This window comes from the organism of the source record quoted next, unplaced genomic scaffold, assembly GCF_019419815.1.
Source record: "Pyrus x bretschneideri cultivar Hongxiangsu unplaced genomic scaffold, Pyrus_bretschneideri_v1 Contig29, whole genome shotgun sequence".
Lineage (NCBI taxonomy): Eukaryota > Viridiplantae > Streptophyta > Magnoliopsida > Rosales > Rosaceae > Pyrus > Pyrus x bretschneideri.
Genome location: NW_025999601.1, coordinates 5,392,757 through 5,536,935, shown reverse-complemented (window position 1 = coordinate 5,536,935; position 144,179 = coordinate 5,392,757). Strand labels below are relative to the sequence as shown.

Sequence of the window (144,179 nt, the reverse complement as noted above, 5' to 3'; positions counted from 1 at the left end):
GTACTATACAACCCACAACAGCAGCCATGCATATATGATTTTTCGCTAGTTTTTCCCAGATTTCTTCTTGTCTCTTGCTAGAGCACTCTGAACATTTGATGGATTTGGGCCTCCGCCTCTTGTGCCAGGATAAATGACTGTTGCTGCATCTAATTTCTTACCTTTTGATGGATTTGCTGCATCTAATTTCTTACCTTTTGATGGATTTGGGCCTCCGCCTCTTGTGCCCGGATAAAGGACTGTTGCTGCATCCAATTTCTTACCAGAAGACATAGTTGCTAATGATCAACTTAATTAAACTTGTACACAGAAGGTATAAAAACGTACACAATTGTGGCTTTTTCATTAAATGTTGGAAATATTTATAGACATACGGTTCCGTATCTAGCAGTTTGGTTTCCACAGAACTACCAAGAAATTAGAGTAACCTAACTGCGTAAGTAAACACAATTTATTTGTTTAATTTAAACCCCTTATTTTTTCATATATATCCCGATTGCCGGTCGAGTTGTCTGATGAGCTGAGAAGCGTTGGGGGTTTGAAAAAAAATCTTTGACGGCTGATCGCATGCATACCTGTGATTGCTTGGAGCATTTGTCTTCGTGAATAACACACACACATTCCTCGAAAAGGAAATCAAATTTCTGACTAGGCCAACTTTGTTACGTACATTAAGATAATATAATGTGGAGGTTTAAATTGTATGGGGAATATCTGTTAATATTTTCTCTCCGTTCTTATCTTCTGATGTTTCTCTGTGATATATTGAAATTTCCTTTTCGGTAATATATTGACTTTCAAGCCATCTGAGAAAATGAACAGAAAAGCTTGCACATGTGCAAAATTAAGCATTAATAGATCGAAATAATTATAATAGTGTAATAATTATGTATTAGATTTTATATAATATTACACAACAAATGTTCAAGGCCATCCATGCGGAAAACACACGCGGTTTAACGAATGTTTGAAGTGGCGTGTAGTGTAATCTTTATATGTTGAATGCAAAATAACAAAGACTTTGAAATGTGAAAATAAGTGTGTCGTGAAATAACAGAGAATTATCATAAGATGGAAAAAAATCATGGAGAGAGTTGAGGCGTGAAGTTTCGCCAGGGTTTCATTTGGAACTATTGGGACCCATATATAACCAAGTTTTCAAATTATTAAAAAAAAAAAAACAGACTGCTTGAATTCAAATACTGTGTAGTAAAGAGCCATTTGCAGCAATCATGTTTTTAAATTTGAAGTAAAAAGGAGTAGAAAGCTATTAATTTTAGTAGCTTCCTAAAACATTTCTACTCCAACCGTACCATCTAATTTAGGGAGTCATAGAAACGAACCAATAGAAATAGAGTTTTTATTTAAAAATTTATTTAGAAAATAGTAATTAAAACTAAGAGCCTTTAAGAGCTCATCTTTTCTTCTTCTGAAAAATTATTGGGTGAATTCAATACATAATGTCGACCGTGTATCATTCCACTCAAAATTCCCCACATAACCTTTAATAAATACAACTGAATTAAACTCTATTCACATCCTAAAAAATAAGGTTTAAATGTCAGAATGGTTCAGATGTTACTGTCATTTGGTCAATTAGTACCCTTCTGTAGAAAAAATATTTTTCAAATTAAAATACAACCTCCCATCTGCCTTGTCCTTGACCCAAACGACAACCCTAGCCACACAAGCAGGCAACTCGACGAATGCATCTCTTGATCCACCTCAACCCCACTTCTCACTGCATGAGTTCCATCATTGCAGTCCCAAGAAAATAAACCACAACCACCTCACATTTGACTATGTAATCGAAAAACTGACCGCAATTGAGAGAGCCATATACTACCCTTTTCTCTTCAGTTTATTATTTACATCATAGAAAATATATGTGCTATGTTTGGATGAGGGTTTTCCAAGTTCTAAGGGATTAAAGTCAAACTATGAAGGAATGGACAATAAAATATAACATACAGGTGATTAGAAAAGTTCTCCATGAGCATTATAAAGACATGTCAGAGGGATTTGCAAAACCCTACTTGGCTGGTGTATCTACAAAATCCTCCCACATATTTGTGAGTAATGCTCATGGTGAGCTTTTATAATCCCCTCTATGTTACATTTTGTAGTATATTCCTTCATAGTTTGATCTAAACCCTTGGAACTTGGAAAAGCCTCTTCCAAACATATACATGGGGTTAATTTGACAGTAGATTAACGTGGGGTATCAGATGCACACAATAATTCTCCTTTCTCACTCCTTAGATTTAGGAGTTCCTAACAATTTGGCTATCTTAAGAGTATGGTAGGGAGTGCGATTGGAAATAAAAAATTTCTAATCTTCCCTGAATTTTAATTCGAATCTTATTTAAAGAGCTCATTGAAGATGTTCTTAATTGATTATATTTAAGATATAGTAATTCATCCAAAATGAAAAAAAAATCTTGACAGACCTTCTAAAATCCTAAAGCCTCAAATTCAATCCTAAACTCCTTTATATGATTCTTTGAAAAATTAGTTTGAGGACAAGATGGTAACCTTCCATATAGTTTATTTAGTAATAGCCCCACGTTGCAATAAAATTTGTAGCCTATCCAAAATAATTGGTTGGGGTTGGTAATTTTTCTTAAAACGTATGTCTAACTTCATATTCAATTTGAGTTTATAGCTTAAAATGAAATAAGGTCATGTTGGTCAATCTAGTAGCCACCATATTGACGGATATGCGGGCATGACAAACAGATGATGTAGGATGCAAACCAACACTCTAAAGCCAAAAAAAATTCAATTCTAACAACTAGATAACCCATCCCACATGAGAGATTCTACACACAAAACTACCAACACAACCACTAATTAAGAAAAATAGTGAAAAACAATCATGCTATTCCCATTTTTGGTGTGGATTCAATCCTCGCCAATTTTCTCACTCCTAACACTAATTATTTACCCTACTAATTAACAATGTCTCTCTACCAAAAAAAAAAAAAAAAAAAAAAAAAAAAAACATGATTGAAAGTGCTCTAAGCAACGTCAACTGTAGAACAAAATCAAATAATATATTAATGCATTTCTTTGTTACATCCTAGTGGGATTTGTTCTTCGTAGCACCCACCCATTTTTACAATAAAATAACTGTATCTAAACTTAAGAAATTATATTGTTCATGTTCTATTCTTGAAAGGAAATATTGTATCAATTATTTGGTACAAAGATCTTTCAATTTTGTAAATATAAATATGCAACTATGCTTATTTATGTACAACTGCATAACTCTAACGTTACATTCACCACATATTTGTACCATCATTCGTATCATCTCTATAATAGAGGTATGGCCCACCAATACATGTGGGTCTTATCTCTATTAGATGTATAACCTATTAAGGATAGCGAAGGACCACTAGACTATAATGAGCATAAGGCACTAGATTAGCACTTAGCTTAGATGTTAAGCTAAAGTATTGATGATGACTCAGCATTTGATTAGATATTTTATGGACACATATATATCCCTTGTATCCTGCAGATAAAGTTAATGAGAATCATTTTTTCTTTAACAATCGCAATCTCTCTCTCTCTTAATTCTGTAAACTTCTTCATGGTATCTTCGCCGGAGTCCACCGACGTCGATCCTCCGCTTCCACTTTCTTGAAATTCTTGCATTTTCTTGTCTCCCAAACACGTCTTACCTAATTTTTCCTCCTTTCATCTACGCAATTTGTCTGTCTTTCTATGGCGGCCACTCTTAATTCCTCTGATTCCACTTCTCCTGCTACATCTTCTGGTCCTCATCCTTTTGGTGAGATCTCAAACACTGTACCTCCATCGATTGCGACAATTACTGTCCAAAATATTGCTGGAATGGTTCCGACGAAACTCAATCGTCAGAACTACATCACCTGGCGCAGCTTATTTCTTCCCGTTCTTAAGCAGTTCAAGCTTTTTGGCCTTATCACTGGGGATGATCCTTGCCCTCCTCCGTTTGTTCGTGATTCATCTGGATCTCAAATTCTCAATCCTGCACATGAATTGTGGTGTGAACGTGATCAGATCTTAACGATCTGGATCAACTCCACCCTTGCTGAAGATCTTCTTCCCCTGACTATTGGAATGGACGATTCTCGCTCGTTGTGGCAGTCTCTTGAACGCCGTTTCGCCGAAGCGTCGCGCACTCATGTTCACAGTCTTCGCTCTAAGATCCAGACCATTCAGAAAGGTGATGCTTCCATGACTGATTATCTGAACTCTATTCAGGATGTCTCTGATAAACTTGCTGCTGCTGGAGAACCGATTTCTGATTCTGATATGGTTGCTTATATTCTTGCTGGTCTTCCTGATGAGTATGAATCGTTTGTTGATTCGATTGAAACAAGAATTGAGTCTGTGAATGGTGATGAACTCCATGGCCTCTTACTCAGCAAGGAGATCTCTCTTTAGAAACGCAAAACTCGTGCATCTTCTTCCTCTACTGTTGCACCATTTCATGCTTATGCTGCTCAACAGGGATCTTCGAATCTAACCTCATTTCAGGAGGTTCTAAAGGCAGATACCAGAATCAGAATCGTAATTACTATCAGAATCGTAATCATTTTCCTCAGCATCGTACTCCTGGTCCAAATCGCCCAAACAACAACTCTGGAGGTATTCTTGGTTCTGCTCCCTCTCGTTCCTCATTTTCTGGAAATACTGGCCAAAATTCTGGCAATTTTCAGTCGGGACATTCTTCAGTTCTCTCTGGTCGTTCCATGCCATGTCAACTATGCAATCAATATGGCCATTCTGCTCTCTATTGTAGTCATCTCTCTCAGTTTGCTTCTCAACATCCTCCTCCTATGGGTTTGACTGCTATGACTGGTTCTTCTACTCCAAGTTATTGGATTACTGATAGTGGCGCTACACATCATGTCACTCCTGATCCAACGTCTCTCAATTCTGCTATACCCTACAATGGCCCTGACCAGCTTTTTGTTGGTGATGGAAAAGGTCTGTGTATTTCTCATACTGGCCACGCTTTAATTAACACTCCTAATGCTGTGTTTCAACTTCATGATGTGCTCTTAGTACCGCAGGCCTCTCATAATCTCCTGTACGTATATAAATTTGTGTATGACAATTGGTGTTCCCTAACCTTTGATCCATTTGGTTTCTACATCAAGGATCTAAGCACTGGGAGGATGCTTTTCCAGGGCCCCAGTGAAGGTGGTTTGTACCCTTTCTACTGGAATGCTTCCAATGGTATTTCTGGTATTGCCATTTCGCCTCATGCCTTAATGATCGCTAAAGCTGACATCACTACATGGCACAGAAGACTTAGACACCCCTCTAGTTTAGCTCTACATAAAGTAGTAAATAAAGGTCAATTGTCTGTTGTTGGTCCAGTATCTCAGAAGTCGTTTTGCTCAGATTGTCAAATGGGGAAGGCCTCTAAATTGTCATTTTCTACTTTGCCTTGTACTTCCACTCGGCCATTTCATCTTGTCTACACTGATGTATGGGGTCCTTCTCCCACCCCTTCTTGTACTGGATATCGATATTACCTAATTCTAGTGGATGATTTTACTAAGTACAGCTGGTTATATCCACTGCATTACAAATCTGATGTGTGTTCTGTTCTTCAGACTTTTGTTATGAAAGTTCAAACACTTTTTGCTGGTAAGATTCAATGTATAAGGTTCGATTCAGGGGGTGAGTTCTTAAGTGCTACTTTACAAAATTTCTTCAATGCTAATGGCATCACTCATCAATTAAGTTGTCCCCACACTCCTGAGCAGAATGGATGTGCAGAACGGAAACATAGGCATGTCGTTGAAATGGGTAGAACATTGCTATCTCAGAGTGGTTTACCATCTCAGTACTGGATTGAAGCATTTCAGACTGCTGTTTATTTGATCAATCGGCTGCCCCCTCAGACTTCTTCTGTTAGTCCTTGGGAATTGTTATTCAAAGCTTCTCCAAAATATCACACCTTGAAGACATTTGGCTGTGCATGTTATCCGTGGCTACAACCCTATTCTTCCAGTAAATTGGCCCCAAAGAGTAAGCTTTGTGTTTTCTTGGGATATAGCCTAAACCACAGTGGGTATCGATGTCTCGATCCTGTCACCAATAAGCTTTATATTTCGAGACATGTGGTGTTTGATGAAACCTCTTTTCCTTTCAAACAATCCCAGGTTTCCCCCTTCCTTCAGTCCTCTCCCCCTATTCCTCCTACATTTCCCAACCCTATTTCTCTCACTATCCCTCTTCCCACTCCTCCCTCTCCTCCTCCACCCATCCCTGCCCTTTCACCTATCTCGGTACCATCACCTGCAACCCAACCTCCTCCTTTTTCTTCACCAATAGCCCACCCTCCTTCTTCTATTCCTGTTAATCACCATCCCATGATTACCAGAGCCAAATCTGGCATCACCAAGCCCAAAGTCTTTACAGCCACTACACACCCTCTTCCACCATTTGTTGACCACCTCACCACTATTCCTTCTCCACCTACCACTTATCATCAAGCTTCTAAGAATCCTCATTGGGTCCAAGCAATGGCAGATGAGTTTGCAGCTCTTCAAACCACTGGTACTTGGGAGTTAGTACCTTCTCATCCAAGTTACAATCTAGTTGGTTGCAAATGGGTGTTCAAAGTCAAACACAAAGCTGATGGCTCCATTGAGAGGTATAAGGCTCGGTTGGTTGCTAAGGGGTTCCATCAACAAGAAGGCCTTGATTTTTCTGAGACATTTAGCCCCGTAGCTAAACCAACCACCATCCGAATTCTCTTGTCTATTGTTGTAACTCATGATTGGTTTGTGCATCAGTTGGATGTGAGCAATGCTTTCCTGCATGGCTCTCTTAAAGAGGATGTATACATGGTTCAACCTCCTGGTTTTGTGGATCAGTCTAAACCTCAACATGTTTGTAAACTCAAACGGTCTCTCTATGGCCTTAAACAAGCTCCCAGAGCTTGGTATGAAGCTCTTTACAGTGTCCTTATCTCCTTGGGTTTCTCATCATCACCCTCTGATCCTAGTCTTTTTTTTCAGAAAGATTCTCACATCACTTTCATACTGGTCTATGTTGATGACATTATCATCACTGGGAGTTCTACTCCAGTATGTCAGTCCATTATCTCCAAACTGCAATCTCTATTTCCCGTCAAAGACTTGGGTGATATCCACTATTTTCTCGGCATTGAAGTTCACAGGTCTGCCAAAGGTTTACTTCTCAATCAATCCAAATATGCTCTGGATTTACTCAAGAAAACTGATATGCTTGGGGTCAAACCCTGTACTACTCCTGCTAGTTCCACCAAATTGGATCACTTTGGTACCATTCTCCCTGATCCTTCTTCTTATCGATCCACTGTTGGTGCTCTCCAATATCTCACATGGACACGACCTGATTTGGCCTTTGCAGTAAATCAAGTATGCCAATACATGCATAGTCCTCGCACGATTCACTTGCAGGCTGTTAAAAGGATTCTTCGCTACTTGAAAGGTACTATTGACTCAGGTTTATGGTTTACTAAAGGCAAGCAAGTTCTCACAGCATGGACGGATGCTGATTGGGCAGGATGCCCTGTGGACAGACGTTCCACTAGTGGATATTGTGTGTTTTTGGGTCCTAATCTCATCTCTTGGAGTGCCAAGAAACAAAGCACAGTAGCTCGGTCATCTACTGAGGCAGAGTATCGCTCACTGGCTCATACTGCTGCCGAGCTTAGCTGGGTTTGCAAAATACTGCAAGATATCTCCTTTCCTCTTCTTCAAACTCCACGTATTTTCTGTGACAACAAAAGTGCCATTGCTCTAGCCTTCAACCCGGTTTTTCATGCCCGAACAAAACATGTAGAGATTGATTATCACTACATTAGAGAAAAAGTTCTTCTGGGCCATGTTCATGTTCATCATGTGGCTTCGTTGCTTCAAATTGCAGATATATTCACTAAGTCCTTACCTGCAGACAGATTTGAACAACTTCGCTTCAAGCTCTCAGTTCGATCCCCTTCCTTCAGCTTGAGGGGGTGTATTAAGGATAGTGAAGGACCACCAGACTATAATGAGCATAAGGCACTAGATTAGCACTTAGCTTAGCTGTTAAGCTAAAGTATTGATGATGACTCAGCATTTGATTAGATATTTTATGGACACATATATATCCCTTGTATCCTGCAGATAAAGTTAATGAGAATCATTTTTTCTTTAACAATCGCAATCTCTCTCTCTTAATTCTGTAAACTTCTTCATAACCCTACTGGAGCAGTCTGCATGTATAATTCTTCACTTTTTTTTTTCCAGATTTCTTCTTGTCCCTTCGTAAAGTATTTTAAGCATTTAGCGGATACGAGCCTCCGTCACTCTGAGAAGATGATTGGGACGACAAACCATGTCGTGTGCCAAGATAAATGATTGTTGCTGTATCGAATTTCGTACTAGAAGACATGAATGCTAATTAGCTTAATTAATCTTGTACACAAATTAAAGGTATAAGAGGAGGTCAAGTTGTGGCTTTTCCATGAAATAATGTTGGATATTTATAGCATTGGGAGGGGAGGGCGTTAGGGTTAGGCCAAAGAATTACCAAGAAATTAGTAACCTAAGCATAAGTATTTTATTTGTTTAATTTTAAATCTTTTTTCTATATTTCCAGCTGCATGCCGAGTGGTCGGATGAGCTGAGAAGAATATGGTCCTTAGGCCGCGTGTAACGCAGTTAAGAATAAAACTTTGGGGGATTTCTCCCCTTGTATCACAGGCACATATTCCTATAAAATGAGAACAAGTTTTTTACTAGGATCTTTGTTATAGTAATTAAGTTAATACGTGGATATTTACATTATATGGGAAATTTCTGTTAAAATCTTTTCTCTCCATTGTTAATTTATGATGTTTCTCTGTTTTTGCGTGTGTGTCTATATACATTGACTTTCAACCATCTAAGAAAATGAAGAGAAACACATTATGGGATTCATATTTCACAACAAATGTTCAAGGCCTGCAAAATTTAATCTTCCTCGAAACACGGTGTAACGAATGTTGGAACATCCACATCAATGTTGGAACATCCACATCGATGCATATCTTAAGAGGTAGCGTGTAGTTTAATCTTTATAGGTATGGAATTTAAAATAAGAAAGATTTTCATAAAGAACCATATAATCCAAATTTTCATATTATTAAAAAAATAAGAAGGAAATTAATTTTTCATTTGATATATGTTTGTAATTCTTTTTCATAAATGATGATATTCCAAGCGGCTTTAATTTTCACTTCTCACGGAACTGACACACCAGTTTAACTGTTGTAATCTTCTACTTAAATGTTTTTATAAAAACACAAACATGGCGAAGAATAAATTGATTGTCAACTCGTTATTTTTGGGATTCAAATATAAGACCCTTGACTTACGAGTAAAAATGAATAACACTAAATTGTAGTATTATGTACTTTCAAAACTCAAAGTAGCTACTTAATTCAAATTCCAAAACTTCATTATTCTCACTTTCTTTGTATTTTCTAGGAACATTGACTTTGGATTAATGTAATTTGAATACCATCATGGCCGTAAATTGATGTTATCTTGAAAATTAAAACAATCACTTGTGATAATAGTTTTCGTGTAGTGCTACATGAGCACTCCAACTAAAACTGCTACTTTGAATTTTTGACCCCCTTTTTCATTCTAATTAAGCCCTGCGGTTTCACTCGGTTCATGCAAGCTAAAAGTTCGTGTAGTACTTAGAAAGCAGTAATGTAATAGCTGAATGTCTTAATGTCAAAACGTGTTGACCATATATATATATATATTTTTGCATATATATATATATATATATGCAAAAGGTGGTTGTACTAGCCATCCGTTTTCATTTCCCACTGTTGCATCTAGGAAACTATTGGATTTCGTGTGCCATTAACATGCATGCATGGCTCCTTGGGTCAACAATTCTTCAGTTTATATCTTATTTCTTCTGCTTCACTCGGCACCACCTCCCTTCCGGTCACGAACACGTATTTCTGATTTTGTTAATGGTCCGTCGCTCTTACCTACCGATCAATCCCTCCTTTGTGTTTCTGGGAAAAATATGAGAAATTGTGCAGCAACTTACCGTATTCAGACCTTTGACGATTTCTTTCTTTCTTTCTTAAAAAAGAAACTGATACGGATGAATACACACACAAATGCATGCATGGAGAGCCTGTAGATTAAGATCTGAGCGCTTCATTCATTGGCATAGAGAGGGACATGTAGAGCTTCGCACGCGGGTTATCCCATGTAATTTGCAGGAAATGGTTAAATTATTTGTTGACCTATACTAAAAAAGTTATAAATTATTTGATACATATAATGTTTTTTTTTTTTTCTTGTCAATTAGAGATTTAACGACAAAGTCCAAACAAGCATATGCAGGTAGACCAACCACCTGGATTGACAAGGGTACAAATGAGATGTCACAAAGAATGTACTCGTACTTGAAACAATATATTAGATCAAGTGGACATCAACTCAAATAATATAGAGGCCCACACATAAAAGCCCAAAATTGGCCACAAACAAAGAACTAAAAGAAGTACTAGAAAGATCACCCACCGTCACTACCACAAATATGGTGAAGAAGACTAGCCACCGGAAAAACAAAAAAGACCACTACAAGCACAACTCTAGTCCATTATACTCGACCATCTTGTGAACTTGCTAGTTTACACCAAATTTTTGGCATTGTTGCCGGAGACCCTACTCGAGTTTCCCAACATGATATCCTACTTCATATCTAATTATTTTAATTTATTTTATTTTATTTCGTTCAATTTTGTTTAGGAGTCGTAAATTTGTCTAGGAAATCTTCGTCACTATCCTATTTCAGCTTCTGCATCCTTGTTTCAATACTATTTTGGACTGACTTGTTTGAATTTTTACGAGCTAAATCATATATCGTTGGAAACACTGTACCAAAAATCCTCGCGCTAGGCGGCTAGTAATGCCCCAATCAATTCCTAGATGTTTAAATATTAAGAAAGTGCGGCTACACCCGCTTAGGCGTCCGCCTGACCCACTTAAGCGCCCACCTAGGCGCCTGCCTAGGTCGCTACTCTTACTTAGACAGAAAATCAATAACTTTCATTTTTCTTTTATTTTGTCAATAAAATGTAAACGACTTGTTAAATACTTGGATGAACACTCATTATATGCTTATACCTCATGTTTTCAATATGTTGCAATAATTTATAATCTTTCATTTTATTTTGTAATTTATGTAACACAATACAATTATGTGTTTTTTTTTAAGTATAAATAGGCACTTATTTACATAATATATTATAAATTTACTTAAATTTGCTTAGGCCTCCGTCTATCCCTCCTAGGCGCTAGGCCACAGCCCGGTGCCTAACCAGCGCCTAGTGTCTTTTAGAATCTTGATTGGAAAGCCCTAGAAATCTAGCTTTGAATCCAAGAAATAGATCAACAAATGGATATTTGAGCTAGAAGAAATTTGCAAAATACTAAGTAGTGGACAAACATTTTGAGACTATTTCAGACGTGGAGACCGCTCTTAAAGAAGGCTTCCCTCAAGAGTTAGTGGAGTGCTCAGAGGAGTGCAAATGGTTGTCCGGCCATTTTCAGGACCCAAAGTTTGTGATAAGTATAATAATTTTTTATATACACACCAATATGTGCATTTTGTGTTTAACAGAAGGTATCTACAGCAAATAAGATTAATAGGTCGAAAAAATAAAATAAAATAATAAAAAAACTTCTCCACCAATTCAGTTTGAGGCCTTTCTCCTATAGGTTGGAGAAAGCGACGACAGGTAAAAGTAATAAATATATATTAATTTTTATTAAGATTAATAATGAATTTCCTAAATTTTTTTTTCATGAGGGTTCTAAGTTTATGGAAATCGACATGTTCCAGGAGTTTTATGTTCAACTCGACCAGGAGAGGGCTGAACAGCTCCATGTAAGTTTATCTAACTGTTACTTTTCTTTCATTTAGAAATGTTGTAAATATTAATTAAATATTAATATGTATTTTCTTATAATAGGCTACCATGGTGGAGATAAGCAATGCTCTTCTCCAAGCGGTGGCACTACAGCTTCTCTCTGACACCTATATTGAGAATGTGACTCCACCCGAGGATACAAGTCTTCAGATCATGACTGAGACCTTGGATCAGACTCTTGTTCATAGGCCTAGTAGGTTTTTTCGAGGGATAGGGAGTGCGACACCATGACACTAGAGCCTCATCTTTTACCAGAGGGAGTTTGGGACAAGTCACCATGTTGACTGCAGAAGTTAAGGACCTGAAGGAGAATCAAACCTACGATTGTATTTCTAAGCAAGAATGATGTTGACGAATAGCCTATAATGGAGCATTGGGAGATGAGTTCTCCATAGACATGTCTACACATAGACGGCGTCATAAGGGCCTCTGTTAGGCATAGAGAAGATATGTGTATATATATGTTGAGGGATCGAGAAAGACATAGATGTCTCACCTAATAAATACCCAGGCTTGTGTATTTATAGGGATCTTGAGAGTTCTTGTAAGGAAAGTAATCTCAATCAAATTGAGAGTCCTTCTAGAAGAAAATATAGAATAAGATACCAAATCTTCTTAGAATCGTGATTATATTGCCTAATCCCTAAGGTATTATAATTTGTCTTTAACTAGGGTTTCTTTTACTTGGGAGACAAGTAATATGTTTAACAGGCCTAAGCCTATCCTACTAGACTACGCTCAATGGGCTTCTGGCATTTGGTCTTTCTTTTCACTTATCATGGGCTCATAAAATCATAGTCCCACAAGAGAGGGTCATATGTAAAAGTTCACAAGCATTTCTTAGGCATATAATAACCTTAAAGATTAAACCATAATTCCATCTTTCAAACACTTGGGACATTTTATTCATCTGTGAGACAAACCAATCCCTATTGAACAAAAGTCCTATTTCTTTTTCTTTTTTTTTAGTACATAGATATTTTTAAACTAGGGGGAGGGGGAGTTCGGTTAAGCCACACTATGGGCAACCTAATTTAGTGTCGAATTCGTCATCTCCGATATTTGTACCTAAGACCTCTCACTTCCAAGTGAAGAGGAGTACCACCAAACCCTAGTACTGAGTGACAAGTCCTATTTCTTCTTTTAACTTGAATCAACATATATACTTTAATTTATAAAATAAATAACAATACAAGTTACAACTCTCCACGACGCATTTTCATGTTTTGGAAACGATGTATTATAACTTCATTATCAATGAAAGGAAAAACAATACTTTCAATATAACCCATCATGCTATCACTCAATCATTGATCTCCTATTCGGTTACGCAATGAACCTTTCATTTTTCACAATGTAATTAGCAAATACACTTAATAATATACTCTATTCCTCCCCGTCTCCTTTCAATTGAGAAATTTCACTACTTGATTGCATATCAAAAATATAATTGCCAAATTGAATTTTTTTTTTTTTTAAATAATAAGAATGACAACTCCTCTTTTAGGCATCTTATCAAGCAACTAGAAGACATGTGCAAAAAGCAACTCCAACTTTCAAGGAGGCAACATCCAAGTCATCTATGGAAATGCATGGGAGTTCGATGGGTCAATTGCCCTGCCTTTTCATCTTAATAGATCTACTAGTGATTAGGATGTTATAACTTTTTTTATTACTTGTACGTACATTTTGACATATATTACAAGGGAAATGGATCCTCTCCGAATCCTTTCTTCCTAATCCACCAAGTCCAAGAATCCGGACCATTGAAATTTGATCAAACGGTTACAAGCAGGGGCCCACTTTAAAAGTTCTAATAACTTTAGCCGTTGGATCAAATTTCAATGGTACGGATCCTCGGATTTGGTGGATTAAGAGAAAGGGATCCGTAGAGGATCTCTTTCCTATTACAAGTGCTAATTAAATTAATTATTGTTTTTGTTTTTCATATAATAATCCTTAAATTTGTTAAAATAATTATTAATCAAAAACAAAATTATTAAAAAAAATATAAAATATTTTTCCTAACAAATTATTTCGTCACCTTAAATTTAAGGCTAGAAAGATTTTCCTCACGGGTACTTTTATGCAACGATGTATTTACAAATAAAAAACCATTAAAATACTCGAAAACCAAAAATGATAGGATAAATTTCATTATGTCCTAGTTTACCCAATGACATGTTTCTTTGTGCAAAGTTTTTTTATAACGAAGCCTTTTCTTTACCTCAACCTTAACATGATGTTGCTACGTCATAAGGCGTTGTTGCATAAGCTTCTTTGCCTGCGCGTTGCTATGGGTTAGAAACCGTATGAAAAAAAATATGTTTCGAAGCTACAAGAGATTGGTACAGTAGATTAATTTTATTTACACTGAAAGATGTTCGAGCTTTTTGAAAGAATTTTAAATGAAGAGCAAAAATTGAGTGAATGAAGCTCTTGCAATTCTTTGATCCACTCTATGAATAGCATGACCTGTGAGTGATTGGCTGTGTAACAAAAATTAGTAAAATAGGGTGTAAGAGAATTATGTATTAAACTATAAGCTTTTTTAACCAAAATGATCCTTGAGATTTGCATAACTCTTCACTTTGGTCTCTGAGATTTGAAATCCATAGAATTGGTATTTGAGTTTGTCCACAGTTAATCATTTTGGTCATTCCGTGAAAAATCTTCATAAAATAAGGATAAAATAACGAAAATTACAAAAATACCCTCTATTTTTGTCAAATCATTTTGGCCTGTTGTTTATTATATTGACGGTAATTTTGTCATTTTAATCCTTATTTAACATAATTTTTCACCAAATGATTAAAATGATTGATGATGGACAATCTTAGGGACTACTTCTATTGATTTCAAATCTCAGAAACCAAAGTATGGAGTTAGGCAAATCTTAAGGACTATTTTGGCTAAAAAGCATAAACTATATCATTGGAACCACTTTATGAAAAGTTGTAGTGCTATGGTATACTCACTTTCTCCTCCAGATGATTAAACTTGCACATCACACCAAATTTACATCTTCGAGTCTTTATAATGTACTGCAACATGCAAATGGAAAAGGATCAATTAACAGTTCAAGTGCTTAAATGCATTATTTCTACAAAAAAAAAAAGAAGGCTTTTTTGAAGAAAAATTTGTGAAAAACATGTTCATTTAAGCAACATCAATAGCATGCAATTAACAATTAAAGGCGGAATCATGCTTGTATGCACTTAAAACAAAACATTTACCCATGAAATTCAAAGCCTAGTAGATAGGTGAATCAAGACTCAACTCAAAACAAAGTGAGTTGAGAAATCAATACCTTTGTAGATTCCTCTTTGCATAAGCAAAGGCTAATCACCCAAAGAGAGGGCCTTCATTCCTTGCATCTTGGATCCATGGATTTGGTTGGATGAAAAGGTTTCTCCAAGTTCCCAAAATTGAGAACCTCTAAGTCTCCACACCAAGGTATATTGTAGAAGAAATGAGTGACCTAGAGGAAGTAAGATTGCTAGCTATTCCTCTCTAGATTGGCCAAAATTTTTGAGAGAAAGGAGAGCTTGTGTTCTCATCCTTTCCCCAAAAATAACCCTTAGTAAATTTTAGGCTATAAAGTCCTTTATATAGTCCCTTCAAATAAGTGACCTAATGGACCAAAAGCCCTATTCTTTTACACATGGCTAGCCTATAGGTTTATTGGGCTTTCAAGCCATTTGTTTTATTCAAGTTGTCATACAACTTGAGTTAATGGGCTTGACATTCAAATCCCATTGGGCCTTGCGGCCCAAAACTAACCCGAGGTCTTTAACGAACTTATTCGTTTGATTAATTAACATATTAATTAATCCTAGCCTTAGATAAATAATTAAACCATTTAATTATTCTTACTCATCTCCGTTGAATCTTCAAACTCTACCTTACACGGTGTACGATCCATTAGGTTCCTTTTAGCGAGGCAGTGGGCGATTCAAACTCTTTCAAATCGATTGTGAATTGAAACTTACTTTCAATTCTCCCGTTAGTGATAATACACTTTTAGGGCTTCCACAAACCATGAGTGACACCTAGCAGCATATCATGGTTACCCAAGCTAATCAGAAGAGGTGGAGAACCTATTCAGTTTAGGATTACAAATGCAATACGGTCTTTCTCTAATACAATACTCTTGACCACATTGTTTGGTTTGATAGTTTATTCATGTCTACTATCCAATGTGAATCTTGTACTTATATGATTACCTTGAATGTGATCTGGAACGCATTCCAACATCTCATTCATACTCTGGCCAGAGATTCTAAATCATATTATAGAGTATTCTCCCTCAAACAGTTTGAAGGTTAGAGATCCCTTGTTGCGCATTCACTTGCCTCCATGGCTAAGTGGCTTAACCCCGACGATGCCGTGGACACCCTGATAGAGTGACGTTGACATAATCAAAGATTAAGGACCTAACCACAAGACAACTGTGATGCCTCAGGTCAAAAGACTAATTTGCATTATCCCAACCATGAGTTCTCATGTGACATGAATATGAGAACTCTTCGTTGATCGTGTTCAGTGAACTCATTCTCTATTGAGCACCTACGTACTTGTCTTGATGTCACACACACCAATGACTCGAGACTAGTCACTCTCCCTGAGAGAAGACATAGCACGTACTGATCTTAACGGACTGTCAATGCCCAATTGACAATCCTATGATCAGGAACGTTTAGGATGTGTCAACGAAAGAATGGTCTCATGAATCTAACTTCTTTAGATCGCATTCTTCCAATCACATATTCCTTGGACTTATCGTTTAAGCATATAACATTTATATGAGACGGCTCAAACAATAATGTTTGCCCTTTAAACTACATTAGTTTGAAATGTCCGTAAAGTATCATCATATGATTGGTTTTAGGGCACATTTCCAACAATCTCCCACTTGCACTAGAGCCAATCAGCTTAGTCATCATTGATGATACCTCTTCTGTAATTCATTTCATAAATGGCTGAGTAGTAGGCCTAGACAATGGATATCTATATGTTATCCATAGAAGCAACCTTGAGAATAACGACGTCACCATTATACATGATTCTCAATCATGTGGTTCAGTCTCTCATTTGAGTTCGGACCTTGATGAGACCTTGATTCCCTGGCTTGAGCTATCGCCCCATTAGTGTCATACACTTTCTGGTTAGAACCGAATGAAGAGTTCATTAATGAACTTTCCCATCCAAACAACAATGTTGTAAGCTTCTATATGGCAATATATTTTGCATACATGATGGAACACATTAAAGTCATTTACTTTTAACGTTTCCACCCAAATATCTCTTTAGTCATAATAAAAAGATATCTCATTATCATTTCATTCATAATGAAGGGATATTCTATGATGGATTAGATTCATAATCTAATACATTTACGCTTCCATTACGTTACTCTAATTCTTCCTCATTCTTGAGGAATCCATCCTTAGTATTTCTTAAATACCTAAGGATTCACTTGACAGTTGCCATGGTTCTGATCCTGGGCTTGCATTGATATCATCTTGTACCGTTCTAGGTACGACTTATATCAATGTTTTCATACAATATGAAATACATAAATCACCTTTCTGCGTATGCATAAAGGATTCTATTTACGCATTATTTCTTTGGGAGTCAAAGGGTACATTCCCTTTGAGAAGAACAACTTCCTAGTCTCACTAGAATTGTCATTCTAATTGAAGTTTATCATCATATGAGAAACTTCCTAGCATCTCATTGTCTATTTTAGGGATTGATATAATCCAATTATATCTTGAAATCTATCATTATAGATTTCCATCCCATGTATATAGACTATGTCTCCCATATACATTTTATCATTATAGAATGTTTAAAGTCATTACTTTAACGATGAAGAATTCCTTTCATTTTCAAAATTAATATATATCATGTATATATATTCAATTTTAGGAATATGATCAACTCCCACTAATCTTTTGTAAACCTAGTAAACAAAAGATTCATTTACATCTTTATGGGAAATCAAACAATTGATCTTTTCTCACAAGACGCTTATGGCTCCCACTAGCTTGCTAAGATCTATGATGGATGGATCTCTACAACTAACATGTCTTAGAAGTATATATCATATATATATGGGTAATTGATAATGTCCAACGAACTAAATCTTATTTATGTTCATTCTTCTCCTAATGGAGAAATTCATTATCTTATGATGCTACTTTCCTTGATGTTTTTCAAGGAAATTAATCTAAAGTGTTACTTTTTCCTTGGATCAAATCTAAGGAGGTAAATATTTTAGACGTCTTACTCATCTACTTACATTTCTTGAATTCTTTGAAACCTTTTGCAAAGTATTCGGACTTGTGTTTATTCAAAATAAACTATAGTCCAACCGAGAGTGATCTTCGGTGAATGTCATACAACATGAGTAGTATTATGTTGTGGACAAGTGCCACTAACATCTAAGTGAATTAACCTCAACAACTTTGTGATTCTTTCTTCTTTCCAAAAGAATAAAGATTCGAACATTTCGCCTCTATGCAATTTTTAACAAGAAGGTCTTGGATCCGGATCTAACGATCCAAAGCATCCATCTATGACCAACTCGTAACTTATGTTTTAGAGGTATCACAACTCAGTTGGGATTAGTCACTACCTTGCAACCTTTTGGGTTTTAAGCATCATCATATTCTAAACAGTTAAACTACCACATCATCTCTACTATAAAGACAACCAATTAAATTACAATAATCTAATTTATTGATTAATAAAGAACAATGTTTTTGTCAAACAAAACATTTATCCATCTCTACTATAGTGACGGATTTAAGTTCCTTAAAATTGGAATGTAAAGACAATCTTTAGTATTTTCCAATTTCTTTGGTAGTTCATATGAGGAAGTAAGTACAATCCGCTTTCGCAGAGATCTATATTTTATTCACTTTCCGAATGTGAAGTACTTTCTCTTCTCTCATTTAATCTTCTACTTCTTATTAGCACACTTTTACAACAATTGTAAAACATAGTTACTAATACGGAATCAAGCATTCAAGTAGAAGAACCAACTGTTTTGAACTATTTCAAGAACATATTACAACACCTTCGAAAGGTGTGTTCTTGACACTTGCAAGACATTTCTTGCAAATACCCCTTCCAATGTCCATCCTTTCATAAAGAAAGTTTGTTCCCTTGGAGTTATTTTGCCTTCTTCATTTGACTTCCCTTTTGACTACAATAGTCATGGTCCCTAAACTCCCACTATCTCTCTTGAAACTCATTTCAAATGTGTTATACACATCAAACGATTTGGAGAGCGTGCGGTTATTGTTCACTATATAGTTTACAATAAACTTAGTGAACCATTAGGATAGGGACACAAAGGTAAAGTCCTTGCCTAGTTTCCGTCTCGTTTAAGTGGTTTAACACTTCAACACTCAATGATTCAAAATCATCATAAGTCCATATAAATGGACTATTTTTGTCAACCAACCATTATGTTCTAAACATAATAACAAACTTTCAAGAGTTGTTCAAGGCAACTCTCATTTCTTCATACAACAATTTGTAAGTGAAGAATCATGGCACATAAAGTGTCCATGCCCTTGTGCTTACTTCTCAAGTTCTTTATTCGTGTAACAAAGAGACAAGCACTAAAGTTTGTGTTGATTAAGGGTTGTTCAAAGCAACTCTTATTTCTTCATACAACATTTGTATTTGAAGAATTATGACATTAAAAGTGTTGTCCTTCTCATGTTAGACTTATCTAACATATTCTTCCAATGATACATTATCAATAGGAAGATTGTGAGGATGAGACTACTTAGTTACATCTACAAGCCATTAAAGACAATCTATAGGATTGTAGAACTAAGTCCGGAAATTAAAGCGTTTGGTTTTTCTTTGTCAAGTTTTGGATAGCGTTTGCAAATATATTGGTAAACAAATACATAACGAATATAAATTGATTGATTTTAAGCTATTTGATTCGGGTCTTTAAATCAATTAGCACCACCCACTATTTTTGGCAAATTCCATATCCCTCATCGGAATTCGAGAGTTTTGGAGGAAACTCTTAGTAGGGTATGGGAGGCTCACTATTACCAAGCCCACCTCACGATGATACGATATTGGCTAGCATTAATAATAATGAGAGAGTACGCTTACTCATTTGCATCTTATGCAAGTACCCATCTTATTTGGCCTCTAGAGAATGTTGCCTCACAATGATATGATGTCGGCGCTATTGCACTTAGTTAAGTTATTCCCACCATGCTTAGTTCATGAAGGGGTTCAAGAATAGCCTCACAATGATATGATATTGGCCATCCTCGTTGCCTACACTCACCTCATCATATGCGTATAGACTCCTCCTGAGTGTAAGCATGCACTTTGTACTCCCCCATGATAGGGTGAAGCCGGTGTACAAGTCACAAACGATTGGAGCCTACCACGGTGGAAGGCCACGAAGAGATATTCAAAGCATCTCTCGCTTATCAACTTAATATTGATTTGTTGAGGGTTTTAGGTCTCATCACATATAAACATACATTTTAATCCAATTAAAACATTTTGGTCCTATTACAACTATTGGTCCATTTGATTGATTTAGTTGTATATAATACTCCCACTAAGCTTTTAAAACGGTTTTTAAAGCAAGAGTATATGATACTACTAACATAAGGTTTGCATTCATTGATGGACTATATAGTTGCCTTAGGGCCTTAGGATGACTATGAACCTTTGATTCGATTCAACACGAGCCTAGTGTTGAATCTCGGTCTAGGGATGGAGATTGATTTTAGTTACGCGTTTAATCACATTAAGGCGTGTTGTCTTATTGGGCGTTGGACCCAACTACTCCAATTTCATGTATATCGAATAAAACAAGAAATGAGTACTTCAAAGTAAATAAGAGCTTATGCTCTTTTACAACAATTGATCAAATCAAATTACTTTAAAGTAAAGAAGAGCTTATGCTCTTTTACAACAATTGATCATATCAAATTACAACCAAAATTTAATCTACACATTCCCATGGTTCAAACAAATTTGAAACGGCCTTTCACATAGCTCAATTATCGTAGGCTAAGGTTCATAATCACCCTTTCTTTAATTAATCAACGCTTTAACTAATTAAACTTGAATGCAACATTTTCATTTGGTTTTTGTATCCATAGAATTGATTTAAATGGAACTAAATATAATGAAAATCCAATTCTCATTAAAGAGACAAAACAATTTTTGTTCTCATTCTATTTGGGCCATTTTGCAAAAACACAAACTTTTGGGTCAAAATACAAATACACAAAAGTATCAAAACTTTATTTAATTGCACAAAAGCACCCCACTATAAGGGTGGCCGGCCATAGGATAGTAACATAGAGTTTTTTTTGATAAAAAGAATTTTGTAAGTGGATTTTGGTGGGTGAGATTAAAGATGGTGGGGATGGTTTGAAAAGAAAATATATCTTTGATATAATTAAAAACATTTAATTATTTCTTACCAACAAACATCATCCATCAACTAATATTCAAAATTATATCTTTGACATAATCATCACCCATTAACTAATAATCAAAATTATATCTTTGACATAATCATCACCCATCAACTAATAATCAAAACTTTATGTAAAACATAAAACTTTTGAATCAAAACTTCAAAACTTTTTGTTCTTGATAAGAACTTCAAGAAATATGAAGAACATACATGAAAACTCATAATAGCTCCATGGATGTTTTCTTTCATCAAAAACTCAAATTTTCACAACTCAAAAGAGGGTTAATATCCTAGGGTACTTAGGGGTTCCAAAAAGCACTTTAAAACCATTTTAACAAGCCTAACATGAACCCAAAAAATCACCCTTTGGATTTGGCCGAAAATCCCAAAACACTTGGCACCAACTTTTAGTTCCATTATTCATGCTCATATGAACTACATCTACAACATTTGAGATGGCAAATTTTCTAACAAAATTTACATTCAAAGAAGCAAGAATAAAGCTTGTAACAATTACAACATTCAAATCACAAACTATGAACTACAAAACCCAAAAGGATTCACCAACTACTAGACTTAGGCTCTTGATACCACTTGAAGAAAAATTTGTGAAAAACATGTTCATTTAAGCAACATCAATAGCATGCAATTAACAATTAAAGGCGGAATCATGCTTGTATGCACTTAAAACAAAACATTTACCCATGAAATTCAAAGCCTAGTAGATAGGTGAATCAAGACTCAACTCAAAACAAAGTGAGTTGAGAAATCAATACCTTTGTAGATTCCTCTTTGCATAAGCAAAGGCTAATCACCCAAAGAGAGGGCCTTCATTCCTTGCATCTTGGATCCATGGATTTGGTTGGATGAAAAGGTTTCTCCAAGTTCCCAAAATTGAGAACCTCTAAGTCTCCACACCAAGGTATATTGTAGAAGAAATGAGTGACCTAGAGGAAGTAAGATTGCTAGCTATTCCTCTCTAGATTGGCCAAAATTTTTGAGAGAAAGGAGAGCTTGTGTTCTCATCCTTTCCCCAAAAATAACCCTTAGTAAATTTTAGGCTATAAAGTCCTTTATATAGTCCCTTCAAATAAGTGACCTAATGGACCAAAAGCCCTATTCTTTTACACATGGCTAGCCTATAGGTTTATTGGGCTTTCAAGCCATTTGTTTTATTCAAGTTGTCATACAACTTGAGTTAATGGGCTTGACATTCAAATCCCATTGGGCCTTGCGGCCCAAAACTAACCCGAGGTCTTTAACGAACTTATTCGTTTGATTAATTAACATATTAATTAATCCTAGCCTTAGATAAATAATTAAACCATTTAATTATTCTTACTCATCTCCGTTGAATCTTCAAACTCTACCTTACACGGTGTACGATCCATTAGGTTCCTTTTAGCGAGGCAGTGGGCGATTCAAACTCTTTCAAATCGATTGTGAATTGAAACTTACTTTCAATTCTCCCGTTAGTGATAATACACTTTTAGGGCTTCCACAAACCATGAGTGACACCTAGCAGCATATCATGGTTACCCAAGCTAATCAGAAGAGGTGGAGAACCTATTCAGTTTAGGATTACAAATGCAATACGGTCTTTCTCTAATACAATACTCTTGACCACATTGTTTGGTTTGATAGTTTATTCATGTCTACTATCCAATGTGAATCTTGTACTTATATGATTACCTTGAATGTGATCTGGAACGCATTCCAACATCTCATTCATACTCTGGCCAGAGATTCTAAATCATATTATAGAGTATTCTCCCTCAAACAGTTTGAAGGTTAGAGATCCCTTGTTGCGCATTCACTTGCCTCCATGGCTAAGTGGCTTAACCCCGACGATGCCGTGGACACCCTGATAGAGTGACGTTGACATAATCAAAGATTAAGGACCTAACCACAAGACAACTGTGATGCCTCAGGTCAAAAGACTAATTTGCATTATCCCAACCATGAGTTCTCATGTGACATGAATATGAGAACTCTTCGTTGATCGTGTTCAGTGAACTCATTCTCTATTGAGCACCTACGTACTTGTCTTGATGTCACACACACCAATGACTCGAGACTAGTCACTCTCCCTGAGAGAAGACATAGCACGTACTGATCTTAACGGACTGTCAATGCCCAATTGACAATCCTATGATCAGGAACGTTTAGGATGTGTCAACGAAAGAATGGTCTCATGAATCTAACTTCTTTAGATCGCATTCTTCCAATCACATATTCCTTGGACTTATCGTTTAAGCATATAACATTTATATGAGACGGCTCAAACAATAATGTTTGCCCTTTAAACTACATTAGTTTGAAATGTCCGTAAAGTATCATCATATGATTGGTTTTAGGGCACATTTCCAACATTTTTAGCCAAAATGGTCTCTGAAATTTGCATAACTTCTCACTGTGGTCCCTAAGATTTGAAATCAATAAAAGTGGTCGCTGAGCTTGTCCACCATCAATCATTTGGTCCTTCCAAAATTTTTGTTCAATAAGGACCAAAATGACAAGAATACTCTCAATTTAATAAACAATTAACAAAGATTAAGGGTATTTTTGTTATTTTATCTTTATTTTGTGGAGATTTTTCAGGAAGGGACCAAAATAATGATGGTAAACAAACTCAGGAACCAGTTCTATCGATTTCAAATCTCAAGGACTAAAGAGAGGAGTTCTGCAAATCTCAATGACCATTTCGGCTAAAAAGCCAAAGACGAAAGAATTTAAGTGCTAATTGCAGGACAATTTGGTGCTCCAAGTCTCTCGAGAAGTACTTCAGTTGAGCAAGGCTAAAGTACAAATTCAATGGAAAGAACCATCACAATTTACTTGTGATGTCAAGTTGAACATCCGATGCCCCGGAGAAATTCTTAAGTATCAAATGATAAAGCAATCAGATTATAGTAAATTACTAAATGATATTTACAAAAATAAAAAATACAAAGTTAAGAGGACAATGAAAAACTTAAGAATTAGCCTTAAATATAGAGCTCCTAGAAGCACACAACTCATCAGCAATGATAGCACAGACCTACGTTCATTCAAATCCTGTTAAGATTGTGAAATTAAAAACAGCCTTAACCCAAGTTGCCTGCACCACAATATGAATATTACTACAAAAACAGCTCCAATCCCAATCCAGTTAGCAATATGAATAAAAAAAATTTATTTGAACTCATATAATAAAACTAAAATTTATCAATAAACCTACCCCTAGTAATCAAACCCTACCATCACGCAATCCTTATCCTACCACCAAACCCTGATCACACAATTGTTATATATCCTATGTTCTTTAATAGGCTTAATAAAGGAGGAGAGGAATTAGGACTGTAGGTCAAGACAATATCCGTCTCCTTGTACTCAAGTCCGAACCCCTCCTCATAAATTAGAATAGCTTAGAATATGATAATCAAACGACAAACTCATGAGATTAATGCCACACTTCAGACACTCCTGTGCACTTAACTACTAGATCATAATTATCTTAAAATAATAGGATTTAACTTTCTGAATTGCTTCTCGTTAAGAGTGAGATTTCCAATGTCATGAGTGAGAAACCCCTTTGTCATCCTGTCAACCATATCCATATCAGACTGAAACATGGCACCCCAAATCGGATTCTAGTTATTGAAATCTGAGAAAGCAGTGGTGAAATCGTACCCAGCATTCTGAAAAAATGAAGCCAACCCTTTGGGAAAACAAACACATCTCCTGCTGTAAGAACCTTTTGGAATGGCTGGTTTTGGGTGTCAATAAACCCAGCAAGCACAATTCCTTTGCTCAAAAAGAACAGTTCGAATGCCCAGGGTGGGAATGGAGGCTCACCAAGCCATCGATTCTCAAGTCCGTTCGCGCAATTGAGAGGCCAAGCGTGTTGAAGCTTGGAAATTCTGCAGCAGTGACTAGTCACTGAGGACCCAAATAAATTTGTTTTTTTTTTTTTTTTTATCTAAATGAGTGTAGAGATAAATTTACATATGAATTGAGTTTGTGAGGATATGTTAGGTAATAAATTTGAGTTTAAAGACATATTGACAGTTTAATTAAAAATAAAATGAGTGTAAAGAGTAAGTTTAATGTATAAAGAGGTTATATGGTTCCTACGATGCCTAGATATGGCACATCAGTCGCGTATCGCGTGTCGGATATGCAAATGGACACAACACGCCTATGATATGGTCGAATACGCATTGGATACGTATCTAGATCAATGGATACGGCGTTTGACAGATGGATACTGGTATTCGACTGTCTGGATACGGATATCTGCACCATGGCCTTTGACGCGATTTGGTGGAAGAAAACCTCACGACGGAGATGACGCAATCTAGTGGAGGGAAGCCTCACGAAGAAGATGACCGCTATCGGTCGACATGCCGTTTCTTTGTTTATGTAGAGAAAAACAACACCACATTTCCTTTTTTTAATTTTTAGGGTTTAAATGAGATTAAAGCCCAAAAGTACATAGCCCACCGTATTTACACCACTACCATCCTTTCTTTTTGAGAGTTTGAATAATATAAATTAATTTTCATTAATTATTTTTTTTATTGTTATTAAAATATATTCTTTAAAATTAAATTTGAGTAATTAATTTTTTTTATTGTTATTTAAAATATAGTTTTTAAATATATATTTATTATGTAAATTGTTGTATCGTGTCTTCGTTTTTAGAAATTTGATGTATACTCTTGTCATATCGTGTCGTATCCGTGAACTCGGTGTCGTATCCGTGTCTGTGTCCATGCATCGTACAAATAAAATTTCCCATATGAATATCTCCACAAAAATTTATGGATAGGATACAGAAATTCAGGCCTCCATCACTTGGCAGGGTAAAAATTATACATGTTGGTTCTGTGTAGAAAGCAAGTTGCCTGCACCACAACAATGAAAAAGTAAAGAATTAGCCTTAGGTAAAGTTAAGAGAACTTAATGCTAAAAATAAAAAAGCTAGCACTTACTCAGTCGCATTACCTAGACGATTTGCTAAAGGTACGGTGCCCACTAAGCTGAAGAAGAAGACTCATCCCTAACGTATACAAAGTAACTGTCAATAGGGTGCGACAATACTTTTCTCTCTCTAGTGAGAGTCATTTTCTCCTTTTGAGAGTTTTTCTCACCCCTTCGTGTGAGGCTTCCAAATTTAAGCAAAACCAGTGGTGCCGACCTAGTTTCGACTAGGGTCGGTCGCCGTCCTCCCTTCTCTTTCCTTCTTATCTGTTTTCCTTACTTCTATCGTTTTTTAGCCTTGGTTGTTATACTATTATGTATGGTTTCTCTTTCCTAGACAATATCTATCCTATGTGTTCATTCATATTCCGATCTTCAGCCATACAACCTACTGAGATTGTGTGTAGAGTCCAATGGCTTCACTAGCTCAAGTGTTTCCAACACCACCACTTTCTCCTTGTTATCTGCCATTTTCGATAGTGTCGTTCGTGGATCTCCACGAACTTCATCTCGACAGTTAGCTTCTCTCGTTTGGTTGCTAGCTATCCTTACTGTATGGCTATGCTTGGGTAGCAAATTGGAGTTTGATGTGGCATTTGGTGAGGTATTGCTTGACTATGAAAGAGGAATTGGACGGCTTAGGATGACCTCTGTCGGCAATGGAGATGGTAGAAGTTTCTAGGTTCAATGTTCATGTTCTACGTTTTGGGCCTAATTGTATCTTAGCTTTTGAGATGTGTTGTTCTGTTGTAACCTTTTTTTTGGATGTTAATATGTTAGCTTTGGGCCTTGTCAAGTTGTAATTTTTTGTAATAAAAAGTACTTTTGACCAAAAAAAAAAAAAAACAAGTAACTGCCAATGGATTTGGGGTAAGTCAATCTAAATTATTGAAAGGATGTGCGAAAAAGAAACCATGTTGGACACATTCTTACACATACCAAAAAAAACTTAAAAACATACGCTTAAAAAGTAAAAACATTAACAGGTATGAATATTAAGTGAACTAAAGCAGAAAAAACCCCTAAAATTAAAACCTTAATGCAAATCCAATCGGATATTAAAACATATGAACATAAGAAACAAGGAAAAATAACTTTTATTAGGCCTCATATTTACGGCACCACAGAATCCACGATTGTATTTCCATAGCAAAGGGAAAATATCGTATTGCATTCACTAGCATTCCCGCATAGAAATCATGTAAAGTGTATGACCGATTCACGAAATTTCAATTCAATCTACCTATCAATCTATATATGTGTGAAATGACCGATTCATATACCTACATTATTCACTTGACCAAATCTAAATGGCAGTTAACACACGTATACGAAAGTGAATGCGCAAACATACATAAATGAATATATTTGAACATTTGAGTAGGAGCGAGTGTATATAATTTGATGCTTATAAACGTATGTACCAAGTAACAAACCAATCCATATTTCCCTCTTCGAATAACAAAATCCACAGAAACCCACCATTCAAAATCCATGGACATTCAAAAACTGTAAACAAAACCGAAAAACCCAAATCTCACTGATGCAAAAGGAAAGATTCCAAGATTACACTCTACTCTAATCCTTCTGGCCTAAAATTTTAGCCCTAAATTATTAAAGAATGAATTTAGGCTTTAAAAAAAAAAAATTATATAGCCTATCCTAAATTAATTTTAGGAACATTTTAAATATTGAAAAATCACTAAATCGATACATGAAACCTAATACAAACGACAATTAATAAACCACATAAACTTAATACAATTGATAATTCATAAATTACATAAACTTAATAATGATATCCATCATCTTGACTTGGTGGTAGACTTGGGATATAGCCTTGAAATGAATCATCATCTTGAAATATACTACTTGTGGCACCCCCTCGCAAACTTTTCTTTTGCTTATCACATAAGAACTTCTTCATCTCTGGAGTGTATTTGTTGAGGTCCTCCACCATGAAATTACATTCAAACCTTTCTTACTTCATTTGTCTGTGCGGCTTCACTATGAAATAATCTTCCCCATTGTTGGTCTCAATCGGTTCCCCACCTCGGACAAACATTGAGAACGTTCCAAGCATGATGCAACTTAAAAAGGTTGATTTTTCAGTGTAGTTCTTGTTTTGTAAATTGGCATTACTTTGTCACCCTATGTAAGAAATACATAAAAACAACTAGCTGCAAAATAATATTATGTACATGACAAATAAAATATCAACAAAGAAACTCACAAATTTGTCACCCTATTCTCCAAGCTTACCTTCCATAAAGTGCACGCTTTGTTGATAAACTTCCGCTGATTGTAAACACCACCACCTTCCCGTTGCCCGGCGTTGGAGTTTTCATTGAACTTATCAACGATTTTACCCACAAAACCTTTTTAATTTGATTTGTGCCAACGGCACCATCTTTGCTAATAGAAACTCATGTCAAACATAAAGCAACATCTTCCTCAAAGTTCCAATTACGACCTCTAATATGCTCTTTTGCCATCTTGAAAAATTTGGAAATTGGAAGAAATGGTAGAAAAAAAAAGGGGAAGAATTGTAGGAGAAAAGTAAGTTTTGTGTGGATGTTTAAACAAATACATAGGTATTCATAGAGTTTTTGGGTGAATTTTGAGTTAAATAATTTTTTTAATTATTTTAGCTGTTGAATTTAAATTTGGACCGTTAGATCTTTTTATTTTATCGTTAGATTTGATTATATTTGATCTTAGCTTTTGGATTCAATAAATATATAAATTAAAAATTAAAAAAAATAAGGAAAACTAATGCAAAAGGCTTGAAAACTTTGAGTTTTAATGATAAGGACAAAATAAAGGCTAAAGTGAATAGTATAAGGATTGACTTTTTAGTGTAAAAATGTGGTTTTTCGTTAAAGTGAACAGTACCAGGAGCCTTTTGTTAAAATTCCCAAAAAAAATATTTTGAATGCAAACCGTTGGATCAACCAATAGCCAGTTGATCTCAGCCGTAGATTGCAAATCTAGTCGTTGGTTTCTGGCTCAAGTGGCCGACATGCCCACGTGGGTGGGGCCATGCTAGTCTCTGCCTTGGCGCTTTGCGCGCATGCGCGCGTCTCTTGGGGGAGCGCTTTTTTCACTCTCAATGGGAAGGGCTCACACCATTTTCTGGGCTAAATCCTGGCTGATTTCTGGCTTTTTTTATTTTATTTTATTTTTTTTACGTTTTAGGTCCAAATTAAAATTTGGGTTGGAATGAATTGGGGGCAATAGAAGGGAAATTATAGTTTTAGGCCATGGGTTGGAGTTGGCCTTAGAAAATAAATTACCTCAAGGAGAAGCTTAGTTTTTGGGAGCAGTTTAGCCACATCCTGAGGAACAACCACATGCGCCTGTACCAACAAAATGTCAAAAAAAAAAAAAATTATTTAAAAATGAAGAAAAATCGAATGAAAACAAAGTAGAAAGAAGAGTACATGTACTCTTAGATATCATCGAAGTACTTCTTGGAGTACTGGATCTAACCTTGCTATTTAATCCCAAACCATGATTTCAAGCAAAATCTCGAGCAAGATTTTTCAAATTTCTCAGTTTAATTTGCGAAATAAAGACGGTTTTCAAGAAATACAAAGAGACTGAAGTTCTAAAGAGAGAAAGTAGAATTCAAATTGGAGAGAGAGGAGAAGAAAGTGCTTTTACCTCAGAGAGCGTCGGAGTCAAACAGCACAGAAATCCCATCTTTTCAATCAGATTCTTTAGGCATGGGGTTTTTGAGTTGGAGGGATGGGACAAACGTAAGTAATACAAAATTGAGAGCCCATTTCACAATAAACATGAATAGTGCAGACTTAGGAATTATTGCCCTTCCTTTTACGTATTTGATATTATTTGCCCTTTCTTTTACATATTTGATATTTCCCTGTGGAATAGTCGAGGCTCAAAACTAAAATGCGGTATAAACATTATTAAAGAGAATACACATGGATTACGAGATTCTTAGATATAAGCAATTAAGAAACATCAATCGTGGCACAAAATAAAAAAATATATTTATTTATTTATTTTGTTACATTCTAGTGAGATCCGTTCATACCAGAACCAATTCATTTGCACAATAAAATAATGCTAACTGAACTTAAGAAATAATGTGCTTATTTATCTTGAAGAAATAACCCCCAACAACAGTCATACATATATAATTTTCACTAGTTTTTCCCAGATTTCTTCTTGCCCTTTGCTAAAGAATCCTGAACATTTGGAGGAGCCGGGCCTCCACCACTCTGAGGCTGGGACGACGAACCGCGTCCTCCTGTGCCAGGATAAAGGACCTTTAGTGCATCGAATTTCTTACTAGAAGACATAGTTGCTAATGATCAACTTAATTAAACTTAGTGCACAGATGGTATAAAAAGGAGGAGTTCAAGTTTGTGGCTTTTGCATTGAAATAATGTTGGATATTTATAGCATTGGGAGGGGAGGGCGTTAGGGTTAGGCCAAAGAATTACCAAGAAATTAGTAACCTAAGCATAAGTATTTTATTTGTTTAATTTTAAATCTTTTTTTCTATATTTCCAGCTGCATGCCGAGTGGTCGGATGAGCTGAGAAGAATATGGTCCTTAGGCCGCGTGTAACGCAGTTAAGAATAAAACTTTGACGGTAATTTGATTGCGCATGCATGCATGCAAGTCATTGCTTGGGGGATTTCTCCCCTTGTATCACAGGCACATATTCCGCACATATTCCTATAAAATGAGAACAAGTTTTTTACTAGGATCTTTGTTATAGTAATTAAGTTAATACGTGGATATTTACATTATATGGGAAATTTCTGTTAAAATCTTTTCTCTCCATTGTTAATTTATGATGTTTCTCTGTTTTTGCGTGTGTGTCTATATATATTGACTTTCAACCATCTAAGAAAATGAAGAGAAACACATTATGGGATTCATATTTCACAACAAAGGTTCAAGGCCTGCAAAAATTTAATCTTCCTCGAAACACGGTGTAACGAATGTTGGAACATCCACACCGATGCATATCTTAAGAGGTAGCGTGTAGTTTAATCTTTATAGGTATGGAATTTAAATAAGAAAGATTTTCATAAGGAACCATATAATCCAAATTTTCATATTATTAAAAAAATAAGAAGGAAATTAATTTTTCATTTGATATATGTTTGTAATTCTTTTTCATAAATGATGATATTCCAAGCGGCTTTAATTTTCACTTCTCACATAACCGCCACACCAGTTTAACTGTTGTAATCTTCTACTTAAATTTTTTTATAAAAACACAAACATGGCGAAGAATAAATTGATTGTCAACTCGTTATTTTTGGGATTCAAATATAAGACCTTTGACTTACGAGTAAAAATGAATAACACTAAATTGTAGTATTATGTACTTTCAAAACTCAAAGTAGCTACTTAATTCAAATTCCAAAACTTGATTATTCTCACTTTCTTTGTATTTTCTAGGAACATTGACTTTGGATTAATGTAATTTGAATACCAACATGGCCGTAAATTGATGTTATCTTGAAAATTAAACAATCACTTGTGATAATAGTTTTCGTGTAGTGCTACATGAGCACTCCAACTAAAACTGCTAATTAAGCCCTGCGGTTTCACTCGGTTCATGCAAGCTAAAAGTTCGTGTAGTACTTAGAAAGCAGTAATGTAATAGCTGAATGTCTTAATGTCAAAACGTGTTGACCATATATATATATATATATATACAAAACGTGGTTGTACTAGCCATCTGTTTTCATTTCCCACTGTTGCATCTAGGAAACTATTGGATTTCGTGTGCCATTAACATGCATGCATGGCTCCTTGGGTCAACAATTCTTCAGTTTATATCTTATTTCTTCTGCTTCACTCGGCACCACCTCCCTTCCGGTCACGAACACGTATTTCTGATTTTGTTAATGGTCCGTCGGTCTTACCTACCGATCAATCCCTCCTTTGTGTTTCTGGGAAAAATATGAGAAATTGTGCAGCAACTTACTGTATTCAGACCTCTGACGATTTCTTTCTTTCTTTCGTAAAAAAGAAACTGATACGGATGAATACACACACAAATGCATGCATGGAGAGCCTGTAGATTAAGATCTGAGCCCTTCATTCATTGGCATAAAGAGGGACATGTAGAGCTTCGCACGCGGGTTATCCCATGTAATTTGCAGGAAATGGTTAAATTATTTGTTGACCTATACTAAAAAAGTTCTAAATTATTTGATACATGTAATGTTTTTTTTTTTTTTTTCTTGTCAATTAGAGATTTAACCACAAAGTCCAAACAAGCATATGCAGGTAGACCAACCACCTGGATTGACAAGTGTACAAATGAGATGTCACAAAGAATGTACTCGTACTTGAAACAATATATTAAATCAAGTGGACATCAACTCAAATGATATAGAGGCTCACACGTAAAAGCCCAAAATTGGCCACAAACAAAGAACTAAAAGACGTACTAGAAAGATCACCCACCGTCACTACCACAAATATGGTGAAGAAGACTAGCCACCGGAAAAACAAAAAAGACCACTACAAGCACAACTCTAGTCCATTATACTCGACCATCTTGTGAACTTGCTAGTTCACACCAAATTTTTGGCATTGTTGCCGGAGACCCTACTCGAGTTTCCCAACATGATATCCTACTTCATATCTAATTATTTTAATTTATTTTATTTTATTTTGAATTTTGTTTAGGAGTCATAAATTTGTCTAGGAAATCTTCGTCACTGTCCTATTTCAGCTTCTGCATCCTTGTTTCAATACTATTTTGGACTAACTTGTTTGAATTTTTACGAGCCAAATCATATATCGTTGGAAACACTGTACCAAAAATCCTCGCGCTAGGCGGCTGGTAATGCCCCAATCAATTCCTAGATGTTTAAATATTAAGAAAGTGTGGCTACACCCGCTTAGGCGTCCGCCTAACCCACTTAAGCGCCCACTTAGGCGCCCGCCTAGGTCGCTACTTTCACTTAGACAGAAAATCAATAACTTTCATTTTTCTTTTATTTTGTCAATAAAATGTAAACGACTTGTTAAATACTTGGATGAACACTCATTATATGCTTATACCTCATGTTTTCAATATGTTGCAATAATTTATAATCTTTCATTTTATTTTGTAATTTATGTAGCACAATACAATTATGTGTTTTTTTTTAAGTATAAATAGGCACTTATTTACATAATATATTATAAATTTACTTAAATTTTCTTAGGCCTCCGTCTATCCCTCCTAGGCGCTAGGCCACAGCCCGGTGCCTAAGCAGCGCCTAGTGTCTTTTAGAATCTTGATTGGAAAGCCCTAGAAATCTAGCTTTTAATCCAAGAAATAGATCAACAAATGGATATTTGAGCTAGAAGAAATTTGCAAAATACTAAGTAGTGGACAAACAGTTTGAGACTATTTCAGACGTGGAGACCGCTCTTAAAGAAGGCTTCCCTCAAGAGTTAGTGGAGTGCTTAGAGGAGTGCAAATGGTTGTTCGGCCATTTTCAGGACCCGAAGTTTATGATAAGTATAATAATTTTTTATTAATTTTTTATATACACACCAATATGTACATTTTGTGTTTAACAGAAGGTATCTACAGCAAATAAGATCAATAGGTCGAAAAAAAAAAAAAAAAAAAAAAAAAACTTCTCCACCAATTTGAGGCCTTTCTCCTATAGGTTGGAGAAAGTGACGACAGGTAAAATTAATAACAGCGTGAGCCTTCGTCGTTTGAGATAGTTGAGAACTCTCGAAAATGTAGGATTTGTAACATTGTTGGCCACAACCGTCGGACCTGCGAACTCAATGATAGAGCTGCATTACTTTAAATCATGTTCATCTTGGTTGGGACTTGAAATTAATTTGTGTTCCCTCAATTGAAATTTCTCTTGTATGTGGACCAACTAAAGTCTGCAAATAGACTACACCTTTAATCATTAGTATTTTAATGGGAGTTTGAATATATAGGACGTATTTATATATCTTTTCTAATTGTTTTGGTATATTTTATTATGATATACAGGTTTTGCACTTTGCTGATACATATTTTTGTGCTTGATTGAGATGTGGAGGCAATTGAAGATTAGAGTTTGATTATCAAGGAAATGGAAACAGGCTTCAGGCTTGGTTTGAGATGTGGAGGCAATTGCTGATATATATGTTTGGATGCTATGTTAAGAATTATTTAACCTTACATTGACATGGTTAAAATTCTTGAAAAAGAACATGAGATTATTTCTCGTTATGATATTCAAGATATGAACTGTGATAACCACAACTATTATGTTGTATTTTAGAAGGATTACTTGTTGCCTTTAACAACAATTTTATTTTGTTGAAAAGAAGTAAGAAAGATGCTATTTGTAACATTTGCTATGCTATTTGTTTCATAGGAAATCTGGAAAGAAAACAAATCTACCAGAAATCCCTCCAATTTTTTTCGTCAGCAAAATCAATTCCAAATGAAAGATTAATGAGGCTTTCATCCACGAATTACCTAAAAAAAATAAAGAATTTTGCCAAGACTAAGAGGAAAAAAGTCTAAGGTCGCAGAAATGGCTGACTTGATAAAACAACCACTGATTCTGTATGGAGCTAGACTCGAGAGTAAAATATTACTTGCTTCTAGAGCACAAAAGGTATTTACAACTCCCTATAAATATTTTCCCATATTTATGTCATCATACTTAATGATGTTTCCAAGATTGTAGACATTAAAAGTAATATAGGGGTAAAATCGGAAATCACATTAAAAGAATTAAAATAAATAAATCAGAAATATAGAAGGAGTATGGAGTGAGATTTTGAAAGTGCCAATAACAGCTCCCTTGTAAATATATATATATATATATATATATATATATATATGCAACTGTGCTCATTTACTTAGTAATGTATTATGGACAACCCACAACAGCAGCTATGTATATATGATTTTTCGCTAGTTTTTCTCAGATTTCTTCTTGTCCCTTCCTATTGTACTTTGAACATTTGGCAGATTCAGGCCTCCATCATTTTGAGAATGGGATGACGAACCGCGTCTCGTGCCAGAATGACCTAGAGTACTCTGAACATTTGGCGGATTCAGGCCTCCATCATTTTGAGAATGCGACGATGAACCGCGTCTCGTGCCAGGATGAAGGACCGCTGGTGCATCGAATTGCTTACTAAAAGACATAGTTATTAATGATCAACTTAATTAAACTTTTACACATAAGAAGGTATAAGAAGGATGAGATCAAGTTATGGCTTTTGCATTCAATGTTGGATATTTATGCCTATAGGTTTCGTATTTAATACACACACATTCCTCGAAAAGGAAAGCAAATCTTTGACGGTTGGTCGCATGCATACGTGATTGCTTGGAGCACTGTCTTTGTGATTAATTAACACGCACACATTCCTCGAAAAGGGGAGAACAATTCTTTGATTTTAGGCCGACATTGTTATACTAAGTTAATATATTAAGTGAGAAATGTTATCACTTAATATTAAGTGAGAAATGTTATCACTTAATATTGTGATTAATTAACACGCACACATTCCTCGAAAAGGGGAGAACAATTCTCCTTTCTCACTCCTTAGATTTAGGAGTTCCTAACAATTTGGCTATCTTAAGAGTATGGTAGGGAGTGCGATTGGAAATAAAAAATTTCTAATGTTCCCTGAATTTTAATTCGAATCTTATTTAAAGAGCTCATTGAAGATGTTCTTAATTGATTATATTTAAGATATAGTAATTCATCCAAAATGAAAAAAAATCTTGACAGACCTTCTAAAATCCTAAAGCCTCAAATTCAATCCTAAACTCCTTTATATGATTCTTTGAAAAATTAGTTTGAGGACAAGATGGTAACCTTCCATATAGTTTATTTAGTAATAGCCCCACGTTGCAATAAAATTTGTAGCCTATCCAAAATAATTGGTTGGGGTTGGTAATTTTTCTTAAAACGTATGTCTAACTTCATATTCAATTTGAGTTTATAGCTTAAAATGAAATAAGGTCATGTTGGTCAATCTAGTAGCCACCATATTGACGGATATGCGGGCATGACAAACAGATGATGTAGGATGCAAACCAACACTCTAAAGCCAAAAAAAATTCAATTCTAACAACTAGATAACCCATCGCACATGAGAGATTCTACACACAAAACTACCAACACAACCACTAATTAAGAAAAATAGTGAAAAACAATCATGCTATTCCCATTTTTGGTGTGGATTCAATCCTCGCCAATTTTCTCACTCCTAACACTAATTATTTACCCTACTAATTAACAATGTCTCTCTACCAAAAAAAAAAAAAAAAAAAAAAAACCATGATTGAAAGTGCTCTAAGCAACGTCAACTGTAGAACAAAATCAAATAATATATTAATGCATTTCTTTGTTACATCCTAGTGGGATTTGTTCTTCGTAGCACCCACCCATTTTTACAATAAAATAACTGTATCTAAACTTAAGAAATTATATTGTTCATGTTCTATTCTTGAAAGGAAATATTGTATCAATTATTTGGTACAAAGATCTTTCAATTTTGTAAATATAAATATGCAACTATGCTTATTTATGTACAACTGCATAACTCTAACGTTACATTCACCACATATTTGTACCATCATTCGTATCATCTCTATAATAGAGGTATGGCCCACCAATACATGTGGGTCTCATCTCTATTAGATGTATAACCTATTAAGGATAGCGAAGGACCACTAGACTATAATGAGCATAAGGCACTAGATTAGCACTTAGCTTAGATGTTAAGCTAAAGTATTGATGATGACTCAGCATTTGATTAGATATTTTATGGACACATATATATCCCTTGTATCCTGCAGATAAAGTTAATGAGAATCATTTTTTCTTTAACAATCGCAATCTCTCTCTCTCTTAATTCTGTAAACTTCTTCATGGTATCTTCGCCGGAGTCCACCGACGTCGATCCTCCGCTTCCACTTTCTTGAAATTCTTGCATTTTCTTGTCTCCCAAACACGTCTTACCTAATTTTTCCTCCTTTCATCTGCGCAATTTGTCTGTCTTTCTATGGCGGCCACTCTTAATTCCTCTGATTCCACTTCTCCTGCTACATCTTCTGGTCCTCATCCTCTTGGTGAGATCTCAAACACTGTACCTCCATCGATTGCGACAATTACTGTCCAAAATATTGCTGGAATGGTTCCGACGAAACTCAATCGTCAGAACTACATCACCTGGCGCAGCTTATTTCTTCCCGTTCTTAAGCAGTTCAAGCTTTTTGGCCTTATCACTGGGGATGATCCTTGCCCTCCTCCGTTTGTTCGTGATTCATCTGGATCTCAAATTCTCAATCCTGCACATGAATTGTGGTGTGAACGTGATCAGATCTTAACGATCTGGATCAACTCCACCCTTGCTGAAGATCTTCTTCCCCTGACTATTGGAATGGACGATGCTCGCTCGTTGTGGCAGTCTCTTGAACGCCGTTTCGCCGGAGCGTCGCGCACTCATGTTCACAATCTTCGCTCTAAGATCCAGACCATTCAGAAAGGTGATGCTTCCATGACTGATTATCTGAACTCTATTCAGGATGTCTCTGATAAACTTGCTGCTGCTGGAGAACCGATTTCTGATTCTGATATGGTTGCTTATATTCTTGCTGGTCTTCCTGATGAGTATGAATCGTTTGTTGATTCGATTGAAACAAGAATTGAGTCTGTGAATGGTGATGAACTCCATGGCCTCTTACTCAGCAAGGAGATCTCTCTTCAGAAACGCAAAACTCGTGCATCTTCTTCCTCTACTGTTGCACCATTTCATGCTTATGCTGCTCAACAGGGATCCTCGAATCTAACCTCATTTCGGGGAGGTTCTAAAGGCAGATACCAGAATCAGAATCGTAATTACTATCAGAATCGTAATCATTTTCCTCAGCATCGTACTCCTGGTCCAAATCGCCCAAACAACAACTCTGGAGGTATTCTTGGTTCTGCTCCCTCTCGTTCCTCATTTTCTGGAAATACTGGCCAAAATTCTGGCAATTTTCAGTCGGGACATTCTTCAGTTCTCTCTGGTCGTTCCATGCCATGTCAACTATGCAATCAATATGGCCATTCTGCTCTCTATTGTAGTCATCTCTCTCAGTTTGCTTCTCAACATCCTCCTCCTATGGGTTTGACTGCTATGACTGGTTCTTCTACTCCAAGTTATTGGATTACTGATAGTGGCGCTACACATCATGTCACTCCTGATCCAGCGTCTCTCAATTCTGCTATACCCTACAATGGCCCTGACCAGCTTTTTGTTGGTGATGGAAAAGGTCTGTGTATTTCTCATACTGGCCACGCTTTAATTAACACTTCTAATGCTGTGTTTCAACTTCATGATGTGCTCTTAGTACCGCAGGCCTCTCATAATCTCCTGTACGTATATAAATTTGTGTATGACAATTGGTGTTCCCTAACCTTTGATCCATTTGGTTTCTACATCAAGGATCTAAGCACTGGGAGGATGCTTTTCCAGGGCCCCAGTGAAGGTGGTTTGTACCCTTTCTACTGGAATGCTTCCAATGGTATTTCTGGTATTGCCATTTCGCCTCATGCCTTAATGATCGCTAAAGCTGACATCACTACATGGCACAGAAGACTTAGACACCCCTCTAGTTTAGCTCTACATAAAGTAGTAAATAAAGGTCAATTGTCTGTTGTTGGTCCAGTATCTCAGAAGTCGTTTTGCTCAGATTGTCAAATGGGGAAGGCCTCTAAATTGTCATTTTCTACTTTGCCTTGTACTTCCACTCGGCCATTTCATCTTGTCTACACTGATGTATGGGGTCCTTCTCCCACCCCTTCTTGTACTGGATATCGATATTACCTAATTCTAGTGGATGATTTTACTAAGTACAGCTGGTTATATCCACTGCATTACAAATCTGATGTGTGTTCTGTTCTTCAGACTTTTGTTATGAAAGTTCAAACACTTTTTGCTAGTAAGATTCAATGTATAAGGTCCGATTCAGGGGGTGAGTTCTTAAGTGCTACTTTACAAAATTTCTTCAATGCTAATGGCATCACTCATCAATTAAGTTGTCCCCACACTCCTGAGCAGAATGGATGTGCAGAATGGAAACATAGGCATGTCGTTGAAATGGGTAGAACATTGCTATCTCAGAGTGGTTTACCATCTCAGTACTGGATTGAAGCATTTCAGACTGCTGTTTATTTGATCAATCGGCTGCCCCCTCAGACTTCTTCTGTTAGTCCTTGGGAATTGTTATTCAAAGCTTCTCCAAAATATCACACCTTGAAGATATTTGGCTGTGCATGTTATCCGTGGCTACAACCCTATTCTTCCAGTAAATTGGCCCCAAAGAGTAAGCTTTGTGTTTTCTTGGGATATAGCCTAAACCACAGTGGGTATCGATGTCTCGATCCTGTCACCAATAAGCTTTATATTTCGAGACATGTGGTGTTTGATGAAACCTCTTTTCCTTTCAAACAATCCCAGGTTTCCCCCTTCCTTCAGTCCTCTCCCCCTATTCCTCCTACATTTCCCAACCCTATTTCTCTCACTATCCCTCTTCCCACTCCTCCCTCTCCTCCTCCACCCATCCCTGCCCTTTCACCTATCTCGGTACCATCACCTGCAACCCAACCTCCTCCTTTTTCTTCACCAATAGCCCACCCTCCTTCTTCTATTCCTGTTAATCACCATCCCATGATTACCAGAGCCAAATCTGGCATCACCAAGCCCAAAGTCTTTATAGCCACTACACACCCTCTTCCACCATCTGTTGACCACCTCACCACTATTCCTTCTCCACCTACCACTTATCATCAAGCTTCTAAGAATCCTCATTGGGTCCAAGCAATGGCAGATGAGTTTGCAGCTCTTCAAACCACTGGTACTTGGGAGTTAGTACCTTCTCATCCAAGTTACAATCTAGTTGGTTGCAAATGGGTGTTCAAAGTCAAACACAAAGCTGATGGCTCCATTAAGAGGTATAAGGCTCGGTTGGTTGCTAAGGGGTTCCATCAACAAGAAAGCCTTGATTTTTCTGAGACATTTAGCCCCGTAGCTAAACCAACCACCATCCGAATTCTCTTGTCTATTGCTGTAACTCATGATTGGTTTGTGCATCAGTTGGATGTGAGCAATGCTTTCCTGCATCGCTCTCTTAAAGAGGATGTATACATGGTTCAACCTCCTGGTTTTGTGGATCAGTCTAAACCTCAACATGTTTGTAAACTCAAACGGTCTCTCTATGGCCTTAAACAAGCTCCCAGAGCTTGGTATGAAGCTCTTTACAGTGTCCTTATCTCCTTGGGTTTCTCATCATCACCCTCTGATCCTAGTCTTTTTTTTCAGAAAGATTCTCACATCACTTTCATACTGGTCTATGTTGATGACATTATCATCACTGGGAGTTCTACTCCAGTATGTCAGTCCATTATCTCCAAACTGCAATCTCTATTTCCCGTCAAAGACTTGGGTGATATCCACTATTTTCTCGGCATTGAAGTTCACAGGTCTGCCAAAGGTTTACTTCTCAATCAATCCAAATATGCTCTGGATTTACTCAAGAAAACTGATATGCTTGGGGTCAAACCCTGTACTACTCCTGTTAGTTCCACCAAATTGGATCACTCTGGTACCATTCTCCCTGATCCTTCTTCTTATCGATCCACTGTTGGTGCTCTCCAATATCTTACATGGACACGACTTGATTTGGCCTTTGCAGTAAATCAAGTATGCCAATACATGCATAGTCCTCGCACGATTCACTTGCAGGCTGTTAAAAGGATTCTTCGCTACTTGAAAGGTACTATTGACTCAGGTTTATGGTTTACTAAAGGCAAGCAAGTTCTCACAGCATGGACGGATGCTGATTGGGCAGGATGCCCTGTGGACAGACGTTCCACTAGTGGATATTGTGTGTTTTTGGGTCCTAATCTCATCTCTTGGAGTGCCAAGAAACAAAGCACAGTAGCTCGGTCATCTACTGAGGCAGAGTATCGCTCACTGGCTCATACTGCTGCCGAGCTTAGCTGGGTTTGCAAAATACTGCAAGATATCTCCTTTCCTCTTCTTCAAACTCCACGTATTTTCTGTGACAACAAAAGTGCCATTGCTCTAGCCTTCAACCCGGTTTTTCATGCCCGAACAAAACATGTAGAGATTGATTATCACTACATTAGAGAAAAAGTTCTTCTGGGCCATGTTCATGTTCATCATGTGGCTTCGTTGCTTCAAATTGCAGATATATTCACTAAGTCCTTACCTGCAGACAGATTTGAACAACTTCGCTTCAAGCTCTCAGTTCGATCCCCTTCCTTCAGCTTGAGGGGGTGTATTAAGGATAGTGAAGGACCACCAGACTATAATGAGCATAAGGCACTAGATTAGCACTTAGCTTAGCTGTTAAGCTAAAGTATTGATGATGACTCAGCATTTGATTAGATATTTTATGGACACATATATATCCCTTGTATCCTGCAGATAAAGTTAATGAGAATCATTTTTTCTTTAACAATCGCAATCTCTCTCTCTTAATTCTGTAAACTTCTTCATAACCCTACTGGAGCAGTCTGCATCTATAATTCTTCACCTTTTTTTTTCCAGATTTCTTCTTGTCCCTTCGTAAAGTATTTTAAGCATTTAGCGGATACGAGCCTCCGTCACTCTGAGAAGATGATTGGGACGACAAACCATGTCGTGTGCCAAGATAAATGATTGTTGCTGTATCGAATTTCGTACTAGAAGACATGAATGCTAATTAGCTTAATTAATCTTGTACACAAATTAAAGGTATAAGAGGAGGTCAAGTTGTGGCTTTTCCATGAAATAATGTTGGATATTTATAGCATTGGGAGGGGAGGGCGTTAGGGTTAGGCCAAAGAATTACCAAGAAATTAGTAACCTAAGCATAAGTATTTTATTTGTTTAATTTTAAATCTTTTTTTCTATATTTCCAGCTCCATGCCGAGTGGTCGGATGAGCTGAGAAGAATATGGTCCTTAGGCCGCGTGTAACGCAGTTAAGAATAAAACTTTGGGGGATTTCTCCCCTTGTATCACAGGCACATATTCCTATAAAATGAGAACAAGTTTTTTACTAGGATCTTTGTTATAGTAATTAAGTTAATACGTGGATATTTACATTATATGGGAAATTTCTGTTAAAATCTTTTCTCTCCATTGTTAATTTATGATGTTTCTCTGTTTTTGCGTGTGTGTCTATATATATTGACTTTCAACCATCTAAGAAAATGAAGAGAAACACATTATGGGATTCATATTTCACAACAAATGTTCAAGGCCTGCAAAAATTTAATCTTCCTCGAAACACGGTGTAACGAATGTTGGAACATCCACACCGATGCATATCTTAAGAGGTAGCGTGTAGTTTAATCTTTATAGGTATGGAATTTAAATAAGAAAGATTTTCATAAGGAACCATATAATCCAAATTTTCATATTATTAAAAAAATAAGAAGGAAATTAATTTTTCATTTGATATATGTTTGTAATTCTTTTTCATAAATGATGATATTCCAAGCGGCTTTAATTTTCACTTCTCACATAACCGACACACCAGTTTAACTGTTGTAATCTTCTACTTAAATTTTTTTATAAAAACACAAACATGGCGAAGAATAAATTGATTGTCAACTCGTTATTTTTGGGATTCAAATATAAGACCTTTGACTTACGAGTAAAAATGAATAACACTAAATTGTAGTATTATGTACTTTCAAAACTCAAAGTAGCTACTTAATTCAAATTCCAAAACTTGATTATTCTCACTTTCTTTGTATTTTCTAGGAACATTGACTTTGGATTAATGTAATTTGAATACCAACATGGCCGTAAATTGATGTTATCTTGAAAATTAAACAATCACTTGTGATAATAGTTTTCGTGTAGTGCTACATGAGCACTCCAACTAAAACTGCTAATTAAGCCCTGCGGTTTCACTCGGTTCATGCAAGCTAAAAGTTCGTGTAGTACTTAGAAAGCAGTAATGTAATAGCTGAATGTCTTAATGTCAAAACGTGTTGACCATATATATATATATATATATACAAAACGTGGTTGTACTAGCCATCTGTTTTCATTTCCCACTGTTGCATCTAGGAAACTATTGGATTTCGTGTGCCATTAACATGCATGCATGGCTCCTTGGGTCAACAATTCTTCAGTTTATATCTTATTTCTTCTGCTTCACTCGGCACCACCTCCCTTCCGGTCACGAACACGTATTTCTGATTTTGTTAATGGTCCGTCGGTCTTACCTACCGATCAATCCCTCCTTTGTGTTTCTGGGAAAAATATGAGAAATTGTGCAGCAACTTACTGTATTCAGACCTCTGACGATTTCTTTCTTTCTTTCGTAAAAAAGAAACTGATACGGATGAATACACACACAAATGCATGCATGGAGAGCCTGTAGATTAAGATCTGAGCCCTTCATTCATTGGCATAAAGAGGGACATGTAGAGCTTCGCACGCGGGTTATCCCATGTAATTTGCAGGAAATGGTTAAATTATTTGTTGACCTATACTAAAAAAGTTCTAAATTATTTGATACATGTAATGTTTTTTTTTTTTTTTTCTTGTCAATTAGAGATTTAACCACAAAGTCCAAACAAGCATATGCAGGTAGACCAACCACCTGGATTGACAAGTGTACAAATGAGATGTCACAAAGAATGTACTCGTACTTGAAACAATATATTAAATCAAGTGGACATCAACTCAAATGATATAGAGGCTCACACGTAAAAGCCCAAAATTGGCCACAAACAAAGAACTAAAAGACGTACTAGAAAGATCACCCACCGTCACTACCACAAATATGGTGAAGAAGACTAGCCACCGGAAAAACAAAAAAGACCACTACAAGCACAACTCTAGTCCATTATACTCGACCATCTTGTGAACTTGCTAGTTCACACCAAATTTTTGGCATTGTTGCCGGAGACCCTACTCGAGTTTCCCAACATGATATCCTACTTCATATCTAATTATTTTAATTTATTTTATTTTATTTTGAATTTTGTTTAGGAGTCATAAATTTGTCTAGGAAATCTTCGTCACTGTCCTATTTCAGCTTCTGCATCCTTGTTTCAATACTATTTTGGACTAACTTGTTTGAATTTTTACGAGCCAAATCATATATCGTTGGAAACACTGTACCAAAAATCCTCGCGCTAGGCGGCTGGTAATGCCCCAATCAATTCCTAGATGTTTAAATATTAAGAAAGTGTGGCTACACCCGCTTAGGCGTCCGCCTAACCCACTTAAGCGCCCACTTAGGCGCCCGCCTAGGTCGCTACTTTCACTTAGACAGAAAATCAATAACTTTCATTTTTCTTTTATTTTGTCAATAAAATGTAAACGACTTGTTAAATACTTGGATGAACACTCATTATATGCTTATACCTCATGTTTTCAATATGTTGCAATAATTTATAATCTTTCATTTTATTTTGTAATTTATGTAGCACAATACAATTATGTGTTTTTTTTTAAGTATAAATAGGCACTTATTTACATAATATATTATAAATTTACTTAAATTTTCTTAGGCCTCCGTCTATCCCTCCTAGGCGCTAGGCCACAGCCCGGTGCCTAAGCAGCGCCTAGTGTCTTTTAGAATCTTGATTGGAAAGCCCTAGAAATCTAGCTTTTAATCCAAGAAATAGATCAACAAATGGATATTTGAGCTAGAAGAAATTTGCAAAATACTAAGTAGTGGACAAACAGTTTGAGACTATTTCAGACGTGGAGACCGCTCTTAAAGAAGGCTTCCCTCAAGAGTTAGTGGAGTGCTTAGAGGAGTGCAAATGGTTGTTCGGCCATTTTCAGGACCCGAAGTTTATGATAAGTATAATAATTTTTTATTAATTTTTTATATACACACCAATATGTACATTTTGTGTTTAACAGAAGGTATCTACAGCAAATAAGATCAATAGGTCGAAAAAAAAAAAAAAAAAAAAAAAAAACTTCTCCACCAATTTGAGGCCTTTCTCCTATAGGTTGGAGAAAGTGACGACAGGTAAAATTAATAACAGCGTGAGCCTTCGTCGTTTGAGATAGTTGAGAACTCTCGAAAATGTAGGATTTGTAACATTGTTGGCCACAACCGTCGGACCTGCGAACTCAATGATAGAGCTGCATTACTTTAAATCATGTTCATCTTGGTTGGGACTTGAAATTAATTTGTGTTCCCTCAATTGAAATTTCTCTTGTATGTGGACCAACTAAAGTCTGCAAATAGACTACACCTTTAATCATTAGTATTTTAATGGGAGTTTGAATATATAGGACGTATTTATATATCTTTTCTAATTGTTTTGGTATATTTTATTATGATATACAGGTTTTGCACTTTGCTGATACATATTTTTGTGCTTGATTGAGATGTGGAGGCAATTGAAGATTAGAGTTTGATTATCAAGGAAATGGAAACAGGCTTCAGGCTTGGTTTGAGATGTGGAGGCAATTGCTGATATATATGTTTGGATGCTATGTTAAGAATTATTTAACCTTACATTGACATGGTTAAAATTCTTGAAAAAGAACATGAGATTATTTCTCGTTATGATATTCAAGATATGAACTGTGATAACCACAACTATTATGTTGTATTTTAGAAGGATTACTTGTTGCCTTTAACAACAATTTTATTTTGTTGAAAAGAAGTAAGAAAGATGCTATTTGTAACATTTGCTATGCTATTTGTTTCATAGGAAATCTGGAAAGAAAACAAATCTACCAGAAATCCCTCCAATTTTTTTCGTCAGCAAAATCAATTCCAAATGAAAGATTAATGAGGCTTTCATCCACGAATTACCTAAAAAAAAATAAAGAATTTTGCCAAGACTAAGAGGAAAAAAGTCTAAGGTCGCAGAAATGGCTGACTTGATAAAACAACCACTGATTCTGTATGGAGCTAGACTCGAGAGTAAAAGATTACTTGCTTCTAGAGCACAAAAGGTATTTACAACTCCCTATAAATATTTTCCCATATTTATGTCATCATACTTAATGATGTTTTCAAGATTGTAGACATTAAAAGTAATATAGGGGTAAAATCGGAAATCACATTAAAAGAATTAAAATAAATAAATCAGAAATATAGAAGGAGTATGGAGTGAGATTTTGAAAGTGCCAATAACAGCTCCCTTGTAAATATATATATATATATATATATGCAACTGTGCTCATTTACTTAGTAATGTATTATGGACAACCCACAACAGCAGCTATGTATATATGATTTTTCGCTAGTTTTTCTCAGATTTCTTCTTGTCCCTTCCTATTGTACTTTGAACATTTGGCAGATTCAGGCCTCCATCATTTTGAGAATGGGACGACGAACCGCGTCTCGTGCCAGAATGACCTAGAGTACTCTGACCATTTGGCGGATTCAGGCCTCCATCATTTTGAGAATGCGACGATGAACCGCGTCTCGTGCCAGGATGAAGGACCGCTGGTGCATCGAATTGCTTACTAAAAGACATAGTTATTAATGATCAACTTAATTAAACTTTTACACATAAGAAGGTATAAGAAGGATGAGATCAAGTTATGGCTTTTGCATTCAATGTTGGATATTTATGCCTATAGGTTTCGTATTTAATACACACACATTCCTCAAAAAGGAAAGCAAATCTTTGACGGTTGGTCGCATGCATACGTGATTGCTTGGAGCACTGTCTTTGTGATTAATTAACATGCACACATTCCTCGAAAAGGGGAGAACAATTCTTTGATTTTAGGCCGACATTGTTATACTAAGTTAATATATTAAGTGAGAAATGTTGTCACTTAATATTATGATCTAGTAGTATTTTTTTTTTTTATGAGTTTAACCTCACAATGAGTTAGTAATAATGTCGTTCAAATTCGCCTTTGGAAAGAGTTGATGCATGAAGTTTCGCTATGCTTTCACTTGGAACTGTTGGGACCCATATATAACTCAGTTTTCAAATTGTAACGCAGATTGCTTGAATTCAAATAGTGTTTTCTTAATTAGTAGTTGTTGGTTCATTTTTAATATTAAATTAATTATAATTGTCACTATTTGGTAGTTAGTGGGGAAGTAAGTTTATTTATCATTATTTGTGGTTAGTGGGAAATTAAGGTGCAGTCTTTGGCCTTTCATTTTTTGTAACTTTTGTATTTTTGTTTTTCTTGTTAATTTGTGTTTATTAGGCTATTCACTAAGGATGATAAGAAACATATAATTATTATCATTTTTTTCCATTATAATTGTCAATTTCAAATTAAGAATAAAAATATGAAGAAATGTGGAAAATATTACCAACAAAATAAAGGAAACTCAAGCTATGTGAGTAAGAACCAACAATCTTCTTCATCTTGTTACGTTTGTTGTAACTTGCAAGAGTGGAAATATTGCTCAATTTTGCAGATATTTGAAACATGAGCTTAATCCTCAAGTTCATGTCACCGAAGAACCATTTGTTGCAATGATTACTGATGTGAACATGTTTACAAGTGATGAAGGATGGTGGGCAAATTCTAGAGCCAATAGACATATTTGCTTTAACAAAGGTTGGTTCAAAAAATATACTCCTTATAAGGAGCTGCATGCATTTATGCTTGGTTACTCCTCAAGTGCTTAGAAGTGGTAAGATTGATTTCGAATTTACCTCTGAGGACTTTGATTTTGAAAAATGTACTTCATACTCCTTCTATGAGGAAAAATCTTATGTCGAGTTATCTTCTTAATAAGGATGGTTTTAAACAAACCATGAAATCTGATCAATATATAATCACCAAAAAGGATGTATTTGTGGGCAAGGGTTATGCTTGTGATAAGATGAATGTTGAGAATGGTAATAAAGCTTCTACTTCAGTTTATATGCTTTTTTCTTTATATTTTTTGCATGCACGTTTATTGTGGATGCAAATTTCCGCCATCTTCAGTCTTGACGAAATGCACCCGCAAAACAATCAACACCTTTGATCAGAAACCTAAGCCTTACGCGCCCACGAGGTGGGGGGGGGGGGGTTAGGTCAATAGATCTCTAATGCCTAAGTTAGTTTTTATGAGAGAGTAAAGTGTCTAGAGCTTTTCTACGATTTCCAAAGCCCTCCAAATTTGGTAGAATATGAGGTATTTATAGGGCTAGGGCCAGCCACATAGTGTTTAATGGAGAGATATACTCTAAATATTCCCAAGATAATTAATAGGAGATAATAAGGTAATAATCCTAATTGATTTAAATTAGGATTACTTACTTGATTGGAGTTAATCTTCAATTGGGAATGAATTAAAGATAGGATTTGGGTAATTAATCCTTATCCTTAATTCCTTGCCAAGGGCAGGTGAGTTGGGGGCAGTCGTATTTAGCTTCTGGGGTGTGAGCTGCGCGTGAGAGCATTTGAGAAGCCTACCCATTTATTGAGGGCAATCTTGTCTTCTTTGAATAAAAGTCCACATGTCGCCTCTAGAATTTTTGGGATTATTTTAGGTTCCACAAATTCCCCCACACCTACTGTGCTGCACGCACGCAAGAAAATGATAGTAGGTGTAGGAATCCCAAGCTGCTTAGGTTTGTAGAATTGCTTCCCAATTTGAAATTGATCTTCTTTCTTTATTTGGAGATAGACTTCTTCTAGGAAGAGGTAAATAATTGCCCCCAATACCTATTTAATTCTGCCTTAAGCAGAAGATTAAATAAATTTGGAGAACAATCATTATTCCAACAAGGAAGAGAAACCAGAGGAAATTTTTATTCCCCCTCCCCTAGCATTCTTCCTTTCTTCCCCTTGCAAAGAGTCGTTTCTCGTTGTAGTTCTTCTTCTTTGTGCCGCACCAAGGTCAGAAAATTTTGAATTTTCTTCTTCTTGAATTTTTTGGGAGTCTTGGGACTTGAAAAATTGGCTTGGCGAGGGTCGTGGGTGTGGGTAACACAAGGCATGGGAGCCTCGAGGCTGCTTGGTGGCGCGACATGGGTCGGCTGGCATGGGCCTGATGGTCGGCTTGGCTCGAGCCAAGAGGATCGGCGCATTAAGGTGCTGGGAGACCGGCTTGGGCCAGGTCTTTAAGGCTGCTGGACACAGGCCCTTGCAGACGAGAAGAGAGGGAGAGAGACCGACGTGGGTTGGCTCTCTTACATACACGATATGGGCCTGCCTTAGGACGCGCTAGGCTTGGAAGAAAGAGGGGAAGAAGGCACGGGCCTCCCCCCGTGTCGTATCTTTTCCAAGAGGTGATCTGTTCCATGAAATGCACACATGCTCAATGTTCCCCAAAAGCAGTTCGTGCGATGGTGGGGTTCTCGAACTTGAGCAAGTTCTTTGATATTGGCTTGACCATAAATGAATTTTGCAACTTCTTTGAGATCGGCCACTAAGAAAGTATGAGGCAGCTGAGATCTCGCCATAGGCTACTCGATGCTTCTAGCAAAGGTGACGATGAGTGGGCGGGAGATACCTTAGAGGTGAGCGGAGAGTGAGAGTCTGACTATTCTCCTGAGTTACGTTTCTTGACTACCTTTATCAATGGTAAGTGAACTATTTCATTCTTGTCTTGCTTGAATTTTTGTTGAGCTGCTCCACGACTTCAATTTATTGATCGTCTTTCTTACTTTGTGTAGATTTGGAGTTTGGCTCAACTCCAAGAGCTTCGACAGATATAGAGAAAATGCACATCGCCTTGGGAATTCCTATTGAGTATCGTGAGTAACGCTAGCTTCTCAATCTTTTTTGCGGGAGAAAGGTGGCCTACCTTCGAAGGAAGAGATAGAGTGGATAAAGGATGAGGCGTTGGCTCGTCCGATCGCTGTTGTAAAGCCTGCTGCCAATGATGGTGGAAAGAAAAGGTCTTCCTCACCTACTTATGAGCCTTCGGCTGAGAAGAAGCCGAAGACTTCTTCAACTGCTCGTGGGAGCTTATCTGCTGCTAGAAAGCTTGTCATTGACCTAACTTCCCCCAAAGGGGCGAAGAAGACCGTTGAATCTGAGCCTATGAAACCTGCTATTCCGAAGATGACATCCATTGCTGAGAGATTTGCCCAGCGGAAAGGTTCGATGATGCCTCTGGTGTTCGTTTGTATCAAAGCGTCTGTTGGGAGCTAAGTCTGGATCGACTTCTAAGAAGCTCGCCACTATGAAAAGCGGGAAGCTGGATTCTGCTCCCAAAGTGGCACCTAGGCCTGTTCCTCCTTCTGCCGTGATTGACTCGTCTACTGAGAAAGGGAAATCTGCTCACATGGGCAGTTATGAGAGATCTACCGAGTCTGAGGCTGGAAAGTTTCTCGAGGTTTATGCACTGCTGAAGGCTGACTTGCTTGAGGACGTCGATGCATACACCAAGTTTGTTGATAGTGTTGGGAAAGTTGTCATCTGCTCAAACTCATTTGCGAAGTGTCTTGCCTACTCGATGAAGCCTTCCCTAATTGCTACAATGCATAAGACTTTGATCCTAGCAGCTAAGTCTATGCGCGTTGATCAAGATGTTGTTAAGTGTGCTAAGGAGGCCGAAATGGCTTTGGTGGCTCAACTTTGCTCGGTTACTGAAAAAATTGAAAAACTCGAATCTGAACTCGTCGTTTTGAAGAAGTCTGATGTCTCTGCCCTCACTTCTTTGCAGCTGGAGATTGCCTATCAGGAGGTTGCCCATTTGAATGTTAGGCTAAGTACGACTCAGACGATGTTGGAAGCTGCAGAAAAGGGAGTCAGTTATGTTTCTCCGTTGGTCGATGGCCTTGAGCATGTCAATTCAGAGCTACGATCTGCTTGCTTTACCGAGGATGAGGAGCTTATCTTTATGCATGCTGAAGTGTCTCGTCTCAAGGAGGTTACCAATAAGCTTGAGTCCAAGGAGATGGATCTTTAAGATGCGCTGTCTGCTAGCGAGAACCTGAAAATGAACTGGATAAGCTGCAAGGTGCTTACACTAGTCTTGTTGAGGAGAATGCGCAGCTGAAGAATGAGAAAGTTGGTCACGAAATGATGCTTGCTTCTTGTCAAGCCAATTTCTACAAGCTTGGCTATGTAGACCATCTTCAAGGTAAGCCGTCAGATAATGGGTTTTTCAATAAGGACTTCGAGACTTTCTCTATTTCTCCAGTTAACCTACTTGATTTCTCGTTTGAGGTTGCTTTTGGTGAAACAGCTGAGGGTCGGGTAGTCTAGGCAGATGTGGCTGAGGATGAGCTGATGGAAGCTTTAGCTGCTGGGAGCGGTGCAGCTACTGAAGGCATGAGAGTTGAGGAACCAGTGGTTATGCAAGCTACCAAAGAGTAGTCTTTTTGCTTAGACTTAGGAGTTTTTTCTTTCCTTTTTGTTCTGCTTTGCTTAAACTTTGTTGCCCTTCGAGCCGATTTATCAATTTGCTAGAAATTTAATAAACAGCTTTCCTTGTTTTTGCTTCATCCTTCCATTTCACCATGTCTTTTGTGAAACTTTATCGTAGGATGGACGGCTGGGTAAGTTGCTTCAACGAAGCAGTTGATCCTAAGTCGTCACTTAGGTTTTAGTTTCAGCTTTGGGGCTTCGTGAGCCTTGCCTGCTTAAGGCGTTTTGCAAAACTTTGTCATAGGATGAGCAGTTGAGTGGGCTACTCCGATGTAGCAGTTGACTCACGTGACCTTAGGCTTTAGTTTTGGCTTTGGGTAACTTCATGAGCTTTATCCCTCCCTGGGCGTGTTGTGAGATTTTTGACTTATAGAGCTGTCGGCCCGACTCGTGCCTCTTGTAGGAAGCAAAACAAGTCCACATAGCTGTTATAGTCGTGATACTCGACTTTGTGGCTTCTTAAGCCTTGGCCCTCCCAGGGCACGTTGCGAGATTTTTGACTTATAGAGTCATTGGCCGGACTTGTGCCTCTCGTAGGAAGCAGAGGAGGTCTGCATAGCTGCTATAGTCGTGGCACTCGACTTTGTGGCTTCTTGAGCTTTTGCTCTCCCGGGGCACGTTGTGAGGTTTTTTTTACTTATAGAGTCGTTGGCCGATCTCGTGCCTCTTGTAGGAAACAAAGAAGGTCTACGTAGCTGTTATAGTCGTGACACTCAACTTTGTGGCTTCTTGAGCTTTGGCCCTCCCGGGGCACGTTGCGAGATTTTTGACTTATAGAGCCGTCAGCCAGGCTCGTGCCTCTCGTAGGAAGCAGAGGAAGTCCGCGTAGCTGCTATAGTCATGACACTCAACTTTGTCCCAACAAAACGTAAACCATAGCTGTCAGCCGGAAATGCTGCTTGTAAGTAAGCAGTCAAGTCCGTGTGGACACATAAAAGTGCAGTACGTTTCCTAAACTGATGCCTACAAAAGTTCATACAACTACACAGTTTGTTGTGACAAGTTATTGATTTTTCGTGTCCAAACAGAATTATATCATGATGTGCTACTAGCTACATAGCATATTGGATATGTGACCCCAAAGCACTGCAATCCTCGAATCGTTATCCCCACGAATTTCAATACAACTGAACACTTTTGATGTGACTAGTTAACGATTTTCATGTCCCACAGATCTTTATCATGTTGTGCTATAGGCCATGTAGCTCAATGGATTGTTGACCTTAAATTGCAAAAGCAATCTAGCTTTTCGACAGCTTATGAGAAACTGCATTGTGTCATGCATCGACCTTGTTAAGTACGAGTTCACATAAGCTCATAGTACACTACCCATGGAATCTCGTAGTAGTTGAACAACGAGATTCTCATTTTAGACGACTTTCGTTTGAGCAATGAAGTCAACAAACAAACTCTGCAACGCCAGCATCACATGATCAAAAGCAGCAGCACATAATGAACTTAGCAACTCAACACCCCATAAAGCCAAAACTCGCGGCTTAGGAACACCTACTAGGAGTGCATGCTTTTATTAAAGTCACACAAATAATTAGCACTTTTATGGCTAAAGTTTTACAAGACACTTCAAGCAAGAAAAGTTTCAAGAACATTCAAATCAATTGAATAATGAAGATGAAGTAAACCAAAGAAAAAAGTTTATTAAATTTCTAGCAAATTGATAAACTGGCATGAAGGCCACCAAAATCTAACACAAGATAAACAAAGCAGACTACTTTTAGCAGCTTTGATGATCTTTGGCTTCTCAGCAGCCACCTCACTTTTAGCAGCTCATACTTCCACCACTTCATCTTCAGTAGCTCCAATCTCAGCAGCTTCACCCTCAACTGCTCCATCTATAGCAATTAAGAAATCAAATTCTAGCAACTTCCTTTTTATTAGCAGGCAACATAAGCGCATCAACAGTATAAAGAGCAAACTTTGACGCCTCTTGAGCAACTAAATCCATTTTTCCAAGTGACGAACTTCCTTCCCACTTCTCATAATGGCGAGCCTTTTAGAAGTCAATCTAAACTTAGCAACAGATAAACACTTCATTATATCTTTGAACCCAAACACCGAGGGCAACACAGTTCCTGTGTTGAATGATCTTTTCAGCCAAAACTTTAGCTTATTTTGGAGTTATAGATTTCACAGGATCAGCAGCCTTCTTTTTATCCTTTGAAGAAGATAGCTCGATAATAAACTTCCCAGAAGTAGCATAACTCTCACAAAAAGCAAAAAAAGACCTTGATTTCTTCTTGATTGAAGTTCAGTAAGCAGGTTAACCTACCAGCAAGGCCATACGCCTCTCTTGCCACCCCTAGCCATGTTGACTCTTGTTCAGAAACACCTAGCCGCGCTCACTTTAACCCTCAACTCCTAGCCACAACATAACACTCTACGCATTTGGCTCAAGCAGCAACAACATAAGATGCATCACCAGGCTCCGCAGCCTATGCGGCAAGCACACCCTACACTAGGGTTAGCATCTTCATCATTAGGAATTTCATGGGTCAGCATCTCCACATGGCACTAGGCAAGCCCAACATACCAGGCCAACTTAACCCCTTAACTCCTTTCACTCAGCGATTCCCATCCAAGCTTCCGACTCCCCAAGTGTCCAATTGAGCCATAGTTAAGGGAAAAAGTTATCTTTCTCTTACCTTGAAGGAACATCAATGACGATGACGACCAACTTTTCATAGGGTAAGTGTAGACATCAAAATTTCGGTGAAATGAATGTTGACCAATAATTAAAATTTCAATGTTCACGTGTCACATAAATTTTATATGTAGCGTATGATTCAACGAAAAATCGAAATAAATTGGAAAAGTCATCAAATATGACACGTGTCAATACCTGGCAGAAATGATTTATTTCATCTGATTATTTAAATCCAAAAATCAAGTTTTGAAATTCTATAAATAGGAGGCCAATGCATTCATTTAGGAAAAGGGAAGGAAGGGGAAGGAGAAAGAAGGAAGGAAGAAAGAAAGAAGCCTTGAAACTCTAAAGCTCTCAAGCAAATCCCGAAGGATCAAGAAAGCACTCTTCGTTCTTCGTCAAATCGTTCTTCAAGATTCAAGCCTCGACGGCCCTTGAAGAACTTCCACCTTCAAGATCAAGCCCCGACGGCCCTGGAGGAAAGTGTTCATCGTTCATCATCCACCTTCAAGATCAAGCCCCGACGGCCCTTGAGGAAAGTGTTCATCATCCATCCGTTCAATTCAAGATCAAGCCCCGACGGCCCTTGAAGAACTTCCACCAACTCAAGATCAAGCCCCGACGGCCCTTGAGGAAAGTGTTCATCGTTCATCATCCGTTCTTCAAGATTCAAGCCCCGACGGCCCTTGAAGAACTTCCACCAACTCAAGATCAAGCCCCGACGGCCCTTGAAGAAAGTGTTCATCGCTCATCATCCGTTCATCCTAAGATCAAGCCCCAACGGCCCCTTTGGATCAACAACCTCAACAAATCCACACATCCGTTCATCCTTCAAGATTAAGCCCAGAAGCCCTTGAAGATCCGTTCATCCTAAGATCAAGCCCCAACGGCCCCTTTGGATCAACAACCTCAACAAATCCACACATCCGTTCATCCTTCAAGATTAAGCCCAGAAGCCCTTGAAGATCCGCTCATCCATCAACCTTCAAGATCAAGCCCCAACGGCCCCTTTGGATCAACAACCTCAACAAATCCACACATCCGTTCATCCTTCAAGATTAAGCCCAGAAGCCCTTGAAGATCCGTTCATCCATCAACCTTCAAGATCAAGCCCCAACGGCCCCTTTGGATCAACAACCTCAACAAATCCACACATCCGTTCATCCTTCAAGATTAAGCCCAGAAGCCCTTGAAGATCCGTTCATCCATCAACCTTCAAGATCAAGCCCAACGCCCGTTCATTCATCAACTGCGCATCCTTAGATCAAGCCCCGACGGCCCTTTGGATCAACAACTCATCCACAAACTCACATCCTACGAAGATAGAATCAGAGGATCAAATTACAAAGAGATTGTAACCCCAAAATCATTAATACAAAAAATATATTTTGTACACATATTCTTGTCTCTTGTTTCAAGAATTATTCGTGTTTACAAATTTGGCACGCCCAGTGGGACTATCTCTACCTCTCATCTCTATCCTCAAATCATCGAAAAACACAAATGGCATCAAGAAATGATCAAGCTGTTCCTGCAATCAAAGCAAAGAACAAGAACATCATCGCCGCAAGTGGTGATATTTCGGGCATCATAACCCGAAGTAAGGCAAGAGATCTTTTTGCCGCGGCTTCCGCCCCTGCATTAACTCTGTCAAAGGAACAAGAGCACTTGAGGTACGAGCCTGTGATCACCCTAGCCTCGCTAAGGGCATCAAAAGGGGAGAGCCCAAGGAAATACTCAGAGTCCCTACTCTCCGACGCTGATTCGAGCGGCAGTACAACCATGCAAGTCATGACCACGGGAGCAACTTCAATCGAGGAGCAGCTAGCTCAGATGAATGAAGCAATCGCAAAGCTCACACGAACTGTGGAAGAGAAGGACTTGCAGATTGCCGCACTTGTCAACCAACTAGATGCGCTGCCCGACGTGAAAGTCGACCCAATTGTTGGCCTATTAAAGAAAGAAGGCGACGAAGAAGAGGAGCCACCAGCGGAGAAAGTCGAAGAGAAGCCGAAGCTAGACCAAGCAACGGCGTCCATGGGATCTCTCTCTATCCAACAACTACAGGAGATGATTGCAAGCACTATCAAGACACAGTACGAAGGAAGCTCGCATGACTCCGTACTGTACTCAAAGCCTTACTCCAAGAAGATTGATGCTTTGAAGATGCCAAGGGGTTATCAGCCCCCAAAATTCATGCAGTTCGATGGAAAAGGCAACCCGAAGCAACATGTCGCCCATTTCATTGAAACTTGCAACAATGCTGGGACAGAGGGAGACTACCTCGTCAAACAATTCGTGCGTTCGCTGAAAAGTAACGCTTTTGACTGGTACACTGACCTCGAACCTGAATCTATCAACAGTTGGGACTAGCTAGAAAGGGAATTCCTCAACCGTTTCTACAGCACTCGTCGTACTGTAAGCATGCTAGAGCTGACCAGTACGAAACAGTGGAGAGATGAACCTGTCGTCAACTACATAAATAGATGGCGCTCCTTAAGTCTGGATTGCAAAGATCGGCTTTCTGAAACCTTTGCCATTGAGATGTGCGTTCAAGGCATGCAGTGGGGACTACACTACATCCTTCAAGGCATCAAACCACGAACATTTGAGGAGTTAGCCACCCGCGCCCATGATATGGAGTTAAGCATCACTCGTCATGGGAAGAAAGAACAGATCGCCGACTACAAGAATGACAAAGTTTTGGGGCCAAAGGTGGATAAGGCTACGTGGAAACCCACCAAGGAAGCAATGACGGTCAACACAACTCCAGTCAAAATCCCTACACGAAGCAAGGCGATTCAAACCGAAGCTTTTCGTGATCAGGAGATACGTAGACGCACTTTGAAGGAGCTTGAGGAGAAGACTTATCCATTCCCTGACTCTGACGTGGTTGCCATGTTGAAAGACTTGCTTGACAAAAAGGTCATCGACCTCCCTGAGTGCAAACGGCCAGAAGATATGAACCGTACTGACAGTCCAAGGTACTGTAAATTCCACCGCTTCATTAGTCATCCGACGGAAAAGTGCTTTGTGCTAAAAGATCTCATCATGAAGTTGGCTCAGAAAGGGATCATCGAGCTAGATCTTAATGATGTGGTGAAGACAAACTATACCACCGTCACTTCTGGCTCTTTGAACTCAAAATCTTCACCTCAACCGCTGGGGGCATGCTCCAAAACCATGTCAGTCAAGTCAAGTGAAGTTGAAGGATGGACTTATGTCACTCCAAAGAAAATGCACAAGAAACATAGGCCTCCTCCACAGGTTCGCCAATCGGAAAGGGGGCAAAGCAGCTACCGTCAACCTTCAAAGCTACATGAAAGTATTGAGGATGATGAAGTTATGACACAAAGATCGTCCGTTGCCATCACAATGCGCGATTTCTTCCCCAAAGACTTCTTCAATCACTCCGTCAAGACTCCTTGCTATGAAGATTGCAAGGAATGCCCCTCTAAGATCATTTGACAAATTCACAAAGCTCCTCGTTCGCACGAGCCTAAAAGGCGACAACCAAAGCTCCTCGTTCGCACGAGCCTAAAAGGCGACAACCAAAGCTCCTTGTCCGCACGAGCATAAAAGGCGACAACAAACGCTCCTTGCCTGCATGAGCTAAAAATGCAAACGGCACCAAGAAGCTCCTGGCCCGCAAAAGCATAAACTGTGTACGGCAAAATCATCATCAAAATCATCATCAAAATCATCATCAAAATCATCACTCATTTGAACTACGTTATGACTTGATCTCTTCTTTGGAAGAGTACGTAGGCAACTTGAAACTTCAAGACTTCAAGTACAGTCACATCAAAATAAATAAATAAATGTTTCATTAAAGAAAGTCAATATTATTACGTTCTTTGTACAAAAAAATTACATGTTGTTGGTTTCAAAAGAAAAATAAAAAATAAAAAAATACATATGTTACTATGTATTAGAGAATATATATATATATATATATATATATATTCTCTATCAAAAAAAAAAAAATATACATATGTTACTATGTATTAAAAAAAAAAAAAGAGAAAGCAAAATGTCGACAAGCCCAAAATGGTGGGCTGGATTGTTGTGTTGAGGACCAAGGCCCATATACCCAAATCCAGGCCCGACGCTCTCTCTCTCTCTTCACAGTCACCTACCCCCCTCCCCGGTCAGACTTAAATCAGCAAGAAAACCAGCATTTTCTCGGGAAACAAACAACCAGTCGACCTCTCCAAAGTAATTTTGATCGTCTTTGCTCGAAGCCATGGCCTGTTCCAGCTTCGCGAAGCTTAATGCGTCGTCGTCTCAGTGGATCGGACAGCAGTCCTTCACTCAACGCCCAGGATCATTAAGATGTAGCCGCACTCTCTCTGTAATTTCCTCCGACGAGTCTTCCGACGTTTCGGTGAAATTAGGGAGGCTGTCAGTTGGATCGGCCAAGATGGAAGTGAATCTCAACAGACCTTAGCTCCTCCAAGAAAAAGTTTAAGTAGACCCAGTTCTGCAGCTAGGCCTTCAAGGCTTTCGGTTTCGCAATCCGAGAGTAACCATTCGTCCAGACCTGCTAGAAGCAGTTCGGTGACTCGCTCTGCGACCTCTGCCTCAGTATACAACAACTATTCCTCCAACGAATCCCATCTCAATCCAATCTCCAAGATTATGAATTTGAGATCCCAAGCCTCTGGTTGCTGAGAAAATGGGTTGAAATCAATTGGAATTTGAGATCCGACAGATTCAATCGCTGCCTTGGTCTTTTATTTGGATTTATCGTTTTTTTTCTCTTATTTAATAAAAGAAGAAAACACAACCCAGACCCCAGCAGCTCCCCACCGTGGTCCCCTGCCCGGCCCGGCGTCGTTCAGGCTCCGTCCAATGCTCAGTCGCCGTCGCGCCCACCGCGGCCTCCAAGGTCGCCAAGAAGTACAAGGTCAAGTCGGTGAAGGCGAGGCAGATCATTGATAGCAGGGGCAATCCGACCGTCGAGGTTGATCTGGTCACCGACGATCTGTATCGATCGGCCGTGCCCAGTGGCGCTTCTACCGGAATCGTACAAGGATAGCACTTTGATTATGCAACTGTTGAGGGACAACCTCACTCTTTGGACTTCGGATTTGCAACAGGAGAAGATGGACGAGGCTTAAGCACAAGATTGTTATGCTCCTGGAGGGAGGAGGGCGCAGTTAACCCAGTCAAAGACCAAGGCAGCTGCGGGAGTTGCTGGGCATTCTCAACTATCTCCACCGTATCCCAGTTCACTCTCCCACACAACTCTCTGCATTTCTGCTCGGCCCAGCTCTCTCTCACTCTCTCCCTCTCTCGCTTTCTGTGTGAATAAGGCCGTATTTGGTGACATGGATCGAGCGAATGGGAATCTTGCCGCCGACGAGGCGTCTCAGAGCAAGGTCACTCGCCATATCTCCAAGCAAAACAAACACAAGCCAGAAGATAAATTGGGATTCTCCGGAAAGGGGTTCGGGTTTCTCAGGGAATCAGACATGGGTTCTGATGGGTTCCAATCAAAAACCTCAAAGACTGGAAATTTAAGTTCCCAGGAGCTGATTCTCAGCTACCTCTGCGACAGTACCAAACTGGGTTTTCTCGAGAAGGAGTTCGCAGGCGCAAATTTGCTGACTTCGTTGGAGAAAGAGAGTTTCAAAGGCAAAGAAGCCATGGTTTCGGAGAATTCTAACAAATGGGTAGAGAGAGATTTCCTTAATTTGAACGAAACCAGGTTGAATTGCTCGAAGAGAGAGAGCTTGCTGAGGAGGCGGAGAGAGAAAGCAGGGACGACAAGAAGCCAAAGCTCGAGACTTTGAATCTCTCTCTAGCCTTGCCGGAGGTATCTTTCTCTCTCACCGCCTCAAACGCCTTGCAGAATGGCGATCCTCCGGCGATGCCGCGGCCGAGCGGAAGCATACAGTCGTTGGCACCATCTCATTGGGTGTTTTAGCTTCCTCTTCATGCTCTCTTTGTCAAGCTCACTTCTGCAGATTCTGACCACCATCTCTGTTCACCATAGCTTTCCTGTGCAGGGGGAGTTGGGTGTCTTGAGAAATTCTCCTCGATTTCATCCTTGCCGTCTCTACCGCAACGGATGTGCTTGAAAGGTGGGAAATAGACGCATACTACGGTGATAGTTGCTATTGGGGTGAAAGAGCAGAAAACGCAGAGAAGAAAGAGAGACGCTCTCCGCTCCCTGCCGCTGTCGACTCCCCAAGGTCCAGACGGCTGCTCCTTGTTCCTCTCTGCCCAGCGAGACTGCCATCCGCGAGCCCAGAGACCACAACGTGCACCCTCGTCTCGGCCGATAACAACGGAAAGGCAGTAGCAAAGTGGTGACATTTGGAGACCACAGTTCTCTCTCTACTTCTCTTGGACTCTCCTTCAACGCACACTGCAGCCCTTTCTTCCTCGCATATTGCTGCAACAATCGCCGACGTCAGACAGAAGCCCAAACGGAGGTAGAAGCCGTGCCATGTCTCCAGCCGTCGTCTCCGGTTGTCTTGCAGAAAGAGCCCATGCACTCTGTGACTTGAAGGAGATGGATTTGGTGATGCAGTGTCGCACAAAGCTAGAAGAGACCGAAGAAAGCCGAGAATTTGAGGAAAGCAGAGAGGACGACGGCGTGAAGCAAGGTTGTCTTTGGGGGAGCCCAGGGAATTAACGAGCTGGAGTATGGTGGTCGTGCTCGGTGCCTGTGCTCAGTGGCTGTGCTCCTTACCTGTGCTCAAAGGCGATGGTGGAGCTTCTTCCTCTGTCTCCTCACGCTGCCAACAAACCTCAAGCTCGTCACTCTGGCCACCATGATCAAAATCAACGAAGAGCTTCATTGACCGCCGTCAAACGACTAGCCGGTCTTCAAACTCGACGCCTTACGCTCTGCCTCTGGCTGCTTTTGCACCTCCGCCATTGCTGCTGCCTTTGAATGTGATTGACAAAATCAAAGTTTGTCAACTCACACCCAAAGATCTCGTCCGTCTGCTTGCCTCTGCTGCTGCCTTTGAATGTGATTGACAAAATCAAAGTTTGTCAACTCACACCCAAAGATCTCCTCCGTCTTCTCTCGGACTCGGCCTGGGTTTTCACCCACGAACTCAGCCTTGCAGATGGCCTTATAAAGAAAAAAAAAAAAAAAAAAAAAAAAAAAAAAAAGTAGCAATGATGATGCCGGAAGCATATTTCAAAAGAATAATAAATAAAAAAAAGCAGCAATGATGATGCTGGAAGCATCTTTCAAAAGAATAATAAAAAATTTAAAAAAAAAGAAAAAAAAATATATATATATATGTATAATAAAAACAATGATTGTGCTTCTGGAACCATGTGCAAAAAAAAAAAAAAAAAAAAAAAATATATATATATATATATAATAAAAAGAAAGGAAAAAACAATGGTGGTGCTTCTAGCACCATCTGAAATATATATATATATAAATGAATGGTGGATCAGCGCCACCGAAAGCAAAGAAAAGAATAAAAAAAAATCTTGGTGATGTACATGTTTTCTCTGTGTATTTTCGAGAAATTACAAGTGAAAAAAAAAAAAAAAAAAAAAAAAAAAGTATCTAGCAAAGAAAGAGAAGGATGGAGCTTTCACAAAGGTTGTTCACGTGAAGCCCCACTACTTGGCCAAACTCCAGGAGCGGGAGGCACCGAAGATAGATCATTCGAGGCCCCAATACCTGGTGGAACACTGGATGATGCAGGAAAAAGGTGTCTCTGGAAGAAAGACGCAAGCCTTTGACGGTCACTTTGAATTCGACCTTGAGATTCTTGCATCTCATCAAGCTTCCTCTTCATGCCCGACGAATAGTTATTTGCAAGCACATGCAAACTTCTATTCTCATACTTAAGCTGTTTAATCTCCTGCTTAAGATCTTCCACCTCTGCCATCAATGATTCCACCTGACGGGACCGAGCAAGAAGGCGTTGGCCCATGTTGGACACAGAGCCCGCACACTGAACACTAAGAGCGAGGGACTCTTGAACGGCCAACTCATCGGACCGTCCCGACAGCAGCCTACTATCTTTTGGAGTAAGGAGGTTCCTAGCTACTATTGTAGCTGTTGTGGCGTCCTGCATCACGGAGTCTTCACCTGTAAGAGGACCGTTAGAAGATAAGAAAGAAGGGCACCATACATTACCTTGAAGCGGCGCAACCGGATCACTGCTGAGACTCAATTCTAAGCTAAGGTTCGATGGGTTAGCCATTTTTCAAAGGTATTAAAAGAGATGGGTGGATGAAGTTAAAACTCAAAAGGCCAGAGATGATTTTCAGGAATGAGCAACCTTCGAAGTGTGCATGTTAGAGGTGATCAATACCTCTATAAAAAACGAAGAGGCGCTTGCTCAGAAATCGAAGGGCCGCTTGTTCAAAAGTGAAGAGACACCGCTCTGCAAATCTCAAAAGCTGGATTTTCCGGCGTAAGTTAGGCGACGCTTTCTCGGCTTTCCAGAAAACGCGTTCAACTTTGTCAAAAGATCTCTGACAAAGTTGAAAACACGTGGAGGCTGGTGACGCTTTCGCGGCTTTTCAGAGCACGGGTGCCACTTTGTCAAAAGATCACGTGGAGGTCATCATCGCAGCTACACATCTTTAGCTGACGAGCGCAAAGTTCGGCGACGCTTTCTCTGCTTTTCAGAAAACGCGTGCCACTTTGTCAAAAGAGACGCTCGTTCAGAAATCGAAGAGGCGTCGTTCAGAAATCAAAGAGGCGTATTCAAAGATCGAAGAGTCGTCACTATTTCAAAAAGCCGAATTTGCGGGATCAAAACGTTTGTCGACAAGGGTAAAAGAACAGTACCACCACTTGCTATTGGGAAATCCCTATATATGTCGACCTTCATCTTTTATGGCAAGGCAGACCTGCGGAAAAAAAAAATGCCCAACTCTTCCTCACCTCCGAGAGTACACTCCCAGCAAAACATCTCAAAATACTCAATTTTTTCCTCTTCCCCAAAGATGATACCAGATGCCTGGAGTACAGATGACCCAGGAGGAAACGGTAGATGGAAGCATGTGCTGATTCATTCACCGCTTCTTCAAAAGCAAAAGTATCTCATATCATCAAGGGCGAAAGCAAAGGTATCTCATATCATACTTTTTCCCTGTCCTTTTCTTTGTCCTTGCTCTTACATGCAGGAGAAGGGGAAATAGAGTTATCAGTCGGAACCTGAAATCAAACTTCCGACCTGGAACTGATTGCCTGGAACCTTTGCCTGGTTGCTTACCTTGCATTGCTCTCGAGTACTCATCGTCGCGGAGAAGTAATGTTTTGAAGCACCATTTAAATGCAAAGGTTGCATTCCATTCCTGCATCAGAGGACAAATACTACACGAGAAGATGCCAAACCTGCATAAGGAAATACCACTTCTGCAAAGGGAGCAAGTAAGACAAGTGAAAATGATACATCAAAGCATGTGGAGACAAGCACAACAAATATATGTGCTGATTCATTCGCTGCTTCTTCAAAAGCAAAGGTATCTTATATCATGCTTTCTCCATGTCCTTTCCTTTGTCCTTGTTAGTACTCGCATGGCAAAGTGAAAAGAGCAATCAGACGGCACTTGGAGTCAGTTTTCCGATCTACCCTCTTCAATACGAATTGGGGAAAGATTGAACAAAGAAACAGGTCATCACTTCCACCTCCTGCTTGCCTGCCATGTGTCTGAATCCTGCTACCCAATTCAAGAGTAGCACAAAGGAAAATCAACGGTAGGGGGAGACCAAAAGAATCCTCCAGCCCAGTTCAAGATCAAGCCTCGATGGCCCTTGAAGAAATCACAAGTCCGATTCAAAATCAAGTGTTCACCACCCTTGAATCAAATTCAACTCCAGATAAAAGGAGTAAGTTCAGACCTTCGGAGGAGACCAAAAGAATCCTCCAGCCCAGTTCAAGATTAAGCCTGCGGAAAATCAACGATTGGAGGAAACCAGAAAATCTTCCAGTCAAGCTCAAGATCAAGCCTCGATGGTCCTTGAAGAAATTTCCAGCCCAATTCAAGATCAAGCCTCGACGGCCCTTGGGTTGACATCTACATTAAGGGACTTCAAAACGCATCTTCCACACGTGACAAGCACATGTCTACGACGCGCCTTGAAGTGGGGGCATTTGTAGACATCAAAATTTCGGTGAAATGAATGTTGACCAATAATTAAAATTTCAATGTTCACGTGTCACATAAATTTTATATGTAGCGTATGATTCAACGAAAAATCGAAATAAATTGGAAAAGTCATCAAATATGACACGTGTCAATACCTGGCAGAAATGATTTATTTCATCTGATTATTTAAATCCAAAAATCAAGTTTTGAAATTCTATAAATAGGAGGCCAATGCATTCATTTAGGAAAAGGGAAGGAAGGGGAAGGAGAAAGAAGGAAGGAAGAAAGAAAGAAGCCTTGAAACTCTAAAGCTCTCTGATGCGAGAATTATACGCGCACAAATTAAACCCTCTATTTGTCAATTGTAGTGAAGTGTGTAAGTAGGGATCGTTCTGGACCGGGGATTAGGAGGGATTGTTAATCACTTGGATTTTGACTCAAAAACGTAAAAACAATATAAAACACTAAACTAGACTCAAAGAATGTGAAACTAAACGTTAAAACATTAAGACAAACCAAAAGACTCAAAATTCTTTAAAAACACAAACTAAATTGATTTCTAACTAATTTGACAATAAAGTAAAGGGGGGATTGTGTTTGGACGAGATTAAATTAAATGGACAAATTGTAATTAAAGGCAAAACGTAAATATGAATGAGATGAAAATATGGATGACGGAATAGCCAAGGGATTCATCTCCACACATGTTATACTTGCATACAAAATTGATTCTCAGTTGGTCTTTCGATAAATTATGAAACTCAACACCCCGGGTTAATTAGGTCCGCTTAAATTAACCGTCAAGTTTTCCTAATGTTATTGAATTGGATGACATCATTCGACAACCCAAAGCATTCCTCACAAGTTCCCTACATGAATTGCATAATAGAGATACAAGCAAGAATCATTAAGCATCATGAAAACTATAAGTGTTGACGAGGCATTCGTTACTATGATTGCATGAAACTTATGCCAAGAATTTGTTTAACGCGATTGTTTATAAGCAACCTCCACTACTTGTGAATATAAGTTCATAACGATTAGGTGAAATTCACTTATATTCTAGCGTCAAATTCATGCATGAAAATTAAGCGCGCATTCTTAATAAACATACATAAATAAGTTATCAATCAAACAGTTAAACAAATTGAATCCACAACTTATGAAATTCCAACGAAAGTTAATCAATTCATATTGCAAATATAAACATAGTTTCGAATCACCCCCTAGCTAAAGGGGGTTTAGTTCTTCATAACCTTGAAATCAAAGAAACACCTAAACATTCCAACAACTCAAACTTGAATTGTATGAACGTTTAGGCACTCTTCTCTTCCATTCCTCATACGTACAAAACAAAGAGAATTGAATTTAAACTTTGAAATCAAAGAAACACCTAAACATTCCAACAACTCAAACTTGAATTGTATGAACGTTTAGGCCCTCTTATCTTCCTCTTTATTGTAGCATAAGGTCTAGGGATAGTTGGTTGGGGGGATGGAAGTGTGGAATGGAGTGGGGAGTGATGGAAATGGAAGATGGTTTTTGGATTCTAAGGGGAAGTGTTTATTTGTGGTGTGAGAATGGAGAGATGGAATTGAATGAAATGGAAGTGTGGGATGAATTGAATGATGCAAATGAATGAAGTGTGTGTGGTTTATATAGGGAGAGAATGGATGGGAGAGCATGTGAATGATAGCTAGGAGAATGATTAAAGGGGTGTGAATGGTTGGAAATGCATGTGGGTGAATTGGTGGTGCAATGATGAAAGAATAAGTGCATGTGTGTGTTTTGTGTTGGAATGAATGTGGATGCATGATGAAGAGTTAATAAATAATGCATGTAGGGTTAGGAAATAAAATCATAACTTAAAGGGGGGATGATTAAAGGGTGTGTGAATGCATGTGTTGAATTGGTGGTTCAATGATGAAAGAATAAGTGCATGTGTGTGTGAATGGTGGTAGCTAGGGTGAATTATGATAAATGCATGTGGAATAAAGATGGAGAAGGTGGTGAAATGATGAAGTAGGAAGGTGGAAATGCATGTGAGATGTTCTTTGGAGAAAGGTGGATGAATGTGCATGTGAATTAAGTTGTGAAAGCATGTGGAATGTTTTAAATGGTTGAAATGTGTAGATGATTATGAGTATGATAAGTGATAAGTGTATGGTTATGATAAGTGATAAATGAATGATATGTGGTGATAAATGAATGATATGTTAAGTAATAAATGAATGATATGTGGTGAGTGATAAGTGAATGGTTTGATAATTGATAAATGAATGATATGCTAAGTGATAAATGAATGATATGTTAAGTGATAAATGAATGATATGTTAAGTGATGATAAGTAATGATAGGTGGTTATGATAGTTTGGTCTTTAATTTCGTCCATTCCTTTTGCTCCAAATATAAGCTATCCAATCCAAGTCCGATTTTGCTCCAAAATGCTCCAAAAGGCATCCTTTTGCATACCTTGCCCTTAGAACCTGAAAACACACAAAAGAAGCATAAAGGACTAAAATAACTAGAGAAACATAACGTAAATGCACGAGAACAAGCCTTTTAAGTCGCATGAATATGCTCCTATCAAATACCCCCACACTTATCTTTTGCTAGTCCTCGAGCAAAACAGAAAGAAAAACAAAACAAAACGAAACGAAACAAAACAAGTAAAACACAACCTAAACCTTCCAACAACTGTCTTAGGGATTTCCAATGCACATGACATGTTAAAAATCATCATTCCCACAGATTTTAGTCATCTTTACACTTAAGTACATTCTTAATCATAGTCACCACATACTAGTTCACAATTAAGCATTTAAAACCATGTTTTGAATGTAGTAACATGCCTTAGAGAATTTGCTCAATTCCTTACAAGATATGCACTCAATTTTCACTCAGATTTTCTAACTACACACCCTACACTAAGTATATGTGAGAAGATTGATGTAAATATGAAAACGAACACTCACATATATGTATCACAAGGAACGCAATTTCTGGAGTTAATAAGCATGTTTAGATATGATCTCATGAATGGAATGCTACTACTTAGACGCGAGAACCAGTGACACCATATGCTCATACCAAGTTCAAACTCCACAATTGAAATGCACAACACATCAAGATAGAAGTCAAGGGTTGTAACGGGGCTTGGGTATTGGCTAACAATGAAAGGTGAAGGATAAACAAACATTCTTAAAGCAATAGTGAGCAAAGTATTGAATCAGGCACTTAGAATTCCCTTAAGAACGCAGAAGTCAACTTTGAACACCCAAGGGAAAGTCACACAAAACTTAGGGCCATATTCACTTTTTGGACCCTTTCTTCAATCACTCATTCTTTCATTTTTTTCAAGCTCTCTTTTTTTTTTTTTTTTTCTTTTTTTCTTTCTTTTCTTTTCTGTTTTTCTTTTCTTTACTGTCTCAAAACATACTTAAGAACAAGCATTCCTTCCCCCACACTCATTTTCTTGCATAATGTAAAAAGGAATTCATTTAAGTCATGCTCACTATCTTTTAAGAACAAGGGTGTGGATTGTCCTAAACTAGGCTAGGTGAGGAAAATGTGGGTAAACAAAGAATACAGGCTAAACAAAACTCAACGGGGTTAAAACTTACAACAAATACGAAATATGGGAAGTAAGGCTATTTGGCTATGGTGGTGGTCACTACGCAACTTCTTCTTGAATATGTGTTATGCAAATCAATAACATGCTTTGAATGAAATGGGCATGAGTTCTAGCATTTGGAACTATATGATGAAACGCCTTCTAAGTAGTAACCAAGCAAAGAATAATGAGATCATGCAACGACTTTAGAAAACAAGAAATCACAGATTATACTCTCTAAAGAACGTTATAGGCTCAAGTCTTTCAGGGTTGTAGCGTTTGTTTGAGTTCCTTCCTTCAAGCATGTTACAAAAACGAATTTTTCTTTTATGATTGCATGTGAAGTCATACATTATAACCATAACCAAGCATATACCAAGAGTAAATCAACTTTTTCTCTATGTTTATAACTCTTTTTAACAGTCATGCACTTACAAACCAAATCCTTATCATTGTGTTGGAAGGTATCCTAAGACATAAACACACACACAAAAACAACTTTAAAACAACTCTTTTTGGGTTTTTCAAAACAATTTTTCAAATTTTTATGGGATTTTCGAATTTTTAAGTCAAAACACACTAAAACAGTTTAAAACAGTGAGAAACAACATGTGAAGTGATAGGTGATAAAATCCAACGAATTTGCATCAAATATACTTAGTTACCCTCCCACACTTAAATCAAACATTGTCCTCAATGTTTTAAGCTTAAAAGCACACCAAACGAACGTAAACACATAAACAGCAACTAAACATACTAAACATAGCAGAATGTATCTAACAAAGAGAAGAGTTTAGAGACGCAAATCTGGTTATAGAGTGTAAATTCCATCTTCTCCTTGGTAATTGCATTGAGGCTTGGATCTTTGTGATTCCACAGGCTTACTCTTGAACTGCGCTGCTCCATCGTTGATTTTCCTTTGTGCTACTCTTGAACTGGGCAGCAGGCTTCTTTTGGTCTCCCCCGAAGGTCTGAGCTTCATTCTCTTATCTGTTTCTTTGTTCAATCTCTCCAATTCGTATTGAAGAGGGTTAGAGGATAGCTCAGCAAAGCTAGGTAAGCAACCAGGGAATAGAGTCTAGATAGACTCCAAGTGCCGGCTGATTGCTTCTTTCACTTTGCCATGCAAGTAATAACAAAGACAAAGGAAAAGACAGGGAAAGAGCATGATATGAGATACCTTTGCTTTTGACCTTGATGATATGAGATACCTTTGCTTTTGAAGAAGCGGTGAATGAATCAGCACATGTATTTGTTGTGCTGCTTCCTCCTGGGTCATCTGTACTCCAGGCATCTGGTATCATCTTTGGAGAAGAAGAAAGAATTGAGTGTTTCGAAAGGCTTTGCTGGGAGTGCGCCCTCAGAGGTGAGAAAGAGTTGGGCATTTTCTTCAGTTCTGTCTTGCCAAAAAAAAAGAAGGTCGACATATATAAGGAATTCAATAGCAAGTGGTGATACTGTTCTTTTACCGTTGTCGACAAACATTTTAATCCCGCAAATCCGGCTTTTTGGAATAGTGACGACTCTTCGATCTTTGAAGACGCCTCTTCGATAAAGCTGCACGCGTTTTCTGAAAAGCAGATAAAGCGTCGCCGAACTTTGCGCTTGTCGGCTAAAGACGTGTAGTTGCGATGATGGCCTCCACGTGTTGAACGCGTTTTCTGAAAAGCTGAGGGAGCGTCGCCGAACTTTGCGCCTCAAATTCCGGCTTTTTGAATCGGTGGACGCGTTGCCTTGGCTTTTTATAGAGCTATCGATCACCGCCAACTTACACACTCTGAAGATTTCCCATTCTGAAAAAATTATCTCCGGCCTTTTGAAAATTTACTCCGTCCACCCTTTCTCTTTGAACACTTTTGAAAAATGGCAAACCCATCGAACCTTAGCTTAGAATTGAGTCTCCGCAGTGATACGGGCGTGCCGCGTCAAGGTAACGTATGGCGCCCTTCTTTCTTATCTTCTAACGGTCCTCTTACAGGTGAAGACTCCGTGATGCAGGACGCCACAACAGCTACGATAGTAGCTCGGAACCTCCTCACTCCCAGAGATAGTCAGCTGCTTTCAGGACGGTCCGATGAGTTGGCCGTTCAAGAGTCCCTGGCTCTCAGCGTTCAGTGCGCAGGCTCTGTGTCCAACATGGGCCAACGCCTCCTTGCTCGCTCCCGTCAGGTTGAATCTTTGATGGCGGAGGTGGAGAACCTGAAACAAGAGATCAAACAACTTAAGTACGAGAATAGAACTTTGCATGTGCTTGCCAATAACTATTCGTCGGGCATGAAGAGGAAGCTTGATGAGATGCAAGAATCTCAAGGTCGGATGCAAAGTGACCGTCAACGGCTTGCGTCTTTCTTCCAGGGGCACCTCTTTCCTGGGTCATCCAGCGTTCCGCCAAGTATTGGGGCCTGGAATGCTCTATATCCTATGCCTCCCGCTCCTATGCCTCTTGCTCCGATGCCTCCTGCTTCGATGCCTCCTGCTTCGATGCCTTCCGCTTCTAGAGTTTTGCCTCGTGGTGGGTCTTCACGCAAACAAAAACAAAAACAACCTTTGTGAAGCTCCTTTTGTTAGATACATTTGTAATTTCTCGAAAATTAATGAAAAAGCTTTGTTTTATTCACTATATTGGGTTGCCTCCCAAGTAGCGCTTTCTTTTACGTCTTGTAGCCGGACGAAGAACACAATCATGCCTTAATGGAACCCACGGCATGGAGTTGATCATTGAATGGATGATGATACTTGAAATGTTCCGGCAATGGTTGAATTTCAAGAGTGGGTGCCCTAATCATTGACATCAACAACATATTAGTCAAAAACGACTTTGGATTTTGAGTTGGTGGCTTACCTACATGCTCCAATAAGAACTTAAGTACATCCTCCACGAAATGCTTCTCAAAACATTCAAGAATTGGATCTTTGTATGGAGTGGAATAGAGATCTGTCCTAAGATCCATGTAAACTCTTTCACCAAATTGGATTTGAGTAGGTGCCTGCAATGAAGAATGTAACACACGATTAATTGAAGTGGGAATTGGAATTTGAGTTGGTGGCTTACCTATGGGCTGCAATATTGGCTCTAAAGTCGCAGCACATTCAACAAATGCACAAGGGATGTTTTCATTCAGATTGAGCAGTAGCAATTCATCCATGGGCTCATCTTCAACCATTTGTTCTTGAATTTGTTCCATGCATTCTGCATTCTGCCTAAATTGACTGTTCCACTCAGCCAACTTTTTTGCTTGATAGAAATCCTCAATTGGTCGCCAAAATGCGTCTTGTTGAAATGGTTGAGCTTCCCTGCCCTGCTCCACAGAATTCAGTTGTTGAATAACTTCCTTATAATAATTTGATATACCTGAATTTGGATGTGAAGATTGAGGGGAAGGCTGTGGTGGTGCATATGAATCCTCATATGGTTGCCAATATGTTTCTTGGTGAGTCTCCTTAGCTTGATTTTGTGAACCCTGCACCAAAGAGTTTAATTCATTAAGAATTTGATTATAATCTATTGACGAACCTGAGTTTGGTTGGGCATATTGAATATGAGGTTGTGGTGGATGCATAGACGTTGAATAGAACTCCTCATAAGGCTGCCAATATCCTTCTTGTTGAATATGTTGAGGTTCCCACCATATAGAGCTTGAATGATCACTCCAATCGGAATTGTAAGTATTGGAAAACACGTCGTTCCTTGATTGATTATGATCAAATGCACCAACTCTTTGCGTTTGGTACTCTTCCATAAGCTGTGACAAAAAAGAAGCACTATCAAGTGCCATGTCTTGCTTCTAAAATCAATAAAACTAAAAATATATACACACAAACAAAAAATAAAACAATCCAAGAGATTAGCAAAGTTGCTAATCCCCGGCAACGGCGCCAAAATTTGATGCGAGAATTATACGCGCACAAATTAAACCCTCTATTTGTCAATTGTAGTGAAGTGTGTAAGTAGGGATCGTTCTGGACCGGGGATTAGGAGGGATTGTTAATCACTTGGATTTTGACTCAAAAACGTAAAAACAATATAAAACACTAAACTAGACTCAAAGAATGTGAAACTAAACGTTAAAACATTAAGACAAACCAAAAGACTCAAAATTCTTTAAAAACACAAACTAAATTGATTTCTAACTAATTTGACAATAAAGTAAAGGGGGGATTGTGTTTGGACGAGATTAAATTAAATGGACAAATTGTAATTAAAGGCAAAACGTAAATATGAATGAGATGAAAATATGGATGATGGAATAGCCAAGGGATTCATCTCCACACATGTTATACTTGCATACAAAATTGATTCTCAGTTGGTCTTTCGATAAATTATGAAACTCAACACCCCGGGTTAATTAGGTCCGCTTAAATTAACCGTCAAGTTTTCCTAATGTTATTGAATTGGATGACATCATTCGACAACCCAAAGCATTCCTCACAAGTTCCCTACATGAATTGCATAATAGAGATACAAGCAAGAATCATTAAGCATCATGAAAACTATAAGTGTTGACGAGGCATTCGTTACTATGATTGCATGAAACTTATGCCAAGAATTTGTTTAACGCGATTGTTTATAAGCAACCTCCACTACTTGTGAATATAAGTTCATAACGATTAGGTGAAATTCACTTATATTCTAGCGTCAAATTCATGCATGAAAATTAAGCGCGCATTCTTAATAAACATACATAAATAAGTTATCAATCAAACAGTTAAACAAATTGAATCCACAACTTATGAAATTCCAACGAAAGTTAATCAATTCATATTGCAAATATAAACATAGTTTCGAATCACCCCCTAGCTAAAGGGGGTTTAGTTCTTCATAACCTTGAAATCAAAGAAACACCTAAACATTCCAACAACTCAAACTTGAATTGTATGAACGTTTAGGCACTCTTCTCTTCCATTCCTCATACGTACAAAACAAAGAGAATTGAATTTAAACTTTGAAATCAAAGAAACACCTAAACATTCCAACAACTCAAACTTGAATTGTATGAACGTTTAGGCCCTCTTATCTTCCTCTTTATTGTAGCATAAGGTCTAGGGATAGTTGGTTGGGGGGATGGAAGTGTGGAATGGAGTGGGGAGTGATGGAAATGGAAGATGGTTTTTGGATTCTAAGGGGAAGTGTTTATTTGTGGTGTGAGAATGGAGAGATGGAATTGAATGAAATGGAAGTGTGGGATGAATTGAATGATGCAAATGAATGAAGTGTGTGTGGTTTATATAGGGAGAGAATGGATGGGAGAGCATGTGAATGATAGCTAGGAGAATGATTAAAGGGGTGTGAATGGTTGGAAATGCATGTGGGTGAATTGGTGGTGCAATGATGAAAGAATAAGTGCATGTGTGTGTTTTGTGTTGGAATGAATGTGGATGCATGATGAAGAGTTAATAAATAATGCATGTAGGGTTAGGAAATAAAATCATAACTTAAAGGGGGGATGATTAAAGGGTGTGTGAATGCATGTGTTGAATTGGTGGTTCAATGATGAAAGAATAAGTGCATGTGTGTGTGAATGGTGGTAGCTAGGGTGAATTATGATAAATGCATGTGGAATAAAGATGGAGAAGGTGGTGAAATGATGAAGTAGGAAGGTGGAAATGCATGTGAGATGTTCTTTGGAGAAAGGTGGATGAATGTGCATGTGAATTAAGTTGTGAAAGCATGTGGAATGTTTTAAATGGTTGAAATGTGTAGATGATTATGAGTATGATAAGTGATAAGTGTATGGTTATGATAAGTGATAAATGAATGATATGTGGTGATAAATGAATGATATGTTAAGTAATAAATGAATGATATGTGGTGAGTGATAAGTGAATGGTTTGATAATTGATAAATGAATGATATGCTAAGTGATAAATGAATGATATGTTAAGTGATAAATGAATGATATGTTAAGTGATGATAAGTAATGATAGGTGGTTATGATAGTTTGGTCTTTAATTTCGTCCATTCCTTTTGCTCCAAATATAAGCTATCCAATCCAAGTCCGATTTTGCTCCAAAATGCTCCAAAAGGCATCCTTTTGCATACCTTGCCCTTAGAACCTGAAAACACACAAAAGAAGCATAAAGGACTAAAATAACTAGAGAAACATAACGTAAATGCACGAGAACAAGCCTTTTAAGTCGCATGAATATGCTCCTATCACTCTCAAGCAAATCCCGAAGGATCAAGAAAGCACTCTTCGTTCTTCGTCAAATCGTTCTTCAAGATTCAAGCCTCGACGGCCCTTGAAGAACTTCCACCTTCAAGATCAAGCCCCGACGGCCCTGGAGGAAAGTGTTCATCGTTCATCATCCACCTTCAAGATCAAGCCCCGACGGCCCTTGAAGAACTTCCACCAACTCAAGATCAAGCCCCGACGGCCCTTGAGGAAAGTGTTCATCATCCATCCGTTCAATTCAAGATCAAGCCCCGACGGCCCTTGAAGAACTTCCACCAACTCAAGATCAAGCCCCGACGGCCCTTGAGGAAAGTGTTCATCGTTCATCATCCGTTCTTCAAGATTCAAGCCCCGACGGCCCTTGAAGAACTTCCACCAACTCAAGATCAAGCCCCGACGGCCCTTGAAGAAAGTGTTCATCGCTCATCATCCGTTCATCCTAAGATCAAGCCCCAACGGCCCCTTTGGATCAACAACCTCAACAAATCCACACATCCGTTCATCCTTCAAGATTAAGCCCAGAAGCCCTTGAAGATCCGTTCATCCTAAGATCAAGCCCCAACGGCCCCTTTGGATCAACAACCTCAACAAATCCACACATCCGTTCATCCTTCAAGATTAAGCCCAGAAGCCCTTGAAGATCCGCTCATCCATCAACCTTCAAGATCAAGCCCCAACGGCCCCTTTGGATCAACAACCTCAACAAATCCACACATCCGTTCATCCTTCAAGATTAAGCCCAGAAGCCCTTGAAGATCCGTTCATCCATCAACCTTCAAGATCAAGCCCCAACGGCCCCTTTGGATCAACAACCTCAACAAATCCACACATCCGTTCATCCTTCAAGATTAAGCCCAGAAGCCCTTGAAGATCCGTTCATCCATCAACCTTCAAGATCAAGCCCAATGCCCCTTGAAGATCCATTCATCAACTGTGCATCCTTAGATCAAGCCCCGACGGCCCTTTGGATCAACAACTCATCCACAAACTCACATCCTACGAAGATAGAATCAGAGGATCAAATTACAAAGAGATTGTAACCCCAAAATCATTAATACAAAAAATATATTTTGTACACGTATTCTTGTCTCTTGTTTCAAGAATTATTCGTGTTTACAGTAAGCAAAGAAGAAAATTGAAGGATGAGGAACAATATCCTCTAATTTCTCTCTTTCTTGTTTGAGCTTTCTAGGTTTATTTAATCCTCTACCTAAATTCAATAAATGACACACCTTAGTCAACTAGACACTGATAAGATTAAAAGCACACCATCAAGTAGCACACAAATGTCCTGTTGATTTTCCTTATCAACACTAAGATTTGTCAATTGTAACATATGAAAATAAGGGTCTTTCCCGCAAAAGATTGTTTTATCTAACTACTTAAAATGTCACAAAAACTAGGCTGCTGCCCTACTGGCCAGCCACCGAAAAATAATTATTTGACCAACTTACACTTATCTAAAGTCTACAGAATTTTATATGAAAATACTAGACACACAGAGCTACACTCACACAAATTTTTGGGATTTTTGAGTTGATTTGCTATTTAAATTAAATCGAACAAAAACAGGACAAAAACATATTTTAAGTAGTAAAAATAGATTGTAGTTCACAAGTTAAGAAAACGAGTTAGGAGAAGTGTTATCCACTACCAAATAATCATACAAACATGTTATGTTTCATTCAAATTCCTTCTATTTCTAGATGAAGATGCTCAAGTTGGCTCAATGTTAGAACTCAACCTATTACTCTTTCTTATGTGGTATTTTAAGAGAATGACGTTTTCAACTTAACTTAGTCCCTATCATGCAATCTAGAATAGCGTGTTCATAGATTTAACAAGCAGAAATCATCACGAACGAAAAGAGTTTGAGTTATCACAATGCATCGTAAGTACTGGCGTTGTCTTACTTATCCTAGAAATTGATCCACATGTTAATTGCAATTAACAAGTACTACTCTAGAACATATGTAGGTCCTCATTCGACAAGGGCAGGCACACATATATTCATAGCATTAGAATCCTAGATATGCTTACTGTATGCATCCATAGAAAACACATAAAGAATTCATCAATGAGACAAGTAATGAACCAATTTTCATCCATTCATAAAAGTAATTCAAACAAAATCTCATAACAAACTTGCAATCATATTCGAGGCTTCAAACAGCCCCTAACTACTAAAAATTTAGTTACACAATCCTTAAGTTAAAACAAAAGATAGACATGAGTTTGTGATAGGAGCATATTCATGTGACTTAAATGGCTTGTTCTCGTGCATTTACGTTATGTTTATTTAGTTATTTTAGTACTTTAAGCTATTTTCGTGTGTTTGTAGGTCCAAAGGGCTAAAGGAGCAAAAAGATGCATTTTGGAGACTTTTGGAGCACTTTTGGGCTAAGGATGGATAGCTTATGCTTGGAGCCAAAGTGTTGGACGAAATTGAAGACCTAATTGAAGACCAAAGTGTTGGAACCTTGTTCCCTTTAGTTTTAGGACATTTAAACCTTTCCTATATCCTTAGCCGTGTATAACATTCCAACATTCCACTCCTTCATTTCAGCCACACTCCCACATATCATTACTTATCATCACCACTTATCACTTATCATAATCACATATCATACACTTATCATCACCACTTATCACTTATCATACTCACATATCATACACTTATCATCACCACTTATCACTTATCTTAAACCATTAGCAACATACCTTTAATCATCCACCACATATTCCAGCCCATTTCTTCCCCCCTTTGCCGTGCACAATCACTCACCACAAACAAGTCACATGCATTCATCAACATATCTAGCTGTCATTCACATGCATTTCATTCATCATTTCCACCCCCACATGTCCCTTTAATCATTCAAACATGCACTCCCTTTAATCACATGCATAAATCAGCCACATGCATCTCCCATCATCATTCCACTTTAACCCACATGCATTTCCACCCACATGCTCTCCCATTTCAGATTACATTCCCATTCACACACCAACAACACAAAACAGCCCATCCTTGTCGTGCATTACTCATTGCATTTCCAGCCATTGCACATGCATTTCTAACCCACATGCATCCTTTAATCATTCAAACATGCAGCCACATTCCCTCCTAGCTGTCATGTTCCCCCCATTTCGCCTATAAATAAGCATCCATTACACCTAAATTCTCATTCATTCTTCCATACACATTTCAGTCACAAACACCAACCATTCCCATTGCCGTGCTCTCCTCCTTCCATTTTCACCACTCCCCAAACCATTCACACCATCAAACTATCCTTAGACCTTGTGCTACAACGAAGAGGAAGATAAGAGGGCCTAAACGTTCATACAATTCAAGTTTGAGTTGTTGGAATGTTTAGGTGTTTCTTTGATTTCAATGTTTAATTTCAATACTCTTTGTTTTGTACGAATGAGGAATGGAAGAGAAGAGGGCCTAAACGTTCATACAATTCAAGTTTGAGTTGTTGGAATGTTTAGGTGTTTCTTTGATTCTCTTTGTTTTGTATCATGAGGAACTAAACCCCCCCTTGGCTAGGGGGGGATTCGAAATATATGTTTATGCTTGCATTTTGATTTGATTACTTCTAATTGCGTTTCATAAGTTGTGGATTCAATTTGTTTAACTATTTGATTGATAACTTATTTATGTATGTTTATTGAGAGTACACACTTAATTTTCATGCATGAATATGACGCTAGAATATAAGTGAGTTTCACCTAATAGTTACGAACTTATATTCACAAGTAGTGAAGGTTGCTTATAAACAATCGCGTTAAACGAATTCTTGGCATAAGTTTCATGCAATCATAGTAACGAATGCCTCGTCAACACTTATAATTTTCATAGAGCGTAATGATTCTTGCTTGTATCTCTATTATGCAATCATGTAGGGGACTTGTGGGGAATGTTTTGGGTTGTCGTATGCAATCATCCAATTCAATAACGTTAGGAAGATTTGAAGGTTAATTAGTGCATCACGGTTAACTTGGGGTTTTGAGAATTCATGGTTTATTGAAATGCAATTGGAAATCTTTTTATTATGCAAGTGTAACATGTGTGGAGATGAACCCCTTAGCTAGCCATAGCATCCATTCATTCCATTTCATCCATTTCATATTTACATTCTGTTTTAATTGAAATTTGTTCATTTAGTTTAATTTCGTTAAACCCTAAATCCCCCTTTACTTTATTGTCAAATTAGTTAGAAATCAATTTAGTTTGTGTTTTTAAGAGTCTTGAGTCAAGTTACAACTTAATTTCGTCCAAATTCACCAAGGTGCTCAAAGCTGCCCAGAAAGTGTTTTTAAGGCAGTTTTGAGTGTTTTGGGTGATGTTTGAGTCTTTTGGTTTGTTTTAGTGTTTTAAGTGTTTAGTTTTGCATTCTTTGAGTCTAGTTTAGTGTTAAAGTGTCTTAATTTGTGTTTTAAAGTGTTTTGAATCAACCTATAATCTTAAATTCGTCCAAATTTGTGTTTAAGGTCAGAAACTGCCTAGTTAGTGTTTTTAGGCAGTTTTGAGTCTTTTGAACCTGTTTTGAGTCCTTTGAGTGTTTGTGAACGTTTTTAACTTTGTTTTTATGTTTTTGAGTCAATTTAGAGGTTTTAGCAAGCCCTCCTAATCCCCGGTCTAGAACGATCCCTACTTGCATCCTTACTACAATTTGACAACAAGAGGGTTTAATTTGTGTGCGTATAATTCTCGCATCAGTTTGAGAAAATAGAACTAAAAGAAATCAACAGAGGCCTCTTCTTTGCTTCCTTCCCCAACGCTACTTTTAAACCAATTCTTGCTGCATCATTTTCTTCTCCTTAACTCACCCACTAATAGACATTTAGTGATGACAATAAGTGAGAGGAAATGGTAAAACAATTATAACTCCTTGGTTAGCCTTTATGCCAAATACTCCCTCTTAATCCTCATCTTTAATTCCATTTCCTCTAATATTTGAATAGGTGTCAACTGGTTTGTTCTTGACTGCATCAGTTTTGGCTGCTAGATTTATTGGATTTATTGCTTTCAATGCTTTCTTGTCAGTTACAAACTGCTCAGCCTCTTGGGAACATTTCGGTGTTAAAATAGCCATAACTTCTTCTAGAAAAATGATATTAACAATCTACGAAATGGTCCAGAAAATAGACATCCATAGCTTTCCAAGCATAGAAGGCTCATTCTCTAGTTCATTCTGAGTTGTCCGCAACTTGTTTCCAAAGTCAGCTGATCTGCACAAGCAGTTTTGACGAATTTGTTACTTAAAATCTCACTTATGCTATTTTTCTTTTCTTTGCTTGACAAATCTTACAAAACACAAAAACAAAGTAAATAGCTCAAAAATATAAGGAACTAACTAAGAAAAGACAAGTGAATTTGATGTAAAATATATATAAATATGAGCTTATTAGACACCTCCACATGAGCCGAGTTCCCTTTACTCATGGCCGGCTACATCTCCCTATAAATACCCCGTTCTCCACCAAATTATGGTAAACTTTTGCTACACAATCAAGCCCTAAACTCGGTCTCTTAACTAACTTAGACATCAGAGATTCATTGGTCAAACCTCCGACTTCTTGAGCGATATCTTTGCTCTTTGGCCAAAGGTATTTAATTATTTTGTAGGTACAATTTCGTTAAGATTAAAGACGGTGGATTTATGTTAGCTCTATATGTTCTAAATATGAATATGTAAAGAAGATGTCAAGCTTTATGATTAAGCTAGTTTTAAATGAGAGGTATCTAGGAATCATGCATATCAAAATGTGCTTCATCTATCCAAATTAGTAATCTCATTTAGTGAAAAGTGAGGTACATTGTTTGAATACATTGTGATTTTGATTTTTTGTACTTGCGATATAATATTTTTATGCGTTACATCATTAACACAGGACAACGGAGTACCACGAAAAGTGCCAGATGTATAGAATCTCACAAATACTGTAAGCTGGCCAACTCAGAATTTTAAAGTAGGATTGGCCGGACCTTTTTATGACGTGGCAAACAGCTAATATTCCAGATCAGCAAACACCCCAGTTGGCATAAAACCACTGGTTCACTCAATATGCCACAACCAAAAGTCCACTAACATCCGCACCCTCCCAGGATCTTAACCTGCACCCATCCTACTTCTCATCTACCGTTTGTTTCCCGAGAAAATTCGAAAAAGAAAATTAAAAATAAAAAACCGAAAAACACCGCACCCCGCTCTCTGTATGGCGGTTCGAGCTTCCGTCTCGCGGTTCCCAATCGACGCCGGAGCCCACGAGAGCTCAGGCATCCCATGGGGCGTTTTGGTGACGCCGTTCGGGACCAAGGACAAGAACGGCCATTCGCCGGCGTACGGATCGGACGGCCAGCTGCTGCCGAGGTGTGAGAACTGCTGGGCGTATTTCAACACTTACTGCGAGCTGGATCAGTGGTCGTGGAACTGAGCCCTGTGCGGAAACCCTCAGGGGCTTTCGTCTCAGGCCATTGCTCGATACTCCCACCCTGAGTCTTGCCCCGAGACGATGTCCTCGTTCGTAGATCTGGAGCTTCCTGGTTGGTCATTTGCCCACACTTTCGTCCGATTTCTCTTTCTGTTTGGTTGCCGAGAAAATGAACTTTGAATTTTCCAATTTTTCAGTGCTAATATGATTTCTCTTTCTGTTTGTTTGCCGAGAAAATGCGCTTCGAATTTCGAATATTTCAGTGATAATTTGTATTTGTGCTTTTTCTTGTTCTCCTATTGTGCAGGAGAAGAGTCGGATGAAGCAATGCAACCTCGCCCGGTTTGTGTTGCGGCCATTGATTTGTCCTGTAAGTTCTTCAAATTTGATGTCATTTGGTGGAAGTTGTAATGTTTTTATTGGCTGATTGCAGTTGATCATATTGGATAATGGCCATTCATATGTATAATTTGGCATAATTGTCTTCGAAATAAGGTTGATGATTTCTTGTCATGTCGTTGGGCTGCGTGTTGTTGATGATGACGATGAGAATTGATATCCAATTAGGTTCTGTCCAACTCATTTCTCTGCTGTGTTGATCCTGTAATTTCTCGTAATGTTTGATATGTCAGTTTAGTTGGGGGTATGTGTTTTAGGATATAGATTTGAGGCTTAATCTCATGGGTATATATGTCACTAGAGCTGTTAGATATTCTTACGAATGCAATTACCTTTCCATGAGTTTGAAAAATGATGTTCAGGTTTGTGCTAGTTACTTATTCGGCTTCTGTTTTTCTGGGTTTGGAGACCAGTGAGGGTGTCCAGCTAAAACAATTATTTATTTCAAAATGCTTATTTTGGAGGGTATTATTTGAAAGACTCAAATGACCGTATTGCCAAGGCTATACGTATGAACTTTGGGGAACTTAATTCGTACTTGAATCTTTGAGATTTGAAGGCTTTTATTTGTGTTTGTTCTCATCATTCTTCCATGCTTGCCACCTAAGAAAAACATTCTCAGGCTTAGCTTTAATATAGATGATTAAGAAAACACTTATATTTGAAGGCGAACATTTGGAACTTGACAAGGAACATTAATTTAATTCTTTAAGCACTGTAGCACCTGGAGTGGAAAGTTAAGCATATTCTCGGCTATATTGACATTGTGGTCGATGTTGATAGCTTCAATGTTTTTGGTTGGGCTACAGAGAGGAGGTGGAAACCCTTGGACTCCAGCCTTGTATAGGAAATGGTTAGATGTATCATATGTAATAAAATGTGTTGTGAGTTCTTTTAATCAAAGCCGAAAAATCTAGTTAAAAGAGTTAAGATATGAGAAAGATCTTCTAGCCATGTATCGTTTACATTTCTTAATCTGTGCATTTTTTCCTTTTTAAATTGGTTATATCATCAGATCAGTGACATTTGTCTTTTGTGGATTTTATTTCAGCTTCAGAAGAGAATTTTTGGAACTTACTAAAAGTGCATTGCTGGCCTCTTTGTAAGGTTGGTTGGTACTTGCTACTTGAAAATGGTTTTGTTCGTTTCATTTCTTAACGATGATGTACTTGACAGCTAAACTCTCACATTCAATTTTCTTTTTACAGCTCTTGGGCCCGGTTCTCTGTTTGGTCTTGCTACCTTTAGTCACAAATTAGGGTTGTATGATGTTCAAGGACCTATACCAGTTGTGAAGAATGTTTTCATTCCACCGGAAACAGAGGGCAACCTACCATTTGAGCTTGAAGATGTCATGCCTTTGTTACAGTTTTTGGCTCCAGTAAGTCAGCCAGTGTTTTATGACTTTTATCTTCTTTTTGTGTGTGTGTGTGTGTATATATGTCTGTATATATATATGTATATGTATATGTATACGCACCCAAATTCACAGTTGTGGAGCTGTGGTATGTATAATTTTTGTGTGAGCTAAATTCAGCAACTTTGTCACAGGTGGAAACTTGTAAGGACCATATTAAATCTGCACTTGAAGCGCTTAGGCCAGCAACTTCATGGGAGAGAACTACAGCAGCTGGTCAGCAGACACCGTTCTACTAAGATCTGGTAGTTTAATCTTCCGTATCATTGTTATTGTATGCTGGGGATTTATTTTGGAAATGCAAACATTGACATATTTTACAGGCTGCTGTTGCTGTTCAAGCAGGTGCTTGCGTAGACATTTTTGCTGTTACAAATGAGTATACAGATTTGGCGTCTTTGAAGTTTCTAAATGTAGACAGTGATCCTGTCACTGCTTGTCAATACATGGTTAATATATGGTCATTACAAAGAGATCAATGAACATAAATATGAGAATTTTGTACAAAGATGTACATATCAATTGCGAAAGCATAATTTTCGTGGTTGTGGTATGCTAATGTTCATTTGGAAGTTGACCTGCAAAGACGACTTGGTGTCCATTTGGAAGTTGAAGTCGACTATTGGGTGCTCTGCCTCCAGAGCTTCAATGGAACATTGGTGGTCACCAACTCGATTATGGGATTCCTGCTCACCTTGATCAGGGTATATATATATTATTCCCGAAAGACTAAACCAAAACACAACGCACTCACCCCAAATTTTCCATTTTATTCGCTATCTTTCAATCAATCAAACATACCCTTTTAAACTTTTGCATCAAAGATTATATAAACAAACTAAAATCCTAATTCTAAAACAAACCCCTGTTTTAAAATTTTCTCATCTTTCATCATAAAACAATCAGAAAATGCAAGCACACAAACAAATTACTGAACCTTGGGGAAGAGATTGATGCCACGGAAGACGGATAACCTGAGGTGGGGACTCGTGCATGATCCTTGGCTCTGGAGGAGAAGATGCCATCCAACGGAGCAGCAACTTGAACGGAGCTAAAGCGAGTGCAGATTCTGACGAGGGATGTTTGGATGATGCAGGGATTTCGAGGACACTGGATTACCTTGGAATTTCTCCGTTTGTGATTAAGCCTAGTTTGGTACTGAGTTGATTCTGAAAAAAATGGCTATCAAAAAAAGCTGGGAGCTTTTCTATGTTTGGTAAACATTCAGCTTCAGTTTTTTTTCATAGTTTTTTGTGAAAAAAAAACCAAAAACATAAAGCTACAAAACCCAGCTTTGAAAAACCAGTTTTTTTTCACATCTATTTTATATAAAAGTTTATCAAACATTATAATACTGTTTTTTTTTTTTTTTTTTTTCAAAACCACTTTTATAAAAAAAGTTTACCAAACACTCTGCTGCTTATTCTCACAGCACAGCAGAAGCAGTTTTTTTTTTCAAAGCACAGTAATACCAAACCAGCCCTAAGAACACTTGAGAACGACGTTTTAGTTTTCTGAGAAAGAAAACTCGAGATAAGCGGAGAACAAAGTCATAAGATACCTCAAAGAATTAGCATGTCTTAGGAAGCACCTCAATTGAATCAATGGCTCAAAAACTGAATAATTGTCATGAACTATGATTTTCCTGAGTAGAGCATGACGTGGAAGCTAAAAGCTTATTGGTTTAGCGTAAGAGAGAACTCAGTGCATGCTTGTATCGTTTTGGGATGGCTAATCTAGGATTCTTAATGTTTTAGGAATAGTATCGTGGCCAAGGAAATCTAAAGGAAGCTTGAAGAAATTCCTGAAATGTTAGGAGAATTCCTTCATCAAGAATCAAGGTTTTTTGCACTTGGAGAAAAGCTTGCTTTGCCTAGTGCAATCTCACCTTGATTTTCTCTCCACGTTGTCTGTGTTGTTTTCCCGCGTTGTCCAACTTTGTTGTGCTGACTTCCTTCCAATTTTGTAGGCGTAGTGTTCCTTTCCAACTTTCTCTAAGGAAATCCTTTGGTTTCCTTATTTCTTCTTGTTTTTTCGTTAAGTCTCCTTTTCTCCTTTTCACGGGCGCAACTATAGCTTTCGTTTTTGGGGTATCGTTGAAGAATGATGCTAGCCTCATGAAGACTGGGCTGCACCCTCTTACACGTCAATGTCCACAAACTTCTCTTTTAGCAATACTCCTTTTTTTGCTTCCTCGTTTTCCTGTGTAAGCTTGGAAGGGAAAGATGCATTCTCTCCTCATTAATGGAGCATGTGGCTTTATGTTTGAATGTGATTTTGTAGGCAACTCGGCTTTGGGTTTTGGTTGCTTCCTAAGTGTCCCAATTTGGTATGCAAGAGATGGCGAAAGTTAGTCTATTCTCTTTTAGACTTACTCACGTGAAACCAAAAATTATGGGCTTGGTCTTTTAGTGCTCCCAAGTAGTCCAAAGTTTTTTATAACCTTAGCTTCACATAGACCCAATAAATTTTCGTAACCATCCACACCACGATCCATTTGGCAAGCCCTGATATGTAGCTTGGGCCCACTTTAGCATGTAGCATGATTGGCGTGATTTAGTTATAACATTAATGTCGTAACATGGCTTGGCATGATAAATGTCCATGAATTTGCATGGGCTTGGCGTGGTTATACAAACGTCCATTTTATAAATTATTATTTTATTATCATGGCGTTATCATAAAATCACGTTCTCCTCGACTTCGTACCTTTGCATGTATTTAAGCTTGACTCATGGCATTTTTACGATGATCGAGCTTCAAGATGTGGTTAGACTTATACATGAGATTTTTGGGCCCTAAGGCCATCTCCAACCGAGGGCTGGGCAGAAAGCTTGTTTTAGCCCTCTGGGCCTCCAATTAATGAACAGTACATAATCATATTTGCCTCCATCTCTAACCAAGGGCCAAAGGGTCATAGGGCCAAACATAATTTATTATTTATATTTAAAAAGTACAACAACTTAAATTTAAAAACTACAACAACTTAAATTTAAAAAGGGTCAAAATTATGTGAGAAATAGTGTAAGAATGACTTAGGTATTAATAGGAAAAAAAAAGGAAATTTTTTAAATTCATAAAAAAAAAATTTGGCCCAAAAAAAAAAAAATGAATCCAACGGTAACTAGCTGTTGGATTCAAAATTTTCCCTTCTATTTGTGTCAGTTATAACCGACATTACTTGATCGACAGGAAATCTGACAAAAAAAAAAAAATATATTGGGCCAGTCCTTTGGCCCTTTCAGATTCCGTGGGACTCACGAGCCCTCTGGCCTAACCCTCAGTTGGAAACGATTTTCGGACTATTTTCGACCATCTGACCCTCTAGACCCTTCGGTTAGAGATAGCCTAACAGACTGCTTGAATCTTCAAATTAGTTTACAGGCTGCGATCCTCTGGGTAAGTTGCCTATTCCTACCAGTTGTCTTGGAATTCTGGATCATCTACCATTTGTACTAGTGTGGGGGAGCCTTTTTTCTTTTTTTGGACATAGTTTTGCCCAATGCCCCTGTTTTTCACATTAGAAATATTTATTGGACTTAGAGAGACGGCTAATTCTTTTTCTAAAGAACGTGTACATTCTTCTTTCTCCAAGGCTTATCTCTTTTCTTTGAACATCTGCAGGGGTTGCCGTTGTGGAGTTCAAATCATTCCCTCTCTTTCCAATGCATCATTCTTTCTTATTCTCTCTGTATAAATTAAAATAGTAATATCGCTTGTGTTTAGGAAAAAAAAAAAAAGTTTATAAACGGTACGAGAACAAAAAGTTTCATATGGAGAATATAAACTTAGAAGTCCTATTGTGTGTCACCTTCCACATTTTACTAATCTTTCTGATCCATATATCGAAATGATGGATTTGTTGCAAGTCTATTTTCAGTTAAAGATCTTCCATGCACTAGTATATTGTTATCATAACATCTCGTACTAATAACACAACCTTAAAAAATAAAGAATCTACAAATTGTTATATTATTAGCATGAAATGTTTTATCTGAAAAATTAACCAATACGTTCTACTACAAGTCTACAACTCCATTGTGTACTATTTGGAAGTTCCAGTCCTTTTCGTTACACGTTTATTTCTTTAATACTACTTAACATTGAATAATACAAAAATGAAAAGTTAAGATTGAAAATAAAAAATCTAAATAACTGTGTAAATTAAATCCAACGACTAAAACTCTTGTAAGTAAATAATACGTAACATTAAAGTCACACTAGCCTTTAAAATTTGATCATGCCGCCAAAATTTTCATGGCCTTTTAAAAGGTACAATAGCATTTGGCCGCATGATCAAAATTTAAAGGCTAGAATTATTTAATCCCCAGGCTCCTGAGACCATCTTCAATCCTTGAGTTAAAACCTAAAATTTTTAACCCGGAAAATTTAGGTTTTAACCTAGAAATAGTTTTTCTCCTCCAACCTTTCTGGGTTAATTTTTAGCTCAAGATTATTAAAGAATGAATTTAAGATAATTTTTTTCTTAAAGTAACTTAAAAAAAAAATTATGTAGACTATCCTAATTTAATTTTAGATACATTTTAACTTAAAAATATTTAGATTCCGATAAATATTGAAAAATCATTAAATCAACACCATGAAACTTGTGGAACACTACGAAAGAATATGAAACACAAAAAACATATATTTTTTTTTAAATTACTTTAGCCATTAGATTTGAATTTGGACCGTTAGATTTTTTTTTTTTTTTTACCGTTAAATTTGGTCAAATTAGATTTTAGTCGTTAAATTCCATGAATATATAAATATGAAACTAAAAAAAATACACATATATGGTATGCCAACCCCACTAACTCAAGGGAAATTCTAGGCTAAATTTACACCAAAAATGAGTTTAGGTTTTAACAAATATTTAGCCAAGGGTTGGACTCCAACCGTTGGATCTGAGGTGTAAGGTGTAAGTCCGGAGGATCTGCTTCCATAATATTTTACATCTCCAAATTGGAAACAGAATCCAAAGTTTGGCCACGATTGAGGGTGTCTAGGGTTAATATTATGTTGGCCCTGTATATGAAACCCAACCAACAGAGCCAAACTTCAATTATATTTCCGCGCAGCGCCAAGTTCGGATTCAAAGCTTCCCCAACTTCGCTTTTTACAGTAATCACCACACGCAGATTACTCTGTATCACTTGGTACTTCCCTCTCCAATTCTCTCTCTCTCTCTCTCTCTCTCTCTCTCTGCTCCATTTCTCTTTTATGTTTCTTGGCTGGATAATGCGACTTTCTGTTGAAATTCGATGCCTGTTGTGAATGTTGAGTTGGGTTTTGGATATTTCAAGTGGGTATTTGCAAACATTTCAAATTCTTGTTTTTTCTTTCACATTTTCTTAGTGATTGTGCTGAGCTAGATAAAGGAAGATCCGTTTTGTATGGTCAAATCTTAGATTCTGGTCCAGTGGAAGCATTAGTTTATGTTGGCAGAAGAATTAGCTCAGCTATGGTGGGGCATTTATGTGTTAGATGAAAAGGAATCCGAACAGGGGGTTAAATGAAAAGAAATCTGGATATTATATTAAGCTGGAAAAACTGTGTCCAACTTGAAGGTAGAAGATGGATTGCTCGATAAAGAAACTCATCCATTCCAATCCCCCTCAAAATTGTGGGGATTAGAAGCGATAAGTTTCCGTCCCCTCAAAGTAGAAAAATCATTCACTTCTACCTTCAGTGTACTTTTAATATGGTGGGTTATCCATTCAAATCCAATCGTAAAGACCACACACAGCCTTATAGTATGATTCACTAAAGACATAGAACACACACACACCCACATACATATATTTTGATTCCATGAGAGATATATATACTTTAACTCGTCTTTGTCAAATAGATTGCATTATATGCATTGTTTTTTTTATGACAAAGACGGTAAATTATTTTGTAAAACCCCGTATTTTCGTTTGTTAAAATGTCATTGGTTCAAATTCTATTTTTCAGGACCTATTAAGAGGGGTGGAGAGGATGTATTGTTGAATTTCGAATTTTAATTGTAGCTGTAGTCTCCATCCCATCTCTGTCGTTATATGTCATTTTATTGCAGGACGGTACTCACGTTGGTACATTTAGTTTGGAACTGGTATTGCTTTTGTCAAATTGGACTAGTCTAATTCCTTTTTATATCTGAATCATCTGAATAAATTCTTGGTCACTACTTTTTTATTAAGTCATTGTGTGGCCGTGCATACCCATGAATTCATAAAGCATTATAAATGTCTCCTTCCTCCAATTGTCTCTAACTTTCCCCCCTTATATAATGCTTTTGTTACTATTCTTTTTATTGTAATCTTTAATGTGTCCTCAGATAAGTTTAAACTTGCCAATATTTTTTCTTCTCTCATGGACAGCAATCTCGTTGTGACTTCAAGATTTTCATTTCTCAAATAATTGGACCACCTTCATAATCTTCATGATAATCATTCAAAACTCTCTTTTTCTTGTATCTAATGCTGCTGTTAATGCTATCACTGCTCCTTAATAAACGGTTTTCAAATTGATAACCCTTTGAGTTTGTTCTTATGAGCCCTGTTCATTTGGGAATCATAAGCTGTATCGCCTTTTGCCCATTCATTTATTTTCCTCCTTTCAACATGTGTTTACTTCTTCCCATGAATTCTTCTGGCTTCTGTGTCTTCTTCACAGTTGCCTTGCAAGCTTATTTAATTAGATACATAAGATGCCAAGGTCAAAGGAAAATGCTTCATCAGTTGCTAAACCAGTTGAACCTGAAAAGGCAATAGAATCCAATGAGAAGGTTGATCTTGATGGAGACAATGATCCTGATGAGGCAACAGATGAAGAGGTTGAGTATGAAGAAGTAGAGGAAGAGGTGGAGGAAGAAGAAGAGGTAGAGGAAGAAGATGAAGAGGGGGAGGAGGTGGAAGAAGAGGTGGAGGATGAAGATTCTAATAATCCCACTGGAACTGATATCCAGAAATCTCAGAGTAGGTCTGGAGATGAGGACGAGAAGAAAAAGCATGCTGAATTTCTTGCCCTTCCACCACATGGTTCTGAAGTTTATATTGGTGGCATTCCTCATGATGCTTCTCAAGAGGATTTAAAGGCTTTTTGTGAGGCTGTGGGAAAAGTAATAGAGGTTAGTTCATTTGCTTTTTAAGAAGTACATTTGTTTTTTTCTTTTACGAAATAAATTATTATATTGTACTGTTTTGTAATGACAGGTTCGGATTATGAGAGCCAAAGATTCAGGTGAGAACAAGGGCTTTGCATTTGTTACATTCAAAAACATGGAAATGGCTTCTGATGCCATCGATGAGTTGAATAACACTGAATTTAAGGTAAAGTAACCTTTTTGTGCATGAGCAGATTTACTAGGACCACACGTATAATACTCAAAAGCAGGGATTTACAATTTAAAAAAAAAATGATGATTTTTTCTATTTTCTCATATTAACATCTTTGTTTTGGTACACTTTGGGCTATTTTCTTTTCAATCCAAATATGCGACTCTTCTGTTGTATTTACTCTCTCTCTCTCTCTCTCTCAGGGTAGAAGAATTAAATGTTCGACATCTAAAGCAAAGAACCGTTTATTCATCGGTAATGTTCCCAGGAGCTGGGGGGAAGATGATCTAAGGAAGGTTGTACAGAAGATTGGGCCCGGAGTTAATGTTATAGAGCTGGTCAAGGTTTGTGCGATGATTACACAGTACTTTTGGTTTTGATAGCATGCTTATGTGTGTGTTATTGTATCCTCCGGCTGAACTCTTATCTTTCAAAAAGTCTGGTAATCATTATCAGTTGTTATGCTTATTCACTGGTTTATAGTTTCTTCAATTCACTGATGATTTAAACATTTGTCACAGGATATGAAGAATACAGGCAACAACCGAGGCTTTGCTTTTGTTGACTACTATAACCATGCCTGTGCTGACTATTCAAGGCAGAAGATGACGGACCCAAAATTTAAGCTAGAAAATAATGCTCCCACAGTGAGTTGGGCTGACCCTAAAAATGCCGAGTCTTCTACTTCTCAGGTTCTTTCTGAGTAATTATATTCTTTTTATCTTCCTGTTTTTTTCACATGTTATATCTGAGGATCTATGTAGCTGGAATGTTGGCGGAACTTTCAGTGTATGAGTTGGTGAAAATCTAAATAAACTATCACATAGTTTTGGTTTCAGAATTTTACTTGTTGAGATAAAGTCATTTATGTATTTATGATAGTGTGCATAGTAATGAAGGTGCCATATTCTGAATTCTACTAGGTAAACTGTCGAATTAGTAGGAATTTGAAATGACAATTGCTTTCCACATGCGCATAGATAGAGGGTGTAAATAAAGATGGCGTGTGGTAATTTGGACTTGACCAGTTTGCATGTCATGCCACTTCTATTTGGGATAGCTCAAACTCCAGATGATCTAATAATTATTTGATTGTGAGGTGCATATTCTTAATTTCACCTTTCTCATACAGGTGAAGGCAGTTTATGTGAAGAATTTACCTAAAAATGTGACCCAAGACCAGTTAAAGGAGCTATTTGAACACCATGGGAAAATCACAAAAGTTGTTCTGCCAGCTGCAAAATCCGGACAGGAAAATAGCAGAATTGGTTTTGTACATTTTGCAGAGAGGTCAAGTGCTATGAAAGCATTGAAGAACACTGAAAACTATGAACTTGATGGTATTCCTTTCTGCATTTTTTTTTGGTTTGCTTTTTTCATTCTAAAGATGGTGAAAGTAGTTTGTAATGTTTGACGGGTCTCGCTATTTTCAGGCCAGCTGTTGGAGTGCTCTCTTGCAAGGCCACAGGCAGACCAGAAGTCTGGTGGATCAAATTCACAGAGGTCAGGGTTGCTTCCTAGTTATCCACCTCGTTTTGTTGGCATGGCTGGTGGTGCCTATGGTGGTATTGGTGCAGGGTATGGTGCGGCAGGTTTTCCACAGGTGAGATGTGTGCCAACGTATGGTGTTTTCCTAGTTAGTTTACAGTGTCAAGTGAATATTGAATTTAACTTACATTTTTGCTCATGGAATTTGTTATTTATCCCTCAAATAAATTGCTCATGGACCATCATTACTTGGCATTAAACGGATTTCAATTATAATCTTTCAATTGACTTTTACTATGAATTAGAACTTTTGTTGGGGCTGGTTTTGTGAACGTGATATTAGATTGTTCATCTCTGGTTTTCTTGTCTTCCTTTTGTGCTTTGTTAGCAGTTTGAGTTTCTTTACTTATACGTATTATTTTATTTACGGGGTTTTATCACAAAGGGTCCCCTATGTTTTAGGAATCAATAGTTTTCTTCCTTTATGATTCAATTCAATCAATTAGGTCCTTCATGTTTGCTCCCACACATCAGTTTGGTCCCCAACGTCCAAAACTTTGTTTGTGTTTGGCACAAATGTGGGACCTAGAAATTCACTTATTAATTGCCATGTGGATTAAACAATATTCAACTATTAAAAAATGATTTAAAGTTTTACAATGAAAAAACAATAATAAATAGAACACAATACCTTTAAGTTCATCCCCCCTCATGCCCTCACGGCCTCACCCTACCCCTCCTCCTCCTAAAGTCTCATCCATTCTACAGAGCAATAACCCCCATCCCCAAAAAACTGGAACAATGAAATGATTTAAACCAATATTCAACTGGTAAAAGATGATTTAAAGTTTTACGAAAAAATAAATAAATAAATAATAATAATAATAAATAGAACACAATACCTTCAAGGCCATCCCCCCTCCTCCTCCTCCTAAAGCCTCGCTTATTCAACAGATCGGTAACCCCCATCCCCAAAAAACTGGAACAATGAAATGGAACTGGAGATGGAGACGGTGTCTTAACAGCCTCAAAGAGAGGAACAGAAGAGGATTTCATATATTTGTGTCTTCCACATATTCACGAGGAAGACTCAAGACTCTCGGGAGGGGGTGTTAGGCAGTGGGGGAAATCTGTAGTGAGGTTTGGGTGGGTGGGAGAGGGAGGTGAGTGACAGGTAAAGAGTTATTCCTATATTATAATTTTTAACCATTTTTTTACTTGAACTAATTTTTTTAATCCACATGTGTGCCACATCAGCACACTAACCGATTTTGTACAGATTTGGAGCGGGGATCAATTGATGTGTGGGAGTAAACAGGAAGGACCAAATTAATTGAATTGAAACATAAAGGACGAAAGCCATTGATTCCTAAAACATAAGGGACCATTTGTGATAAAAACCCTTTTATTTACTCTTGGGTTCAGGCGATAAATAAATGAAACAGTTAGCCTAGGGGTGGTTCAACACCTCATTGAGCTTACCTAAACTACGCATGTGTTTATGTCTGATGAAGAAATCAAATTGTTTTGGGCTTAGACTTGGTAGTTGGTGCGGACAGATTCAGAGCACAGCACTTAAGAAAACAAGTGGTTTTTCAAAATTTCATGGCTGGGGTGAACATATAAGTCGACATTGGGCAAAAACGACTCTTGCTTCTGTGTTACCTTTTATGTTGTCTATGTGGAGAAAGGGAAAATAGCTGAGAGAGAACAGGAAGGGGGAAAAGTTGGCTGGGCATTAAGATTTAGGCATCGTGGTTCTTTTTCCTTTCATGACTCTATAATTTAAAAAGTTAGGGTTACCATGTGAATGCATTTGTTTCGGAATTATGAATCTGAGTTGTGATTTTGGTATATCGTCTTTCCTTCATGCACCAATGCATGTGTTGTAGATCTTCAAAAGTTCTGCATGCTTTGTTCAATGCACATGACATGCAAATAATTTGTTATCTAATGCTATTGGGTCCAACTCTTCTCTACAATACTTTCTAGGTGCATGATTTCTAATGTTCTGAATTCTGATTGTAGCCTTTGATGTCTGGACCGGGACCAGCTCCCGCTGGCATGGCAATGATGCCGATTCTTCTACCTGATGGACGTATTGGATACGTTATGTAAGCACAATACATCTTTTTCCTTGTATAGCTTTAATCCCTTCTTCCTAAAATAAAGCCGGAGAGTGTATTTCTGCAGAAAGTCTTCAATTAAGCATGCAATTCAATTTTTCTGCTATAATGGGGTAAAGTTGAAAACTAGAGACTTGGACAAGTCGTATTTAAAAACCCACCTCTCGTGTTCATTCTTCTCGGCTCTAGTTTCCACTTTCCAGTTTTCTGTTCAGGCAACCTGGATAGTAATTGGAAACATGTATCTGGTATGACCACAAATTGATCCATATAACTAGTTTAGTGATGGTTACGATTTGACCTTTGAAAGTTATGTTTACAATGGCCGTAATCGAGGACTCCTGTTGGGTTTTATGAAATTCCAGTTTATCTGTAAATTGTGTCCACTCTTCCATGGCATAATCAATCGCTTGGAGTGTTACATAGAGGCCATGAAATAACATTTTGACACTTCCTAAATTCATTTTTCCTCATTGCAGGCAACAACCGGGTGTGCAGCCACACCCCTTGCCGTCATATCAAAGTAGTGGCTGGGGTAATGGTGGGAGTGGTAACAGAAGTAGTGGAAGTTCGAATAAGGGTAGGCACGTCAATGATTCTGGGCATGGACGCAGGTATAACCCGTATTGATTTGTTCCTGTAATGGTTAGAAGTTGGGAAGCGACGCGTTCAAGATTGTTACATACAGTTGTAACAGCAAGGTTTGATATGGTAGACCCATATGCATACTGATTTCTTCATTCAATCACACCTATGTACCTTACCCTTATTGGTTAAATGAACACATTTTCGGTGTAAACGGATTTGTTAACTCAAGTGAAACCATTTGTATCATCACTCATGCAATGGATATGAAAAATTGTCGATAATCACTAACGTCGGATACAATCCCTCGCATTCTTTACTCGTTTGTTCATTCATCTTTCTAAATGGACAGTGCAAAATCTCACACCAGTTCATCTATGGCTTGTACGTCAAAGTTTTCTAAAATACTACCACAAAGTTACTTATACAATGCAAGAACTGGAGGCTGTGAAGAGGGTGGTGGCTTTTTCATTGCCAAGTAGCTTTCACAGAAGCAATTTTCATCTTAATTCGCATTCGAAGGGTCAAAATATGAAGATTCTGAAGGATGACCAAATTGCTGATTGTTCGAAAATAAAATGGGCAGTTATAGATTTTGATGGAGAAGCAAACAAAGAAGAAAACGAATAACACGAAAACTAGCAGAATATGTGTATTCTTTGCCTGCTTACTCATTCATCACCACTGCCATCCTCATCTTGGTTGTCCTCATCCTTTCCGCCTTGCTTCCGCGACGATGATTCTTCCAATTTCCTCTTCTTCTTCACTTCCTTTGTTTTTGACGTTCCCGCATTTTTTCCTGCATTCTTTCCTCCACTTCTTCCTGCATTCTTCGTCGCATTCTTTCCTTCATTCTTTCCTGCACCCTTCCCGGGATTCTTCGGCCTTAGGTCTGCACGCATCCAAATCAACCAAATTGAACGAATTTGCTTTCAAAAAACCAAAGAGCAATCAATCATATGCGCATTTCAGATCCATAGAAAAAACCAGCGAGTTAGGCATTTCATCAAACACCTCACGGGCACAACTTTTGACATATACCAATGAAAACCGAAAAGGGATTGACCTTCAAGAGGCTTGATGAACTCAGGAAACTCGATCTCTTCCAGCGCCTTCAACACGTCGTCGCCGCTGATCGTCTGCCTCTTCTTTTCCCTGCATATGTCATTTGCTCTGCACCCAAATCACACATTTAACCTAATTAATTACAATTACTGCGAATAATTAAAAGATACGGCAGAGAGAGGCCAGACAGGGGGGGAGGTGCATACGTGGCGGAAAGGTAGTGGATGAAGATCCGGGAGCTTTCGGAGAATGCTAGGATCGCTTCTTTGTGAACGATTAGGTCGCCGTCGCCCTTGTGGCACTGGGAAAGCTTATCCTTCACCACCCGTCGCACGATAGCCTTCGGCAGCTCCTCCGCTTCCGCCACCACTTTCTCCATTTCTTTTTTCCTTTCCTTCTTTCTCCCTTCTATGATTCTTTCTGTCACACTTTGTCTCCAGTCGTCCAATCGGAGGTATCAAAAGGGGGCCGAGGTTATGATGGTAATTTCGGTGTTCATTCCCGCATTCCTTAATCCTCACTTTTTTCCCTCCGTTTTTGTTTTTGTTTTTGTTTTTTTTGTTTTTTATTTTATTTAAAATTGTTGTTAACAAGCGAACCATTTATGTATTTGTTTTAGTTTATTGAATCAGAGTTCCTATGGGCAAGGATGTTGATGGCTCGTTACTTCCCTCATTGTTCATTTTTGGATGCCAAGCGGGGAGGACGGGCTTCATGGGCATGGTCGAGGGTCGAGGGTGTTAAGGGGGTAGAGATATTTTGCTTAAGAGGTCCCACTAGCAAGTGATGAGTGGCCATCAGATTCGTATATGACGGGATCGTTGGTTGCCCTCACTTCTGGATGGTCATCCCATTCCTTCCAAGGAGGTGCAGGTTAACCGTAATACCACGGTGGATTCCCTTATTAATCCAGCTAATGGGGACTGGAATATTGAGTTTATTCGACCGTTTATCTCGTTTGAGGAGGTTGCTGCTATTTTGGCAACTCCACTTGGTGATTCCATGATGAAGGATAGATTGGAATGGCCTCTTGTTCAGAATGGGGTTTATTCTGTCAAGTTCAGATATCATTGGCAGCACTGTCAGGTCACTCATATGCTCCCCCAGAGTTTCTCGTCGGCTATATCTATCCCAACGTTATTATGGAAGTGGGTGTGGCAACTTAATACTCCCCCCCCCCTAAACTAAGGTGTTTTTATGTGGATGACTTTGCATCGTGCCCTGCCCATGATGGAAGCTCTTTATAACCGAAAATCAGCACCTTCACCGCTTTGCCCTTTATGTCATGATCATGAAGAGTTGGTTGAACACTTGTTTCTCCTATGCCCGTGGGTGGAAGCTATTTGGTTTGGGGTTGCTTTAACATATCAGGTTAACAGGCGGGATGTTACATCGTGGGGAATTTGGCTTCAAGCTGTTATGCAGGCTAATGCTCCCTCAAAGGCTGATTTGAAGCGGGTTTTGTCTCTCATTGCCTTCTCCCGTTGGCATATTTGGAAAGCAAGGTGTAGTTTCCTCTTCCACTATAAATCTATCAATCTGATCCAGGTACTATCTATTATTTCCACAGTGTTGCTGCTTTCATTGATGCCATGCAGGCTTCCTCCATCTGTACATTACAGCCGCAATCCCGTAGTGCGGGTCAGGTTCGTTGGATGCTGCCGAATATTCTCCTTGTCAAAATAAATGTTGATGCAAGTTGGGATGTTGCCACGGGTGATGGATATGCAGGAGCAGTGGTTCGAGGTCCTTTTAACAATTTCCTTGCTGCTTATAGGAAGAGGTTTAGTATGACTTGTATTGCTAGTGCTGAAGCATTGGCTTTGAAATGTGGCTGTGAGTTGGGTCTCTCGTTGGGGCTAACCCATGTTGTTGAATCTGATTCTCATGCAACCATTTCATGTTTGCGGGGAACAATCTCTGATGAAAGATAGGAGGCTTTTCCTATTTTAGCAAAGTGTTTGAAGCTTGGGGAAGCCTTTCAGGACTGTCGCTGGTCTTGGATTCCAAGATCAGCCAATTTGACGACTGACCATTTGGCATCGCGTAGATGTGTGGAGATGTGTGATGTGTCTTGGGTTGATCGACCCTCATCTTTGCTAGTGCATGTCTTGAATAATGATGGTTTACCTTACCGACCTTAATTTTGTGCTGAGGGTGCAAAGGGGGACACTTTGAGCTTGGCTTCGAGTGTCAGGTTTTCAACCCCCTTGTACTTCCTGTATGTTTTTTGGTTGTTTGCCCGTTGTCTGGCTTTCGTTGTACTCTTTGGCATTTCTTGCCCTGGTTAATACATTTCCAGTTTCCATAAAAAAAAATAATAATAAAATAAAATTAAAAAAAGGCCTTAGTTTTAATTGATTTTTAACATAAATGATACTTGCACAGTGATTATGGGTTGGTTCGGAATTGTGGTACTTAAAAAAAAAAAAAAAATCTGAAACATTAAATGTATTTGGTAAAACAAAAAAAAAATTATTTTTTAAAAGAACTGCTGTCAATGAAAGTATACAAACATAGAAAAGCAAAAACATGGTATACCATACTTCTAAAAAAAATGCTTTTTTTTTTTTTTTCAAAGTATAGTCATTTAATGAACTTTTCAAATGATAAGTATACACCTATATGTTTTACAAAATTACAATCTTTGCCCCTACATTAATGTGTTTGATAATTATTATATCACATTAAATACTATATATTTTTTTAGCCATTTAACATATGTAAAGCAATTTATATAAAAATATACCAAACACTTAGACACTGCTTTTTTTTTTTTTTTTTTTTTATTAAAAGCAATTTTACAGAAAAAGGTTTACCAAACACTTAATAACTTTATTTTACAGCTGTTTATTCTCACAACACAACAGAAGCAATTTTTTTTTAAAAAAAAAAAGCACAATAATACCAAACTAGGCCTATAATGACTGGTTCGTTCATAAGCATGAAATTTTATGAGTCAAGCTTGAAGAGTTTTGTGTAGTAACTCCTACTCATCATTGAGTTGCAAAATACTATTCAAAACCAAATAAAAGTGACTGTTTAGGCCATTGCACTAGTCCAAACTTTTTTAGTAGGTCTTGAATAAAAGAGCAACTTACATGACACATGTACATCATTACCGTGACGTCATATACTAATGAAAGAAATGCTAGAAATATTCTCATTTCATTCTTCTCATGCCACGTGTACTTCACTAGCACTTAAAACTAAATTTTTAATTATACTAAATCCCACTATTTATTTTCTCCTTTATTACTATTAGGGTTGGGAAAAAAATCCCGAAATACTTGCATACGGAAAAAGAAAAAAAAACCCAAAATTAAAACACCCAAAACCAAATTATACTGAAAACCGAAATATCAAAATAGAAAACTATCGAAATATTCGATATGGTATTTGGTTTCCAATAATCGTTTGTTCGATAAACCCAAAACAAACCGAAAAAGTTTTTAATATAATTTTATATTTAATTAAATTGATATTAGCCGTTGGATTTGATTGAGATTGAATCTCAACTATTCGTTTAAACTCAACTCTCTCTCTCTCTCTCTCTCTCTCTCTCGACCTCACCTCAATTACTCACTCCCTCTCTCTTAACTCAGACGCCCCTTCTCTCAATCACTTCTTCACTTTCTTTTCCGACTATCAAAACGCTGGCCACACCAAACCACAATGATGACTAACCACACCACGCCCTTAATCGCACCGCAATCACGAAAATCTCAAACCCATACCTCCCTCTCCTCTTCGCAATCTAATTACAAAATGTGAAATTATAGTTTTTTATTTCGAATTGATAATGAATTTTAGGATTTATGTTTTAATTTGGGATACATTACCAGGGCATGAGATGAAATTCAAGATTTAAGAATTTGTGAATGAGAATTAGAGTTTTGATTTTGATTTGAGGATGAATTTCAGAACTTAGGCTTTTAATTTGGGATAAATTATTTAGAGCATTGTTTGAAGTTTAGGGTTTAAGAATTTGGTGGTTGCAGTTGTTTCTTGTTTAGAGCACTTGGTTGTTGCTAAAGTTTGAATCCTCCTGCAATTTCTCCTTCTTTCTTCTTTTTCGATTATTGCACTAACTCGAAATACCGAATTTTGTGAAACCAAAAATTACTAGCACTCCCCAATGTCATCCTAAATATATATATATATATATATATATATATATATATCTTTGTGTCATTGAGATAAAACGCTACAATTACGAGGTAACAGTACCCTAGACCTGGCTTCTTTGTCAGGGTTTGGACTAATGTTTCCCTCTCAAGCTTCCCTTATTGGTTTTGGAAAACAGGTTCCCTTGGTTCTCGCAGGTCTTTAGTTGATGGGAAATCGCAGTCAGAAATCTCGTCATGGAAGGAAGAGCTAGCCAAGGAGCATGAGCCAGCCTATCATGGACGTGCTTAGATTAATTAAGCATGAGCCCTATCATTTAACCAAAACTGACCTTCGACTTACACAGATCCTAACATCAATTAATCATCAACTCTACTCAAATTTATACACATGCTAGCCTTTTGTCAATTGACACTTTTTTATTGTTTTACCTTTTTGTTTTTCTTAGATATTATTTTTAATTAAGGTAGCAAGATGTTATGCTACACGTGTTGGACACAATGTGAATATACATGTGCTTGTTTATCGAACAAAGTTCAGTGACCACTAACCACCCAAGAAACTTAAACGTATGGATATTTACCACATGTCAAACATTACAAATCTTCAGGATGTAGTATGAAAATAGTTCTCATCATCGGATATCTTATGCTTATAATATGAACTTTGACTTCACCTTAAAGTTATCATTACTTTGCAGGGCTTGATAGTGTGTTTCATGGTTCATGTGTATGAGTACGGAGACATACAAATGTGCAATAAAGAATTTATCGCCCTCTAGTAATCGTTCAATAGAATGAGATATCCCTTGAAGTCACTTGAAGACCCATCTCAAAAATCTCTAGCCAGAGTAACTATTAATCAAGCTGTGTTTGTAAGAACTGCTTCAACATAAGATTCATTACGGTGAACATAGATATCTATACGTGATTTGACATAATTTCATATCACATAAATCTTGATCAGAATATGAATGATAAGAACCGAATTGCATTGTAACTCAAGGTTCGAAAAAATATCACAATTACATCATGTATACTTCTACCTAATTCGAGTAATCATAACATGCTGATAGGTGTCATTCATGACTTATGATATTAAATTAATTTATTAATTAATTTCACTGCTGGTTTTGATTATAACCCAAGGGGTCACACACCTACGATAGCATTAATGACGTTACGTGCACGATAATAATATATAATTAATTGTTAATTATATTGAATCAATTATTTCAACCTACTAGACATGTTTCAATTAAAATAAGCATTGAGCTTATTTAATTGAAGGGAGTCCAATTCACAAGCCTAAGTGGGCTAGTGGAGTGGACTTAACGCAAAAGAGTGAAGCTCTTGGCATCAAGCCCAATGGTAGGATGCGGCTTGGGTTATTATATTGGAAACTTTAACGAAATGTTTCGGTACTGTTTACTTTAAAGAAAAATTATATTTTTACATTAAAAAGTCAATTCTGGTACTATTCACTTTACCCTTTATTTTGTCCTTATCGTTAAAACTCAAAGTTTTCAAGCATTTTTTATTAGTTTTTTTTATTATATATAACCCATATTTGTTCTCTCATAATTCCCGCATGATCACGATTGGTTCCTCAAAGAAAAGAAAGAAAATCCTAGTCGAAAATCTCTACAATGTGTCGGCAAAAATACTATTCGAAGAAGTGAGTCATCTTGCTAGCACAATCGAATCCCTCACTTCATCATCTGTCGTTAGTGTATTAATACTCTTTGAAGCTCAACATTTGAGGGATTTCTTGTAATCAATTACGAAGAGAAAGAACAAAAACACAAGGATGGTCGTACAAAGCGGCGCACACATGGCTAATGATTCATGCAAGTTAAGCTTGTCGCCAAAATTTCCCTGGTTGGTTGGAAGTCCAACACTACGATTTGTAAACAAACACCGGACGCAAACCGCCCGACCGCAATTCGTCGAAACAAACCCACCACACGCTTTGCTTGCGTCGGTTCGCGGCGCTACAACGGTCGCAGGTAAATAACTTGCATCAATTATAAAACGCAGCGTTTCCTCCCTCGCAACCTAAAAAAGAAATCCCCAAACTCTGTAATTTCAGCAACCCAGAAACAAATTGCTTCAATGGCTTCCAATGGGAAATACGGCTCTCACCCTTACGCGCCCTCTGCGCCATCCCTGCCCGAGTCCTACGGGCAGCAACACACCCAATACCCCCATGGTTACGGGTGGCCCCAACAGCAGCATAATTCGTCGTCTTCTTCTCCCCAGTACTCCCATGGTTACGGGCAGCCGCAGCATCAGCCATATGGGTCGTCTTTTTCTTCTTCTTCTTCTTCATATGGGCAGTCGGGTTTTCCCGCAGGGACCGACCCGGCTGTGATTAGAAGCTTTGAGATGGTGGATAGGGACAGGAGTGGGTACATCGATGAGCACGAGCTGCAGCAAGCTCTGTCTTCTGGGTACCAGAGCTTTAGCCTCAGGACCATTCGCCTGCTCATTTTTCTCTTCAAAAGTCCCACGGATTCTCTCAGAGTCGGTGAGTTTTTTACCTTTCAATTTATACCTTCTTTGTTCTTCGAATTTAATTAATTAGAAATTAGAACAAAAATAGGGAATTTCAAACCTTATTTGTCAGGTTTGAAAAGGGTATTTTTTTTAGAATTTCAGATAGCATTTTATAAATATGGATTCTGCCTCAATTGAATTTATGGGTTGCTTGTTTCTGGTGTTTTAGGATCCATTTCAATTGCCAAATCTTATCTAAAATTAATATATTTTTGTTGAATAATGCCAACTTGAATTTTGGCTGGGAATTTTAATGTATAGACTATGTGTGCATCAATGGTTTTTGACTTCTTCATTGAATCAGAATTCTGTATTGTTTGACCTGATAAAAATGGATAGCCCCTTTCAGCTAGTAGATTGTTTTTCGTTCCCTTGTATTACTTTAACTCTTCTTACTTTATTAATTTGTCATAAATTTTCCGATATAGGGCCGAAGGAGTTTGCTGCACTCTGGATTTGTCTTGAACAATGGCGAGTAAGTATCATCCATTACTCTCTTTTGTGATATGTCTCTGTTCTTGAGATATTTAATGGTTGCTTCTGATTAGGGTTTAGGGTGCTTTCGGTTCCCATTTATTCTGCTTGAAGAATGCTTTGGTTTTTGTTAATATATCTCATGCAGTAGGTACTATTGTAAGGATTGTGGCGTACTCATTTGATGGTTCAACTCTTAATTTATATAAACTACTATGGAACTATTTAAATTGTTACGATCGCCTAGTGATGAAGTTCTCTATGCCGATTGGTTTCATATGGTTGTTGATAATTTCGTTTGTGGAACCCAATCAAATCTTGTCATACACTGCCAATCTGCAATGCCATTTTTACAAGTCAGAGAAGGTTGCCTGACTCTACTTGTGACTCTCTACTTGTTAAAAGAACATGCTTTAGATTTTATAAATCCGTTCCATGTTCTCTTTGCTATAAATTGTCACACTGAATTATCGTTTAAACCTGAAATTGCAGTCCATATTCGAGAGGTATGACAAAGATAGGAGTGGAAAGATTGATTCGATGGAACTGAGAGATGCACTCTACGGTCTAGGCCTTGCCATGCCACCTTCTGTTCTTCAACTTTTGATTTCCAAATATGACGATGGAAGCGGGCGCAGGGTTGAACTCAACTTTGACAGTTTCGTCGAGTAAGTCTTCTAATATTATGTAGCGGAAGCTTTCTTTTGCTAGTATGTGAATTAGGACCACTGCTCAGGTAAAATCATGTCTAAACGGCAGACGTCTGGCATAACCCCTAGATAGTTTCACATGAATTGTTCAGTTCTTCCTAAGAATCATTTTGTGGCTATGCTTCTTCTGACATAGCGTTTTGTTTGATATGCAGATGCGGGATGATTGTGAGGGTAAGCAAATTGCTAGTTAAATGCAATTCTTTAAGCAGATAATGCAGTGTGCTGTTAGACAGAGAAGCAGTTATCTTTCATTCTGAATTTTTTGCCGGAATTTGCTAATTACATGTAAATATTGTTATTATTTTGATTTCAGGGATTGACCGATAGGTTCAAAGAGAAAGATCGGCGGTATACTGGTTCGGCAACTTTTGGTTACGACGAATTTATGTCTATGGTCATCCCATTTCTTGTGTCGTATAATTGATTTGGCCTTCCTCTCTGTAAGTATTTAGTTTGTTAAGTATTTTGTTTCTAGAGAGGAATTTGTACTGTACATTAGGCAAGCTTTATGCTTTGAATTGTAAAAGTTGTTCGCATTGTATATTTGATTGTTGATTTTGAACCTTTGTCAATACGATGTAAAAGGACAAAACAAGCCCGATAAAGGGGGTGTATTCGATTGAGATCATTCGTTTGAAATAGGATTGTACCGATTCCAACTTTTTTGTAATTAACGCCTATTTCCGTTTCTTTTTCCTAATCTTCTTGTTACATTTGCCCTCATTTGTTTGAAACAGGAGTCATCCTACTGATCCTTTATATGAAAAAATTGTGCTTGTTTTTCAATGGACATCACTTGGAGTTCACGGTTAATCGGTTTGGAGTTAAGGTTAAAAGGAAGCCTTTTAAGGGAAGGGGCCTACATCACATTGAACTTTAACGATTTGAATTGTTTATTTTTTAAGTTGTAACTTATATATTATCTTTGTAAAATATTAGCCAAATCGAAAATATTTGAGGCATTTAATTGAGTTCAAAGAAATTAATGAACACTTTGTTCTCTAAGAAACAATGAAATTTCAACATAATAATTAAATAGGCAAATGGTTTCGGATTAAATTGATTTTTTTTTTCAAAGATGATCTATGAATTGAGATTTACAAAATAGAGTGTTCGGATCGTTAAATTCAATGTGGAGTGATTCCTACAACTAGTTTCTATTTTTACCCAACATCGTATTTGTTTGTTTCATGTTTCTTGTTCCTGCTGCCTGCTTGCTTTGATTTTGTGTGATTATTTTATATGCTCTTTGGTGCATCTTCTTCTCTTTCTTTCAAAAGCTTTAACTTTTTAATTTCGATAATTATCCTCCGTTTTGTTTCGTCTAGCGACACTTAAATCTCTACAATTTTTTTATGTTTGTGATTAGAAATTAGAAATTTTCATTTGCAGATGATTTTCCACGAGAAGAGATCCTTTATGGATCTCTTCCATCAATGCTACTAGATTAAGTGATTCGGACCTTTGAAATTTCATTCAACAGCAAAAAGTCATTATAACTTTTAAATAATCAAAACAGGTAGACCGTTGGATGAAATTTTAAAGGCATGGATCACTTGATCTGGTGACCTTAGTAGGAGAAATCTGGAGATGGCTCGTCTCATTTGTCACATTCATTTCGTGATACAACGTTGTAACGGGCCCCACACGGCTGTAAAGTGAAAAAATTCTGATTGAAATTACACACATGGGAGTGGCTGCTTAGCCAACCGGTAGTAACACCAACACGTTTGTAAATTGTAGTTGAAAAGGTCGTCACGGTATTGCGGTATTCCACAGGAGAAAGGATGGATCTTTAGTCTTGGGCGGCTGGAGTAATAATTTTAAGCACGTGTATCATTTCCTTGCGAATAAGCAGCAATATAATTCCATCCCACGAGAAGAGACGTACTTGAGTGCTCTAGAGTATCTGATATTCTAAATTATTTAGTTGTTAAGTTTTTGTTTAAAAAAATAAAATCAAGATTTAACAATTAAAACAACTAGAATACCAAGTACTCCGGAACACCTAGGGATTTTTTTTTTTCGTAAGAAACTATGAATACAATTAAACGTTCACTAATAAAATGCAGACTATGCAGTGGACCACCTAGACAAGAATTGATTCAATGCTTTTCAAGTAATTTGGCCTAGGATAGTGATCCACATACTTATTTTCACTTCTCACACATTCTTCTCAATTTCATGTCGTCGGATCGAATGAATTAAAGATAATTAATGCCTAAAAAATAACAAGGGTATGTGGAAAGTAAAAAGGGTGTGTAAGAAGCATTATGGTATGTGTGTGTGTGTATATATATAGATGTAGGAAGCCTTTTAGAGAAGGAATTTCCATTTTTTTTTAATGAGGATTAGTTGTGGGGTTCATACCGCATTGAAATTTAACGATCCGAACTATCTGTTTTTTAAATTGCACTCATAGATCATCCTTGCAAAATATTAGCCAAATCAGAAATATTTGAGACATCTAATTGAGTTCGAAGAAATTGACGAACACTTTGTTCTCTAAGAAACATTGATTTCATCGTGATAATTAGATAGGCAAACGATTTTGGATTGAATTATATTTTTACAAGGATGATTTATGAATTGAGACTTATTAAATAGACATTTCGGATCGTTGAAGTAATTCCCATTTTTTTCAAAACATTTCTTACCATTTTTTTTTTTTTTTTTTGGTAAATGAAAACATTTCTTACCTTTTGATAGAGGTGTTCATCAATCGTCGGCTCGAATTTGTTAATATTTTGCCGATCCGCGTTACGTTGGTGTTCATCTATTTCAAAACTGATAATATTCAGCTAATTTATATTCGATCCAGTGTAGATTGAATTGCAGACTTTACAAACCAATTCCATTTGATAATCGGTTAGGATATGTTGAAAATATTTTTTTTATTAATATGTAAGAGTACTATTATTGTAACGACCCGTCCCCAATTATTACGATTTTTACAATTTTTAAACGTGAATTTATGAAAATACCCTTCGAGGCAAAGTGTTGGCTTTTGTTGACTGCCATGTTGTGTCACGTAAGGTTCAATTTCTTGGCGTATCCTCGTAGTATTCATTGCCACGAACATGTGGGCGCAAAATGATCGTGATTTGGAATTATAACGAAGGAGTTATTAACGTTTAAAGTTGAGGGAAAAATTGTAAAATTATTAATTTTTGGAATACTCCAGATTTTTGGAGTTAAATCTAGTGGAGCCACGTGTGTGGCCTAGATTTAAAGAAGACAAGATGGGCGGTGGAGATAGGCTATAAAGGAAAGGAATGAGGGGGATGTGAAGCCAACCAGGAAAAGAGAGAGATGGCGAGTGACCAATGGAGAAAGAAGAAAGGGGGGGGGGGGAAGGAGAAGGTGAGAAGCACAGGATCATGGATCCCTACCGGTTCTCTACAACCCGACCCACAGAAACTGTGAAACCCGATGGGTTTCGATGGTTTTCTGGCCAATTTCCAACGATTTACGTCGAGTTATCACCTGGGAACTTCCCACCAGCCTTCTCTCTTCGATTTTCCACACAAATTAGACAAGATTTGGTTTGGTTTCGTGAGAATGGCACCGGCGGCATCATGGTGTTCTTGGTGGCAATTCGCCAATTTTTGAAGCAAAGTCCTTCAATATCTACCACCATTAGACTCTCCTTGAACCCAGAAACAATGCCCAATCATTGGTTGAAGCATCAGAGTCGATTTGAGGGCAAATTAAGAATCACCCTTTATAGGATTTCCGATGAATCAAAGGGAATTTGAGGTATTTTCCAGCCAAATTGACCGTAGTCATAGGTATGAAACTTGTTCTACTCGTTGAGACCTTCATTCCTGTAAAATTTGGTAATTTTTAGAAATAGTTGAATTTTCCGGCAAGTCAGGGCGGCCAACCACCATTTGCGGCGGCGCGTGGGCCGAGACGTCCCCTGACCTTCCTAGGTTAAATTTGAATACTCTAATTCCATTGGTGAAGTCCGATTGACGAATTTCTGTCATTTGAATGTAGTTCCATGAAAGTCCGCTGCTTAATTATTATAGCAATTGACGATCCGACCGTTGGATCGTCACCAAACTTTGATACATTATAATACATAATATTTGATGATATTAGAAACTTACGGATCGAGAATCCGACATACGGATCTTCCCAATTAGGACATGTAAGTTATACGTTCTATTGATAAGAATTCTAAGACGTAATTTGATAATTGTTCCAGGTGGCAATCGTTCGTGACGCCTTGATATTTGTGCTAGGGAGTTGTAGCGCGGACTCTAGCTGAGTGGGCTTTTCGGTTTTCTATATATACGTATATATGTTTCCCATTTTTCCCAGAAATGGTTTTAAGTGGAATTTCATTTAAAATGCCATGTCATGGTTACTTTACATTTTAGCGTATGCTATAGCTTTGCATAATGTTGCGTGATGCTGTGGAGCCCAGGTAAGCTACAGGTGAGTACATTATGATGTTAGTGGTTGTGATGTATATGGTTATGCCTGGATGCATTTGGTACTCATTATCTTTCACCCCAGTGTTAGTGCTTCGCCCGAGGTCAGGGCTAGCCTTCACATAATCGTTCACCTCCCGTACCGTACGCTCACCTTGGATCCAAGGCAGGTGCCAGCTTGTCGTATAGACCACATTAGGTGGTTCCGACTCGTAGGTGACTTGCGATACTTCGCACAGCCTTCACATGATCATAGCACTTGAGCTTATTTATTTACACCCAACCTGTCATACAGACCACATTAGGTGGTTCCGACTTATGTGCAGGTTTAGAGCCATACAAGTCACGTTAGGTGACTCCGGCTGCCATATCATTTTACATTGATTTATTTCACCTGGTTTACTTATTTCATTGCTGAGATACTTGACATGGCATATACTTGGTTTTCACTACTCTCGAGCATGATTTCTATATACGGATGTATTATTATTTTTTGGGGAATTATATGGGTTTTACAGCGAGGGGTTATAATGTTTTCAAAAGGTTTTTATTAAAAACTTTATTTTCAGGCCCACTCACCCTTGTATTTGCACCCCTCCAAGTTTTAGCTGTTGTATGTTCGTATCGACGAGGATTTGTGGCGAATCTCAGTATAGGTGGCTACCTTTGAGGGTATGATCCTTACACACACTACTATACTTTATTATGCTCTAACGTTGCACCTACACTACTGCACTTTACTTATGCTCTGACGTTGCGTGTGAAACGGGCTCGTTCCCGCTCGCAATGCACTCTAGTCCTTAGGCACTTTTAGGGCTAAATTCATTCACATTTTCCACATCACTATACTTTATGGCTTCGTCACCTTCCAGGTGTCGGCTAGCACATCTCGATTCGGAGTCCTAGTGGACATTCCGGGTCGAGATGTGTCAATTATAAATAAAATTAGGGCACTAACCCTTTATAAATAGATATTTGTAACTTTGTAAAATGTCCTTTATAAATAGAACATTTTGTAACATTGTAAAATGTAAGTCTGACAAGATGCAGTCTCCTCGAGTTGTATAGCCTTCTCGATGACTGTTATATTTATTTCTTTTCAATTAGTAAAGTAAAATTTATAATGTCATATTATGTTCATTCGTCTATTATGGATAACTTTGATTTTCAACTTGATGCATCCATTCTAGTCCAACCTTTATCCAATTGATGTTGGATTGGATTGGAACACAAGACTAGTTTTTGAATAACAAGTGTAATTAAATCAACATTAAGCTCTTTTAATATCATGATTTATTGACATTTCTATTTACTTGTAAGTGAGAAGCCTTCAACTTAATTTCCATAAATGTCGAAGTTACTATGGTTGAGTCAACCAGGTTTACACAATGTGTATTTAATCCAAATCTCCTTCTCTTGGAGAAAATTTTCCAGATTCCGGTCACATATGACACCTGGTATTCCAACGAATGAAAATTAGACACGTGGCTCTTCCATGTTTCAATTAAATTGCATTCTTAAAAAACTAAAGAGAAAAGAAAGTCTACCAAACTTCTACTGCCGTCAATAACATTTAAACGAACCCTTACTCTGGTTCTTGTCCTTACTCCTTAGTTCTGATGGCCTTCCCTACCCTCATACAGAGACACCAATCTATATTGCAGTTTATCAACAATCGCTTCAGATTTAGTTTCAGACAATTTCTTTGAGTTGTACTGTCATTTTTCTTGGTTGTGTTATTTTGGCCCTTCTATGAAATTAGATAAAAACCTCATTTTACAGAAAATGAGAGTATGAAAGCCAAATCATTTAGTACTCCTTGTTTGATTTCATGAAAATCAGAGTATGAAAGCCAGAAGAAGAAAAATAAATACCCATAAAAGACTAAGAAATTACTCAAAGAAGCTATATAGAACTGAGAAATTAACAATGGAGGAGCCAGAGATAAAGACAGAGTTTGCGGGGCCCACTATCTCAAAAATTATCATACTGCAATTTAATTGAAACAACGTGTCTAATTTTCATTCCTTAGAACACTAGTTAGGTCTCATTGGCCTTCTTAAGAGCATCTCCAATGGTTTGGCCATGTTTAGCCACCATTCTTAAATATAGCGCACTAAAAATATAATCTTTAAGGAATAATGCAGGGTTATAATTTTTCATCTTGAATGGCACATGCATTGTTCTCAAAATCGACTTAGGCGGTGGAGGATTGATGCAATTAAGGTCAAAATGTAGAGGAAAATCAAGTAGGGGTAGACAACTACTTAGGCGGGTTAGACGGGCTAGAAGGGCCAGGTGACCTAAGCTGATCAGGCGGCCTAGGTGGTGGCTAGGCTATTTAGAGTTTAGGGTTTCATATTTTTAAATTTTTTTATTAAAAAGAACCCATATTATTTCTCTCACCGTTTCCTGTTTCTCTTCATTCTGTCTCTTCACACAGACGCATTCTCTCTCTCTTTCTCACTCTCTGCACAGACAAGTGTGATGATGCCAATGCCAAAATGGCTTAAGTTTTAACTTATCCCAATTTCTCACTACAAGTATAATCTTTTTTAGAGTGTAAGTAGGCTGTAATTCATATATATATATATATATATATATATATATATATATATATAATAAATTGAATTAAATCTGCATGGTCCGCTTAGTCACTTAGTCACTAGGTCCTAACCTACTGCCCAACTACCGGTTAGTGTCTTTTAGAACATTGGGTACATGGGCTACTTTTTATTCCTCTCAATATTTTATTACTTTTTAATTAGCATATTGAAAAATATCATGGTACAACACTCACACATCAACTCCTATGTGTTGTTTAAATTAATTAAACATTATCTGTACCTATCTAAATATAATATTTTGAACAAATTATTTTTTTAAGATGTATACCGAATATATCTATCTTTGGAGAGAGTGTTTAGAGTATAACAGGTGTAAGAATGAGAACCGATATTTTTCCCACAAAAAAAAAAAAAAAAAAAAAAAAAAGAAAGGGATGAGAACCGGTTAGCAAGATTTCACATAATTTTAGTTTAAAAAAAATTGTAACGGCTAGAGATCTGGGCCTGCATAAACAGTTTGTCAGTTTGTGTAAAAAAGGTTGCGGGTGCATGATAAAACATGCAACCAGAAGCACACAATTACTGCTATATGATGTCCCAGATAGTCTTTTTCTCTTTATGGGGCCATGAACATGTAGCAAGCCCTCAGGAATTGGCGCCTACATCCTTTAGGGTAGATTCTTTATAACCCTCCATTGAAGATGGGTTTTGAGAAAAGGGCTAAGTTGGGGATTTGGCCCTCAATTGAGATGGCCTTAGGTTCTCGTTTGATCAACCATGAAGCCCTCACTAGAATTTCTTACCATCTGCCGAATATGAGGTTTTTAAGTGTGTTGAATATATGGTCTGGTACATTAAGTGTAATATTTTAATTTGTTGGACATTTGAATTTTTTTTTTAACCAATTATATTATGACATTTGGTGTATTGAGTCGTGTTCCCACCACATTGAAAATTATTATAGTACAACAATCACACATCAACTCCTATGTGTTGTTTAAATTAATTAAACTACTATTTGTACCTATTTAAATTAATTAAACTACTATTAGTACTTATTGAGTCGTGTTGCAGAGTGATGCCTCGTGGGTTTCTTTGGCCCTCCCTGTTATCTTGAATCCCCCTCTAAAGTTCTTGACCTATGTTTGTAGTTGAATGATTCCTTCCCAAGGAATATCTAGTTATGGCTTGTTTCTTTTCCCCTTTACTCCCTAGTTCTTCTACTACCCTCAATTTCGGTGCAAGATGGCTAGGTGCTACCAACCTGTCAAACCTGCATCATGCTTCCTTCGCAAGGCGTTGCTTTCCCAGGTCAGCTTTCTACAAGCACTACTTTTTGGTAGCGCACCCCATGGCTTTCGCACGTTGAACTTCTGTGTGACCTGGGAAGGGAAAGTCAACCTCTCTTTATTAAATGCATGTTTTGCTAGGGGTTTCACATGATCTTAGAGATAGGACTTGATTCCTTTCTAATTAGATTGGTTAGCTTGCTGGGAAATGGGTAAATTAAGTATGTTCTCTCTCAATGCTTGCCTATGTGGGATACAAGGGTTATGGGCTTGGATCTTTGGCCCCAAGCAGCCTAAAATCCTCCATAATCTTGACTCCACATAGGCCCAATAAACTCATGTAACCATCTACACCATAATTTACTTGACAAACACCGAGCATGTGACTTGGACACATGGTGTGATTTATATAAATATCTGGCTTAATCAATGTAGTGTGACATGGTTGTGAATATATTCTTTCCTCAATCCCGCACCTTCGCATGTATTCGCGCTTCACTTGGGGCTATCGTGACAATTGGGCCTGCTCATTACGTTTTTGGGCCTCAACAACATGCAACATCTAACTCCTAGGGGTTGCTTCCTTAGCCGTAATTGTTTAAAGAAGTTACACTATGTTTGGATGAGGGAAATAAACATGGAATTTTGGTAAAAGTCAGAATTTATAAATTAACAGGCACCAATTCTCTTGTTTGGATTCATAAGCATAGAAATTTAGAATTTCCGCATGGAAAAAAAACTTGGAATTTGGGACCTCCAAATCCCAAGTTTAAATTCCATGTAAATAGGTGTCATTTCTCAATTTCTATGATTGAGAGTTTAAAAATAACAAATTCTGTATTCAATTCCATTGTTCTTTTAGGTTAACCAAACAAGAAAATTTACAAATTCTAGAAAATAAAATCTCGTCATTTCAATTTCCGTCATTTTTAAATTCCTTAGTAATCTTAAATTTCTTCACCCAAACATAGTGTTAAGGAAAAAAAAAATAGAAAAAAAAAAATTGAAGTACACACTTCGCCTATTCGACCGCGTATTGGCATGTCCGCAATCATCCAAGACCAGAAAATGTGAGGCTAACAATTTAATTAGGAGAATTGTATTAAATGTGGTATTCTGTTTCCTTAAAACCAATGAAATGAAACCTCTTATAATTTGACATCATTAATTGATAAACCAAATGGTTCGGTCAAGCTGTCTGAAAATCCAGTTGGTTGTCAACTGCCAAACCAACATTACATATCTTGCTTGATCCACGCTTCATCAACTGGGTTCCTCTAATTAGTTCAACGTCTAAGTTGAAAAATAAATGGTTTATATCATTGAAGTTCGATGTGTTGTGAACTCAATGTGTATATATATGTATCTGTCAAAGCTTATCCTACTTGGGTTTGGGGGGCCAGGCTGCAGCTGAATTGCTGATGAGAATCCTACAATGCAAAAGAATGAAAGCGACCCGCACTTTATATTGCTTTGCTTGATCTTGTTTACATTCGTAAAACAAAATTATTCTAACACTAATTATTTTTTTTCACCCACCAAATAATTAATGAACAAATCTTGATCGCTAAGTTTAATTTGTCTACAATATTATATTCACTACGCCTGCTCTTTTGGCGAAAGTCTTTGCACGTAAGTACTCAAGAAAAATGCCTCTATTTTTATCATATAATTATATTATTACATTTGTACCAAGTCTTTTAACCGTCGTTGTCACGTAATTAAGGATTAGAAATATTACAGGCGGCAGAGAATACTAATGTCAGGTATGGACAAATTAGCAGGGTGATCAAGCGGAGAAAACTATCTTGTAATCAATGAAACCATGTGACAAATATTTATTGAACGAGTTATACTGTTAAACAAATGACAATCATCGATTGCAAATCTACAAACCAATACATTTGTTACAATAGAGAGTTTTTCTCAATTCTCAAGCACGTAAAAATGAACAGCACTGGACGCAAATAACATTGGCAAGTTGAACTTAAGTTACTTGAAGGTCTAAACTGGATATGATAAAAAATAATAATATCCAAAGTTTGAAGAATAATATTTAAAATCAAGCAAAAACTTCGTCACCCTAATGCATGTAAGCTCAAAAACTTAGATTTCGATAACTCGAAAGGCCGCAAATAGAGGAAAAACAAAATGCAGAGCCGTGTTAAAGACAAAGAGCTCTTGCCACTTTTGAGTTAACAGTCCACACGCCAAAGGTTAAGTTGATAAGGATTTCTGAATTCTCATTTAATTTTGGTGACCATACGAAAGATTTCATGGACGTGAAGTCGCACTATGAGTCAATAGCAATATCATCGATATTATTTTAATTAAATTATGTATTATTAATTGTTGAATTTTATCACAACAAATCTCAAGAGTTTTGAAAATAAACTTCTCGTATACAAATTTATGGACGAAGCCAATAAAGGCCTACAAGAGGCAGATGTCCCCACTTAAGTAATTTGTTAATTAAGCTGCATACTGCAATTATATGTACACGTGTTATCTTTGAAGAAAATATATGTCTAATATTAAGCATACCTTCATACTACTTCTACTCTATATCAAACATAATATGATCAAAAGTGCTCTTGTTCTGTCATTGAAATTGATAAATCCCTCATTCGCCTCTTGTGTGTTAATATTTTTCTCATCAACTTGCCACTTTCCATTACTACATTAAAGTTTTTATAATATTGAAATTATGATACGTCGTCATTTGAAATTCCTAAACCCTAATATGATTTTTTTAGTTGTTTTTCAGGTTGTCCCCACTAGAAGAAATTTTAACTCCATCCCTCTACAAATTTATATATTATTTTGTTTTATTTATGATATGGACTATATTCTAAAATTCAGATAGCTCTAAAATTAAAATTTGGAAAATAGAAAAGGCAACCCAAAAGGAAGAGTCAAAAGCCAATTCGGATTTTTGTGAAGCAGAAGCCATACAGAATTTTATACACAGAAAGATTCACATGCATGATTACAAGTGGAATGACAAGGAAGGATAGGGATGCGTTACCATTTGCTTCCGTTCATAAAAACAAACAATTTATGTGGCATTGTAGTCATAAAAAAGTCCACTTGATGCACGTATGAAGTGGACAGAACCTGACAGCCTTTACCTCACAGATGCCATTTGATTTCCCACCGTACAACACCAATAACAACAAAGTCAACAAAGTCGGATTTCACTCAATGGTATTGATTATATGAATCATAAAATGTCACTGCGCTTGATTTTGTATCAAATCTTATATTAGATTAAAGTAGTCCATGCATATCATAATTTTTTTTCTTCTCGATTTAATCGATAGTAGAAAAAAAGAAAATCGAACATAAAACACTAGATACATTCTGAATATCTTTTTTTCTGATAGAAGTGAGAAAAAAAAAATCGAACATAAGACGTCAAAAGCAAAGTAGTGAATCTCGATAAAAATACAATGAGAACTACAATTGTGTGTACTTTTTTCCCATTATTCAGCAATATTGTGTAAAATTGAGCTGCCATGGAAGATTATTGGCTAGCTCACTAGTGTAGAAAATCAAAGAAACTAAATGTATACAGTATAAGAAGAATTAAAGCTATTAATATAACCTATTACAATTCCTTTTGCTTTTAAAAAAATCTTCTGGAATTCAGGTTTGCTCCTGTCTGCATGTCTTCCTCCCCAAAAAGTTGTTCATAAAATACATGAGCTCTAATAAGCACATAATAATAAGTACACAATGAGAAGGATCAGAAAATTGAAGATGGACATGGCCTGAAAAAGACAAAGAAAAATATAGCATTAGACATCATTGTTAAGAAATTTAAGAAAATTACGGTACAGTAGTAATTTTCTCCGCTTAGATATCAAATTAATATAAATATATCGCTGTATTCAAAATTCAAGAAAATTAATTCCAACCCAAGATCATAGAAAGAATAATTAACAAAAGGTAATGTTTACGTACATTTACATTCGAGTCTGCAGAAAAAGTTAGCTGAGGAAGACCCTGGACTCCAGGAGGATTACCCTGGACTCCAAGAAGGCTGCCCTGGAATCCGATATCATAAACCGGAGTACCATCCGGATAATATAGTCCGTAGTTCCTCTCCGACGCAGGACCGGGCTTCAAATCCTCGTTAAAAAGTGCAAAAACGTAAATGTCGACCGGAACTTTAGGCATCGCCGGCGTCCCTTTATTCTCTTCAATTTTCCTCATCAGATTACCGTTGTAAATACCAGCATTTTCCGGCGTGGCGCCGGCCTCGTTTGCATCCCCTTTCGAAGGCCAGCCGGTCTCGGATATTCGGACCTCGATGTCTGAATACCCCATCGCCTTGATGGCAGAATAAACGGCATCAATCTGGGCATCCAGCATGTTGTCGTAGTGGAGATTCGTGACTGAATCGTCCATGCCAGGATTAGGCTGGAACAGCACGTACTCCAAAGAAACTTCACTTGGACTGGCCTTGTAAGCAAAGTAGGGATAAGCATTTATCGAAAAGGGCGAGTTAACTTGCGAGTGGAAGCTGAGGATCGGCTGGATATACTGAGTGAGATCTTGTCGGAAACTCCCCGCCGACGGTGGGTAGGAGTTTCCTAAAATAGTAAGCGAGTGCGCAGTTGTGACAGCTACTTGTTTGGAAAGGCCGAGGTTGACGAGGGCGCGGTAGACGGATTGCATTGCCGGGAGGAGGTACGACCAGAGCTGGGTGTCGTTGCCGCCGAGGACTTCGTTTCCGACATTGATGCACGTGATTTTGGTCTGGGGGAGATAGGGCTGCACGTTCTGCTGAATCCAGGACTGGGCTGTGAGAGGGTCGGTGGACATGCTCTGCAAGTAGTCGTTGCCGAGGCCGATGATGAAGTCGACGTCGGAGTTGGAGAAGGCTTGGAGGACGTTGGGATCGGCGTCGTAGAGTTTGACGCGGCTGACATTGAGGGACTGGAGGAGGACGGCCACTCGCGACGGAGATGGGAGGTTGTTGGCTATTTGTCCATAGTTGATTCCGAAGCTCAGGCTCTGGACTTGGAGTGTTGAATCTGAAAGCAGATACTAAATTCAGATCCTAAATTCGATGAAAATACGTTGTCAAATGTCTAATACCGAATTTTAGAAAGGAAAGAAAAACCATCGTAGATTAGTGAGTGGTTAATATAAATTGTTCACAAAACAGAAGATTGGATTATGTTTGGTTGGTGAGAAAACAGGGGAAACTAGACGGGAGGAAAAAGAAAATTTTCAAATTTTCAGTTACTTTTTTCTTTCACGAAAGCCAACAAGGAAATATATAAAGACCCAATTGAGAAAATTTTCTTTTAAGAGGACCCAGAAAGAAAATCTGAGACTTGTAGCTCAAAATTTCCATCCTTTTCTTCTCTGTGTTTACTTTATTTTCTTGCACTTTCTTGGGAACCAAACAGGTGGAGGTGGAAGAAAGTAGGAGGACGAACCCGAGAGACCGAGGAAGAGCAGAATAATTGTGAATAGGACAGTGGAGGTTGCCATTACTGATCGGATCTTGTGCTTCACCTCCAACAAGGCAACTCCGCCACCTCCCCCACTAGCCCCTGCAGCCTGTATTCCAAGAACTACGTGCAACTTTTACCACCTAGCAATGCCCAAGGTCCTTTAATATATATAGGAGCGTGCGCTTTGCCTTCCAATAACAGGTTTTTAGGTCAAAGAATAAAAGACTCTGTTTTGATACACATACTTTACAAAAATTTATACACAACGTGAAATCATATAATTAAGCATTAAACTCATTATGGGAACAAAATTTTAGATATTCTACTTATAACTTATAAGCAGTGGCGAATCAATAGAGGGACTAGGGTGGTTTTAGAACCTATAGAGGTCGGAAAACAAATGTAAAGTCCTTTGAATTTATGGTATGTGCTTTTTTTGTACCCACTAAGTACTTGATGAAATGTATGCTCGAAGTATATTGACAGGAGGCCTCGACAACATTAGGTAGAGGATCTCGACGAACTCGATTGACATACAGCCAACATGGCTCAACAGATGACGACATGCCCACAAAATGCTCGACGAATTGCCTCACTAAAAAAACTTGGACGTTTTACAGAGAGACCCCCTAAAGTTAAAATTATGAATCTACCACTGCTTACAAGTAGAAAGATATGCCACTCAAAAGTAGTGATAATGACAAAGAAAAAATATTTGTTCAGAAAAAACAAGTTGTGTATGATTGCTTGAGTAGCGCAACTCCCACACAGATTTCTTGTTTCAACACTTTTATCAGTTTTGATATCAAATAAATCGACAATTCAATTAAGAATTCTAATTAGCATAGTAAATTTTGCTATCCACTTGAAACATATAGGTCACTAAACAACCTTCAATTTGATTGAATTTAAGCCAAAATGAACTTTAAATGACATTCAATCACAATTGAGCAAAAAGAAAAAAGGACCTAGTGTACACCAGAGTAAAGCTTTGTTTTTGGGGTGCACACTGATTCGTTTAGATCATGGTGGAGGAGTTTCCAACTTTTGTTTATTTGGATTTTATATTTTGTTTGTTTTATGTGGGCTTTTGATTTAGCGATTTTTAAAAGCCAATTGTTTGCTTTGACGTATTAAATTCAGCTTAGTCTCTGTTGGATGTAGTGAATTACCCACACGGAAAATTTGTTTGTTCATATTATTGCTAATTTATTATGAGGTTGAACTCACCGTCTCTTTCTTAATGTAGATAGTATCGTTTGTTTTTTTTTTTTAAAAAAAAAAAGACAACTTGTGACAAGTCATAGTTATTCACCTATTCCGGCTCCGAATAGGCTATGGGGAATTTCACTCTATCCGTGAGCACTATCAAGTAGACTCACCAACTCGAATTATCGAAATCGGGACCTCCCACATTTTTTTGTTTATTGGGAACCGCAATCCACGCACTTACCACTAGGCCATGTTACGTATGAAAAGTCAGTGCTTTTTCCTATATTTTCTGTTTGGTTTGCCATCTTTGGGCAGTTTGATTTGCAAATTCCTTTTTAAATAGCAATATTTATCAACATTAAGGAATAAAGAATGTGCTTAGCTTCATAATTAGTTAACAATATTATGATTTAAATTTGTATTTGACGAGAATTGAACATAAGACTTCCTACTTACAAGTGAAGAGTAATACACTATATCGTAGTATTAAGTGATAGTTAGGTTTCGATTTAGATAATGAAGGAGCTGAGATGAGATTATAGGCAACTGTCCATATCATTAATTACCATTGAATTATCAAATGCAAAAGCAGAATGGAACTCTTTGGGTCAAATTTTTTAGCTGGTTTGACTTCTAACCTTGTCGTATGAGTTCATGAATCCTCTAACTAAAACTTTACTTAATTCAATGTATACATATCAGATCTTGACTTAATTTTCGTTCAATCAACAGAAACATAACATGAATTTAGTTCTATTTCAGGATTGTAACAGCTTTTTGAATTCATTAAATCCCTACCATTTGAAAAGAAAACGAATACATTTAAAAGGAAACATAAGCAAATTGTAGACGACTCCTTGGACTTGATCAAACTTAATAAATCGTGATGCAAACAGAACGTGTGACATATTTTCAAAAATATTTTCTATTCAAAATAAAAAATTCACTGTTTAGTCTAAGCAGACTAATCTCGACAATGCGAGTTTAAACTCAGAACATAATGAGTTGAATAAAACCTTGACCACTGAAGCAATTCACCACTTACAATAAATTCTCTTAACTAATAGACTGCATTATGGTTTAGCATTGTCGATAGCAGGATGTGAAAGTTGAATAAATATCTCCTTTTTGTTCTGTAGAACGAAGTGCAAGTGCAGGGGAAAACGATTCAACGAAGTCTATCATATGACGCAATCAAGTTTGGTATCATGTGCTTCGCTATCAGCGTGCTTGCCCTTTTCCCAAGTTTTTTCAATTAATCAACGTCCGATAAATACAGAGATCCACCATGCCAAGCAAGTTGAAGAAAACTTCTGCAAAACAAAAACCGTCATTTATGAAAGCGATCTTTTCATCTCATAAAATATAGTGTTATTTTAATGTGAAAAAAGTATGTATTGAATAAAAAAAATTATTATGTTCATATTCGTTCATATGTGTGTGAATGATTAGTATTTATATTTCCAAACGAGCATCGTGACAGTTCTTATACTACAACTAATAAAATTCAAGAATGTAAATTATAAGATTGAGTTTAGCAATTGAAATTTAGTTTACTAGTGTCACAAAAATATAATATATGTAGTTAAAAATGGAATATAAATGTTACTTTTTTAATTTTGAAAAAAAAAATTAAAATTAAGTAAAATAATACATGACGAATGATTAAGGGTATAATTTGCATACACAGTTTATGATGGTGAGAACATAAAGAATCTATGAATGGGGTATGAAAGGGGAAAAGGCGTGAGCTGAAAGGTCACCTTTTATTCCAAATGTCCAAGGTGATGACATTGATATAAGCCAACACTAGGAGAGCAGGTATACTCAGACTGGTGCTGTTCTGTGTCAATTACAAAATAATATAGAATATTATTAAAGAGATTAAAATTTTAAATTAAATAACGTATCACTAATAAAAAAATATGAACGTTTATGCATACTTAACTAATAATCTAATTATATACAACAACATCATTTGTTAGTAAATTTAATTTAAAATAAATTATGTGATCTCCTAGCATTAGCCAAAAATAACGTAGAGAGATCCTATTTCTAACACCATACGATACAAAAAGGTAAATTTATCATGATTAATTTTTTATTTTTTTCTAACTAATTATGGTGTTTTTAATAAAAGGTGTGTTTTGCTGATCAAAGGTGTTGTTTTTAATGAAAGGTGTGTCTAGCACCGCTTTGGGGCGGCTTCTTCGCGCGTTCAACAGAAAGGTCGGTTGACAGCTCAGCAATGGCACGTGTCATGATTCCTTTCCGGGTATGCGGCCTTTGTTTTAGTTTTTTTTTTTTTATAATTATTATATTGAAATGCATATCTTTTATTTGTTATTGGTCAGATTTCTCTATGAAAGCGCATGATCACGCCCTTTTATACTAAAAAAAACATATTTTAAAATAATCAAAAAGGAGAGCATGATTAACCGAGTGACGGAGCGTATGATCCAAAAATACATGTTTTTCATGACTTGAAAGTGGCATCTATTACGTGCCACTACCACTACCATCTCCAATACTACCAACACATTCTCCACCACCATTGCCCTCCACTATGACCACCACCGTCCTAGCATGCCACATCCCAACCACCATTTCTGTTTTTGTAATTTACAAGTTTACGAATGTGAGCTGCAGAGTACAAATATGTGATTATAGGAAACCACATATCGTCCAATTGTAGGTTAGCATAAATCACGTGTTTATGAGTTGTGCGGCTATGCTTCAACGCAAATTCATAAATATTCAAAGTCAAAGATCAATGAAATGGTAGCTGTTGATGCAAATTTTTGTCGTCTTTAGTCTCGACGAAAATGCACATGCAAAACAATCAACACCTTTGATCAGAGACCTAAGCCTCACACGCCCATGAGGTGGGGCGGAGGGGGGGGAGGGGGGGTTAGATCAACGGATCTCCGATGCCTAAGTTAGTTTTTGTGAGAGAGTAGAGTGTTTAGGGCTTTTTTAGGATTGCTAAAGCTCTGAAAATTTGGTAGAATATGAGGTATTTATTGGGCTAGGGCCGTCCATATATTGTTTAATGGAGAAATATTCTCTAAATATTCCCAAGATATTTAATAGGAAATAATATCTTGAGATAATGGAGTAATTATCCCTAATTGATTTAAATTAGGATTACTTACTTGATTGGAGTCAATCTCCAATTGGGAATGTATTAAAGATAGGATTTGGGTAATTAATCCTTATCTTTAATTCCTTGCTAAGGGCAGGTGAGCTGTGGGCAGTCGTATTCAGCTGCTGAGACCTCCAGGGGTGTAAGCTGCGCGTGGGAGCATCTGAGGAGCTTGCCCATTTATTGAGGGCAATCTTGTCTTCTTTGAATAAAAGTCCACGTGTTGCCTCTAGATTTTTTGGGATTATTTTAGGCTCCACAAATGCCCCTACACCTACTGTGCTGCACGCAGGAAAAGGATTGTAGGTGTAGGAATCCCAAGCTACTTAGGCTTGTGAAGTTGTTTCCCAATTTGAACTTGATCTTCTTTCTTGATTTAGAGATAGCCTTCTTCTAGGAAAAGGAAAATAATTACCCCAATACCTATTTAATTTTGCCTTAAGCAGGGGATTAAATAAGTTTGAAGAGCAATCTTTATTCCAACAAGGAAGAGAAGCCAGATGAAATTTTTATTCCCTCTCCCCTAGCGTTCTTCTTTTCTTGCCCTTGCTAAGAGTCGTTTGTCATTGTAGTTCTTCTTCTCCGTGCCACACCAAGGTAAGAAAAAATTGAATTTTCTTTTTCTTGAATTTTTTGGGAGTCTTGGGACTTGAAAAAATTGGCTTGATGGGGCCGTGGGTGTGAGTGACACACGACAAGGAGCCACGAGGCTGCTTGGTGGCGCGGCACGGGTTGGCTGTAGTGCAAGGGCGCTGGGCTAGTCGAGCCGTAGGGCTCTAGCCCCTCTAAGTGAGCTTGGCACAGGCTAAGCTTAGTGGAGCAAACTCGGGTCTGCTGTAGTAGGCGATAAAGAGCGAGAGAGGTTGGGCCGAGAGGCCTTGGGCCTCGCTGGGTTGTAGAGGAGAGGGAGAGAGGCGCGGGGCACTCGCCACTTCTCTGTTGAATTGGGCCGTGGGCCTTAGGGCCTATTTGGAGTGCTTGGCGCATGAAGAAGAGGAAAGGGAGGAGGCACGGGCCTCCTCTTTCATTGGGCCGAGCGGCTTGGGCCACGTGGGTAAGGACCTGGGGCCCTCAGGCTGTGCGGTTCTCTTTATATATATGCACACACACACACACACATATTATTATTATTATTATTATTTGAATTCTCTTCTCGCGAGCTGCTCTTTGAATATTTTTCTTTGTGCTTTTTGCAGAGACATTGAGATGTCTTCCTTTGATCGCAAAAGTGACGAACATCCTCCACCTTTGTACCGTCAAGGTGGTTCTTCCAGAAAGGTGGGCTACTTTAAGGCTGCACATGTCAAGATTAATTCTGACGAGCTATTTCGGGATTTTCTTGAGGCGTACAAGCATGCGATTCTGTCTGGAGTTCGCGTCAAGCAGGTGAAAGATGATAGCGGTCATGAACCATGCATCGATGGTGCCTCTGCTAGGAAGAGAGCTATCAAATTCCATCCATATTATTTTGTGCTGGAATTCACTTTTCCCATGCCATGTCTTTTCCAGGAGGTGATCTGCTCCATGAAGTATGCGCCTGCTCAATGCTCCCCAAATGCAGTTCGTGCAATGGTGGGGTTCTTGAACTTGAGCAGGTTCTTTGATCTTGGTTTGACCATAAATGAGTTCTGGTACTTCTCTGAGATCGGCCACAAGGAAAGTGTGGGGCAGCTGAGGTCTCGCCATAAGTTGCTTGATGCTATTAGCAAAGGTGATCATGAGTGGGTGAAAAACACCTTGGAGGTGAGCGGAGAGTGGGAGTTAGACTCTTCTCCTGAGCTACATGTCCTAACTATCTTTATCAGTGGTAAGTGAACTGCTTCATTCTTGTCCTGCTTGAGTTTTTTGTTGAGCTGCTCCATGACTTTAATTTATTGATTGTCTTTCTTACTTTGTGTAGATTCAAAGTTTGGCTCAACTCCAAGGACTTTGGCAGATATGAAGAAGGAGCACGTCTCCTTGGCCATTCCTGATGAGTACCGTGAGTGGCATTGGCTGCTCAGCCCTCTTCGTCAAGAGAAAAGTGGCATACCTCCAAAGGAAAAGATAAAGCGGATAAAGGACGAGGCGTCGGCTCACCTGATCATTGTTGTAAAGCGTGCTACCAATGAGGGTGGAAAGAAAAGATCTTCGTCACCTGCTTGTGAGTCTTCAACCGAGAAAAAACGGATGCCTTTTTCTGCTGCTCGTGGGAGCTTGTCTGCTGCCAAGAAGCTTGTCATTGATCTAACTTCCCTCAAGGGGACGAAGATGACCGTTGAGCCTGCGTTTGTGAAACATGCTGCTCCGAAGATGAGCGCATTCATTGCTGAGAGACTTGCCCAGCAAAAGAGTTTGGTGACGCATCTGGTATCCAGGTTTGTATTGAAGTGTTCGTTAGGAGCTAAGTCTGGTTTTGCTTCTAAAAGGTTTGCTACTATAAAGAGCGGGAATGTGGATTCTGCTGCTATGGTGGCGTCTGGGCCTACTCCTCATTCTACCATGACTGACTCGTCTACTGAGAAGGGGAAGTCTGCTCGCATGGGTAGTTGTGAGAGATCCACCAAGTCTGAGGCTAGTGAGTTTCCCGAGGTTTGTGCACTGCTGAAGGCTGACCTACTTGTGGACGTTGATGCATATACCAAGTTTGTCGACAATGTTGGGAAAGTTGTCATCCGTTCAGACTCATTTGCGAAACGCTTTGCCTACTCGATGAGGTCTTTCCTGATTGCTACAATGCATAAGACTTTGATCGTAGCAGCTGAGTCTATGTGCGTTGATCAGGATGTTGTCAAGTGTGCTAAAGAGGCCGAAGTGGCATTGATAGCTCAGCTTCGCTCGGGTATTGAAAATATCGAGAAGCTCAAATCTGAACTCGCTATTTTGAAGGGGTCTGATGTCTTTGCCCCCACTTCTTTGCAGCTGGAGATCGCTCTTGAAGAGGTCGCCCATTTGAATGTTAGGCTTAGTGTAACTTAGGTGATGTTGAAAGCTGCAAAAAAGGAAGTCTGTCGTGTTTCTCCGGTGGTCGAGAAACTTGAGCTTGTCAATTTGGAGGTACGATTTACTTGTTTTGCCAAGGGTGAGGAGTTTATCTTTATGCATGCTGAAGTGTCTCGTTTCAAGGAAGTTATCAGTAAGCTTAAGTCTAAGGAAGTGAATTAGCAAGGTACGTTGTCTGTTAGCGAAAACCTAAAAAGGGAACTGAATAAGCTGCAGGGTGCTTACACTGGGCTTGTCGAGGAGAATATCCAGCTGAAGAATGAGAAAGCTGGTCATGAAGTGGCGCTTGCTTCCTGTCAGGCCGATTTCTACATGCTTGGCTATGCAGACCATCTACAAGCTTGGTTATGAGTTTTTCGGGAAGGACTTCGAGACATTTTCCATTTCTTCAGTTGATCTGCTTAATTTCTCGTTTGAGGCTGCCTTTGGTGGAGCAGTTGAGGGTTAGGCAGTCCAAGTAGGGGCAGCTAAGGATAAGCTGATGGAAGCTTTAGTTGCTAAGAGCGGTGCGGTTACTAAAGGCGTGGCAGTCGAGGAATCTGTGGTTGCACAGGCTGCCAATAAGTAGTCTTTTTGCTTAGACTTAGGAGTTTTCTTCTTTTCCTTTTTGTTTTGCTTTGCTTAAACTTTGTTGGCCTTCAAGCCAGTTTATTAATTTGCTAGAAATTTAATAACAGCTTTCCTTGTTTTTACTTCATCCTTCTATTTCGCCATGTCTTTTGCAAAACTTTACCGTAGGACGGGAGACTGGGTAAGCTGCTTCAACGAAGCAGTTGATCCCACGTCGTCACTTAGGTTTTAGTGTCGACTTTGAGGCTTCTGAGGAGACTTGCAAAACTTTACCGTGAGATGGGCGGTTGAGCTGGCTACTTCAATGGAGCTGTTGACACACATGGTCACTTTAGGCTTTAGTTTTGGCTTTGGTGCTTATAAAGCTTTACCTGCAAGAGGAAAAATGCAAAATTTTTAGCTTATAGAGCCTACGGCTGAACTTGTTGTTTCCGTAGGAAACAGGCGAGTTCACGTAGTTACTATAGCTGTGAATCTTAGCTTTAGGTAGCTTCGTGAGCTTTAGCCCTTCTGGGGCATATTGCAAAATTTTTAACCTATAGGGCCAGCGATTAAACACGTGGTTCGCATAGAAAGCAGAGGAGTTCTTGTGGCCACTATGGTTGTATTTCGGCTTTTGAGTGGCTTCTGAAGCCTTGCCCTCTTAGGGCGTATTGTGAAGTGTTTAACTTATAGAGTCATTGGCCAGACTCATGTTTCTCGTAAGAAGCAAATGAGGTTTACGTATCCACTATAATCGTACCTCGGCTTTGTTCCAACAAAACTTAAGCCGTAGACCGTCGGCCGAAAGTGCTGCTTTTAAGTAAGTGGGCAAGTTCGCGTAGTCATAGTAGGGATAATTCTCAACTTATGGATTGCCTTGGGTTGCCAGCCGTTGGGTCGTCGGCCAGACGTCTTACTTACAGAAGCAGACGACTCGCGTAACCACTTCAGGCATCGTCCCTGGCTCTCAGAGGCATTTTAGGCGTGAGGTGTTTGCGAAATCGGGCCTCAAAGGCCATATCCTTCCAAGCTATAGCTTGATTCCGCAGATTACGTAACTAGTATTGCAACATTTTAAAACCAAGCCACGTTCATGAAGACTTGCACGTTGAGGACGGAGCATCTAGTCACGTGAACTCTTTCATGGGTAGGGGTCCTACACTTAGCGTCTCTTCCGGTCAAAGACCTGGCATTCTGTTGAATTAAAGTCGGCTAAGTCTATCCTAAGGGAAGAACTATCATGGCTAATTCTGGAAGTCGACCGGCCCAGGTGGTTACTATATTCAGAGAAAACTGAGTAGTTATACCACTCATCCATGTCTGGATATTCCATATTAGTTTACCTTCTCGCATTAAAGAGCAGACCCATGTGGGTGTCGGGGAATTAGTTTACCCGAAGAACTTACCTATGTGGGTGTCGAGGAATTAGTCCCGAATTAGTTTACCCTATCGTGCTGGAGAGCTTACCCATGTGGATGTCAGGGAATTAGTTTACCCTCTCGCACTGGAGAGCTTACCCATGTGGGTGTTGGGGAATTAGTTTACGCGGAGAGCTAACCCATGTGGGTGTTGGGGAATTAGTTTACCATCTCGCACTGGAGAGCTTACACTATGTCTGCGGAGCAGCGGGCGTCTTTTGCTTGTCACATGGTAGGTCAATTTATTTATGCATTTGGCCTAGGCTTATGAATAAATCATTCAATCTTAATTGAAAATAGAGGCTTTTATTAACTTTGCTCGTAGGCAGTAATGGCATAACAACTAATAATTCTCGGCATGCGAGGTCTTGTTCGTTGAGCTGCTTAAGTTTTCGAACTTTTTTGTCTAGAACGGGGTCCAATAACTGGTGGGAGATCACACGTAGTACTTCCTTAGGTTGTAGGCATTCCACTATTTATCGATCTCTTTGTCGCTTATAGTAGTGAGGGTGTAGTTGCCCCTTCTGCCTACTCGGCTAATTTTGTACGGACCTTCCCAGATAGGAGCTATCTTTTTGGAACTTTCTCGTCGAGCGGTGATGAAGGCTTTTTTGAGGACTAAGTTTTCTGGCTGGAACTGTCAGATTTTTGCCCTCTTGTTGTAGTTGGAGATGAACTGCTGCTGATAGGCCACAATGCGAGTGATAACCTTCTCGCGCTCTTCTTCTGCCAGGTCAAAGTTGGTGGCCATTTCTTTTTCGTTTTGCTTGAAATTCGGCAGTACAATGCTGATGCTTGGCACCATGACGTTGGGAGGAATAATCGCCTCAGAACCATACGCCAGGGAGAATGAAGTTTCGCTAGTTACTTGTCTTTTAGTGGTGCGAAATGCCCATAGAACACGGGGGAGCTTGTCCGGCCACTAGCCATTTTTGTTGAAGAGGTATTCTTAAGGCAAACAAGGATGGTCTTGTTGGACGCCTTAGCCTGCCCGTTGCCCTACGGGTATCGGGGCGTGAACATGTGCTGCTTGAAGCCATATTTTTTGAAAAATCTTGCCAAGTCTTTGCCCACGAACTGCAAACCATTGTCGATGACGATGAAGTGTAGGATGCCGAAGCGGCAGTTCTTCTATATGAAGTGTTCTATGTCCGTCTGGGTAGTTGTAGTTATGGGTTTGGCTTTGATCCATTTTGTGAAGTAGTCGGTTGCTACGATCATCATGCCTCTGCCTCCAATAGAAGGCGGCATTGGTCTTACCAGGTCAATTGCCCACTACATGAATGACCAATCGTTTGTCTGTGGGTAGAGTTCACTGGCAGGTAATGCGGGCACATGGTTGAAGTGCTGGCAGCTATCGCATCTTTGTACATACCCTTTGGCGTCTTATGCATGGTTGACTAGTAATAACCAACGTTAAGAGCTTTTTATGCCATGGAACGGCCTCTAGATTGGTTTCCGCATACGCCTTCGTGGATCGAGCTAAGAATTTTTAGGTCGTCGGGAGGCGATAGGCAGCGGAGATGTGGTCCTGAGAAAGATCTTCGAACGAATATGTCGTTCCATATGTAGGAGCGCACTGCCTTCATTTAAAGCTTTCCGGACTCTAGTCTGTCTGGGGGAAGTGTTCTATTGACTATGTAGTAGATTATGGGATTTTGCCAACTCAGGGTTATGCTGATCTGCGCCACCTCAACTGCTGGTTCCTCATCTATGCTTGACTTTTCCAAGTACTCGACTTGGATAAAGCGCCTAAGTTGATGGTTTAGCGCAGAGCCTAGGCTTGCTAATGCGTCTGCGTGGGCATTTTCTGCTTATGGAACCTAAGTGAGTTTGTAAACCTACAACGTCGCTATCTACTCTCATACCTTTTCTAAGTATCAGGCCATCCTTGGATGCTTTACTGCATACTCCCCTAAGGTTTAGTTGGTGATTAGTTGGGAATTGGAATAGATCAGGAGCTTTTTCACCGCTAGGTCTTTTGCCAATCGGAGACCTGCTAGTAGGGCTTCATACTCTACTTCGTTGTTTGACTCCTTGAAGCTTAGAGTGATTGCCTACTAGAGCATTGAGCCGTCCGGAGTAGTGATAACTACGCCTGCCCTCGATCGTTGGTGGTTGGATGATCCATCAACTCGCAAACGCCAAAAATCTCCATCAAGAGAGGTTGGCATAGCTATGGCGTGCTCGACTGCCTCCGAGGTGTTTTCAGGCTGTGTTGCTGCATCCTTCAGGCTTGGGGTGAATTCTGCTATGAAATCCGCCAACACCTTGGCTTTTATCATTGTGCAGGGCTAGTATACTAAGTTGTATTGGCCCAATTCTAACGCCCACTTCATCACTCGTTGGGAAGTGTCTGGACTATGCAAAATTGATCGTAGTGGGTATTGGGTCATGACGATGACTGAATGCCTGTGAAAGTAGGGTCTGAGCTTTCGAGCTGCAACAACTAGCGCCAAAATTAGTTTTTCAATCTTTGGGTATTTGGTTTCCGCATCGAGGAGAGCTTTGGATATGTAAAATATAGGCAGTTGGGCCCCCAGCTCTTCTTATATAAGGGCATAGCTTACTGCTACTTCTGATACCGCCAGATAGATGTATAGGTTCTCTGCTACTTCCAACTTGGATAATAGTGGAGGTGATGTTAGGTACTGCTTCAACTCCTGAAATGCTTTCTCGCACTCATCGTCCCACTTGTCCTTCTGCGCCTTTTTTTATTGCCTTAAAGAAAGGCTTACATTGGTCGGTGGATCGCAAGAGGAAATGATTGAGTGTGGCTGCTTGTCCGATCAGACCTTGGATCTGCTTCAGAGTCGTGGGTGATTTCATGTCCAGGATCGCTTGAATCTGCCTTGGATGAGCCTCGATTGCTCGTTGGGTTACAAGGTACCCTAAGAATTGCCTGAAGAGACGCCAAAAGTGCACTTGGTTAGGTTAAACTTCATTTTGTATTCTCGGAGGATGTCAAAAGTCTCCACCAAGTTGAGAATGTGGTATGACCGCTGCTTACCTTTCACAATGATGTAGTCAATGTAAACTTCCATGGTGACTTCGATCTGCTTCTTGAACATCGTGTTTACGAGTTGTTGGTAGGTTGTTCCCGCATTCTTGAGGCCAATGGGCATAACCTTGTAGCAGTATATGCCTTGCTCGATCACAAATGTAGTCTTTTCTTTGTCAGGCTTGTGCATGGCAACCTGATTGTAGCCTGAGTACGCGTCCAAGAAGTTGAGCAGCTGGTTCCAGGATGTTGAGTCAACGAGCAGGTCGATCCGGGGAACCGGGTAATTGTCTTTAGGGTATGCCTTATTGAGATCAGTGTAATCCACGTATACTCTTCATTTGCCATTTTCTTTTTTCATCACTAGCACGACGTTGGCCAGCCATGTTGAGTGTGCTACTTCCTCAAAGAATCCGGCCTTTAGTAACTTGTTGATTTCCGCCTCAATAATTGTCACTCGCTCGGGTGTGAAATGTTGCCTTTTCTAGATCACAGGTTTGGTAGCGTGGTCAACATGCAGCTTGTGGCAAGCTATTGCTGGATTAATATCGGGCACATCAGAGGGTGACCATGCAAAAACATCGCGATTTTCCCTAAGGAAAGCTGTGAGTTCTTCTTTCTCCGTTGGGCTCAGACATGAACCAATTCTAGCCGTATTTTTTGGCTGGTGAGGGTTAAGAATGATGTATTCGGCGTCCTCTTCGGGTTTCCATCATGACTCATTTTCCAGGGCATTGTCGACCTTGACACCATCTTCTTAACCTGCCTGCTGTAATTGCTATTTGGCAGAGGTAGAGTCGTCTTTCAGCGCTTCAGTTGCTATTGTTGGGGTGAATGACTTATTCTTCGACTCCTTAAGAACTTGTACAGTGCATCGCATAGATATGGCCTGGTCGCATTTGATCTCTCTGACTGCTCCTTATGGGATGTGAAATCAAATTTTTTGATACTCAATCGAGGTCACAGTTTTAATCTTCACTAGCCAGGGTCGGTTCAGTATCTCGTTATGGGTAAATAGGTCGCTGACGATCATAAAGGTCTACGATAAGACAATCGATGGGTTGCTTACATCGAGTGTGATAATGCCAATGACGGTTGAAGTAAGTTTGTTGAATTCGGTCAAGACCTTCGCCTTACGTTGGATCGTGCTTTCCAGACCCATCTTCTGGATGACTAATAATTGTAGGATGTTAATTGAGCTGTCGTTGTCCGTCATAATTCTGTCAACAATGGTGTAGGCTAGTTGAACATAAATCACCAAGGCATCATCGTGGGGAAAGTCTATTCCCTCAACGTCCTGCTCAGTGAAGTCGACGATTGGTCCAAGTACAACATCTATAGCTTGAACCTGATAAGCCAATCTTGCCTGCTGGATTTTCCTTTTCTTGGAGTTATTGGTGGCCCCTAGATGCTCAGATTCAGCAAAGATTTCGTTGATTTGAATTATCTTGGTTGAAGGTTCAGCATCGGCATCTACTTCTTGCCTTAGTCTGGCAGTTGGTTTGTTGACATACTGGTCACACTTGCCTTCCTTCACAAGTTGTTCAAGGTACGTTTTCCACATGGTGTAGTTGTTGGTTACGTGCTCGAGACCTCTATGGAATGCGCAGTACTTTGTCTGGTCCTTCTTGAAGGTGTTCCCCTTCATAGGTTGCGGCAGGTTGAACCACGATTTATCTTTGAGATTGTGAAGGATCTGGTTGATTGGGATCGAGAACTTGGTGTATGTCTTGGGCGATGTGACTCCCTTTGTTGGGGACTGGTTCTTGCGTTTGTCTCCTGGCTCGATTTTGTTGTTGAGCGGTTTATCGTTCGTCTTTTTCTGAGTCAGTTCCGTGCCTCTGCACGACTGCTCAGGCGGCTTTTGGGAGCATTTTTCTTCGTCCCAGAGGGAGTGTTTTTCTACCAAAGCATAAGAATTTGCCAGGGACAAGTTCTTGCCCATAATCAATTCTTCGAAAAGTGGGTGATCTGCTGGGAGCCCCCTTTTCGGAATGCTGAGCATGTGATGCTATCATCGCATTCGACAATCTTCGCCTTCTCCACCTTAAATCTCTTGACATATGTGCAGAGTGACTCATTCGGGTCCTTCTTTATGTTGAAGAGGTAGTCTGACTTCTTTTTAATCGAGTAGTAGGACGAATATTCCTTAGTAAAAACTAAGGAAAGTTCGCTGAAGTTCCAGATTGAATGTGGCGACAGGGTGTGGAACCAGTCTTGCGCCTCGCCCTAGAACGTCGTGGCAAAGATCTTGCACACGAATGCGTCATCGTTGGCGTAGAGTGTTATGGCACTTCAATAGTGTATCAAGTGCCTATCCAGATCTTCATATCCCTTGAATAAGGTGAAATGTTGTGGGATGAACTTTCGTGGTGGCTTTGTCTCCTCGATCTTATCTATAAAGGGTGACCTGCTCAGGTTGGCCACGTATTTATGAATGACATCGTCGGTAGTGTCAATGCACTGGAATCCGCGCAGTTGCTCTGCTACAAGCTTTTGTACTTCCTCTTGGATTTGCTCCTGGTGGGGGCAGAAGAGCCTCCAACTGCCCCCAGTGTTGACCTGCCGCTTATTGTCACTCTTCGGCATGTCCCGTTCATCTATGCTACAGTTGTGGTGCACGTGGTTCATGTTATGCTGTTCGCCGTCGCACTTAGCAGAGGCTGCCAGTGGAACTCGAGCTGGACTGCTCTCGTGCTCTCCTCTGGGCATCATGCGATTGCCTACTTTGTTGCCTCATGAGAGGATCTCCTTGTGGACTTAGCCTCGTGTGGATGCTTCGCCTGGAATGTCCTGAGCGCTCGTCGGAGTGTGGACCCAGCCTTGAGTGCATACTGACTCATGAGCCGAGTCTGGAATAAACGATTATATATGCATTTAAGCAGGAAAAAACGTTTCCCTGAGGGCCTAAACAAGAGTGCACACTACCCGAACGCATGGTTTGTGGCAGGCTGAGCGGCTATTTGCCTTGACGTTGCTGGAATGAGTTACATTCTTCTGGCTTTGTCCTGCTTCGAGACACCTCATTTGGGGCGCGCTACATCTCGATGAGCTCGAGGAGTTGGTTCACCAAGGTGGTCTGCAGCGCCAAAGCGTTCGTTAAATTGGCGACCTGCTGTGGTAGGTGGTGCTCGCCATTTGGATTGAAAGAGTTTGAAAAATGGGCGTCTCCATGGGTGGTGGATGTATAGTGGATTGCAGGTACAAAACTTGAGCCCAAAGCGGGCGTTCCTGTAGGAAAGTTAGGGGCAAGTAACCCTGAATTTATCATAGAACCTGTGGTCAGAATTTGGATCGCTGGAGGTAGCCTTGGAATGGATTGGGCTATGGGTTGGGTCATCAGAGCGGGTCACGGGGTGTGTTGGGCCAACTCCTACTCGTTTTGGGCATGTATGGTCGTGGGCCCTCCTGGCCGCTGGACTGCCACATCTTGGCTTGCTGGTTGGGTGGCTTGAGCTTAGGCCCACTGAGCTGCCGCGTTTTGGGCTTGGGTTTGGGCCTACTGCGTAGTAAGGCTTGATGTCGCAATGGGCCGGGCTTCTTGCCCATAGGCTTGGAAATGGACCTGGGCCTTATGCCGAGGGTTTGGTTGGGTGCGGTGCTGCAAGGGCAGCGGCAATGGAAATGGTGTCATGGCCTGGTGGCTGTACAGTGGCTGCTGGGTCACGGCAATAGTGGTGGTGCGGCTCCGCAGTGGTGCCATGGCTTGGTGGCCTTACAATGGCTGCTGAGCCTTGAGGATCCTGTTGTGGGGCTATGTCCTCGTCTCCACTCTCCGGTCCAAATCCTTGCACATACGACGTTTCGTTCGTTGTAGTTTCTGAATTTCCTACCATTGTATCCTTTCTCCAAGGATTGATCAAGAAACTTTTTTTAAGAAAAATTAATTGTTACGATGTGTGAGAAATTCAACGTAATAGAAAATTCAAGAAACAAATGCAAGAGGCTTTTTCGAGTATTTTGAATCAGCTCTCAATGAAAGCACCAATGTGTCAACTCAAATTTCCCCCATCTTCAGTCTTGACGAAAATGCACCTGCAAAACAATCAGCATCTTTGATCAGAGACCTAAGCCTTACGCACCCACGAGGTGGAAGGGGGGTTAGGTCAACAGATCTCTGATGCCTAAGTTAGTTTCAGTGAGAGAGTAAAGTGTTTAAGGCTTTTTTAGGGTTGCCAAAGCTTTGAAAATTTGGTAAAATATGGGGTATTTATAGAGCTAGGGCTGGCCATATAGTGTTTAATGGAGATATATTTTCTAAATATTCCCAAGATATTTAATAGGAAATAATATCTTGAGACAACGGAGTAATTATCCCTAATTGATTTAAATTAGGATTACTTACTTGATTGGAGTCAATATTCAATTGGGAATGTATTAAAGATAGGATTTGGGTAATTAATCCTTATCTTTAATTCTTTGCCCAGGGCAGGTGAGCTATTTAGCTGCTGAGACCTCCAGGGGTGTGAGTTGCGCATGAGAGCATCTGAGAAGCCTGCCTATTTATTGAGGGCAATCTTGTCTTCTTAGAATAAAAGTCCACGTGTGGCCTCTAGAATTTTTGGGATTATTTTACGCTCCACAGTAGTGGTGAATTATCTTGGTGATTAAGGCCTTCTTTAACTTATTCTATTATGAACTTAAATTCTCATTATCCTCTCAATATAAATTAATGTAGAATATCGCTTATTATAATAAAAAAAAAAGAACAAAAAAAGAAAGGAAGATCAAAATAAGTTAATGTAGAATATCGTTTATTCTTAAAAAAAAAAAAAAAATCAAAATAAGTGGTATTTCTCTTAGTACTATGGTCTAGTAATATTCCTCTTCATTTATAAGTAAGAGGTCTTAGGTTTGATTATCGCCAAAGGTGAATTTGAACCACATTATTATGGCTAGCCTATTGCAAAGCTTAACCTACTTTCTCATTTTCTTATTATAGATGATATTGTTTGTTTAAAAGGAAAAAAAAATTACCACAGTCTTACACTTTTCCACGTGGTAGAGCCACATAAGGGCCTGGATAGGTGAAGCTCGTCCTGAAATTTTGCTAACTTATTATCTAACAATTTTGTCAATAAAAATTGGTGAGTTGAGTTTTGACCATTCGAAAATTGCTGATGCCAACAATATTGTGTTTTTTTTTTTTAAACTCAACCTTAGTTATTCACAAGTGGCCTTTACTATAGTGGAGATACGTTGTACTTGCATGACGGCCTGGGTTTAAATTCCTTCAATGGTTAATCTGACATCTAATATAACAAAATCTATTGTTTGACAAGAGAAAAGAAAAAAAAAAACCCTTAGTTCTTCTATTTTCTATTTTCTACGTCTTTTTTTCTGTTTGTTGGCATTGCCCCGTACAATGGCTTAACCCACATTTCTTGCTTGGGCATTACAACCCAGAATCGGCCTGGTGCACCCACCAAAATCTAATTTGAAATTTACAGTTCCAAGCCCAGTGGGCTTTTGCTTCAAGTTCTAAACACCTACAAAGCTCTAGTAATTGGTTTTCCTAAGTTCAATTATATAGGTATGAATGACTCGTTTAGAAGTATTTAAAATAAAAAATAAAAAAGGAAACTATTTTAGTAAAAATGTTTTTGAAACCGATTATTAGTAAAAATTTAAGTAGATCCTGAAAAATGCACTATAAGTGCTTTCTGCAAGAAGCACATTTTTGTTGCTTCCTGCAAGAAGCAATTCTAAAAAGCACTTTAAATGCTTTTATAACCTAAAATTAATTTTTCCAAAAACGATTTTAATCATTTTAAAACACTTCCAAACAAGCCTGAAATTTAGTAAGGGGCTTTTTACTTCGGTATTTGAATCCCATCCAAGTTTAGTATTAAAGATTAATAAATATATTTTCATAAGGATTAACGAATTTGATCGGTTTACAAGTTTACTAAAAGTCTTAATTCGAACTTTCATGTTTGGTACTCTTCTTAGATTCAAATTTTCTTTTCTTTTTTAACTAATGAATATCAAATAATTTAGTCACATAACTAATTAGTTTCAGAATAGAAAATAACTCTTACATTTATTTTTGAAATTTTCACATAATTAATGAAGAATTCTGCATACAGTGCTTTACTTACAGAAAGCTTTACTTGTAAAAAACAATCATGTCTATGCGCTCTAATTTGGATTCAATCTCCACTAAATCCCTCTCTCCTAACAACTAACTATTACAAAAATAATTTTCGTTAATGAATGGTGGTGTTGTATGTGGGAATAATGGTCAATTAATCGAGTGATCTTAAAGGTGATTTAATTGGGATGAGGATCCTCTCCAATCTTCTTTGTGAGGATCCTTAGCCGTTCGTCGTACTTTGTGCGGCCAACTTTCATTAAGTACTGTTTATGTTCAATTTTAAATAAAAAATTCAAAATGATTTTTAACTACAGGATGACTAATGAACGGATGAAATAAACCAATTCCTAGTATCCTCACAACGAGGATCCGGATAGGATCCTGTTCCATTTATAATTGGGACCTCAATTCAATAGGTGACTATCTCTGTGAAAGCTTTTGTTCATGTTTTAAATTGATGATGCCATAACACCATTAAATTGATGCATCTCCAAATGTGTCTAAAACTCAAGAGCCACAGACAGAAACCAATAAAACAGCAACCGTTAACGTTAACGGCGATACACGATTCCACAACAAACAGAACAAAAGGAAGGTCTATGATTGAGAGACTTGACAATAACACGTTCTTTCATAATTCTACTTATGCCGACGGCAAACCACCTAATACAGCTCACTCTCCTTGTGAGTGTGAATCACAAGGTCCGAAGTTGGGTACGATATACAAGTCAGCACATAACCCTCCTTCATTTGGTTGTCGTCGAGGAATGAACCATCGGACTGATCTACTGAACCGGATGCCAGCTTCCCTGCACAGGTAGAGCATGCCCCAGCCCTGCAGGAATATGGCAGCTCAACTCCAGCATTCTCAGCTGCATCTAAGATGTAGCAATCATCCGCCGCCTCAAACTCATTCTCCACACCATCTGGCCCAATCAGCTTCACCTTGTATACCTCCATTGATGCCCGGAAGTTTGAGGATGCTTTCAAGCCAAAGGACTTGGAGATATTCTTCACAGATCCAAGGGGAGAAGATAGCTTCACAATTGAACTGGTGAACTGCTTCTGGGGCGCATGTCTGAACATGCATTGGGAGGGAACTTGAACGGTTGCCATGGCTGACATGCTTAGCCCTGAATTCATACACCAACGGAGAAGAGGATTAGTAAAAGATAAAGCACAGAAAAGAATCTGGTGAATCAACATAAACATCATCATTAACAATTATGACAAGTAAAATTGCGTTAACAACAATATCAAATGAGGGATACGGCATTTAAGCACCAAATTATAACATGAAGGAATTCACACAATATCGACTAACAACCAAGTAAATGCATATATACAAGATGAAACAAATTAAATCATTCAAACACCTAATCAGCCGCAGCCCTCAACACCTATACCACTACCCATAGCTTGGATGCGTTACAGATTAGCATTATACAGCACTATCTGCTCTTGAATTTCAGACCGTCACTCCAACAACCCCGACTGAGCAAGATGGGTGATACTTGCAGTCAACAGAATTACCTGTTTGCACTGAAAAACCATAAAAGGATGAAACCAAACCATCCCCGGTGAAAGACAGCAAGGCAATCAATGTCCGGGGCACTATGAGAAGGAGCAAGCTCATGGAGCTATGCTCTTCACTCGAGCCCCCGTTTTGGTAAACTAGCATACATAGGTTGTTGCTTTAAATCTCAAACAACTATATTAATTCTAAAACTAGAAGTTGTACGAAAAGTATGCATCCACCATTCAAAACAAGCACTGAAAATTGGAACCCTTCTCACGAGAGCTCGTATGATATAAAGAAACCGTCAACTTCGTGATCATAACACATGCATAATGCACTCATAGGAACTCATGAAACAAATTTTAATTCGCCAACTTTATGATTTGCTGCAAGTGATATTATTTCAACATCTAGTTAACAAAAGGAGCAAGGAGACAGACACAAAAGTGAAATTTACAATTAAGCCACCAAAAAATAAAGTTTATAAGCAACTACAAATAAAACTAAACGCAAATATACGGTTTTGCTTCTCAACCAGATGCCATCAGTGACCATTTTTTGTCAATGGATAGATAGATGTTATGCCGTGGTGCAAGTGCAACACTTCTCTCCACCATTGTGGTAGGCGCCCACTTGCCATCATTAACCATTTTAAAACATCCATAACATAAAATTTCGAAACCGAAATTTTTTCACCAAATTCGACCCAGAACACAAATCAAATCATATCATTTCCAAACTGCAGCTCAGGCTGTTCTAGAATCTAATTCTCAGTTCAAAACATACACCTTGATGATTAGAAATTATATTCTAAAAACCCAAGACAAATGATATTAAAAAGAAAAAGAAACGAACTTTGATCTAAGGAAAAAAAAAAAAGGTGCTTGAACCCTTGCGGCTTTCAACTTTTCATTACCCTGTGTTTAGTTTTCAATCATTATTCATCTCAAAAGCAAAACCCCAAAATTTTTTAACCCCAAAAACAAAACCCAAATTGAAAAGAACAATTACCAATTAACAAGCACCCATTAATAAGATCAAATCTCAAATACCAAAGATCCAATACGACATGCAAATACAAACACGTAGAGAGAGAGAGAGAGAGAGAGAGAGAGAGAGAGAGAGAGGGCTTACGGGTGAGAGGGGGGGGGTTCGGTGAGGAGAGATGAGAGGGTCGACGAAAACACTCAGGTGGGTGGGGATGTTTTTGATTCGGCGGAGTCGTCATAGTTTATGAGGGCTATTTATAGAGACACAGTCTGAGAGGGTGTGAATTGTAAAACCCGGGACTCGAAAGGGATGGCCTTTGGCATATTCGGAAAGCCATTAAAGCCGCCAGCCAATAGGCCCAAACACACACGCTCCTATCTTTCTTTATTCATTTGCCCCCAAACAAAACTTGATTGTCACTTTGTCCCATATATAGTTTGTAAAATAGAGTATGGGTGTAATATGTAACAAATATGTATATGTTATAAACGCGGAGTAAATATCCACTAAAAATCCAGTGTGAATGCTTATTGAAAATGACCTCGAGGGATGATTAAAGTTTACTTTACTTGATGACTTTGATTCTCATAAGGTAGTAAAATAATCCATATGATGGGTTTGTTAGGTCTTGATTTTTGTCTATAAAATATTGAGGAATAAAAGAAAGAAGTGAGGTGAGAAAAATGCGGAAGAAAGGAAGGGAAAAGAGAAAAGAAAGAAGAGATAGAAAGAAAGGAAAGAATGAAGAGAGATGCAAAAGAAAAAACCAGTGAGGCAGGCTAGAGAGAAGAGAGAAAATAATCAAAGTTATTTTGTACTCCTATTATTTTGGATAATGAAATAAAGTACTACTGTTACCCTAAGGACGTAGGCACACTTGTTGAACCTCATAAATATTGTGTATTATTTATTTTATTCCACATACCTTCAATTTCACAACGCGTTATCAACATGAGAAGCTCTCATGCCAGTGAAAAGCATAACGTCATAGAGCACTACTGTTTGGACTCAAAATTACATCATCGGCCCATGCAATTAAGGCTGTTGAATGGGCATAGCTCCCAACCGTCAGATGATCAGAGATTTTTCTTGACATTACTATTTTTTTTTTTTTTTATCATAGTAATTATCTTGAAAATATCCTTAAAGCGTACATAGTTGTGGCGTAAAGCTCCATGGCGAGGAGGTTATGTGAAATGCCGTGCATCATTAGAGTTTTATCCCAATGGTATTTAATTAGTTGCAAGAGTTGCATATTTAGCTTGCATGCAGAGCCACATGGAAAAAATACCACAAGGATGTGATTAATATTGGATGATTAGCACGTGGATATGCCATTCGTATCCATTTGGCATAAAGATAATGAAGTGACGGTGGGATAATGATTACACTTTGCAATTGGTTGTCAGAGATCGTAATTCAATTAATTTGCCATTTGCAATTAAGTCGCTGAGTGCATTTAGACGAATAATGTGGAGAAGGAGTCTCCTGGTTGGAGCGGATTAGCGTTCAGAGTCCCCATTTGTCAGCCAGATATGCATTGTGGTCATGACTTTTCTTAGAATATTCCATTACAGAGTCTTCAGGATTGCTTTGCTTATTATCCAGGCCGTGCAAAACAGAAAATTTGTTCTTATAAATACAAACCGCAGTGGCAACAGAAAGAGCCCCTCGAATTCAACACACAAACTGCACTACATAAACTCTCACTCTACGCGAAACCTCTCAACAACCTCGAGATTTTTATTTTCTTTTTCTGCTAACACATCTTTATTTTGGATAAACAGCATTGTGAAGGCAACTGGTGACATCTTCAGTTTGGATAAACAACATTGTTGCTGTAGAATCAGCCGACCACAGAACACCTTAAGTTTGGATAAGCAGCACTGCGTCAAGGCCGACCGGTTATCTATCTAAGTCTCTGTTGAGAAGGATTTTCAAATTCTTATGGGCAGAGGTCATCTCATTAGCCTTCTCGGTGAACTGAGATGTTACAGGTTACTACATTCGGCATATTGAAAGCCGAATTTGATATTGAACTTCGCAGAACTAGTAGCCTTGTCTTCAGGCTTTAGAACCTGAAGGCCGAGACGTGTTCCTTCTTCGGCCGCAATCGCAAGATCAAAAAGTCAACAGTGCGCCCAATGCCACATCAACATATTTTACTCTCCGGCCGAACTCGATCGACGAGTTGGCATGCCCCGCACACAACCTAAAGACGTAGTTAGCTTATTAATTACTCGGGCTGCGTGCCACGTATGCTTGGTAGTTTTTAGGGTCAACATTTTGGCATGCCTAGTGGGACTCAGTGCTAAAACTACAAAGTTCACATGATAGATCAAGATCTCAAATAGGTTCCATTGGACGAGATTTGGCGCCAAGTAAAGAATTGCTACAAGAAGAAAACAAAACTTCTTGAGAAGTTGTCTAGAAGATGGGAGCAATTTTCTACTCCAGCCACAATCAAAATTCGGCCTAGGAAAATTGTCAAGAAGGCCGAAGAAAAACCTAGGCCACCCATTTTTTCGGTCGAGATTGAAAGTTCGGTTGGCCTAGAAGAAAAAAGTTCAAGTTTCTGAGCCAAAAATTGACTTAGAAAATAATTCGTCAGAGGAGTGCTCTAATGACGAACAAGGTCGAGACATAGGCCTAGCCGGAAAAATCATGCCAATCGATATGATTATTGGCGATAAAGTCGATATAGAGAAATCCCATTCTGCTAAGTTGTTCGAGTTAAAAGCCGAAATTGGCAAAATTATTATGCCTGGGGGGTTTAATAATTGTTCAACGCATTTGGCGATTGAGAATTAAAAATATTTCGCCAAGTCAAAAGTATTTGGAAATGATTCTTTATTTAGCCTAAAGCGAAATCAAATTGAGAATTTTGATATAAAAAGATCTCGGCTTGGAATAAAGCATTATTGCCTTCCTCTGATCATGATTTGGTCTTTTTATTTTCTTTCATTAGAAAAAATAAAAAATAAAATAAAAAAATGAATAAGAATTTATTTTCTTAACCATTCGGCTACTCAGTCGATGCTTAAGAAAATAAAGGGGGCCGAGGAACATCCCATGTGGCATCAAATCATTCATTGATCATTCAAGACAAGACCCTCCTAATATGGTTCATCCACTTTTATTATTTGCTAAAAGAATATATATCTATATGCCAGCTTTTTGTCGAGTTCGGCGAGCATGAATAGGTGCTCGGCACAGGTTATTGTGGTAAAATCATGGGACCTCTTTTTTTTTTATTTTTAATAGCATGGCATAGTCACATTAGAAGGCTAGCCAAGGTGGTTGGTAATCATTTCAAGTCAGAAAAGAATGTGATAGAGATATGCATGGCCAACAAATCATTTCAAGTTGGACAACATCATTTCAAGCCTTGGTTTTAACAAAGTTGGACAACTGAGAGCTAGTCTTCGCCGACTCTCATAACACCAAGTATCTTATAATCAGTGGTCTAAATTCATTTCCGAGCATGAATTCATTTTTGGGTCTGGTTCAGTGGTATCAACATGTTCGGCGGTATTAATGTCGATCTTAACAACTTGCCATGAAGCTTTATGAATAAATTATTTTCTTAACCATTCGGCTTTATGGGCTGATACTTAAGAAAATAAAGGGGCAACAACAGGTGATATAATCGGCGGTTTAAATAACAGGTGATATAATCAGCGGTTTAAATTTTTTTTAGTCTCGCCTTGAAAAAGTGTTTTTAGCGTGGCGTTTGCTGTCATTCTTATTGCTACCGAGGATATTGGTTATCCACGTTGCTCTCTTGTTGAATTTTCAGCACCGAACATAATGGTCTAGTTTGAGGCTGCTATTCTTTCTTGGCAAGCAGTCCATGTTGGCGAGATGGTTTTTGATCCTCAGCTGACTTGCCAGCCCTAGTTCTTGGTAGAAGTGTAATCAGCAAATGACATTTCAAGGCTAGATTTCAACAATTATCTTGGTGTTTTCCTACAATTCGATGGCGATTGGATTTTGGGGTTGCTTTCTGCGCACATATATAGAAATCCAGGGGAGTTTTCAGCCAAATGATATTTTATTCGGCAATGGTTTTTTTTTGTTTGTCCTTGACCATATGTTTTCTACGGTCATTTAGAGGTGCTCGGTCATTGTTCTATTATTTTGCTTCACTTCTTAGTCAGAATTTTTCTTAATCTAAGGGAGTTTTTTGCCGAATGATATTTTATTTGGCTGGTTTTTCTGTTGGTCCTCGACCATATGTTTTCTACGGTCATTCAGAGGTGTTCGGCCGTTGTTCTATTGTTTTGCTTTGCTTCTTGGTTAGATTTTTTCTTAATCCAGGGGAGTTTTCTGCCAAATGATATTTTATTCGGGGATGGTTTTTCTGTTGGTCCTCGACCATATGTTTTCTACAGTCATTCAAAGGTGCTCGGTCGTTGTTCTATTGTTTTGCTTTGCTTCTTCACTTCTTAGTTAGATTTTTTTTTCTTTGTTCGATTCAAAAATCTGTGAGCTGCAGAGCTTTGGAGATTTCAAAGCTTTTGATCACTTATTGATTCATCGCTTCTTCGGCAACTTCTTAGTTTCGTTGTAAATGGGGACATTCTGTTTGGATTTGGAGATTTCCATCGACTTAAAAGGGACTCTTTGCCCCACTTTGTCAAGCATGATCCGATGGCCGATATTTGTTTTTCTTGAAGATTTGCTATTCGGTGAAAGGTTTGGTGTTTCTCCGCAAAGCTTTCAAGGCGACCTCAAAGAATTCAATGACGAGGAAAACATATGGTCGAGGACCTTTGAATGACCGTAGAAAAATATGGTCGAGGATCAATAGAAAAATCATCACCGAATAAAATATCATTCGGCAGAAAACTCCCCTGGATTAAGAAAAAATTTGACCAAGAAGCGAAGCAAAACAATAGAACAACAGCTGAGCACCTCTGAATAACCGTAGAAAACATATGGTCGAGGGCCAACAAAAAAACCATCGCCGAATAAAATATCATTCGGCAGAAAACTCCCCTGGATTTCTATATATGTGCACAAAAAGCAACCCCAAAATCCAATCGCCATCGAACTGTAGGAAAACACCGAGATAATAGTTGAAATCCAGCCGTAAAATGTCATTCGTTGATTACACTTTTACCAAGAACTGGGGCCGGCAAGTCGACTGGGGATCAAAACCCGTCTCACCAACATAGACTGCTCGCTGAGAAAAAAGAGCAGCCTCAAACTAGACGATTGCATTTGGTGCTGAAAATTCAACAAGAGAGAAACGTGGAGAACCAATATCCTCGGCAGCAATAAGAATGATAGCAAACACCACGCTGAAAAAACTTTTTCACAGCAAGACTAAAAAAATTTAAACCGCCAATTATATCACCTGTTGTTGCCCTTTTATTTTCTTAAGTATCAGCCCATAAAGCCGAATGGTTAAGAAAATAATTTATTCATAATGCTTCATGGCAAGTTGTTAAGATCGACATTAATATCACCGAACATGTTAACACCACTGAACTATACCCAAAAACGAATTGATGCTCAGAAATGAATTTAGACCACCGATTATAAGATACTTGGTGTCATGAAAGTCGGCGAGGACTAGCTCTCAGTTGTCCAACTTTGTTAAAACCAAGGCTTGAAATGATGTTGTCCAACTTGAAATGATTTGTCGGCCATGCATATCTCTATCACATTCTTTTTTGACTTGAGATGATTACCAACCACCTTGGCTAGCCTTCTAATGTGAATATGCCATGATATAAAAAAAAAGGGTCCCCTAATTTTACCACGATAACATGGGCCGAGCACCAGCTTATGCTCGTCGAGCTCGACAAAAAGCTGGCATATATATATATATATTCTTTTAGAAAATAATAAAAGTGGCCGAACCATATCAGGAGGGTCTTGTCTTGAATGATCAACGAATGATTCAATGCTGCATAGGATGTTGCTCGACCCCTTTTATTTTCTTAAGCATCGGCTGAGCAGCCGAATGGTTAACAAAATAAATTCTTATTCATTTTTTTTTGTTTCTTATTTTTTTCTAATGAAAGAAAATAAAAGAGACCAAATCATGATTAGGAGGAGAGCAACAATGCTTTATTCCAAGCTGAGATTTTTTATATCAAAATTCTCAATTTGATTTTGCTTTAGGCCGAATAAAGAATCATTTCCAAATACTTTTGACTTGGCGAAATATTTTTGATTCTCAGCCGCCGAATGTGTTGAACAATTATTAAGCCCCTGAGACATAATAATTTCGTAAATTTTGGCTTTTAACTCGAACAACTTAGCCTAACGGGATTTCTCTATATCGGCTTTATCGCCAATAATCATATCGATTGGCATGGTTTTTCCGACTAGGCCTATGTCTTGGCCTTGTTCATCATTGGAGCACTTCTCTGATGAATCATTGTCTATGTCAATTTTTGGCTTAGAAACTTGAACTTTTTCTTCTAGGCCAACTGGGTAGCCTAGGTTTTTCTTCGGCCGTCTTGACAATTTTCCTAGG

The 144,179-nt window shown here is 38.4% G+C and overlaps 5 protein-coding genes and 3 non-coding genes across 12 annotated transcripts; 5 read left to right on the top strand and 3 right to left on the bottom strand.

Annotated features, from left to right (window-relative positions):
- Positions 1-4,287: 4,287 nt before the first annotated feature.
- Positions 4,288-4,428, top strand: LOC125479533. The gene has a single exon (XR_007260093.1). It is a non-coding gene; the product is annotated as a small nucleolar RNA Z247 (small nucleolar RNA).
- A 33,599-nt stretch (positions 4,429-38,027) lies between these two features.
- LOC125479532 lies at positions 38,028-38,168 on the top strand. Its single transcript, XR_007260092.1, has one exon. It is a non-coding gene; the product is annotated as a small nucleolar RNA Z247 (small nucleolar RNA).
- Positions 38,169-80,355: 42,187 nt separating this feature from the next.
- LOC103934714 lies at positions 80,356-83,069 on the top strand. 4 transcript variants are annotated; one of them, XR_007260017.1, is made up of 6 exons: positions 80,356-80,835; positions 81,031-81,093; positions 82,174-82,229; positions 82,331-82,503; positions 82,674-82,784; positions 82,885-83,069. It is a non-coding gene; the product is annotated as an uncharacterized LOC103934714 (transcript). The 4 variants fall into 4 exon arrangements; XR_007260016.1 differs by having other exon boundaries at positions 82,863-83,069; XR_007260018.1 differs by having other exon boundaries at positions 82,180-82,229; positions 82,674-83,069.
- A 4,446-nt stretch (positions 83,070-87,515) lies between these two features.
- LOC103934709 (heterogeneous nuclear ribonucleoprotein Q) lies at positions 87,516-94,347 on the top strand. 2 transcript variants are annotated; one of them, XM_009344459.3, is made up of 9 exons: positions 87,516-87,698; positions 89,203-89,656; positions 89,742-89,858; positions 90,068-90,208; positions 90,386-90,556; positions 90,997-91,204; positions 91,298-91,467; positions 93,381-93,466; positions 93,958-94,347. In XM_009344459.3, exons 2-9 carry the CDS (start codon positions 89,237-89,239, stop codon positions 94,106-94,108), a joined length of 1,464 nt encoding a protein of 487 aa, XP_009342734.2. In that variant the 5' UTR covers positions 87,516-87,698; positions 89,203-89,236; the 3' UTR covers positions 94,109-94,347. The 2 variants fall into 2 exon arrangements, with proteins under 2 accessions (XP_009342734.2, XP_009342735.2); XM_009344460.3 differs by having other exon boundaries at positions 88,908-89,656.
- Positions 94,348-94,552: 205 nt separating this feature from the next.
- Positions 94,553-95,568, bottom strand: LOC103934708 (DNA polymerase epsilon subunit 3). Its single transcript, XM_009344458.3, has 3 exons — positions 95,335-95,568; positions 95,130-95,236; positions 94,553-94,955 (listed from the first exon to the last, which is right to left on the bottom strand). Exons 1-3 carry the CDS (start codon positions 95,505-95,507, stop codon positions 94,735-94,737), a joined length of 501 nt encoding a protein of 166 aa, XP_009342733.1. The 5' UTR covers positions 95,508-95,568; the 3' UTR covers positions 94,553-94,734.
- Positions 95,569-101,032: 5,464 nt separating this feature from the next.
- LOC103934707 (probable calcium-binding protein CML48) lies at positions 101,033-103,701 on the top strand. The gene is made up of 6 exons (XM_048588668.1): positions 101,033-101,264; positions 101,348-101,785; positions 102,243-102,289; positions 102,781-102,956; positions 103,154-103,172; positions 103,315-103,701. The coding sequence occupies exons 1-6, from the start codon at positions 101,066-101,068 to the stop codon at positions 103,423-103,425; spliced, it is 990 nt and encodes a 329-aa protein (XP_048444625.1). The 5' UTR covers positions 101,033-101,065; the 3' UTR covers positions 103,426-103,701.
- An 11,015-nt stretch (positions 103,702-114,716) lies between these two features.
- Positions 114,717-116,985, bottom strand: LOC103939428 (glucan endo-1,3-beta-glucosidase 14). The gene is made up of 3 exons (XM_009349513.2): positions 116,753-116,985; positions 115,266-116,341; positions 114,717-115,072 (listed from the first exon to the last, which is right to left on the bottom strand). Exons 1-3 carry the CDS (start codon positions 116,805-116,807, stop codon positions 115,010-115,012), a joined length of 1,194 nt encoding a protein of 397 aa, XP_009347788.2. The 5' UTR covers positions 116,808-116,985; the 3' UTR covers positions 114,717-115,009.
- Positions 116,986-135,700: 18,715 nt separating this feature from the next.
- LOC103939427 (ferredoxin, root R-B1-like) lies at positions 135,701-137,986 on the bottom strand. Its single transcript, XM_009349512.3, has 2 exons — positions 137,831-137,986; positions 135,701-136,310 (listed from the first exon to the last, which is right to left on the bottom strand). Exons 1-2 carry the CDS (start codon positions 137,922-137,924, stop codon positions 135,841-135,843), a joined length of 564 nt encoding a protein of 187 aa, XP_009347787.2. The 5' UTR covers positions 137,925-137,986; the 3' UTR covers positions 135,701-135,840.
- Positions 137,987-144,179: the final 6,193 nt, after the last annotated feature.

Coding starts and splice junctions, on each gene's coding strand:
- LOC103939427 (XM_009349512.3), bottom strand. CDS start 137,924: ATGACGACTCCGCCGAATCAAAAACATCCCCACCCACCTGAGTGTTTT. Junction 136,311..137,830: donor GAACCCCCCCCCTCTCACCC/GTAAGCCCTCTC, acceptor GTATGAATTCAG/GGCTAAGCATGTCAGCCATG.
- LOC103934707 (XM_048588668.1), top strand. CDS start 101,066: ATGGTCGTACAAAGCGGCGCACACATGGCTAATGATTCATGCAAGTTA. Junction 101,265..101,347: donor CGGCGCTACAACGGTCGCAG/GTAAATAACTTG, acceptor CTGTAATTTCAG/CAACCCAGAAACAAATTGCT. Junction 102,290..102,780: donor TTTGTCTTGAACAATGGCGA/GTAAGTATCATC, acceptor CTGAAATTGCAG/TCCATATTCGAGAGGTATGA.
- LOC103934708 (XM_009344458.3), bottom strand. CDS start 95,507: ATGGAGAAAGTGGTGGCGGAAGCGGAGGAGCTGCCGAAGGCTATCGTG. Junction 95,237..95,334: donor ATCCACTACCTTTCCGCCAC/GTATGCACCTCC, acceptor ATTTGGGTGCAG/AGCAAATGACATATGCAGGG. Junction 94,956..95,129: donor GTTCATCAAGCCTCTTGAAG/GTCAATCCCTTT, acceptor GGATGCGTGCAG/ACCTAAGGCCGAAGAATCCC.
- LOC103934709 (XM_009344459.3), top strand. CDS start 89,237: ATGCCAAGGTCAAAGGAAAATGCTTCATCAGTTGCTAAACCAGTTGAA. Junction 89,657..89,741: donor CTGTGGGAAAAGTAATAGAG/GTTAGTTCATTT, acceptor TTGTAATGACAG/GTTCGGATTATGAGAGCCAA. Junction 93,467..93,957: donor GGACGTATTGGATACGTTAT/GTAAGCACAATA, acceptor TCCTCATTGCAG/GCAACAACCGGGTGTGCAGC.
- LOC103939428 (XM_009349513.2), bottom strand. CDS start 116,807: ATGGCAACCTCCACTGTCCTATTCACAATTATTCTGCTCTTCCTCGGT. Junction 116,342..116,752: donor GCTCTTCCTCGGTCTCTCGG/GTTCGTCCTCCT, acceptor ATCTGCTTTCAG/ATTCAACACTCCAAGTCCAG. Junction 115,073..115,265: donor CTGCAGACTCGAATGTAAAT/GTACGTAAACAT, acceptor TGTCTTTTTCAG/GCCATGTCCATCTTCAATTT.